The sequence below is a fragment of the Oncorhynchus clarkii genome, unplaced genomic scaffold (genome assembly GCF_045791955.1).
Source record: "Oncorhynchus clarkii lewisi isolate Uvic-CL-2024 unplaced genomic scaffold, UVic_Ocla_1.0 unplaced_contig_14083_pilon_pilon, whole genome shotgun sequence".
NCBI lineage: Eukaryota > Metazoa > Chordata > Actinopteri > Salmoniformes > Salmonidae > Oncorhynchus > Oncorhynchus clarkii.
Genome location: NW_027258076.1, coordinates 35,916 through 159,302, shown reverse-complemented (window position 1 = coordinate 159,302; position 123,387 = coordinate 35,916). Strand labels below are relative to the sequence as shown.

Sequence of the window (123,387 nt, the reverse complement as noted above, 5' to 3'; positions counted from 1 at the left end):
TATGGACTGGTAGAAGGTATCCTGGGACAGAGACAGAGACATTATAAAACATGTCTTTATGGACTGGTAGAAGGTATCCTGGGACAGAGACAGAGACATTATAAAACATGTCTTTATGGACTGGTAGAAGGTATCCTGGGACAGAGACAGAGACATTATAAAACATGTCTTTATGGACTGGTAGAAGGTATCCTGGGACAGAGACATTATAAAACATGTCTTTATGGACAGGTAGAAGGTATCCTGGGACAGAGACAGAGAAGGGGACATTATAAAACATGTCTTTATAGACTGGTAGAAGGTATCCTGGGACAGAGACAGAGGAGGGGACATTATAAAACATGTCTTTATGGACTGGTAGAAGGTATCCTGGGACAGAGACAGAGGAGGGGACATTATAAAACATGTCTTTATGGACAGGTAGAAGGTATCCTGGGACAGAGACAGAGGAGGGGACATTATAAAACACGTCTTTATGGACCGGTAGAAGGTATCCTGGGACAGAGACAGAGGAGGGGACATTATAAAACACGTCTTTATGGACTGGTAGAACGTATCCTGGGACAGAGACAGAGGAGGGGACATTATAAAACATGTCTTTATGGACTGGTAGAACGTATCCTGGGACAGAGACAGAGGGGACATTATAAAACATGTCTTTATGGACTGGTAGAAGGTATCCTGGGACAGAGACAGAGACATTATAAAACATGTCTTTATGGACTGGTAGAAGGTATCCTGGGACAGAGACAGAGACATTATAAAACATGTCTTTATGGACCGGTAGAAGGTATCCTGGGACAGAGACAGAGACATTATAAAACATGTCTTTATGGACTGGTAGAAGGTATCCTGGGACAGAGACATTATAAAACATGTCTTTATGGACTGGTAGAAGGTATCCTGGGACAGAGACAGAGACATTATAAAACATGTCTTTATGGACTGGTAGAAGGTATCCTGGAACAGAGACAGAGAAGGGGACATTATAAAACATGTCTTTATGGACTGGTAGAAGGTATCCTGGGACAGAGACAGAGGAGGGGACATTATAAAACATGTCTTTATGGACTGGTAGAAGGTATCCTGGGACAGAGACAGAGGAGGGGACATTATAAAACATGTCTTTATGGACTGGTAGAAGGTATCCTGGGACAGAGACAGAGACATTATAAAACATGTCTTTATGGACTGGTAGAAGGTATCCTGGGACAGAGACAGAGGAGGGGACATTATAAAACATGTCTTTATGGACCGGTAGAAGGTATCCTGGGACAGAGACAGAGACATTATAAAACACGTCTTTATGGACTGGTAGAAGGTATCCTGGGACAGAGACAGAGAAGGGGACATTATAAAACATGTCTTTATAGACTGGTAGAAGGTATCCTGGGACAGAGACAGAGGGGACATTATAAAACATGTCTTTATGGACTGGTAGAAGGTATCCTGGGACAGAGACAGAGGAGGGGACATTATAAAACATGTCTTTATGGACTGGTAGAAGGTATCCTGGGACAGAGACATAGGAGGGGACATTCAAAAACATGTCTTTATGGACTGGTAGAAGGTATCCTGGGACAGAGACAGAGACATTATAAAACATATCTTTATGGACTGGTAGAAGGTATCCTGGGACAGAGACAGAGGAGGGGACGTTATAAAACATGTCTTTATGGACTGGTAGAAGGTATCCTGGGACAGAGACAGAGAAGGGGACATTATAAAACATGTCTTTATGGGCTGGTAGAAGGTATCCTGGGACAGAGACAGAGGAGGGGACATTATAAAACATGTCTTTATGGACAAGTAGAAGGTATCCTGGGACAGAGACAGAGGAGGGGACATTATAAAACATGTCTTTATGGACCGGTAGAAGGTATCCTGGGACAGAGACAGAGGAGGGGACATTATAAAACATGTCTTTATGGACTGGTAGAACATATCCTGGGACAGAGACAGAGGAGGGGACATTATAAAACATGTCTTTATGGACTGGTAGAACGTATCCTGGGACAGAGACAGAGGGGACATTATAAAACATGTCTTTATGGACTGGTAGAAGGTATCCTGGGACAGAGACAGAGACATTATAAAACATGTCTTTATGGACCGGTAGAAGGTATCCTGGGACAGAGACAGAGACATTATAAAACATGTCTTTATGGACTGGTAGAAGGTATCCTGGGACAGAGACAGAGACATTATAAAACATGTCTTTATGGACTGGTAGAAGGTATCCTGGGACAGAGACAGAGAAGGGGACATTATAAAACATGTCTTTATAGACTGGTAGAAGGTATCCTGGGACAGAGACAGAGGAGGGGACATTATAAAACATGTCTTTATGGACTGGTAGAAGGTATCCTGGGACAGAGACAGAGGAGGGGACATTATAAAACATGTCTTTATGGACAGGTAGAAGGTATCGTGGGACAGAGACAGAGGAGGGGACATTATAAAACACGTCTTTATGGACCGGTAGAAGGTATCCTGGGACAGAGACAGAGGAGGGGACATTATAAAACACGTCTTTATGGACTGGTAGAACGTATCCTGGGACAGAGACAGAGGAGGGGACATTATAAAACATGTCTTTATGGACTGGTAGAACGTATCCTGGGACAGAGACAGAGGGGACATTATAAAACATGTCTTTATGGACTGGTAGAAGGTATCCTGGGACAGAGACAGAGACATTATAAAACATGTCTTTATGGACTGGTAGAAGGTATCCTGGGACAGAGACAGAGACATTATAAAACATGTCTTTATGGACCGGTAGAAGGGATCCTGGGACAGAGACAGAGACATTATAAAACATGTCTTTATGGACTGGTAGAAGGTATCCTGGGACAGAGACATTATAAAACATGTCTTTATGGACTGGTAGAAGGTATCCTGGGACAGAGACAGAGACATTATAAAACATGTCTTTATGGACTGGTAGAAGGTATCCTGGGACAGAGACAGAGAAGGGGACATTATAAAACATGTCTTTATGGACTGGTAGAAGGTATCCTGGGACAGAGACAGAGGAGGGGACATTATAAAACATGTCTTTATGGACTGGTAGAAGGTATCCTGGGACAGAGACAGAGACATTATAAAACATGTCTTTATGGACTGGTAGAAGGTATCCTGGGACAGAGACAGAGGAGGGGACATTATAAAACATGTCTTTATGGACCGGTAGAAGGTATCCTGGGACAGAGACAGAGACATTATAAAACACGTCTTTATGGACTGGTAGAAGGTATCCTGGGACAGAGACAGAGGAGGGGACATTATAAAACATGTCTTTATAGACTGGTAGAAGGTATCCTGGGACAGAGACAGAGGAGGGGACATTATAAAACATGTCTTTATGGACTGGTAGAAGGTATCCTGGGACAGAGACAGAGACATTATAAAACATGTCTTTATGGACTGGTAGAAGGTATCCTGGGACAGAGACAGAGACATTATAAAACATGTCTTTATGGACTGGTAGAAGGTATCCTGGGACAGAGACAGAGACATTATAAAACATGTCTTTATGGACTGGTAGAAGGTATCCTGGGACAGAGACATTATAAAACATGTCTTTATGGACAGGTAGAAGGTATCCTGGGACAGAGACAGAGAAGGGGACATTATAAAACATGTCTTTATAGACTGGTAGAAGGTATCCTGGGACAGAGACAGAGGAGGGGACATTATAAAACATGTCTTTATGGACTGGTAGAAGGTATCCTGGGACAGAGACAGAGGAGGGGACATTATAAAACATGTCTTTATGGACAGGTAGAAGGTATCCTGGGACAGAGACAGAGGAGGGGACATTATAAAACACGTCTTTATGGACCGGTAGAAGGTATCCTGGGACAGAGACAGAGGAGGGGACATTATAAAACACGTCTTTATGGACTGGTAGAACGTATCCTGGGACAGAGACAGAGGAGGGGACATTATAAAACATGTCTTTATGGACTGGTAGAACGTATCCTGGGACAGAGACAGAGGGGACATTATAAAACATGTCTTTATGGACTGGTAGAAGGTATCCTGGGACAGAGACAGAGACATTATAAAACATGTCTTTATGGACTGGTAGAAGGTATCCTGGGACAGAGACAGAGACATTATAAAACATGTCTTTATGGACCGGTAGAAGGTATCCTGGGACAGAGACAGAGACATTATAAAACATGTCTTTATGGACTGGTAGAAGGTATCCTGGGACAGAGACATTATAAAACATGTCTTTATGGACTGGTAGAAGGTATCCTGGGACAGAGACAGAGACATTATAAAACATGTCTTTATGGACTGGTAGAAGGTATCCTGGGACAGAGACAGAGAAGGGGACATTATAAAACATGTCTTTATGGACTGGTAGAAGGTATCCTGGGACAGAGACAGAGGAGGGGACATTATAAAACATGTCTTTATGGACTGGTAGAAGGTATCCTGGGACAGAGACAGAGACATTATAAAACATGTCTTTATGGACTGGTAGAAGGTATCCTGGGACAGAGACAGAGGAGGGGACATTATAAAACATGTCTTTATGGACCGGTAGAAGGTATCCTGGGACAGAGACAGAGACATTATAAAACACGTCTTTATGGACTGGTAGAAGGTATCCTGGGACAGAGACAGAGGAGGGGACATTATAAAACATGTCTTTATAGACTGGTAGAAGGTATCCTGGGACAGAGACAGAGGAGGGGACATTATAAAACATGTCTTTATGGACTGGTAGAAGGTATCCTGGGACAGAGACAGAGACATTATAAAACATGTCTTTATGGACTGGTAGAAGGTATCCTGGGACAGAGACAGAGACATTATAAAACATGTCTTTATGGACTGGTAGAAGGTATCCTGGGACAGAGACAGAGACATTATAAAACATGTCTTTATGGACTGGTAGAAGGTATCCTGGGACAGAGACATTATAAAACATGTCTTTATGGACAGGTAGAAGGTATCCTGGGACAGAGACAGAGAAGGGGACATTATAAAACATGTCTTTATAGACTGGTAGAAGGTATCCTGGGACAGAGACAGAGGAGGGGACATTATAAAACATGTCTTTATGGACTGGTAGAAGGTATCCTGGGACAGAGACAGAGGAGGGGACATTATAAAACATGTCTTTATGGACAGGTAGAAGGTATCCTGGGACAGAGACAGAGGAGGGGACATTATAAAACACGTCTTTATGGACCGGTAGAAGGTATCCTGGGACAGAGACAGAGGAGGGGACATTATAAAACACGTCTTTATGGACTGGTAGAACGTATCCTGGGACAGAGACAGAGGAGGGGACATTATAAAACATGTCTTTATGGACTGGTAGAACGTATCCTGGGACAGAGACAGAGGGGACATTATAAAACATGTCTTTATGGACTGGTAGAAGGTATCCTGGGACAGAGACAGAGACATTATAAAACATGTCTTTATGGACTGGTAGAAGGTATCCTGGGACAGAGACAGAGACATTATAAAACATGTCTTTATGGACCGGTAGAAGGTATCCTGGGACAGAGACAGAGACATTATAAAACATGTCTTTATGGACTGGTAGAAGGTATCCTGGGACAGAGACATTATAAAACATGTCTTTATGGACTGGTAGAAGGTATCCTGGGACAGAGACAGAGACATTATAAAACATGTCTTTATGGACTGGTAGAAGGTATCCTGGGACAGAGACAGAGAAGGGGACATTATAAAACATGTCTTTATGGACTGGTAGAAGGTATCCTGGGACAGAGACAGAGGAGGGGACATTATAAAACATGTCTTTATGGACTGGTAGAAGGTATCCTGGGACAGAGACAGAGGAGGGGACATTATAAAACATGTCTTTATGGACTGGTAGAAGGTATCCTGGGACAGAGACAGAGACATTATAAAACATGTCTTTATGGACTGGTAGAAGGTATCCTGGGACAGAGACAGAGGAGGGGACATTATAAAACATGTCTTTATGGACCGGTAGAAGGTATCCTGGGACAGAGACAGAGACATTATAAAACACGTCTTTATGGACTGGTAGAAGGTATCCTGGGACAGAGACAGAGAAGGGGACATTATAAAACATGTCTTTATAGACTGGTAGAAGGTATCCTGGGACAGAGACAGAGGGGACATTATAAAACATGTCTTTATGGACTGGTAGAAGGTATCCTGGGACAGAGACATAGGAGGGGACATTACAAAACATGTCTTTATGGACTGGTAGAAGGTATCCTGGGACAGAGACAGAGACATTATAAAACATATCTTTATGGACTGGTAGAAGGTATCCTGGGACAGAGACAGAGGAGGGGACGTTATAAAACATGTCTTTATGGACTGGTAGAAGGTATCCTGGGACAGAGACAGAGAAGGGGACATTATAAAACATGTCTTTATGGGCTGGTAGAAGGTATCCTGGGACAGAGACAGAGGAGGGGACATTATAAAACATGTCTTTATGGACAAGTAGAAGGTATCCTGGGACAGAGACAGAGGAGGGGACATTATAAAACATGTCTTTATGGACCGGTAGAAGGTATCCTGGGACAGAGACAGAGGAGGGGACATTATAAAACATGTCTTTATGGACTGGTAGAACATATCCTGGGACAGAGACAGAGGAGGGGACATTATAAAACATGTCTTTATGGACTGGTAGAACGTATCCTGGGACAGAGACAGAGGGGACATTATAAAACATGTCTTTATGGACTGGTAGAAGGTATCCTGGGACAGAGACAGAGACATTATAAAACATGTCTTTATGGACCGGTAGAAGGTATCCTGGGACAGAGACAGAGACATTATAAAACATGTCTTTATGGACTGGTAGAAGGTATCCTGGGACAGAGACAGAGACATTATAAAACATGTCTTTATGGACTGGTAGAAGGTATCCTGGGACAGAGACAGAGAAGGGGACATTATAAAACATGTCTTTATGGACTGGTAGAAGGTATCCTGGGACAGAGACAGAGAAGGGGACATTATAAAACATGTCTTTATAGACTGGTAGAAGGTATCCTGGGACAGAGACAGAGGAGGGGACATTATAAAACATGTCTTTATGGACTGGTAGAAGGTATCCTGGGACAGAGACAGAGGAGGGGACATTATAAAACATGTCTTTATGGACTGGTAGAAGGTATCCTGGGACAGAGACAGAGGAGGGGACATTATAAAACATGTCTTTATGGACTGGTAGAAGGTATCCTGGGACAGAGACAGAGACATTATAAAACATATCTTTATGGACTGGTAGAAGGTATCCTGGGACAGAGACAGAGGAGGGGACATTATAAAACATGTCTTTATGGACTGGTAGAAGGTATCCTGGGACAGAGACAGAGACATTATAAAACATGTCTTTATGGACTGGTAGAAGGTATCCTGGGACAGAGACAGAGAAGGGGACATTATAAAACATGTCTTTATGGACTGGTAGAAGGTATCCTGGGACAGAGACAGAGACATTATAAAACATGTCTTTATGGACTGGTAGAAGGTATCCTGGGACAGAGACAGAGGAGGGGACATTATAAAACATGTCTTTATGGACCGGTAGAAGGTATCCTGGGACAGAGACAGAGGAGGGGACATTATACACAAATACTTCTTAGTTACAAACTTTTGAGTTGAGATTCCTCATTCTGACGTTCTGAAACGGACGTGTGTCACGACACATAACTTCATATTATCCTGCTCTGTGTACTGTGTGTTTAGTTGTTACAGAGGTAGTTCATGACATAACTTCATATTATCCTGCTCTGTGTACTGTGTGTTTAGTTGTGTTACAGAGGTAGTTCATGACATAACTTCATATTATCCTGCTCTGTGTACTGTGTGTTTAGTTGTTACAGTGTTAGTTCATGACATAACTTCATATTATCCTGCTCTGTGTACTGTGTGTTTAGTTGTGTTACAGAGGTAGTTCATGACATAACTTCATATTATCCTGCTCTGTGTACTGTGTGTTTAGTTGTGTTAAAGAGATAGTTCAGTGAACTGGTGTGATGAACAAGCCTGACCCCTCTGTTAGGAGGGACTAACTACACACACACCTTCTTCATGAGCAGGAAGATGTGTGTCTGGGCAGCGTCCAGCACGTAGCGGTGAGGAACAACCAGACCCTTCACTGTCAGCCCCATGGTACGACCATCGATGTTGATCCATCGAGGAGCTCCAGGCTTCAGAAAGGTGCTACGCACACACACACACACACACACAGAGATACACACACACACACGCAGAGGTTAAAAACCAAGAAGCAACTCTTTCTGTCTCACACACAGAGGTTAAGGTTCTCTCTGTCTCACACACAGAGGTTAAGGTTCTCTCTGTCTCACACATTCTCCAGTGTAACTCACTTGAAGATGAACTGGGATTTCTCTGGTATGGCAGACGCTGCTCCCCACCTCATCTCCTCAGCTGCCTCGTAGAACGCCATGTTCTCCGCTGCGCACACACACACACACACACACACACACACACACACACACACACACACACACACACACATAGATACACACACACACACACACACGCGCGCGCACACACACATACAGACACACGCACACACACACATACAGACACACACACACACACATACAGAGACACACACACACACGCACACACACTGCTAGGTTAGCTGAGCTGCATACCACAGCATGCATGGTAAACCGTAGGGTACATCCTAAATGACATGGCTCCCTATTCCCTAGTGCACTACATAGGGTGCATCCTAAATGACATGGCTCCCTATTCCCTAGTGCACTACATAGGGTTCCATTTGGGATGAACGTTTCCTCCCTTGCGTCCTCTGTTGGAGGAACTATTAATGCTTTGAGGAGGCAAGGAAAGAGGACACAAGGAATCGAGGAAAAACGAATTGAGGAAACGATGTGTTTTAAAAAAATTTTATTGAACCTTTATTTAACAAGGCAAGCCAGTTAAGAACACATTCTTATTTACAATGACGGCCTAACCCTACCCCGGCCAAACCCTACCCCGGCCAAACCCTACCCCGGCCAAACCCTAACCCGGACGACGCTGGGTCAATTGTGCGCCGCCCGATTCCCGATCAAGGTCGGTTGTGAAACAGCCCAGGATCGAACCAGGGTCTGTAGCGCCGCCTTTAGCACTGAGATACAGTGCCTTAGACCGCTCTGCCACTCGGGAGCGATTTGACCTCTGACCTCATTAGGGCTTGTGTAAGGAAAAAGTATGTGTGTGTACTGACCACTGTGCTCCTTCTTGAGGAAGAGCTTGAAGTCGACTCTGCCTCGTGGGTCACTGATCAGCTCCCAGAAGCTCAAGACCCAACGCTCCACACTCAACTTAGTGGGGATGTCCACACTGATGAAGAGAGAGAGAGGGGGAGAGAGAGAGAGAGGGGGGGAGGAGAGAGAGATGGGGAGGAGAGAGAGAGAGATGGGGAGGAGAGAGAGAGAGATGGGGGAGAGAGAGAGAGAGATGGGGGAGAGAGAGAGAGAGATGGGGGAGAGAGAGAGAGAGAGATGAGAGAGAGAGATGGGGAAGAGAGAGAGAGAGAGAGAGATGGGGAAGAGAGAGAGAGAGAGATGGGGAAGAGAGAGAGAGAGAGATGGGGAAGAGAGAGAGATGGGGAAGAGAGAGAGATGGGGAAGAGAGAGAGAGAGATGGGGAAGAGAGAGAGAGAGATGGGGAGGAGAGAGAGAGATGGGGAAGGGAGAGAGAGAGATGGGGAAGGGAGAGAGAGAGATGGGGAGGAGAGAGAGAGATGGGGAAGGGAGAGAGAGAGATGGGGAGGAGAGAGAGAGATGGGGAAGGGAGAGAGAGAGATGGGGAGGAGAGAGAGAGAGATGGGGAAGCGAGAGAGATGGGGAAGAGAGAGAGATGGGGAAGAGAGAGAGAGATGGGGAAGAGAGAGAGAGATGGGGAAGAGAGAGAGAGATGGGGAGGAGAGAGAGAGATGGGGAAGGGAGAGAGAGAGATGGGGAAGAGAGAGAGAGAGATGGGGAAGAGAGAGAGAGAGAGATGGGGGAGAGAGAAAGATGGGGAAGAGAGAGAGAGAGAGAGAGAGATGGGGAAGAGAGAGAGAGATGGGGAAGAGAGAGAGAGATGTGGAAGAGAGAGAGAGAGAGAGATGGGGAAGATAGAGAGAGAGATGGGGAAGAGAGAGAGAGATGGGGAAGAGAGAGAGAGATGGGGAAGAGAGAGAGAGATTCTAATGAAATCATCATGATCTTCAATCAAGACTTTGAACAGTAGAATCATGTGTATTTCTACTGGGCCAGAGCAAAACTATGCACCTGTGTTCAGTTGCCAGAAATTACCTTCTTGAGTTGAGTTGCCAGAACTCATCACTGTCCGTTATCCAAGGGTTGCTGGGGACAGGGGTTGTCAGGAACGGGTCGTGATTGTGGTGGGTTGTCACGAACTTGACAAAGCTGAGGAGGACAGAGGGGACATAAACGCTGTGAATCTCTATCATACGTTGTCGTCCCAAAAATAATCATATATACAATAAAATAACTTCTCTCGTTATACTGTAACGTTGGGGTTTATTTTATTTTGGACGGGTCTTACATTTCTGAACACAATATTAATGTTGCTGGTCTCAGTCAGTCAATCAGTCAGTCAGTCAATCAATTCATCAAATGACCACACACAAACACAACCTATCAATCAATCAATTAATGTGTGAAGTGTATTGAGAAGGACTTACGCTGTGAGGGACACAGACGATTTGACAGCTGACCTCATTAGGGCTTGTGTAAGGAAAATGTTCTGGGGAGCAGGAGAGAGGAGAGGAGAGAGGGAGATAAGGAGGAGGAGGAGAGGATAGAGGGAGATAAATAAGGAGGAGAGGGGGATAAATAAGGAGGAGGAGAGAGGAGAGGAGAGAGGGGGATAAATAAGGAGGAGGAGAGAGGAGAGGAGAGAGGGGGATAAATAAGGAGGAGAGGAGAGGATAGAGGGAGATAAATAAGGAGGAGGAGAGGATAGAGGGAGATAAATAAGGAGGAGGAGAGGAGATGATAGAGGGGGATAAATAAGGAGGAAGAGGAGAGAGGAGGATAGAGGGGGATAAATAAGGAGGAGGAGATGATAGAGGGGGATAAATAAGGAGGAGGAGAGGATAGAGGGGGATAAATAAGGAGGAGGAGAGGATAGAGGGGGATAAATAAGGAGGAGGAGAGGATATAGGGGGATAAATAAGGAGGAGGAGAGGAGAGGATAGAGGGAGATAAGGAGGAGGAGAGGATAGAGGGAGATAAATAAGGAGGAGGAGAGGAGATGATAGAGGGGGATAAATAAGGAGGAAGAGGAGAGAGGAGGATAGAGGGGGATAAATAAGGAGGAGGAGAGGATAGAGGGGGATAAATAAGGAGGAGGAGAGGATAGAGGGGGATAAATAAGGAGGAGGAGAGGATATAGGGGGATAAATAAGGAGGAGGAGAGGAGAGGATAGAGGGGGATAAATAAGGAGGAGAGGATAGAGGGGGATAAATAAGGAGGAGGAGAGAGGAGAGGATAGAGGGGGATAAATAAGGAGGAGAGGAGAGGAGAGGATAGAGGGGGATAAATAAGGAGGAGGAGAGAGGAGAGGATAGAGGGGGATAAATAAGGAGGAGAGGAGAGGAGAGGATAGAGGGGGATAAATAAGGAGGAGGAGAGAGGAGAGGATAGAGGGGGATAAATAAGGAGGAGAGGAGAGGATAGAGGGGGATAAATAAGGAGGAGGAGAGAGGAGAGGATAGAGGGGGATAAATAAGGAGGAGAGGAGAGGATAGAGGGGGATAAATAAGGAGGAGGAGAGAGGAGAGGATAGAGGGGGATAAATAAGGAGGAGAGGAGAGGATAGAGGGGGATAAATAAGGAGGAGAGGAGAGGATAGAGGGGGATAAATAAGGAGGAGAGGAGAGGAAGAGAGGAGGAGAGGAGAGGATAGAGGGGGATAAATAAGGAGGAGGAGAGAGGAGGATAGAGGGGGATAAATAAGGAGGAGGAGAGAGAGGGGGGATAAATAAGGAGGAGGATAGAGGGGGATAAATAAGGAGGAGAGGAGGAAATAAGGAGGAGGAGAGAGAATAGAGGAAATGAGGATGAGGAGGAGGAGGAGAGAGACGAGAAGAAGGAAAGAGGAGAGAAGAGAGGAAGGGGAGAGAAGGAAGGATAGGAAGGCGAGGAGAGGAAGGGGAGAAGAGAGGAGAGGAAGGGGAGAAGAGAGGAGAGGAAGGGGAGAAGAGAGGAGAGGAAGGGGAGAGGAGAGAGGAGAGGAAGAGGAGAGGAGAGGAAGGGGAGAGGAGGAAGGATAGGAAGGGGAGAAGAGAGGAGAGGAAGGGGAGAAGAGAGGAGAGGAAGAGGAGAAGAAAGGAGAGGAAGAGGAGATACATGATATGTCTGTAATTTCTGTACTTAATCTATTTTCTACACCAACACATAAACTTGAGTGCATTGGGTTATTCAGGTATTCCAGTGCAGAAGTATGTCTGATGTCTTACGGTTCTCCTGACCACGTCGAAGGTCAACACCTGAAAACCCACGAGAGAAGAACAGCTTGTTATTACAGGCAGAGCTCTTCTGTTCCACTGCTATCTAAAGTCACAACTAACGCACTCTCACACACACAATCCCCCTCGAAAGCAGGCTACAGCACAGTCACAGGCTACAGCACAGTCGCAGGCTACACCACAGTCACAGGCTACAGCACAGTCACAGGCTACAGCACAGTCACAGGCTACACCACAGTCACAGGCTATACCACAGTCACAGGCTACACCACAGTCACAGGCTACATACACCACAGTCACAGACTACACCACAGTCACAGACTACACCACAGTCACAGGCTACACCACAGTCACAGGCTATACCACAGTCACAGGCTACACCACAGTCACAGGCTACATACACCACAGTCACAGGCTACAGCATAGTCACAGACTACACCACAGTCACAGGCTACACCACAGTCACAGGCTACACCACAGTCACAGACTACACCACAGTCACAGACTACACCACAGTCACAGGCTACACCAGTTACAGGCTACACCACAGTCACACTACACCACAGTCACAGGCTACACCACAGTCACAGGCTACACCACAGTCACAGGCTACACCACAGTCACAGACTACACCACAGTCACAGGCTACACAACAGTCACAGGCTACACCACAGTCACACTACACCACAGTCACACTACACCACAGTCACACTACACCACAGTCACAGGCTACACCACAGTCACAGACTACACCACAGTCACAGGCTACACCACAGTCACAGGCTACACCACAGTCACAGGCTACACCAGTCACAGGCTACACCACAGTCACACTACACCACAGTCACACTACACCACAGTCACAGGCTACACCACAGTCATAGACTACACCACAGTCACAGGCTACACCACAGTCACAGGCTACACCACAGTCACAGGCTACATACACCACAGTCACAGACTACACCACAGTCACAGACTACACCACAGTCACAGGCTACACCACAGTCACAGGCTATACCACAGTCACAGGCTACACCACAGTCACAGGCTACATACACCACAGTCACAGGCTACAGCATAATCACAGACTACACCACAGTCACAGGCTACACCACAGTCACAGGCTACACCACAGTCACAGACTACACCACAGTCACAGACTACACCACAGTCACAGGCTACACCAGTTACAGGCTACACCACAGTCACACTACACCACAGTCACAGGCTACACCACAGTCACAGGCTACACCACAGTCACAGGCTACACCACAGTCACAGACTACACCACAGTCACAGGCTACACAACAGTCACAGGCTACACCACAGTCACACTACACCACAGTCACACTACACCACAGTCACACTACACCACAGTCACAGGCTACACCACAGTCACAGACTACACCACAGTCACAGGCTACACCACAGTCACAGGCTACACCACAGTCACAGGCTACACCAGTCACAGGCTACACCACAGTCACACTACACCACAGTCACACTACACCACAGTCACAGGCTACACCACAGTCATAGACTACACCACAGTCACAGGCTACACCACAGTCACACTACACCACAGTCACAGGCTACACCACAAGAAGATAAATCTGCATGGTAAGGCAGAAAGAGTGTGTGTGTGTGTGTGTGTGTGTGTGTGTGTGTGTGTGTGTGTGTGTGTGTGTGTGTGTGTGTGTGTGTGTGTGTGTGTGTGTGTGTGTGTGTGTGTGTGTAAACAATCCTCTCGACAACAGGTGAAGGATGTGATGGAATAGAATCTGAAGGAAGAGACGACAGAACAAACTGTCAAATGAAGAGCAGAGAAAGACAGAGAAAATACAAACCCCTCCAACCCAAAAAGGCCTGTGCTGTTGAAATCTTTGACTATGTACAGACACAGGGAGCACAGCCCTGCTATTGAGAAAGGCCGCCGTAGGCAGACATGGCTCTCAAGAGAAGACAGGCTATGTGCTCACTGCCCACAAAATGAGGTGGAAACTGAGCTGCACTATCTAACCTCCTGCCACATGTATGATCATATTAGAGAGACATATTTCCCTCAGATTACACAGATCCACAAAGAATTCGAAAACAAACCCAATTTTGAAAAACTCCCATATCTACTGGGTGAAATATCACAGTGTGACATCACAGCAGCAAGATTTGTGACCTGTTGCCACGAGAAAATGGCAACAAGTGAAGAACAAGCACCATTATAAATACAACCCATATTTATGTTTATTTATTAGGCCGTCATTGTAAAGAACTGTAGTCTAGTAGCCTCTCTAGAGTGAGAGGTAGAGAAGTAGAGAGAGAGAGAACTGTAGTCTAGTAGCCTCTCTAGAGTGAGAGGTAGAGAAGTAGAGAGGGAGAGAGAACTGTAGTCTAGTAGCCTCTCTAGAGTGAGAGGTAGAGAAGTAGAGAGAGAGAGAGAGAACTGTAGTCTAGTAGCCTCTCTAGAGTGAGAGGTAGAGAAGTAGAGAGAGAGAGAGAACTGTAGTCTAGTAGCCTCTCTAGAGTGAGAGGTAGAGAAGTAGAGAGGGAGAGAGAACTGTAGTCTAGTAGCCTCTCTAGAGTGAGAGGTAGAGAAGTAGAGAGGGAGAGAGAACTGTAGTCTAGTAGCCTCTCTAGAGTGAGAGGTAGAGAAGTAGAGAGAGAGAGAGAACTGTAGTCTAGTAGCCTCTCTAGAGTGAGAGGTAGAGAAGTAGAGAGAGAGAGAGAACTGTAGTCTAGTAGCCTCTCTAGAGTGAGAGGTAGAGAAGTAGAGAGAGAGAGAGAACTGTAGTCCAGTAGCCTCTCTAGAGTGAGAGGTAGAGAAGTAGAGAGAGAGAGAGAACTGTAGTCTAGTAGCCTCTCTAGAGTGAGAGGTAGAGAAGTAGAGAGAGAGAGAGAACTGTAGTCTAGTAGCCTCTCTAGAGTGAGAGGTAGAGAAGTAGAGAGAGAGAGAGAACTGTAGTCTAGTAGCCTCTCTAGAGTGAGAGGTAGAGAAGTAGAGAGAGAGAGAGAGAACTGTAGTCTAGTAGCCTCTCTAGAGTGAGAGGTAGAGAAGTAGAGAGAGAGAGAGAACTGTAGTCTAGTAGCCTCTCTAGAGTGAGAGGTAGAGAAGTAGAGAGAGAGAGAGAACTGTAGTCTAGTAGCCTCTAGAGTGAGAGGTAGAGAAGTAGAGAGAGAGAGAGAACTGTCTCTCTCTCTCACTCTCTTTCTCCTCTCTCTCAACTTTCCCTTCACTCTCTCTCTCTTTCTCCTCTCTCAACTTTCCATTCACTCACTCTCTCTCTCTCTCAACTTTCCATTTACTCTCTCTCTCTCAACTTTCCCTTCATTCACTCTCTCTCTCTCTCTCTCAACTTTCCCTTCACTCTCTCTCTCTGTCTCTCTCTCTCTCTCTCTCTGTCTCCTCTCCCTCTCTCTCTGTCTCCTCTCTCTCAACTTTCCCTTCACTCTCTCTCTCTCTCTCCTCTCTCTCAACTTTTCCTTCACTCTCTCTCTCTCTCTCTCTCTCTGTCTCCTCTCTCTCAACTTTCCCTTCACTCTCTCTCTATTCACTCTCCCACATCTCTTCATCTCAGACTGGTGGGGTGATGACGTATGAGGTGGCAGGTAGCCTATCGGTTAAGAGTGTTGGGCCAGTAACAGAAAGGGTGCTGGTTCAAATCCCGAGTCAACTAGGTGAAAAATCTGCCCTTGAACAAGGCACTTAACCCTAAACGGTCCTGTAAGTCTCTCTGGATAAGAGCGTCTGGTAAATTACAAAAATTTCAAATTGAAATATGACAAGGGAAAGAATTTCAGCACATTACATCTAACCTCTGTAACACAGAAGTAGAATCTTGTGTAATTTGGTCAGCAGTGTGAACGTCTGTGTTCATAGTGTTAGAAACTGATGTATCTGCAAACCCCCCCCCCCCCTCCCCCCGATCTGCATGGGCACAACCCCCCCCCCACCCCCGATCTGCATGCCCCCCCCCCCCCCCCCCCCACCCCCACCCCCGATCTGCATGGGCACGCGATCGAAGGTCTCGAGGTGAAGCAAATGAAGCAGTGCTTTCACCCAATCCTGATACATCCAAATAACCAGTGACAAACCCAGAAAACTGAATGAATACTGCTCGTTATCACGTATCCTATTCAGTCCTGGCAGAATCTGGATCTGGAGATGTACATTATGACACCTCCTACCACCTCTCAACGTAGCTCCACCCCCTTCGAACGTCAAACTCTTTTACTTTAACCTCAAACCAGGAAGTCCAAAATAAATCCTATTGAGATAACAAGGATGCTTCCCAAACGACAACACATTATACACTGAGTGGAGAATCATTAAGAACACCTGTCTTTCCATGACATGGACTGACCAGGTGAATCCAGGTGAAAGACATGATCCCTTATTGATGTCACTTGTTGAATCCACTGCAATCAGTGTAGATGAAGGGGAGGAGACCTGGTTAAAGAAGGAGTTTTAAGCCTTGAGACAATTGAGACATGGATTGTGTATGTGTTGCCATTCAGAGGGTGAATGGGCAAGACACATTTAAGTGCCTTTGAACGGGGTATGGTAGTAGGTGCCAGGTGCACGGGTTTGTGTCAAGAACTGCAACGCTGCTGGGGTTTTCCACACTCAACAGTTTTCCATGTGTATCAAGAATGGTCCACCACCCTACGAACATCCAGACAACTTGACCCAACTGTGGAAAGCATTGGGGTCAACATGGGCCAGCATCCCTGTGGAACGCTTTCAACACCTTGTAGAGTCAACATGGGCCAGCATCCCTGTGGAACACTTTCAACACCTTGTAGAGTCAACATGGGCCAGCATCCCTGTGGAACGCTTTCAACACCTTGTAGAGTCAACATGGGCCAGCATCCCTGTGGAACGCTTTCAACACCTTGTAGAGTCAACATGGGCCAGCATCCCTGTGGAAAGCTTTCAACACCTTGTAGAGTCAACATGGGCCAGCATCCCCGTGGAACGCTTTCAACACCTTGTAGAGTCAACATGGGCCAACATCCCTGTGGAACACTTTCAACACCTTGTAGAGTCAACATGGGCCAGCATCCCTGTGGAACACTTTCAACACCTTGTGGAGTCAACATGGGCCAGCATCCCTGTGGAACACTTTCAACACCTTGTAGAGTCAACATGGGCCAGCATCCCTGTGGAACCCTTTCAACACCTTGTAGAGTCAACATGGGCCAGCATCCCTGTGGAACACTTTCAACACCTTGTAGAGTCAACATGGGCCAGCATCCCTGTGGAACGCTTTCAACACCTTGTAGAGTCAACATGGGCCAGCATCCCTGTGGAACGCTTTCAACACCTTGTAGAGTCAACATGGGCCAGCATCCCTGTGGAACGCTTTCAACACCTTGTAGAGTCAACATGGGCCAGCATCCCTGTGGAACGCTTTCAACACCTTGTAGAGTCCGTGGCCTGATGAATTGAGGCTGTTCTGAGAGCAAAGGAAGGGGGGCAACTCAATATCAGGAAGGTGTCCTTGATGTTTTGTACATTCAGTGTATAATGTACAGGGTGCATTTGGGAACCACTCTGTTTTCCAAGGGAAATGTCTCTCAGAGAGCACAGTACTCACCTGTTACCTCCTCTGCATTGGGGTCAATGAGACGGTCCAGACCATAGTCCATGGCACTGTGTGTCCGACGCTGTGGACACAACAAGCACCTGTTTAGTCAGTCTGATGTGCTGTAACTCAACATATTATCTCCAGAGTCTGGAGCACAGACCCCTGGGTAAGGAACTGGAGCACAGACCCCTGGGTAAGGAACTGGGGCACAGACCCCTGGGTAAGGAACTGGGGCACAGACCCCTGGGTGAGGAATTGGAGCACAGACCCCTGGGTAAGGAACTGGAGCACAGACCCCTGGGTAAGGAATTGGAGCACAGACCCCTGGGTAAGGAACTGGAGCACAGACCCCTGGGTAAGGAACTGGAGCACAGACCCCTGGGTAAGGAATTGGAGCACAGACCCCTGGGTAAGGAACTGGAGCACAGACCCCTGGGTAAGGAACTGGAGCACAGACCCCTGGGTATGGAACTGGAGCACAGACCCCTGGGTATGGAACTGGAGCACAGACCCCTGGGTAAGGAACTGGAGCACAGACCCCTGGGTAAGGAACTGGAGCACAGACCCCTGGGTAAGGAACTGGAGCACAGACCCCTGGGTAAGGAATTGGAGCACAGACCCCTGGGTAAGGAACTGGAGCACAGACCCCTGGGTAAGGAACTGGAGCACAGACCCCTGGGTAAGGAACTGGAGCACAGACCCCTGGGTAAGGAACTGGAGCACAGACCCCTGGGTAAGGAACTGGAGCACAGACCCCTGGGTAAGGAACTGAAGCACAGACCCCTGGGTAAGGAACTGGAGCACAGACCCCTGGGTAAGGAACTGGAGCACAGACTCCTGGGTAAGGAACTGGAGCACAGACCCCTGGGTAAGGAACTGGATGAACATACTGATGTTTTCCAAACAGATCTGGCACCAACATCCTCAATCATTGTTCATTTTGAACGAGAACATTATATTACTTGTATTTAATAGTTTTTTATTTAACCCTTATTAAGTTGACTGAGAACACATTCTCATTTACAGCAACGTCCTGGGGAATAGTTACAGGGGAGAGGAGGGGGGATGAATGAACCAATAGGAAGCTACTTGAACACGCTCCAACTCCTTTCTGCATCTAATTGGTCCTTTTGGAAGTTTTTCCTGGTAAACCTTTTTGTTGGATTTTCCTCAGTGTTGTCAAGCAGCCCTCCTAGTTTCCTGCTGCAGCGTGGAGTTCTACCCGAACTGAGTAACAGGTTTGATTTTCCTCAGTGTTGTCAAGCAGCCCTCCTAGTTTCCTGCTGCAGCGTGGAGGCCTACCCGAACTGAGTAACAGGTTTGATTTTCCTCAGTGTTGTCAAGCAGCCCTCCTAGTTTCCTGCTGCAGCGTGGAGGCCTACCTGAACTGAGTAAACAGGTTTGATTTTCCTCAGTGTTGTCAAGCAGCCCTCCTAGTTTCCTGCTGCAGTGTGGAGGCCTACCTGAACTGAGTAACAGGTTTGATTTTCCTCAGTGTTGTCAAGCAGCCCTCCTAGTTTCCTGCTGCAGCGTGGAGGCCTACCTGAACTGAGTAACAGGTTTGATTTTCCTCAGTGTTGTCAAGCAGCCCTCCTAGTTTCCTGCTGCAGCGTGGAGGCCTACCTGAACTGAGTAACAGGTTTGATTTTCCTCAGTGTTGTCAAGCAGCCCTCCTAGTTTCCTGCTGCAGCGTGGAGGCCTACCTGAACTGAGTAACAGGTTTGATTTTCCTCAGTGTTGTCAAGCAGCCCTCCTAGTTTCCTGCTGCAGCGTGGAGGCCTACCTGAACTGAGTAACAGGTTTGATTATTCCCCCATGTCCTAAAAACACCTCGTATAATTTCTCCTGTGTTCTATTACATCACACATAGTCCTTGGCGATGTCCCCCCCCATTAGTCATGTAATAACATTACAGGTCTCATAGGGGTCTCATAGAGGTGTCATAGAGGTCTCATAGGAGTCTCATAGAGGTCTCATAGGGGTCTCATAAAGGTGTCATAGGGGTCTCATAGAGGTCTCATAGAGGTCTCATAGGGGTCTCATAGAGGTCTCATAGGGGTCTCATAGAGGTGTCATAGGGGTCTCATAGAGGTCTCATAGGGGTCTCATAGAGGTGTCATAGGGGTCTAATAGAGGTCTCATAGGGGTCTCATAGAGGTGTCATAGAGGTCTCATAGAGGTCTCATAGGGGTCTCATAGAGGTGTCATAGGGGTCTAATAGAGGTCTCATAGGGGTCTCATAGAGGTGTCATAGGGGTCTAATAGAGGTCTCATAGGGGTCTCATAGAGGTGTCATAGGGGTCTAATAGAGGTCTCATAGGGGTCTCATACAGGTCTCATAGGGGTCTCATAGAGGTGTCATAGGGGTCTAATAGAGGTCTCATAGAGGTCTCATAGAGGTCTCATAGGGGTCTCATAGGGGTCTCATAGAGGTCTAATAGAGGTCTCATTCAGGTCTCATAGAGGTCTCATTCAGGTCTCATTCAGGTCTCATGGGGGTCTCATAGAGGTCTCATACAGGACTCATAGAGGTCTAATAGAGGTCTCATTCAGGTCTCATAGAGGTCTCATAGAGGTCTCATACAGGTATCATAGGGGTCTCATAGAGGTCTCATACAGGTCTCATAGGGGACTCAGAGGACTCATAGAGGTCTCATTCAGGTCTCATAGAGGACTCATAGGGGTCTCATAGAGGTCTCATACAGGACTCATAGAGGTCTAATAGAGGTCTCATTCAGGTCTCATAGAGGTCTCATGGGGGTCTCAGAGGTCTCATGCAGGACTCATAGGGGTCTAATAGAGGTCTCATAGGGGTCTCATAGAGGTGTCATAGGGGTCTAATAGAGGTCTCATAGGGGTCTCATAGAGGTCTCATAGGGGTCTCATAGAGGTGTCATAGGGGTCTAATAGAGGTCTCATAGAGGTCTCATAGAGGTCTCATAGGGGTCTCATAGAGGTGTCATAGGGGTCTAATAGAGGTCTCATAGGGGTCTCATAGAGGTGTCATAGGGGTCTAATAGAGGTCTCATAGGGGTCTCATAGAGGTGTCATAGGGGTCTAATAGAGGTCTCATAGGGGTCGCATAGAGGTCTCATAGGGGTCTCATAGAGGTGTCATAGGGGTCTAATAGAGGTCTCATAGAGGTCTCATAGAGGTCTCATAGGGGTCTCATAGGGGTCTCATAGAGGTCTAATAGAGGTCTCATTCAGGTCTCATAGAGGTCTCATTCAGGTCTCATTCAGGTCTCATGGGGGTCTCATAGAGGTCTCATACAGGACTCATAGAGGTCTAATAGAGGTCTCATTCAGGTCTCATAGGGGTCTCATAGAGGTCTCATACAGGTATCATAGGGGTCTCATAGAGGTCTCATACAGGTCTCATAGGGGACTCAGAGGACTCATAGAGGTCTCATTCAGGTCTCATAGAGGACTCATAGGGGTCTCATAGAGGTCTCATACAGGACTCATAGAGGTCTAATAGAGGTCTCATTCAGGTCTCATAGAGGTCTCATTCAGGTCTCATTCAGGACTCATAGGGGTCTAATAGAGGTCTCATAGGGGTCTCATAGAGGTGTCATAGGGGTCTAATAGAGGTCTCATAGGGGTCTCATAGAGGTCTCATAGGGGTCTCATAGAGGTGTCATAAGGGTCTAATAGAGGTCTCATAGAGGTCTCATAGGGGTCTCATAGGGGTCTCATATAGGTCTAATAGAGGTCTCATTCAGGTCTCATAGAGGTCTCATTCAGGTCTCATTCAGGTCTCATGGGGGTCTCATAGAGGTCTCATACAGGACTCATAGAGGTCTAATAGAGGTCTCATTCAGGTCTCATAGGGGTCTCATAGAGGTCTCATACAGGTTTTATATGGGTCTCATAGAGGTCTCATACAGGTCTCATAGGGGACTCAGAGGACTCATAGAGGTCTCATTCAGGTCTCATAGAGGACTCATAGGGGTCTCATAGAGGTCTCATACAGGACTCATAGAGGTCTAATATAGGTCTCATTCAGGTCTCATAGAGGTCTCATTCAGGTCTCATGGGGGTCTCATAGAGGTCTCATACAGGACTCATAGAGGTCTAATAGAGGTCTCATTCAGGTCTCATAGGGGTCTCATAGAGGTCTCATACAGGTCTCATAGGGGTCTCATACAGGTCTCATAGGGGACTCATAGAGGACTCATAGAGGTCTCATTCAGGTCTCATAGAGGACTCATAGGGGTCTCAGAGGTCTCATACAGGACTCATAGAGGTCTAATAGAGGTCTCATTCAGGTCTCATAGAGGTATAATAGAGGACTCAGATGTCTCATTCAGGTCTCATAGAGGTCTCAGGTCTCATAGAGGTCTCATTCAGGTCTCATAGAGGACTCATTCAGGTCTCATAGAGTTCTCATTCAGGTCTCATGGGGGTCTCATTCAGGTCTCATTCAGGTCTCATAGAGGTCTCATTCAGGTCTCAGAGGTCTCATTCAGGTCTCATTCAGGTCTCATACAGGACTCATAGAGGACTCATTCAGGTCTCATAGGGGTCTCATATAGGTCTCATACAGGTCTCATAGGGGACTCATAGAGGACTCATTCAGGTCTCATTCAGGTCTCATAGGGGTCTCATTCAGGTCTCATAGAGGTCTCATAGAGGTGTCATAGGAGTCTCATAGAGGTCTCATAGAGGTCTCATAGGGGTCTCATAGAGGTGTCATAGGGGTCTAATAGAGGTCTCATAGGGGTCTCATGGAGGTGTCATAGGGGTCTAATAGAGGTCTCATAGGGGTCTCATAGAGGTCTCATAGGGGTCTCATAGAGGTGTCATAGGGGTCTCATAGGGGTCTCATAGAGGTCTAATAGAGGTCTCATTCAGGTCTCATTCAGGTCTCATAGGGGTCTCATTCAGGTCTCATAGAGGTCTCATAGAGGTGTCATAGGAGTCTCATAGAGGTCTCATAGAGGTCTCATAGGGGTCTCATAGAGGTCTCATAGGGGTCTCATAGAGGTGTCATAGGGGTCTAATAGAGGTCTCATAGGGGTCTCATAGAGGTGTCATAGGGGTCTAATAGAGGTCTTATAGGGGTCTCATAGATGTCTCATAGGGGTCTCATAGAGGTGTCATAGGGGTCTCATAGAGGTCTAATAGAGGTCTCATTCAGGTCTCATGGGGGTCTCATAGAGGTCTCATACAGGACTCATAGAGGTCTAATAGAGGTCTCATTCAGGTCTCATAGGGGTCTCATAGAGGTCTCATACAGGTCTCATAGGGGTCTCATACAGGTCTCATAGGGGACTCATAGAGGACTCATAGAGGTCTCATTCAGGTCTCATAGAGGACTCATAGGGGTCTCAGAGGTCTCATACAGGACTCATAGAGGTCTAATAGAGGTCTCATTCAGGTCTCATAGAGGTCTCATTCAGGTCTCATGGGGGTCTCATAGAGGTCTCATTCAGGTCTCATAGAGGTCTCATTCAGGTCTCATAGAGGTATAATAGAGGACTCAGATGTCTCATTCAGGTCTCATAGAGGTCTCAGGTCTCATAGAGGTCTCATTCAGGTCTCATAGAGGACTCATTCAGGTCTCATAGAGTTCTCATTCAGGTCTCATTCAGGTCTCATGGGGGTCTCATAGAGGTCTCATTCAGGTCTCATAGAGGTCTCATTCAGGTCTCAGAGGTCTCATTCAGGTCTCATTCAGGTCTCATTCAGGTCTCATACAGGACTCATAGAGGACTCATAGAGGTCTCATAGGGGTCTCATTCAGGTCTCATAGGGGTCTCATTCAGGTCTCATAGGGGGTCTCATTCAGGTCTCATTCAGGTCTCATAGATGTCGCATAGAGGTCTTATTCAGGTCTCATAGAGGTCTCATTCAGGTCTCATAGAGGTCTCATTCAGGTCTCATAGAGGTCTCATACAGGTCTCATTCAGGTCTCATTCAAGTCTCATAGAGGTCTCATTCAAGTCTCATGGAGGTCTCATTCAGGTCTCATTGAGGTCTACAGATTAAGAGGAGGGAAGATGTGAGCTGATATAGTTCCTATGTGATGCGTATTAACACTACTGGGTGATACAACTATCACTGGAGTATTCTGCGTAGGGATATGACCGTGAACTTAACTTGTCATTAGTCATGTGACCGTTTAGCAGAGACGCCCCACTGTAGTCCCTAGTCAAGTGAGTTCCACAGTAAATAACATAAAAGGATACACTTGGCTCCGAGCTGTTTACTACCACATCAAACGTTACGGCGGAGTCAGAGTAAATTCCATCCCGAAACAGAGTCACGGTGAACGGAGAGAGAGCGGGACTAGACGCTATGGAGCTCATAGGCTGACAGCAACAATATCCTGTCCTTGTGGATACACACACACACAAACACTTTGGTGGGTCCGTACTCACTGGTGGCCTGTGTACTATCCAGTAGGCTCTCTCCTGACAGTCCAACACCACTCTGTCTGGCTTCTTCCTCTCTTTATTAGCCCTGACAGACAGACAGACAGACAGACAGACAGACATGGGAGACATGGGAGACAAACAGACATGGGAGACAGACATGGGAGAGACAGGCAGACAGACAGACATGGGAGAGACAGGCAGACAGGAGAGACAGGAGACAGAAACAGACAGACAGACAGACAGACAGGAGACAGAAACAGGAGAGACAGACAGACAGACAGACAGGAGACAGAAACAGGAGAGACAGACAGACAGACAGACAGGAGACAGAAACAGGAGAGACAGACAGACAGGAGAGACAGGAGACAGAAACAGTCAGAACACATATCGAAGAAACAGACAGGGGAAAGGAGGTAGATACAGGAGACAAAGAGAGACAAGTCACTATTGAATTACACCTGGTCTTGGGGACCCACAAGGTGTGAAGGCTTTTATTCATCCAAGCACTAACACATCTGATTCAAATAATCACACAGCTCTTGATTAGGTGAATCGGACATGTTAATGCTGGACTGAATCATCACACAGCTCTTGATTAGGTGAATCGGACATGTTAATGCTGGACTGAATCATCACACAGCTCTTGATTAGGTGAATCAGACATGTTAATGCTGGTCTGAATCATCACACAGCTCTTGATTAGGTCAATCAGACATGCTAATGCTGGTCTGAATCATCACACAGGTCTTGATTATGTCATTCAGACATGTTAATGCTGGTCTGAATCAAAAGCCTGCACAGTGTGTGGGTCCCTACCAACACATAAACAGCGGTCTAATCCAGTCTTCAGACAACAGAAGGTTACATACTTGTACTGCTCTGTAGCCTGCATCACGATGAAATCCCACTTGGGGTTCATCCATTTGTGGAGATTGTCGTAGTGTTGCTGTTGAAAACAACAGATGTTTGGCTAAAATAACTAAAAGTCAAATAGTTAGAGGACAAAATCCCCCGACGCTGAAAGAACAGATACATGTGTGTAAAGAAATATATATCTCCTCCATCCTGCTTAGGAACCCCCAGCAAACAGAATATAACCCTTAAACCACCACTACAGCCCTTTGGGTGAGACAGCTACTGCACCTGACATTAACATGGTAGTCATTTAGCAGATGCTCTTATCCAGAGATAGCTAGGTGAGACAACTGCATATCACTGTCGTAGTACGTGGGATTTATTTAAGATGTGCATCCCCCCCCCCCGTAGTACCTGCTCATAGGGCTCCAGCATCCCCCCCCCACCCCCCCACCCGTAGTACCTGCTCATAGGGCTCCAGCATCCCCCCCCCCCCCCCCGTAGTACCTGCTCATAGGGCTCCAGCATCCCCCCCCCCCCCCCACCCCCCCACCCGTAGTACCTGCTCATAGGGCTCCAGCATCCCCCCCCCCCACCCCCCACCCGTAGTACCTGCTCATAGGGCTCCAGCATCCCCTTCTTCCGGATGTTTCTCCTGGCCAGATAGACGGCTTTAGGGAGAGAGAGGGGGAGTATACAACATGTTATTCACCACATCTTTACCTCAGCCTGGTGCAGAAAACTACTGGGCCAATACATCATCAGCTTGTCTACACGAGAACATGTGACTCAGAATGTTATTGTGTCACTATCTGAACATGTGACTCAGAATGTTATTGTGTCACTATCTGAACATGTGACTCAGAATGTTATTGTGTCACTATCTGAACATGTGACTCAGAATGTTATTGTGTCACTATCTGAACATGTGACTCAGAATGTTATTGTGTCACTATCTGAACATGTGACTCAGAATGTTATTGTGTCACTATCTGAACATGTGACTCAGAATGTTATTGTGTCACTATCTGAACATGTGACTCAGAATGTTATTGTGTCACTATCTGAACATGTGACTCAGAATGTTATTGTGTCACTATCTGAACATGTGACTCAGAATGTTATTGTGTCACTATCTGAACATGTGACTCAGAATGTTATTGTGTCACTATCTGAACATGTGACTCAGAATGTTATTGTGTCACTATCTGAACATGTGACTGAGAATGTTATTGTGTCACTATCTGAACATGTGACTCAGAATGTTATTGTGTCACTATCTGAACATGTGACTCAGAATGTTATTGTGTCACTATCTGAACATGTGAATCAGAATGTTATTGTGTCACTATCTTAACATGTGACTCGGAATGTTTATTGTGTCACTATCTGAACATGTGACTCGGAATGTTTATTGTGTCACTATCTGAACATGTGACTCAGAATGTTTATTGTGTCACTATCTGAACATGTGACTCGGAATGTTTATTGTGTCACTATCTGAACATGTGACTCAGAATGTTATTGTGTCACTATCTGAACATGTGACTCAGAATGTTATTGTGTCACTATCTGAACATGTGACTCAGAATGTTATTGTGTCACTATCTGAACATGTGACTGAGAATGTTATTGTGTCACTATCTGAACATGTGACTCAGAATGTTATTGTGTCACTATCTGAACATGTGACTCAGAATGTTATTGTGTCACTATCTGAACATGTGACTCAGAATGTTATTGTGTCACTATCTGAACATGTGACTCAGAATGTTATTGTGTCACTATCTGAACATGTGACTCAGAATGTTATTGTGTCACTATCTGAACATGTGACTCAGAATGTTATTGTGTCACTATCTGAACATGTGACTCAGAATGTTATTGTGTCACTATCTGAACATGTGACTCAGAATGTTATTGTGTCACTATCTGAACATGTGACTCAGAATGTTATTGTGTCACTATCTGAACATGTGACTCAGAATGTTATTGTGTCACTATCTGAACATGTGACTCAGAATGTTATTGTGTCACTATCTGAACATGTGACTGAGAATGTTATTGTGTCACTATCTGAACATGTGACTCAGAATGTTATTGTGTCACTATCTGAACATGTGACTCAGAATGTTATTGTGTCACTATCTGAACATGTGAATCAGAATGTTATTGTGTCACTATCTTAACATGTGACTCGGAATGTTTATTGTGTCACTATCTGAACATGTGACTCGGAATGTTTATTGTGTCACTATCTGAACATGTGACTCAGAATGTTTATTGTGTCACTATCTGAACATGTGACTCGGAATGTTTATTGTGTCACTATCTGAACATGTGACTCAGAATGTTATTGTGTCACTATCTGAACATGTGACTCAGAATGTTATTGTGTCACTATCTGAACATGTGACTCAGAATGTTATTGTGTCACTATCTGAACATGTGACTGAGAATGTTATTGTGTCACTATCTGAACATGTGACTCAGAATGTTATTGTGTCACTATCTGAACATGTGACTGAGAATGTTATTGTGTCACTATCTGAACATGTGACTCAGAATGTTATTGTGTCACTATCTGAACATGTGACTCAGAATGTTATTGTGTCACTATCTGAACATGTGACTCAGAATGTTATTGTGTCACTATCTGAACATGTGACCCAGAATGTTATTGTGTCACTATCTGAACATGTGACTCAGAATGTTATTGTGTCACTATCTGAACATGTGACCCAGAATGTTTATTGTGTCACTATCTGAACATGTGACTCAGAATGTTTATTGTGTCACTATCTTAACTAGCTGGAACAACAGTCACACTAAGAAGTAGCTGACAGCTTAAAAACAGGTGTCATTGAAACGCTGACGATTTATGTCTTCTTTTTCAATCCACAATCTGGATCCCTCCACAGCCTCATAGAGGATCTATATACTTTTCCTAACCTCTCTGGATTACAAACAAATTGTGATAAGTGTACTATATTACATATTGGATCACTAAAAATATATAACTTTCACATTGCCGTGTAGTTTACCAATAAAATGGTCTGACGCTGAAGTTGACATACTCGGTATTTATATCCCGAAAGAAAGAAGTTATCTCACTACAATAATACATTTTAATAGAAAGTTAGCAAAAATAGATAAGATCTTGCTACCATGGAAAGGAAAATACCAGTCTATTTGTGAAAAACCCTGATTAACTCTTTAGTCATATCCCAGTTTACCCTGATTAACTCTTTAGTCAGATCCCAGTTTACCCTGATTAACTCTTTAGTCATATCCCAGTTTACCCTGATTAACTCTTTAGTCATATCCCAGTTTACCCTGATTAACTCTATAGTCATATCCCAGTTTACCCTGATTAACTCTTTAGTCATATCCCAGTTTACCTTGATTAACTCTTTAGTCATATCCCAGTTTACCCTGATTAACTCTTTAGTCATATCTCAGTTTACCCTGATTAACTCTTTAGTCATATCTCAGTTTACCCTGATTAACTCTTTAGTCATATCACAGTTTACCCTGATTAACTCTTTAGTCATATCCCAGTTTACCCTGATTAACTCTTTAGTCAGATCCCAGTTTACCCTGATTAACTCTTTAGTCATATCCCAGTTTACCCTGATTAACTCTTTAGTCATATCCCAGTTTACCCTGATTAACTCTTTAGTCATATCCCAGTTTACCCTGATTAACTCTTTAGTCATATCCCAGTTTACCCTGATTAACTCTTTAGTCATATCCCAGTTTACCCTGATTAACTCTTTAGTCATATCCCAGTTTACCCTGATTAACTCTTTAGTCATATCACAGTTTACCCTGATTAACTCTTTAGTCAGATCCCAGTTTACCCTGATTAACTCATTTAGTCATATCCCAGTTTACCCTGATTAACTCTTTAGTCATATCCCAGTTTACCCTGATTAACTCCTTTAGTCATATCCCAGTTTACCCTGATTAACTCTTTAGTCATATCCCAGTTTACCCTGATTAACTCTTTAGTCATATCACAGTTTACCCTGATTAACTCTTTAGTCATATCCCAGTTTACCCTGATTAACTAATTTAGTCATATCCCAGTTTACCCTGATTAACTCTTTAGTCAGATCCCAGTTTACCCTGATTAACTCTTTAGTCATATCCCAGTTTACCCTGATTAACTCTTTAGTCATATCCCAGTTTACCCTGATTAACTCTTTAGTCATATCCCAGTTTACCCTGATTAACTCTTTAGTCATATCCCAGTTTACCCTGATTAACTCTTTAGTCATATCCCAGTTTACCCAGATTAACTCTTTAGTCATATCCCAGTTTACCTATTTGCTTATGGTCTTGCCTACACCTAGCGACCTGTTTTTTAAATTATATGAGAAAAAAAATATTAAATTTTATTTGGAAGGGGAAGCCAGAATTAAATGGGCCTATTTATATAATAAATATGAAATTATAAATATTAAAGCATTAGATCTCTCACTTAAAGGCCTCAGTCATACAAAAGTTCTACTTAAATCTGAACTGGTTCTCTAGCAGATTAGTAAGCATGTCTGACCCCATCCATGTTCAATAATGGCCTTTTTCCCTTTATTCAGACAACAACCTCTCACTTGCGGTTATTTGAAAATGAAATAATCTCCAAAATATTGCTATTTTTAAAACAAGCCATAGAAAGTTGGTTGCAATTTCAGTTTAATTCACCAGAAAAGACAGAACAAATAAAACAACTATTATTATGGTTAATTGATTTTTAAAAAATAATAATTTGAGAATAAAAAAAAAAGTATAATCTTTGTAAATTATATCATAAATAGGACACAGCTAACATAAATATATGGAAATATTTGCTGTACCCAAAATTACAACCAACTAATTGCAGCATTACCGCACAAATGGAAGAGGCAAGTGGAAGGGAGAGAAAGGCAGGAAGTTGTCTGTCGGCCCTGAACTAAAGACCAACATTGGTTAAAGAAAATTGTGATAAATAAATAAGTGTACCAGTTTCACTTATTAAGTACCAAAACATTGACAGCTGTGCCATAGAGACTGCTAAATAATTGGGAAGATATTTTCAATCTACTGACTCCGTGTCACAGTGATACACAAAACAATGCTAGATTAAAACTTTGAGATTTTCCATTTTCCATTTTTATATAAAATTCTTGCAACTGTCTTATACAGTGGGACAAAAAAGTATTTAGTCAGCCACCAATTGTGCAAGTTCTCCCACTTAAAAAGATGAGAGGCCTGTAATTTTCATCATAGGTACGTACACTTCAACTATGACAGACAAAATGAGAAAAGAAAATCACATTGTAGGATTTTTAATGAATTTATTTGCAAATTATGGTGGAAAATAAGTATTTGGTCACCTACAAACAAGCAAGATTTCTGGCTCTCACAGACCTGTAACTTCTTCTTTAAGAGGCTCCTCTGTCCTCCACTCGTTACCTGTATTAATGGCACCTGTTTGAACTTGTTATCAGTATAAAAGACACCTGTCCACAACCTCAAACAGCCACGTCTGGGACCTTTTGGATCGGAGGTTGAGGGCTAGGGACATTCCCCCCAGAAATGTCTGGGAACTTGCAGGTGCCTTGGTGGAAGAGTGGGGTAACATCTCAAAGCAAGAACTGGCAAATCTGGTGCAGTCCATGAGGAGGAGATGCACTGCAGTACTTAATGCAGCTGGTGGCCACACCAGATGATGACTGTTACTTTTGAATTTGACCCTCCTTTGTTCAGGGGACACAATATTCCATTTATGTTAGTCATATGTCTGTGGAACTTGTTCAGTTTATGTCTCAGTTGTTGAATCTTGTCATGTTCATACAAATATTTACACGTTAAGTTTGCTGAAAATATTTTGGTTAGGCCAGGGTGTGACTAGAGTGGGAATTCTATGTTTTGTATTTCTTTGTTGTTTGGCCGGGTGTGGTTCTCAATCAGAGGCAGCTGTCTATCGTTGTCTCTGATTGAGATCCATACTTAGGTAACTTTTTCCAACATGGGTTTTGTGGGTAGTTGTTTTGTGTCTTTCTGCACCAGACAGAACTGTTTTGGTTTTTGTTCATTCTCTTTGTTATTTTGGTTAATCAGTGTTCAGTTATTTTAATAAAAGATGAACACGTACTGCACCTTGGTCCTCCACTCCTTCCAACAGCTGTTACAGATAGAAGCCACAATCTATCTGCAGTATTGAAGCTGATCTACACACTCATTTATTATTTGTTTAAATACATACAAATAAGTATCTGACAGTGACTGGACATTCACTCTCATTTCACTACAGAAGGTAAACCCACCATAGTCTATGTCCTCAGAGGGGCCACTACAGAAGATAAACCCACCATAGTCTATGTCCTCAGAGGGGCCACTACAGAAGATAAACCCACCATAGTCTATGTCCTCAGAGGGGCCACTACAGAAGATAAACCCACCATAGTCTATGTCCTCAGAGGGGCCACTACAGAAGATAAACCCACCATAGTCTATGTCCTCAGAGGGGCCACTACAGAAGATAAACCCACCATAGTCTATGTCCTCAGAGGGGCCACTACAGAAGATAAACCCACCATAGTCTATGTCCTCAGAGGGGCCACTACAGAAGATAAACCCACCATAGTCTATGTCCTCAGAGGGGCCACTACAGAAGATAAACCCACCATAGTCTATGTCCTCAGAGGGGCCACTACAGAAGATAAACCCACCATAGTCTATGTCCTCAGAGGGGCCACTACAGAAGATAAACCCACCATAGTCTATGTCCTCAGAGGGGCCACTACAGAAGATAAACCCACCATAGTCTATGTCCTCAGAGGGGCCACTACAGAAGATAAACCCACCATAGTCTATGTTCTCAGAGGGGCCACTACAGAAGATAAACCCACCATAGTCTATGTCCTCAGAGGGGCCACTACAGAAGATAAACCCACCATAGTCTATGTCCTCAGAGGGGCCACTACAGAAGAGAAACCCACCATAGTCTATGTCCTCAGCGGGCCACTTCTGCACGGGCCAGAAATAAGGGGTCTGCGGAAAGGTTGGGACAGACAGTGACATGAAGATTAGTCATTTGCTCTGCCTCTGACACGGGTAGTTCCAGGGAGATACAGGGAGATAGACACAGGTAGTTCCAGGGAGATACAGGGAGATAGACACATGTGGTTACAGGTAGATAGACACAGGTAGTTACAGGTAGATAGACACATGTAGTTACAGGGAGACACAGGTAGATAGACACAGGTAGTTACAGGGAGATAGACACAGGTAGTTACAGGGAGACACAGGTAGATAGACACAGGTAGTTACAGGGATATAGAGGTAGATAGACACAGGTAGTTACAGGGAGATACAGGTAGATAGACACAGTTAGTTACAGGGAGATACAGGTAGATAGACACAGGTAGATACAGGGAGATAGACACAGGTAGATAGACACAGGTAGTTACAGGGAGATACAGGTAGATAGACACAGGTAGTTACAGGGAGATACAGGTAGATAGACACAGGTAGATACAGGGAGATACAGGTGGATAGACACAGGTAGTTACAGGGAGATAGACACAGGTAGTTACAGGGAGATAGACACAGGTAGTTACAGGGAGATAGACACAGGTAGATACAGGGAGATAGACACGGGTAGTTACAGGGAGATACAGGTAGATAGACACAGGTAGTTACAGGGAGATACAGGTAGATAGACACAGGTAGTTACAGGGAGATAGACACAGGTAGTTACAGGGAGATACAGGTAGATAGACAGGTAGTTACAGGGATATAGACACAGGTAGTTACAGGGAGATACAGGTAGATAGACACAGGTAGATACAGGTAGATAGACACAGGTAGTTACAGGGAGATAGACACAGGTAGATAGACACAGGTAGTTACAGGGAGATACAGGTAGATAGACACAGGTAGTTACAGGGAGATAGACACAGGTAGTTACAGGGAGATAGACACAGGTAGTTACAGGGAGATAGACGCAGGTAGTTACAGGGATATAGACACAGGTAGTTACAGGGAGATACAGGTAGATAGACAGGTAGTTACAGGTAGATAGACACAGGTAGTTACAGGGAGATACAGGTAGATAGACAGGTAGTTACAGGGATATAGACACAGGTAGTTACAGGGAGATACAGGTAGATAGACACAGGTAGTTACAGGGAGATAGACACAGGTAGTTACAGGGAGATACAGGTAGATAGACACAGGTAGTTACAGGTAGATAGACACAGGTAGTTACAGGGAGATACAGGTAGATAGACAGGTAGTTACAGGGATATAGACACAGGTAGTTACAGGGAGATACAGGTAGATAGACACAGGTAGATACAGGTAGATAGACACAGGTAGTTACAGGGATATAGACACAGGTAGTTACAGGGAGATACAGGTAGATAGACACAGGTAGTTACAGGGAGATAGACGCAGGTAGTTACAAGGATATAGACACAGGTAGTTACAGGGAGATACAGGTAGATAGACACAGGTAGTTACAGGGATATAGACACAGGTAGTTACAGGGATATAGACACAGGTAGATAGACACAGGTAGTTACAGGGAGATACAGGTAGATAGACACAGGTAGTTACAGGTAGATAGACACAGGTAGTTACAGGGAGATACAGGTAGATAGACACAGGTAGATACAGGTAGATAGACACAGGTAGTTACAGGGAGATACAGGGAGATAGACACAGGTAGTTACAGGCAGGTACCTGGAAGCGGTAGAGGGTGCTGTCGGGGACCAGGACCAACTTCCTGTGGTTCTGGAGGGGGTAGATGTACCCGTAGGCCACCAGCATGGTCCCAAACGCCTGGGCCTCTGGTGGAGGGAGGGGGAAGAGAAGAGGGGGGAGGAAAGGAGGGGGGTGAGAGGAGGGGGGAGGAGAGGAGGGGGGAGGAGAGAAGGGGGTGAGAGTTCATATATTATCAAAGCTCTTGGTTATACTTTAGTTTACAGCCTTTAACTAGTAGTGACTTGCTTTCATAATAACATGGTAATGAAGAAGTAATTACATTTAAAAAATACCTTAATTGTGTTGGAGTAATTGATATAATTACCCAGCAGAATCCAGTTGCTTACCTTCTGTGGTAACCTTCATTTTGGTGACAATCCATGCTAGAATGTCCTGCCCTGTGTGATGGATGACAAGTCAATATTGATATTCACAGCATGACATCAGTGAGCTGGCTCTCACAGGCCTGGTCTACACACAGACTACCTGTTCTGGCTCTCACAGGCCTGGTCTACACACAGACTACCTGTTGAAGCTACTACCTGGCTCAGACACAGTGCAGAATCCATCCACTTGATAACAATGTGTGGGAGTTTATGTCGTATTGCTTAACTTGTGATTAGATTGATCAGTATATATATATATCTGTCTGTTTTTTCATGAAAAACTACAAATCACAATAACAACCAGCACTGAAGCAGGGAGTACCATGAATGTGATGACAATTTCCTGTCTGTCACATGGTCCTTCCTTCCATTCATCTCCAGCCCTCCTGGTCGCCCAAACGGAACCCTATTTCCTATATAGTTTGGACCAGGGCCCATAAGGCTACGTAGTGCACTATGTAGGGAATAGGGTGCTATTTGGGATGAACAGGAGGGCTGGAGATGAAGGGAGGGAAGGACCATGCTGCTACATTATTCCCTCTATAGTGCTCTAGGTTAGACCACGCCTATAAGTCTACACAGTGCACTATGTAGGGAATAGGATGCTATTTGGGATGAACAGGAGGGCTGGAGATGAAGGGAGGGAAGGACCATGTTGCTACATTATTCCCTCTATAGTGCTCTAGATTAGACCACGCCTATAAGTCTACACAGTGCACTATGTAGGGAATAGGATGCTATTTGGGATGAACAGGAGGGCTGGAGATGAAGGGAGGGAAGGACCATGTTGCTACATTATTCCCTCTATAGTGCTCTAGGTTAGACCACGCCTATAAGTCTACACAGTGCACTATGTAGGGAATAGGATGCTATTTGGGATGAACAGGAGGGCTGGAGATGAAGGGAGGGAAGGACCATGTTGCTACATTATTCCCTCTATAGTGCTCTAGGTTAGACCACGCCTATAAGTCTACACAGTGCACTGTGCCATGTGGGATGTAAGTGTGACCTTTCCCCTCTGGCCCTGGTCTTAGCCCGGGATTAGAGGGCAGCTTGGGAGCACAAAGCCCCCACACAGATCTGATCCAATTGACAGCTGTCTTATATAACCTTCAGTAGCAAGCCTAGCAGGCGGTCTACAAAACAGTCTGCCGCAGCTCTAGAATCTTAGCTTGTCCAATAACTACCCACAACTTCCCAGAATTCAGTTTGTTTTTTAAATAACAACAATGTAGCATTGATGGGAGGTGTTTCCCTACCGTTTCCCCTACTGGGCAGCGCCGCTACCTAGCTTTCTATTGGCTTCAGTTGAATGTTTGGGTTGTTTCAGCCCTGCTACATGGCTACAGTGGCCATATTTCACTCCACCAGGAAAAGGATCTAGGGCAAAACATTGTCATAGTATAATAGAGATGGGAGGGGATATTGTTTGAGGAGATATGTCTCTCAGTGGGGCGACCATCTGGTGCTGTGACTCACCGTTGATGACGTGTGGGATAATGGTTACATTGAGTTTCTGGTCGGCACCCTTCACCCCACTCTTAGGATCCTGCATCTCAACCACAAACACCTCCACCTGGAGCAGGTTGGGGGGGGGGGGGGAAGAGAGACACCCAGACTCAAAATACACTTTGGTTTGTTTCAACGAAAATGGAAGAAAACAGTCCTATCGGGTCAAAGGTCATAGTGATGTGTTCTGTATGATACCTCTGACCTCTGAGATGTGGAGGACCTGATTGGCTCAGAGCCATTTCCCCCTGCTGTCCAAGCAGCTAATTGGTTTAGAGCAGGGGTTCTTAAACTTTTTTAGCTCGAGACCCAAATAAGAAATTGACCGTCCTCCTGTGACACAAATGGTCCAACAACGACCCGAATCAAGAAGAAATAGTGGGTGATTATAGATGTATTCTCATAACTCACTACCCACCTCTCCACATTACCCAGGGCCCACTTTGAGTCCTGACCCACAAGTATAATAAAGCCTTGTTTAGAGGTTAGATTGAGACTGGATCTCTGAGAGGTTTACAATCTCTTCGCTGTAAACAAAATAAATATACAGTAGCCTACAGGGTATGAAACAATAACGTGAGTCTAGTAGCATCTTTTGACGACGCTATGCAGACTACCACGTTGAAAGTCGTGATGACTTCCCAGCTGTTCCATTTCCATTTGTAATTGGATGGGAACAGGATTATGAGCGGCCAAATCCACCAAATTAGAACCTCTTGTAAATAAATAACATTTTACAATTAACTTTTACAAACCAATTGATTCGTTGTTTTTTTTTAAGACATGGAAGGGTCAATTGAAACAACAATCTTGGGGCTCCTCGTGAATTTACTGTAAACTATAATAATCTATCAACAAGTAGGCTGTCACCAGCACACCTTAAATCAATCGACATGATGTGAACTTTTAGTTTATCTAAAGTCTATTACCTTTTTATCAAAACATTTAAAAGTACTGATAAATGACGTAAACGTACTGGTAGTTAACCTACATTTTTTAGGCATGCCATCCGTGGTCGGTAGTGCTGACCATAATCTCTCAGCGTCCTAATTGTCATGTTTGCGGTCAGTCGATACGCGGACCTAAAGAAGAAAATCCAGGTAAGAAATGTTCATGAAAAAAAGTGATCACACAGGTATAATGGTATACCCGGGGCTGGGACAGTAGCCTATTCCATTGACCGCGCGTCAGAGATTGCGTGAGAGGGGCCAGAAAGCGCGAGGACGGATTTATCAACCAATGACAGCTCCGCTAAACTCTGGTTTTAACAACCTGTTACGTGTGACAGTGACACCAACATACGTCACACAATCAAGCAACTATCAATTTGGTGGCATTATGGCAGTAAAACCTTGAATTGAAATGTAACAGTTGTTGGATTATCGCTTATTGAAATATATAAATATATTTTTTAAATCCACGTAAAATATTTGTCGCCCCAGAATGTGGTGAAAGAGGAAGGATAAAAACAATCAACTTTTTTTGCAATCAATTCACTGGATGATAAAATAATAATAATTTGTCACATATATATATATACTTTCATTTGATCTCTCATTTAAGCCTATGAATTTCACAGGTAAACTAGGGCTAGTCTACCTTAATAACCACAGATGGTGCCAAAAACGATACCACAGGTGAAGGTGTCGGACCGACATGACTCCCCGGGTATACACTGCCCTCTACCGCACCCAGGTGGTACTGCCGATAAATGCATGATATTAAATTATGACGACCTGCATGCAGTGCACCCTTCTGATGTGTTGTCATGTTGTAACCAGTGTATATCTCATCTCCTGAAGCCTCACCACCTCCACGATACCACATCCGCAAGGTGGAGTGTAGACGAGAGTGTTCGGAGTGAATCTTGTTGTTGCGTGCCTGTCTTTGTCTGTTGAAATCCATTATTTTTAATAAAACGTTCATCAAATACAACCACCGACTGTTTATTTTGTTTCTGTTTCCCCAAGATGGCGACTCGTATTTCTAAGTGAGGCACAATGTGTGTAGGCTATGGTTTGTTACTGTATTAAAGGTGTGATTTTTCAATTGTGTTATCAATTATTATTCGCAATTACCTTTTGAACAAATTCCTATATTGAAATACCCCTAGCCATAAATAACTTGTAGGCTGGTCTAAAACAATGAATTTCAGTTACTCTAGAAATTGCAATGAGTGAGCTTCAAAGTGTAACAAAATCTGAGGATATGGGCAACCTTTTGTCATCCGCCCAAACGTTTATTCACATTGAGAAAATTATATTACACTGGCCCGGGTTGAACCGGGCAATGTCCTGTCACATCATCGGGCGAAAACTGCGAGGGAGGAGCACCTTTCTCAAATCAAACAGCAATCTGCACCGCTCGGTCATGTTGTCAACAAGGCATCGTCCAAAAACACACATCTCTTTTCCATACAATAAATGTAAGATTTGTCATACTAGTTTTCATCGGGAAGGCAGATAAATCGTTTTTATCAAAATCAATCACTTTCGCATGTAAAAATACAGAACCCTCCTCATCAATCCACGTGCTTGAAAACGTCACTTTTATTTTCAGCCGACTTCGCCGTCGTCGGCCAGAGCGGGTTACCTGGCTCAGGCCCGGGAGGCAGCCCGGTTCCAAAACGAATGCAATCCCTTTTCACCCGGTTTAAACTCCACACACCGCGGTAACCAGGCCAGTTAAACGAACCCCCTTATTGTGCTAGCCCTGTGCGCGCTCACACACACACACACACACACACGTTATCGTAATCGCGCCCCGCCCCACCCGCCCGCGAGTAGACTCTCCAGTCGCTAGCCTCAAACCAACTCTCTCTACTGTATCGATGAAGTTGTTTCAAAGATGGCGGATTTCCTGCCGTCCCGGTCCGTTTTATCTGTGTGTTTTCCAAACTGTCTCCTCACGAGTAACGAGGCAGAACAATTAAGGAAATCTAAAGAAATAGACAAAGGTATTTCGCGGGATAAGCCGTACGTGAAACGGCTGGTGAAGATTCTCCTACTCGGAGCGGGTGAAAGCGGCAAGTCCACTTTCCTGAAGCAGATGCGCATCATCCATGGTCAGGACTTCGATCAAAGGGCCAAAGAAGAGTTCAAGGCCACGATTTTTAGTAATGTAATTAAAGGTAAGGTACTTTTAGGTTGTTCGTTGTACTTTTATATAACGTCACTGTTTAGTTTTTTTGTTTCCCCGGGGCCTTTGTTGACTTATTTGCTCTGTTCGAGAGTTGACGTCTGAGTGGGAAGTAGCCACCCAGCTAGCATGCTAACAGTAGCCGTAACTTGGTATGCTAGCTAGCTATGTTGGGAGGACGGGCGCACTCACATCTGTTTTCTTCGCTAGCCTAGTTAGCTAGCTAACACACACACACAGACACACAAAGCTAGAAGAAACGCCCATGTTTATTTGAAACTGTTTCTGTGCACCAGTGGGATTTGAAGAGATGAGGCCACACAGACCCGAGCGGGGGGTTTCCCTTTGAGCATGATTCAGATGTCTGAATATTTCTCCTGATATCACGCGTATTGTTTGTCCCATGTCAGTATTATTCAGGGGTTGGAAAATAGTACGACAGTTAATCAGCTGTTTTTTTTTATCAGGCAATGTACCCAGCTAGCAGTAAGCTTTGGCTAACTAATGCGCTAGCTAGCTAGCTTTGTTGCTGTAGTTTAACTTATTTATAAACTTATTTTAGTGTTTTTAAAAACATGAATCTTGAACAGTCATAGTGAAATAACTTGGTAGCTAGTTTGGAAATCAGAAAGCTTAAAATGGTTTTAATCACAGCGGATATAACTAGATGAAGTAAATCCTAACCACCATTGCACATATTTGATAAAAGTCAGATGCATGACGTTTTCATGTTATGGAAACCAAGCCGTATACGAGGACTCGGATGGGCATCATAGGGGATTAAAACGTGGAGACGGATAATACACTGTTAAATGTTTAGGGTGGTTACTGAAGGCAAATATGTAATTAGTAACTCCTTGTTCGTTGGTGCGGAGTGTATAATGAACAAAAATATAAACGCAACAATTCAATATTTTACTGAGTTAGTTCATAGAAGATCATCAGTCAATTTAAATAAATTCATTAGTCCCTAATCTATGGATTTCACGACTGGGAATACAGATTCATCTGTTGGTCACAGATGCCGTAAAAAAAATTCAAGTTGCCATCTGTAAAATGCAATTGTGTTATTTGTCCGGTAGCTTATGCCTGCCCATACCATAACCCCACCACCACCATGGGCATTCAGTTCAAAACACTGACATCAGCAAACTGCTCGCCCACACGACAACATGCATGTGGTCTGCGATTGTGAGGCAGGGTTGGACATACTGCCCCCCCAAAAATTAAATGACGGAGGCGGCTTATGGTAGAGAAATTAACATTCAATTCTTGGAAAAAAAGACGTGCTCACTAACAGGGGTGTAAACAAATTTGTGCACAACATACGAGAGAAATAAGCTTTTTTGTGCGTATGGAACATTTCTGGGATCTATTATTTCAGCTCATGAAACATGGGACCAACACTTTACATGTTGAGTTTATATTTTTGTTCAGTGTATAATGTGTGAATGTATGTAGCTAAAGAAACCAGAGGTGGCTGGTGGGAGAAGCTGTAGGAGGACCAGGCTCATTGGAATGGAACAGAGTCAAATCTGTGGTTTCCATATGTTTGATACCGTTCCATTTATTCCAGCCATTACAATGAGCCCGTCCTCCTATAGCTCCTCCCACCAGCCTCCTCTGATAGAAATCTCGGGAACCTGAACGTTTCTCCAAACCTGCACTATAAAGGTGTTTACACGTGAGCAGCACTAAACGGCAGTTGAGCAGCACTAAACGGCAGTTGAGCCGCACTAAACGGCAGTTGAGCAGCACTAAACGGCAGTTAAGCAGCACTAAACGGCAGTTGAGCAGCACTAAACGGCAGTTGAGCAGCACTAAACGGCAGTTGAGCAGCACTAAACGGCAGTTGAGCCGCACTAAACGGCAGTTGAGCCGCACTAAAGGGCAGTTGAGCAGCACTAAACGGCAGTTGAGCCGCACTAAACGGCAGTTGAGCAGCACTAAACGGCAGTTGAGCAGCACTAAACGGCAGTTGAGCAGCACTAAACGGCAGTTGAGCAGCACTAAACGGCAGTTGAGCCGCACTAAACGGCAGTTGAGCCGCACTAAACGGCAGTTGAGCCGCACTAAACGGCAGTTGAGCAGCACTAAACGGCAGTTGAGCAGCACTAAACGGCAGTTGAGCCGCACTAAACGGCAGTTGAGCCGCACTAAACGGCAGTTGAGCCGCACTAAACGGCAGTTGAGCCGCACTAAACGGCAGTTGAGCAGCACTAAACGGCAGTTGAGCAGCACTAAACGGCAGTTGAGCAGCACTAAACGGCAGTTGAACCGCAAAAGAAAATCTGTCTACCGTGTAGAGACGAGCGGCCCCGGTTGTTGTCAGCTTGAATATTGTCATTAAAATGTTGTTTTTGATTGGTTGGCAAGATGAACTCTGTGCATTGGTCGACCACGTGCTACGGCCGCTCAAGACTTCAGCTAATTTCATCTTCTGGTGCTGAGCCAGCAGTGCTGCCGCTGCTCACGGGGACGAGCACCACGAACCACTTGCCACTTCCGTTTTGGCACCCGCCGCCCTACTCTTATTGAAGTCTATGAGGCCGGTTGCCACGACCTGCCTGTAAGCGTGGTAACAGCATGCAAGACACGCTTCCACGTGGCCTACCACTGTCGATCACATCATATAGGCACCGGTTTCAGACCGTTTCCATACCGATATCCACACATTATACAATCAGGACCGACGGACAAGGAATCGCCGATTATTGATAAACCTTCAGTAACAGGATTTTCGTTTAAAAAAAATAACGTCCTCTTTAAAAATGTGTCAGTTGTTTTTTTGGCCTCAGCATTTTAACCACCTACGTCCTTTATAGGGCAACTGGAAACCATGTTGTTTTGAGGCGGCGATGTGATCGCTCGTATTCCAATTGTTTCTATTCACCCAGACAGTCTGTCAAACTTGCTGGCTAGATCAATTGGCTACTTTGTGTCTTACCTAGCTAGCTATTTGTTATTTTACTGTAAATAATATTTACTTGTCAGACCCCTCCCCTGAATGTTGAGTGTTTAGTTGAAAGTTCAACACCGGTGGATGTCGGTCACGTTTTGGTAGACTGGGGGATTAGGCCTAGCTGTATAAAATCTGAAGAGAGAGAGAGAGAGAGAACATGAAAGGGGTGTTTCTGCCTCCAACTTGCGTGGTCATACCAGGTCTGGTAGTCGTGACAACCCAGCCCTGCACACACTAGTCAATGATATTACCAGAGATGTACAGCAATACTACAGTCCGATAACTCCTGTTATGCAAACAAACATCTTTTATGGGGGTGAAACCACTCTGCGTGCTCCCCCCCCCCCCCCCCCCTACTAGTTGGCTACTTTGTTCATTACGCAGACTAATTTAGGTTTCCTGGTACACACTGGTTTGTTAGTGTAGCAGTCCCAAGGAAATAAATTAATTGTCAACTATACAATTATAGTCATTGTGTTGTTGTTTTTGGTCAACTTTTCCTTTGTGTGTCGTTGATCACAATGAAGCTATTTATCTTAGATCTGTCGTACGCAGACTAAACTCTTCCATTTAATGTCTTCTTGTTGACGCACCGTTTCTCAGAACTCCTATTAAAGAACCATGTTGAATCATTGTGTTAATTTTAGATGGGTACTTTACTGTTATTTAATCATCAGACATGGAGGATGTCCCCGGTAGCTCTGTCTGTCTGTCTGTCTGTCTGTGTGGGTGGGTGCAGGGGGTTCCCAGCCTCACACCATGATGTCATATCCTTACTGTGAAATGCATGAATGGGGGGGAAATGTATACACACACACACACAGACAGATGGATGATTGGCTGTGGGTGATTGGCTGTGGGTGATTGGCTGTGGGTGATTGGCTGTGGGTGATTGGCTGTGGGTGATTGGCTAAGCCCGGGCAGGATCCCCAATGAGGAACGCTGTGTTTTGTCTTCTATGTGACAGATGAATGGTGGGAGTCCTGAGGTTCGTCCCAAATGGCTCCCTATACACTGCACTAACGTGTTGGCCTGCGCCCTATGGACCCTGGTGTAAAGTAGTGCACCATTTGGGGGACGAAGCCCCCCGATGACGCTGCTCTGTTCTCATCTTCGGCGTCCGTCAGACCGGAAATATAGATTGTAGCCTATAGACCTGGTGGTGAAAGGCCTGTGTTTAGGGACTTTATCTCATCGGTCTTCTATTTGTAAACAAAGGGCCTTGGCTCATCATGTTATGATTTAAATTCTTTAATCCACCTCTAAATCTCCCTTCTGCTAAATCTCCCCCCGTTAAGTCTACAGTTCTGACCTGATGGGGTGGGGGGGGGGGGGGGGGGGGGTGCGTGCGTGTGTTTGTTTTAGCTAAATAAATGGTTTGTCCCTGTCTCCTAAATCTTGTTGTACTTATTTACATTCTACAGGCCTGTTTATCTGGACTGTATTTTATCCCTAAGAAGTGATACGATCTACCCCCCCCCCCTCTCTTTGTCTCTCTGGAAGAACAGCCTAGTGCATGTCTGGATAGTATAGCCTAAGTCACATATGTCAGAGTCAAGGCCCGCGGGCCACATCCGGCCCGCAAGAAGGTTTTTTACGGCCCCTGGGATGATCTTGATTTATTATTAGAACCGGCCCGCAGCAAGCCGGCAGCCCGCAGATCTTTTACACGCACCAATACTACATTTCCCACAATGCAAAGGTGACGCACCGAGCAGTAGGCTGCTTCATTTCAATATTTATTGGCACAGCAGTCGTCAGCATCACAGTAAAATTAACTTTCAGATACCCATCAAAAATGGCAAAACGGAAGGTGGATACTGAGAACCGGGGGTTTCAAACAAGGTGGGAGTCGGAGTATATGTTCACGAAGGTAGCTGGAAAACCTGTGTGTCTTCTGTGTGGAGAAAGTGTGGCGGTACTGAAAGAGTATAATCTGAGACGACATTATGAAACGAAACACGCGGACAAAAACAAGAATATGGACATGGAACAAAGGCTACAAAAGGCAGAGGAATTAAAACGAGGCCTCAAATCTCGACAGGCTCTGTTCAAAAAAGCCAAATCACAAGGCCAGGCTGCTGTCAAGGCCAGTTTTATTTTGGCAGAAGAGATCGCTAAATCAGCCCGGCCATTTACGGAGGGGGATTTCATCAAAAACTGCATGATTAAAGTTTGTGACGAAGTTTGCCCAGAAAAAAGGCAACTCTTTTTAAATGTGAGTCTGAGCAGAAACACCATTGCCGAGAGAGTAGACCAGTTGTCCATCAATCTAAAAGAGCAGCTTGTGAAAAAGGGAAAAGATTTTATTGCATATTCCTTGGCTGTGGATGAGAGCACCGACATTTCTGACATTGCCCAGTTGTCAATTTTCATCCGCGGAGTGGACTCCAACCTAAGCGTGACAGAGGAGTTTTTGGCTTTACGTCCTATGCATGGCACAACTACGGGGCATGATTTGTATGAAGAGGTGTCAAGATGTGTAAATGAGATGGAGCTGCCTTGGGAAAAACTCGTGGGTTTGACAACCGACGGAGCACCTGCGATGTGTGGACACAGGAGCGGACTGGTGGCGAAGATACGGGAAAAGATGCAAGAGGAAAACGCGACAGGTGAGCTGACAGCTTATCATTGTATCATACACCAGGAAGCGTTGTGCGGTAAAGCCTTGAAAATGGAGCATGTAATGAGCATCATCACGCGCACAGTTAACTTTATCAGAGCCAAAGGTTTGAATCACCGCCAGTTCAAGGCATTTCTGACGGAGTTAGAAACGGAGCATGGTGATTTGCCTTATCACACAGAGGTGCGATGGCTAAGCCAGGGAAAGATGTTTCGAGCTTCGTGAGGAGATTTGTCTGTTCTTGGACAGCAAAGGGAAAGACACAACACAACTCCGAGACGAAATGTTTCTGTGTGAAATGGCTTTTCTGTGTGACATTACGAGTCATCTGAATGCAATAAACTTGCAGCTGCAGGGTCGGGATCGTGTCATCTCTGATATGTACAGTACAGTGAAGGCATTTAAAACCAAACTGACTCTGTGGGAGACGCAGATGCGGAAAGAAAATTTGAGCCACTTTCCCAGCTGCCAGACCATGAAAGAGAAGCTCTCTACCAGTGCGTTCCCGAGCACACAGTTGGCTGATAAAATAGGTATGCTTGCCGCTGACTTTCGACGCCGATTTGCTGACTTTGAAGCACAAAAAAGCAGGTTGGAACTGCTCGGTAACCCATTTGCTGTTGACGTGGAAAGCTCACCACCAAACCTCCAAATGGAGTTGATTGACCTCCAATGCAATGATGCACTGAGGGCAAAATATGCGGCAGTGGGTGCTGCGGAGTTCGCCCGTTTCCTCCCCGGCACAATGCCCCAGCTGCGCATCCAGGCTGCTCAAACGTTGTCTATGTTTGGCAGCACATACCTGTGTGAACAACTGTTTTCTTTGATGAACCTGAACAAAACATCACACAGAAGTCGACTTACTGCTGAACACCTCCACTCAATTCTGAGGATTTCTTCAGCTCAGAGCCTTACCCCGAACATTGATGAACTTGTGGAAAAGATGGGACACCACCAAGTATCACCCTCAACCTCAAACAAGTGAACATTACTGTGCAATCACATATTTAGAGTTTTTACTCAGTTCAAGTTTAAAAGTTAAAATTTAATATTTGTTTTCACTGCATGTTACTTCTCCTTAAACAAAGTGTTGTTTTTGATTAATAGATTTTTGCACTTTATTTTTTTGTATTTCAATCCAATTATATTTTAAAAATATTTCAGTTGAGTGGATGATAGAAAATTGCTATTATTGTTTTTTCTTTGAAGTAAATTTAGCCCACTTTTGCTAAAATAGAAAATATAGTCTACTGATGGTGCCTTGAATACCGGTTTCTTTCATTTAATGTTCATGTTATGGGGATATTTATATAAAGGAAATTTGTCTTTTGTGTCTGTTGAAAATTAAAGATTACTGACAGAGCCATAAGAAAATATTGCTTTATTTATCTGATCATATTGTAATATATTTGTTAGGTTTTCAGTAGGTTCAATTAGGTTCACTAGACTATATGCGTCATTTAAAAATTTTTCAATGAACATTCGAACAGTCCGGCCCTCGTCTTGTAGCTGATTTTTTTATTTGGCCCTCCGTCCATTTGACTTTGACACCCCTGGCCTAAGTCTAGATGTGGTACCCTGTTCCCTAGATAGTGCACTGCTTTTTTTACTTGGGCCCATAGGGGGGGTCTGGTCAGAAGTAGTGCACTAAATAGGGAATAGGGTGTCATGTGAGCCAACAGGCGTTGTGTAGCATTAATGACAGTGGCAGATTTTTGCTGTCCGGCCGACTCGTGAGGAGCTAGCAGGGGCCTCGGGTGTTGCACTTCCTCTTGTGATGTCATAGATGGATGGACGGGTGGTGTTGGATCTAGGCTGAACTCTCCCAGCGTGAGTCAACTCTTTCAGTTATTAAACAGATGTTAGAACAACTTTATTTTAAAGCCTCTGGGGTTCTCAGTGCTGATCTAGGATCAGATACCCCCTGTGTTATTCATTGATCTAATAGGCAGAACTGATCCTAGACCAGCAATGTCTCCTACTCTGAGATGCTTTGTGAGTATGTGCTATGAACACCTGTTCAGTCTAGGGCAGGGTTGCCTAACCCTCTTCCTGAGGATCTACTGTCCTGTAGGTGTTCAGTCTAACCCTAATTTAGCATATCTGATTCAGCTAGTTAAGGTCTTGTTGAGCATCTAATTAGTAGAATCAGGTGTGTTTAAATTAGGGTTGGACTGAAAACCTACAGGACTGAAAACCCACAGATCTCCAGGAAGAGGGTTGGGCTGAAAACCCACAGACTGGTAGACCTCATGGAAGAGAGTTGGGCTGAAAACCCACAGGCCGGTAGATCTCCAGAAAGAGAGTTGGACTGAAAACCCACAGGACGGTAGATCTCATGGAAGAGAGTTGGGCTGAAAACCCACAGGACGATAGACCTCATGGAAGAGAGTTGGGCTGAAAACCCACAGGCCGGTAGACCTCATGGAAGAGAGTTGGGCTGAAAACCCACAGGCCGGTAGATCTCATGGAAGAGAGTTGGGCTGAAAACCCACAGGCCGGTAGATCTCATGGAAGAGAGTTGGGCTGAAAACCCACAGGCCGGTAGATCTCATGGAAGAGAGTTGTGGAAACCCTGGTCTACGGTCTTTGGGTTTGATAGAACAGGTTGATTTCCAGGAGTCAATCTGTTTAGTCCTTTCTGAATAACTGGCTGATGCTCTTGAGTCCCCAATGCCACCCTATTCCTTACATAGTGCACTATGTTTGAGCAGAGCCCTGTGTGCCAAAGTCAAAGACTTGATGGTTAGTTGTCTAATTGAATTCAATGTGGCAGTTTAGGGCCCAAGGAGAGAGTAGGGTAGGGAATCGGGTTCCATTTGAGACAGTGCTCTGATCCACAGGGTCTGCTGCCTTGTCTCAGCCCTCTGCTCTGAGCCACATAGTCTGCTGCCTTGTCTCAGCCCTCTGCTCTGAGCCACAGAGTCTGCTGCTTTGTCTCAGCCCTCTGCTCTGATCCACAGAGGCTGCTGCCTTGTCTCAGCCCTCTGCTCTGAGCCACAGAGTCTGCTGCCTTGTCTCGGCCCTCTGCTCTGAGCCACAGAGTCTGCTGCCTTGTCTCGGCCCTCTGCTCTGAGCCACAGAGTCTGCTGCCTTGTCTCGGCCCTCTGCTCTGAGCCACAGAGTCAACTGCCTTGTCTCGGCCCTCTGCTCTGATCCACAGGGGCTGCTGCCTTGTCTCGGCCCTCTGCTCTGATCCACAGGGGGCTGCTGCCTTGTCTCGGCCCTCTGCTCTGATCCACAGGGGGCTGCTGCCTTGTCTCGGCCCTCTGCTCTGAGCCACAGAGTCTGCTGCCTTGTCTCGGCCCTCTGCTCTGATCCACAGAGTCTGCTGCCTTGTCTCGGCCCTCTGCTCTGATCCACAGAGTCTGCTGCCTTGTCTCGGCCCTCTGCTCTGATCCACAGAGTCTGCTGCCTTGTCTCGGCCCTCTGCTCTGATCCACAGAGTCTGCTGCCTTGTCTCGGCCCTCTGCTCTGATCCACAGAGTCTGCTGCCTTGTCTCGGCCCTCTGCTCTGATCCACAGAGTCTGCTGCCTTGTCTCGGCCCTCTGCTCTGATCCACAGAGTCTGCTGCCTTGTCTCGGCCCTCTGCTCTGATCCACAGAGTCTGCTGCCTTGTCTCGGCCCTCTGCTCTGATCCACAGAGTCTGCTGCCTTGTCTCGGCCCTCTGCTCTGATCCACAGAGTCTGCTGCCTTGTCTCGGCCCTCTGCTCTGATCCACAGAGTCTGCTGCCTTGTCTCGGCCCTCTGCTCTGATCCACAGAGTCTGCTGCCTTGTCTCGGCCCTCTGCTCTGATCCACAGAGTCTGCTGCCTTGTCTCGGCCCTCTGCTCTGATCCACAGAGTCTGCTGCCTTGTCTCGGCCCTCTGCTCTGATCCACAGAGTCTGCTGCCTTGTCTCGGCCCTCTGCTCTGATCCACAGAGTCTGCTGCCTTGTCTCGGCCCTCTGCTCTGATCCACAGAGTCTGCTGCCTTGTCTCGGCCCTCTGCTCTGATCCACAGAGTCTGCTGCCTTGTCTCGGCCCTCTGCTCTGATCCACAGAGTCTGCTGCCTTGTCTCGGCCCTCTGCTCTGATCCACAGAGTCTGCTGCCTTGTCTCGGCCCTCTGCTCTGATCCACAGAGTCTGCTGCCTTGTCTCGGCCCTCTGCTCTGATCCACAGAGTCTGCTGCCTTGTCTCGGCCCTCTGCTCTGATCCACAGAGTCTGCTGCCTTGTCTCGGCCCTCTGCTCTGATCCACAGAGTCTGCTGCCTTGTCTCGGCCCTCTGCTCTGATCCACAGAGTCTGCTGCCTTGTCTCGGCCCTCTGCTCTGATCCACAGAGTCTGCTGCCTTGTCTCGGCCCTCTGCTCTGATCCACAGAGTCTGCTGCCTTGTCTCGGCCCTCTGCTCTGATCCACAGAGTCTGCTGCCTTGTCTCGGCCCTCTGCTCTGATCCACAGAGTCTGCTGCCTTGTCTCGGCCCTCTGCTCTGATCCACAGAGTCTGCTGCCTTGTCTCGGCCCTCTGCTCTGATCCACAGAGTCTGCTGCCTTGTCTCGGCCCTCTGCTCTGATCCACAGAGTCTGCTGCCTTGTCTCGGCCCTCTGCTCTGATCCACAGAGTCTGCTGCCTTGTCTCGGCCCTCTGCTCTGATCCACAGAGTCTGCTGCCTTGTCTCGGCCCTCTGCTCTGATCCACAGAGTCTGCTGCCTTGTCTCGGCCCTCTGCTCTGTGCCACAGAGTCTGCTGCCTTGTCTCGGCCCTCTGCTCTGAGCCACAGAGTCTGCTGCCTTGTCTCAGCCCTCTGCTCTGATCCACAGAGTCTGCTGCCTTGTCTCAGCCCTCTGCTCTGAGCCACAGAGTCTGCTGCCTTGTCTCAGCCCTCTGCTCTGAGCCACAGAGTCTGCTGCCTTGTCTCAGCCCTCTGCTCTGAGCCACAGAGTCTGCTGCCTTGTCTCGGCCCTCTGCTCTGAGCCACAGAGTCTGCTGCCTTGTCTCAGCCCTCTGCTCTGAGCCACAGAGTCTGCTGCCTTGTCTCAGCATGTTGTTTGTATCCTGTTTACCCTCCCGCAGCCTCTTAATGACTACTGCGCTAGGAGACTGTATGTGTGTGACGCTGTGCCTGTTCGGCTCTAAGGGACTCCAGAAAGGAAGTGTGTTTCCGACTCTTATGGAACGTTGGGATTGTTTCTTTACAGCAAACTGGTACATCGTTCTGTGTCGTGTAGAGATAGAACAATGTCGGTTGGCATTCTACACAACATTGAATAACTGCTGTGTGCCAGCCAGGAGAAACCCTCTGTGTACCCCACAGAGCCACTGCTCCTTTACTTCCTCTGCAGCCAAGTGTTCCTGCTGGGTCAGGGCTTGTTCTGGTATGGATGTGGCGGTGACGAAAGAGCCTCGGCAGGCGCTGACGAAAGAGCCTCGGTGGTGTTTGTTAGCCGCTATCTCTAGAGGTCAAAGGTCATTTGAAAACAATGACTGGAGATTGCATCAACGGAAATACTCAGAATTCCACTGATGTGAAACGGTACAACACACCTCCTGTCCTTAGTGTCAACCGCTCAGGTGATCACTTCCTGTGTGTGTGTGTGGTATATTTTGTGTGTGTGGCATGTTTTGTGTGTGTGTAATATAGTTTGTGTGTATAATAACATCATTACTTCAATCATTAGGAAACAGTCTACCAAGAAACCTCAGCCCCTAAACATAAGTACCTATTCAGTGTTTTCATGTTGTCAGCTGGCTGTTTCAGGTACCCCGTCTAGCAGAATCTGGGGAGAACACGGTCTGACTTCCAGGGATGGGAGTAAAATAGATACATTAGAGTATCCAATTTATTATTTTTGACGATATTATATATCGATTCAAATGCTTTTAGTTTCTAGGGAGCTAACGTTAGCTACTAGGTAGCTATCGTGATGCATATCGTATCATGGTGAGTCGTGATGCATATCGTATCATGGTGAGTCGTGATGCATATAGAATCGCGATACATATTGTATCATGGTGAGTCGTGATGCATATAGAATCGCCATACTATGGTGCCGATACAATATGTATCTTGGTAATATCATATCCCGCCAGTCCCCAGCCTGTCCGGCTTGACATCAACAACACCAACAACAACAACAACACAAGCCTTTTGAATAGGTTGATGTTTGACCTCGTCTGAAAGACCTGCTCGTCTTTTACCTATTGGAAGTCTCTTCAGACCCTCAGTTGACTGATTGATCCCCAGAGAGTTATTTGATTGGTGCATTTATAATCCCCCTTTAATAATTAGTCATCAATGAACTTGAATGTCCCCGTCATTCTGTCTCTGTAGCTCCTTCTGTCTTTTATGTGTGTGTGTGTGTGTGTGTGTGTGTGTGCGCGCTCTCAAAGAAATGACAGTTGAATCTCTGCAGAGAAAGGAACTAAACAGTGATAAGACTGTGGAAGGAGGAAGCTATTATTACCCACAAGCCCCGTGCTCTTCCTCCCAGAGAGGCTCTCTGTTCTGGCCTCCGAAACCCTTAGCTGAGTTTTTATGCATTAATGTTTGATGGCTCATTAGCATCGTGGCTGTTTTTCTATGGACGTAGGCTATTGATTGTTAGCATCGTGGCTAATGTTTTTCTATGGACGTAGGCTATTGATTGTTAGCATCGTGGCTAATGTTTTTCTATGGACGTAGGCTATTGATCGTTAGCATCGTGGCTGTTTTTCTATGGTCGTAGGCTATTGATCGTTAGCATCGGGGCCTAATGCGTGCGTGCGATGGATGTTTTGCCATTGATCTATTGATCCTATCCTTCATTATTACATCAACAGCCCAGGCCGTGTGTGAGAGAGAGAGCCCCTGGAATACAGCCCTGTTTAGTGAGAGAGAGCACCTGGAAAACAGCCCTGTTTAGTGAGAGAGAGCACCTGGAAAACAGCCCTGTTTAGTGAGTGAGAGAGAGCCCCTGGAAAACAGCCCTGTTTAGTGAGAGAGAGCCCCTGGAAAACAGCCCTGTTTAGTGAGTGTGAGAGAGAGCCCCTGGAATACAGCCCTGTTTAGTGAGTGAGTGAGTGAGTGAGTGAGTGAGTGAGTGGGAAAAAAAAGAGCAAGCCCTGTAATTATACTACTCCTTATCAGTGGTCTGTAGCTGGCAGCCAGTCTAATTATACTACTCCTTATCAGTGGTCTGTAGCTGGCAGCCAGTCTAATTATACTACTCCTTATCGGTGGTCTGTAGCTGGCAGCCAGTCTAATTATACTACTCCTTATCAGTGGTCTGTAGCTGGCAGCCAGTCTAATTATACTACTCCTTATCAGTGGTCTGTAGCTGGCAGCCAGTCTAATTATACTACTCCTTATCAGTGGTCTGTAGCTGGCAGTCAGTCTAATTATACTACTCCTTATCGGTGGTCTGTAGCTGGCAGCCAGTCTAATTATACTACTCCTTATCAGTGGTCTGTAGCTGGCAGCCAGTCTAATTATACTACTCCTTATCAGTGGTCTGTAGCTGGCAGTCAGTCTAATTATACTACTCCTTATCAGTGGTCTGTAGCTGGCAGCCAGTCTAATTATACTACTCCTTATCGGTGGTCTGTAGCTGGCAGCCAGTCTAATTATACTACTCCTTATCAGTGGTCTGTAGCTGGCAGCCAGTCTAATTATACTACTCCTTATTAGTGGTCTGTAGCTGGCAGCCAGTCTAATTAAACTACTTATCAGTGCCTTTAGTCCTTCTCTGTTTATCACTACTGTCAGTTAACACAATGTTAAAACCTCTATGGCTGTAGTAGTAGTCCCTGTACTGTGCTTGTTGTTCATCCAAAATTACACCCTATTCTCTTTATAGTGCACTACTTTAGACCAAGGCCCTGTGTGTATATGACTCCTTACTGTGGTATAACCAGAGAGAGGCTCTGCTCTCTCTCTCTCTCTGTACCTGGCATTTGGAGACGTTACAGAGCACCATCCTGGTTGGCACCAAACGTCCCTTGAAGACAATAACATTCTGTCATAGAACCTTTGGCAACATGGTGGCCGTTTTTGAAATTCTAAACCTCAAACCAAGTTTATCAAACTCCATAGAAATAAACTTCCAACTCGATACGATATCTATGGGCCTCCTCCCGTAGACCTGCCTTGACCCAGACTCAGGTCTGGGTGACTCGGCTATCCATTTCAGCCCTGTTTTCACTTTTGACTTCAACAACACTGACTTTGATGGACTCTTAGTCTCAGCAGGACATGAACTGGTCTGTCTGGTTCCTAGTATCTCCCCAGAGAGAGAGAGGCCAAGGCCAGGTCAAGGAGGGTAGTCGACCCAGGTTAGACTGTCAGAGCTGTCTGTCTCAGGATGTGTGTGTGTGTGTTTGACAGAGAGGAGAAAGGAAGGGGAGGAGGGCCCCACCTCTCACCACAGGAACCACACACCACCTCCATCACCACCAGTTGGTGTTACGCACACACTCTGGTCACCACACCACCTCCATCACCACCAGTTGGTGTCACGCACACACTCTGGTCTCCACACCACCTCCATCACCACCAGTTGGTGTCACGCACACACTCTGGTCTCCACACCACCTCCATCACCACCAGTTGGTGTCACGCACACACTCTGGTCACCACACCACCTCCATCACCACCAGTTGGTGTCACGCACACACTCTGGTCACCACACCACCTCCATCACCACCAGTTGGTGTCACGCACACACTCTGGTCACCACACCACCTCCATCACTACCAGTTGGTGTCACGCACACACTCTGGTCAGTGACACTGACACATCCCTGCAGACTTCACGTGGACCAGCCCATGTCAACAGCAGCTGGTTTTATATTTACATGTCTTTAAATGTAACCTTTATTTAACTAGGCAAGTTAAGAACAATTTCTTATTTGCATTGTTGGCCTACCGGGGAACAGTGGATTAACTACCTTGTCAGCTCTGGGATTTGATCCATCAACCTTTTGGTATCTGGCCCAACGCTCTAACCACTAGGCTACCTGCCGCCCCCCTAACCACTAGGCTACCTGCCGCCCCTCTAACAACTAGGCTACCTGCCGCCCCTCTAACCACTAGGCTACCTGCCGCCCCTCTAACCACTAGGCTACCTGCCGCCCCTCTAACCACTAGGCTACCTGCCGCCCCTCTAACCACTAGGCTACCTGCCGCCCCTCTAACCACTAGGCTACCTGCCGCCCCTCTAACCACTAGGCTACCTGCCGCCCCTCTAACCACTAGGCTACCTGCCGCCCCTCTAACCACTAGGCTACCTGCCGCCCCTCTAACCACTAGGCTACCCGCCGCCCCTCTAACCACTAGGCTACCCGCCGCCCCTCTAACCACTAGGCTACCTGCCGCCCCTCTAACCACTAGGCTACCTGCCGCCCCTCTAACCACTAGGCTACCTGCCGCCCCTCTAACCACTAGGCTACCTGCCGCCCCTCTAACCACTAGGCTACCTGCCGCCCCTCTAACCACTAGGCTACTTTCCGCCCCTCTAACCACTAGGCTACTTGCCGCCCCTCTAACCACTAGGCTATCTGCTCTAACCACTAGGCTACCTGCTCTAACCACTAGGCTACCTGCTCTAACCACTAGGCTACCTGCTCTAACCACTAGGCTACCTGCTCTAACCACTAGGCTACCTGCTCTAACCACTAGGCTACCTGCCACCCCTCTAACCACTAGGCTACCTGCCACCCCTCTAACCACTAGGCTACCTGCTCTAACCACTAGGCTACCTGCTCTAACCACTAGGCTACCTGCTCTAACCACTAGGCTACCTGCCACCCCTCTAACCACTAGGCTACCTGCTCTAACCACTAGGCTACCTGCCACCCCGGGTTAAGCCATAACGTCACCAGTGTAGGGGTGAGCTGGCTGTGTGTTTCAGGTGGACCAACAGCCCTGTTTTATATACCAGAGAAACAGTGGAACCCAATTACACCCCTAAAGTCACTCCCAAATGGCACCCTATTCACTAGTGGTTAGAGCGTTGGGCTACTTGCCGGAAGGTTGTAAGTTCAAACCCCCGAGCTGACAAGGTACAAATCTGTCGTTCTGCCCCTGAACAGGCAGTTAACCCACTGTTCCTAGGCCGTCATTAAAAATTAGAATGTGTTCTTAACCGACTTGCCTGGTTAAATAAAGGTCAAATAAAATATATAAATAAATTAAGTGAAGTACCATTGGTCTCTGGTCAAAAGTAGTGCTGTATATAGGGAATAGGGCACTGTTTGGGACACGTCTGTCTGTCTGGAGGACTACTGTGGTGTGTTTGTATTACTGTCGTCGTGGGTACCGGAATTCCACTGAAGTCCCCACAAGGATATTAAAACAAGGAAGTCTCGCCCTCTCGGGGACATATATTTCCCAGGTCCCCACAAGGATAAAGGCTATGTTAGGGTTAGGACTTGGAATGGGAAAGACTGTTGTGTCCCCACAAGGATAAAGGCTATGTTAGGGTTAGGAGTTGGAATGGGAAAGACTGTTGTCCCCACAAGGATAAAGGCTATGTTAGGGTTAGGACTTGGAATGGGAAAGACTGTTGTCCCCACAAGGATAAAGGCTATGTTAGGGTTAGGACTTGGAATGGGAAAGACTGTTGTCCCCACAAGGATAAAGGCTATGTTAGGGTTAGGAGTTGGAATGGGAAAGACTGTTGTCCCCACAAGGATAAAGGCCATGTTAGGGTTAGGAGTTGGAATGGGGAAGACTGTTGTGTCCCCACAAGGATAAAGGCCATGTTAGGGTTAGGAGTTGGAATGGGAAAGACTGTTGTCCCCACAAGGATAAAGGCTATGTTAGGGTTAGGAGTTGGAATGGGGAAAGACTGTTGTCCCCACAAGGATAAAGGCCATGTTAGGGTTAGGAGTTGGAATGGGAAAGACTGTTGTCCCCACAAGGATAAAGGCCATGTTAGGGTTAGGAGTTGGAATGGGAAAGACTGTTGTCCCCACAAGGACACGTGTACTGTACTGTGAGTGCTTGTGCCTAAAACTATTTGAGAGTGTTCTTGCACTACAGAAGAAACGGGTTTGTATGTGTGACTGTATACCTCGCTCTGTCTCCCCCTTGGTTCTCGGTCCCTCTTGGCCCGTCTCGGTGTCGCTCGCTCTGTCTCGGTCCCCCTCGGTCTCGCTCCCCCCCCCCCCCCCCCCAGTTCCTCTCGCTCGGTCTCGCTCCTCCTCGGTGTCGCTCGGTCTCGCTCCCCCCCGGTCTCTCAGTCTCGCTCCCCCTCAGTGTCGCTCGCTCCCCTCTCGGTCTCGCTCCCCTCTCGGTCTCGCTCCCCTCTCGGTCTCGCTCCCCTCTCGGTCTCGCTCCCCTCTCGGTCTCGCTCCCCTCTCGGTCTCGCTCCCCTCTCGGTCTCGCTCCCCTCTCGGTCTCGCTCCCTCTCGGTCTCGCTCCCTCTCGGTCTCGCTCCCTCTCGGTCTCGCTCCCTCTCGGTCTCGGTCTCGCTCCCCTCTCGGTCTCGCTCCCCTCTCGGTCTCGCTCCCCTCTCGGTCTCGCTCCCCTCTCGGTCTCGCTCCCCTCTCGGTCTCGCCTGGTCTCTCGGTCTCGCTCCCTCTCGGTCTCGCCTGGTCTCTCTGAATCGCTCCCTCTCGGTCTCGCCTGGTCTCTCGGTCTCGCTCCCTCTAGGTCTCGCCTGGTCTCTCGGTCTTGCTCCCTCTCGGTCTCGCTCCCCTCCCCCTGGTCTCTCGGTCTCGCCCCCCCCTCCCGGTCTCTCCCGCTCGCTCCCCTGGTCTCTCCATCTCTCCCCCTCGGTCTCCCTCCACCCCCCCTCGGTCTCTAGGGGTGTTGGTGGAAGTATGACCCTCTACTTAATCTACTTCATGCCTAGTCATTAGCTCAGTTGGCTAACACAGTCTCTCCCTCCCAGGGGTGCGTGTGTTGGTGGATGCCAGAGAAAAGCTCCACATCCCGTGGGGAGAGGCGTCCAACCAGAGGCACGGAGAGACCATGATGGCGTTTGACACGAGGTCGGCCAGGATGGCCCACGGCATGGTGGAGACCAAGGTCTTCCTGCAGTACCTGCCCTCCATCCAGGCCCTGTGGGCCGACACGGGCATCCAGGACGCCTACGACAGACGCAGGGAGTTCCAACTGGTGAGGACACACCTAGAGAAACACACACATGGATAGAGACGCGTGAGAGAGATACACACACACACGAAGGGGCTTGCACACACATACACACACATACAACCAACAAAGGGGCTTGCAGCTGGAATGATGAGCACAGAGTAATTGAGTGTTGGACTCGGCCTGTCGCTGTCTTTTCTGTTGCTCACCCCCCCTCTCCTCTCTCTCGGTGGTCTTAGTGTTGGCTTGTAAAAGCAGTGTGTCGGTCTCTTGTTGATGATCAATAGCTGTACTGAGGACTGAGCAGGGGATTCTCCAGACTGGAACTGATGCTCTTTTTATTCTGTAAACTACCATCACTCATTCAGTTTATGCACAGTCCCTCATCCCCCCTCTCTCTTATCATGATTAAACATAGAGCAGACAGTCACCAAGCCTCCTCCAGCTCCAGTCCCTCATCCCCCCCCTCTCTCTTATCATGATTAAACCTAGAGCAGACAGTCACCAAGCCTCCTCCAGCTCCAGTCCCTCACCCCCCTCTCTCTTATCATGATTAAACATAGAGCAGACAGTCACCAAGCCTCCTCCAGCTCCAGTCCCTCATCCCCCTCTCTCTCTTATCATGATTAAACATAGAGCAGACAGTCACCAAGCCTCCTCCAGCTCCAGTCCCTCACCCCCCTCTCTCTTATCATGATTAAACCTAGAGCAGACAGTCACCAAGCCTCCTCCAGCTCCAGTCCCTCATCCCCCTGTCTCTTATCATGATTAAACATAGAGCAGACAGTCACCAAGCCTCCTCCAGCTCCAGTCCCTCATCCCCCCCTCTCTCTTATCATGATTAAACATAGAGCAGACAGTCACCAAGCCTCCTCCAGCTCCAGTCCCTCATCCCCCCCTCTCTCTTATCATGATTAAACATAGAGCAGACAGTCACCAAGCCTCCTCCAGCTCCAGTCCCTCATCCCCCTGTCTCTTATCATGATTAAACATAGAGCAGACAGTCACCAAGCCTCCTCCAGCTCCAGTCCCTCATCCCCCTCTCTCTTATCATGATTAAACCTAGAGCAGACAGTCACCAAGCCTCCTCCAGCTCCAGTCCCTCATCCCCCTCTCTCTCTTATCATGATTAAACATAGAGCAGACAGTCACCAAGCCTCCTCCAGTTCCAGTCCCTCATCCCCCCCTCTCTCTCATCATGATTAAACATAGAGCAGACAGAGTCAACACACACACTGTTAAAGGACTAGTCCCCCCACCCCACCCCAATACATCCAGTGTCTGTCCTACATCAGGAGTGGCTTTCCTAGATGCATGGTGACATTTCAGCTGCCTTGTTCACTGTTACGGTATTTAGGGGCCAGATTAAACTTAAAATTCCAGATGTGATGGCTTTAGAAGCTTCTGATAGGCTAATTGACATCATTTGAGTCAATTGGAGGTGTACCTGTGGATGTATTCAAGGCCTACCTTCAAACTCAGTGCCTTTTTGCTTGACATCATGGGAAAATCAAAAGAAATTACCCAAGACCCCAGAAAATTTGTTGTTGACTTCCACAAGTCTGGTTCATCCTTGGGAAACATTTCCAAATGCCTGAAGGTACCACGTTCATCTGTACAGACAATAGTCCGCAAGTATAAACACCATGGGACCACGCAGCCTTCATACCGCTCAGGAAGGAGACGCGTTCGTTCTGTCTCCTAGAGATGAACGTACTTTGGTGCCAAAAGTGCAAATCAATCCCAGAACAACAGCAAAGGACCTTGTGAAGATGCTGGAGGAAACAGGTAGAAAAGTATCTATATCCACAGTAAAACGAGTCCTGTATCGACATAACCTGAAAGTCCGCTCAGCAAGGAAGAAGCCACTGCTCCAAAAATGCCATTAAAAAGCAAGACTACGGTTTGCAACTACACATGGGGACAAAGATCGTACTTTTTGGAGACACGTTCTCTGGTCAGATGAAACAAAAATAGAACTGTTTGGCCATAATGACCATCGTTATGTTTGGAGGAAAAGGGGGAGGCTTGCAAGCTGAAGAACACCATCCCAACCGTGAAGCACGGGGGTGGCAGCATCATGTTGTGGGGATGCTTTGCTGCAGGAGGGACTGGTGCACTTCATAAAATAGACGACATCATGAGGCAGGAAAATTATGTGGATATATTGAAGCAACATCTCAAGACATCAGTCGGGAAGTTAAAGCTTTGTCGCAAATGGGTCTTCCAAATGGACAATGACCCCAAACATACTTCCAAAGTTGTGGAAAAATGTTCTAAGGACAACAAAGTCCTGACCTCAATCCTATAGAAAATGTGTGGGCAGAACTGAAAAAACGTGTGTGAGCACGGAAGCCTACGAATCTGACTCAGTTACACCAGCTCTGTCAGGAGGAATGGGCCAAAATTCACCCAACTTATTGTGGGAAGCTTGTGGAAGGCTTCCCGAAACGTTTGACCCAAGTTAAATAATTTAAAGATAATGCTACCAAATATTGGGTTTGTAAAGTTCTGACCCACAGGGAATGTGATGAAAGAAATAAAAGCTGAAGTAAATCTTCCTCTCTACTATCATTCTGACATTTCACATTCTTAAAATAAAGTGGTGATCCTAACTGACCTCAGACAGGGAATTTTTTTGTCAGGAATTGTGGAAAAACGGAGTTTAAATATATTTGGATAAGGTGTATGTAAACTTCCGCCTTCAACTGTATACATTCACTTCAAGTGGCCAGTGTAGAAATCCACCCCACTACTCTGATGGTGCATACAGATGAACACGCTCCAACCAGCTGACTCACTGAAGCTACTTTGTCACTGTTTGTCTCTGGAAGATTTTCTGCTGTAAAATCTCTTATGAAGGAACACCTATACCAAGAAGTCAGGAAATAAGACATTCTGTTTACTAATATTCAACTGAGCCATTTGAAACCAGTTTTGTGTGAGGTGTACTTCCTGATTCCTGCTAAACCCACAACTGATTCCCTGGTGATGTTTTTTCTTACCATGGGTTCTAAAGGGGTTTCTGCTAGTCTGTCTGTTAGCTGTCCTCTGCCAACTCACTCATCCCAGGGAGGCTGTCATCTGAGACCGGGGTGTGACAGAACCGCAGCACGCCATACTCCCTCCCAGTTCTGCTAATACGCACTCTCACTTCCCCAAAGCCGACACAGAATGGACACTCCGTTCACCATTAAGAGGAGGGTTAACATTTTAGAGAGGCTCAAAGTTGAGTCCGAATTTACGTTGCGTTTGATGCTTAGGGCTGTTTGTGGTCTGTTTATCAAATAAATACATCACGTTTATATTGTGTATGGTAATATACAATATTATTATTAAAATATTATACCTTATTTTTGTTGTTTAATCTTAAAGTGGAATCATTTATTTAAAACAAAGAGTTTAATGGCGCTGGAGGGGATAGCAGACATTTTACAGGCTAATGACCAATGGTGCTTTTTATTTTTTTTTTAATGTCTTACTTTTTAACTGGTGGGAAAATTGTTCGTAAGAAAGCATTTCACGGTAAAGTTCACATCTGGTGTATTCTGAGCATTAAAATTTGATTTGAAAACAGACTGCATCTACTGCCCTTAAACCACTACTAATGGCTTCTGAGCTTGCTGCTCGCACACACACACACACACACACACACACACACACACACACACTATCAGTGTTTGTGTGTGGAGAAAATGCTAACTCACACACAAATCAAGTCAACCATAGAAAATGAAAACAATGCCCTTTCCCTCCCTCCCTCCCTCCCTCCCTCCCTCCCTCCCTCCCTCCCTCCCTCCCTCCCTCCCTCCCTCCCTCCCTCCCTCCCCTCCCTCCCCTCCCTCCCTCTCCTTAGTCTCCGATGTAGAATGGAGCAGAGAGGAAAGGAATCAACTGTTGCAGAAAAGGAAGGGAGGGTGAGAGAGAGAGAGATCTGGGACCACACCAAAGCTTTTAATGTTCATATGTAGTATACATTCTCACAACAACGACATGGTCATATCTATTCTATACACTCTGCTTCTAACTCTGTTGCCCTGCGTTGATTGGACCCTCAACAGATCCCATGTCAATGAGGGCGTGGCTTGTAACAGAACACTATAAAGCCTTCGGTGGAGAGGAGAACAGGTCTGAGGCTGTGGATTAGGATTATGCAACACCTAGGATAGGGAAGAGAGGGGCAGGGGGGGGATAGGGAAGAGAGGGGCGGGGGGGGGATAGGGAAGAGAGGGGCGGGGGGGGGGATAGGGAAGAGAGGGGCGGGGGGGGAGATAGGGAAGAGAGGGGCGGGGGGGGGATAGGGAAGAGAGGGGCGGGGGGGGGATAGGGAAGAGAGGGGCGGGGGGGGGATAGGGAAGAGAGGGGCGGGGGGGGGATAGGGAAGAGAGGGGCGGGGGGGGGGATAGGGAAGAGAGGGGCGGGGGGGGGATAGGGAAGAGAGGGGCGGGGGGGGGATAGGGAAGAGAGGGGTGGGGGGGGGGGGGGGGTAGGGAAGAGAGGGCGGGGGGGATAGGGAAGAGAGGGCGGGGGGGATAGGGAAGAGAGGGCGGGGAAGAGAGGGGCGGGGGGGGGGATAGGGAAGAGAGGGGCGGGGGGGGGGATAGGGAAGAGAGGGGCGGGGGGGGGGATAGGGAAGAGAGGGGCGGGGGGGGGGATAGGGAAGAGAGGGGCGGGGGGGGGGATAGGGAAGAGAGGGGGGGGGGATAGGGAAGAGAGGGGCGGGGGGGGATAGGGAAGAGGGGGGCGGGGGGGATAGGGAAGAGGGGGGCGGGGGGGATAGGGAAGAGAGGGGCGGGGGGGGTAGGGAAGAGAGGGGCGGGGGGGGGTAGGGAAGAGGGGGCGGGGGGGCGGGGGGGGATAGGGAAGAGAGGGGCGGGGGGGGATAGGGAAGAGGGGGGCGGGGGGGATAGGGAAGAGGGGGGCGGGGGGGATAGGGAAGAGAGGGGCGGGGGGGGTAGGGAAGAGAGGGGCGGGGGGGGGTAGGGAAGAGAGGGGCGGGGGGGGGTAGGGAAGAGGGGGCGGGGGGGGATAGGGAAGAGAGGGGCGGGGGGGGATAGGGAAGAGAGGGGCGGGGGGGGATAGGGAAGAGAGGGGCGGGGGGGATAGGGAAGAGAGGGGCGGGGGGGATAGGGAAGAGAGGGGCGGGGGGGATAGGGAAGAGAGGGCGGGGGGATAGGGAAGAGAGGGGCGGGGGGGATAGGGAAGAGAGGGGCGGGGGGGGGGGATAGGGAAGAGAGGGGCGGGGGGGGATAGGGAAGAGAGGGGCGGGGGGGGGATAGGGAAGAGAGGGGCGGGGGGGGGGGGATAGGGAAGAGAGGGGCGGGGGGGATAGGGAAGAGGGGGGCGGGGGGGTAGGGAAGAGAGGGGCGGGGGGGGATAGGGAAGAGAGGGGCGGGGGGGATAGGGAAGAGAGGGGCGGGGGGGATAGGGAAGAGAGGGGCGGGGGGATAGGGAAGAGAGGGGCGGGGGGGGATAGGGAAGAGAGGGGCGGGGGGGGGGGTGTAGGGAAGAGGGGGGCGGGGGGGGGGGGGATGTTTACTTAAAGCATCAAGATCAAGTCCTGTTCTGCAGACAGCATGTCTGCAGCGAGAGGCTTAATACGTGTGTGTGTGTGTGTGTGTGTGTGTGTGAGTGTGTGTTTGTGTGTGTTAGAGAGGTTGTGAAAGCAGGAAGCCTGACATGTTTGGCACTCGGGACACGTGCTCCCTGGATTGCAGCACACAAAGGGGTTTTGTTTAGTTTCCCTCTCCCTCGTTCTTTCTCTCCTTCACCCTCCTGCTCTCTACGTAGTGGTGGTGGTGGTACCAGGGATAAGTGGAGTTCAAGCATGCCATCTTGACCCGCATCTCTCTCTCCCTCCCCCCATCTCTCTGGGAAGGCTGCTGCTCACTGTCATGTCCGGGGACCAGCATACTCCGTGTGTGTGTGTGTGTGTGTGTTGTTGCAGCAGCAGCAATCCCAGAAGCCATTAATAGAGGAACTGTCTAGTTTAATGGCCAGTAGATGCGGTCGCTACAGTGTTTCAGCTGAGACCTGAAATGGCCCTTTCCCCTCGTCTGAGTTAGACTACCAGGAGGAAGGGAAAGACTGAGGGTAAGACCTGTAAAAGAGAGAACGTGTGGGAGGGGAGGGGGAGGGGGTGGAGATGGACAAAGGGGATGAAGGAATAGAGGAGAGGAGGAACGGGGGGGGGGGGTGATCCATAAAGGAATGTTGAGCTGTGATTAGACCTTGGTCTCTGTGCAACACCGGCCCATCACAAGAGAGCCAGCACGCTCCCCATCTGATTGGATCGAGAGCCAGCACTCTCCCCATCTGATTGGACCGACAGCCAGCACGCTCCCCATCTGATTGGACCGACAGCCAGTACGCTCCCCATCTGATTGGACCGACAGCCAGCACGCTCCCCATCTGATTGGACCGAGAGCCAGCACGCTCCCCATCTGATTGTGCCGAGAGCCAGCACGCTCCCCATCTGATTGGGCCGAGAGCCAGCACGCTCCCCATCTGATTGGACCGACAGCCAGCACGCTCCCCATCTGATTGGACCGAGAGCCAGCACGCTCCCCATCTGATTGGACCGACAGCCAGCACGCTCCCCATCTGATTGGACCGAGAGCCAGCAAGCTCCCCATCTGATTGGACCGAGAGCCAGCACGCTCCCCATCTGATTGGGCCACACACACACACACTTTTGATATGTATTATCGGTTATGATTCCTGTTGTCATGTCTTTTTAAATTGCTGAGACCAATTTCCCATTGTGGGACAATGACGTCAACTACAACTACTACACATCTCCCACAGTCTGTCAGCCTAGGCCAGTCGGGTTCCTCTAAATTCTACAGATATATTAGCCCTGTGGTGGCAGCAGTCAACACTACAGATAATATATTAGCCCCATGGTAGTAGCAGTCAACACTACATAGAATATATTAGCCCTGTGGTAGTAGCAGTCAACACTACAGATAATATATTAGCCCTGTGGTAGTAGCAGTCAACACTACAGAGAATATATTAGCCCTGTGGTAGTAGCAGTCAACACTACATAGAATATATTAGCCCTGTGGTAGTAGCAGTCAAAACTACAGAGAATACATTAGCCCTGTGGTAGAAGCAGTAAACACTACAGAGAATATATTAGCCCTGTGGTAGTAGCAGTCAACACTACATAGAATATATTAGCCCTGTGGTAGTAGCAGTCAACACTACAGAGAATATATTAGCCCTGTGGTGGCAGCAGTCAACACTACAGAGAATATATTAGCCCTGTGGTAATAGCAGTCAACACTACAGAGAATATATTAGCCCTGTGGTGGCAGCAGTCAACACTACAGATAATATATTAGCCCTGTGGTAGTAGCAGTCAACACTAATATATTAGCCCTGTGGTGGCAGCAGTCAACACTACAGAGAATATATTAGCCCGGTGGTGGCAGCAGTCAACACTACAGAGAATATATTAGCCCTGTGGTGGCAGCAGTCAACACTACAGATAATATATTAGCCCTGTGGTGGCAGCAGTCAACACTACAGAGAATATATTAGCCCGGTGGTGGCAGCAGTCAACACTACAGAGAATATATTAGCCCGGTGGTGGCAGCAGTCAACACTACAGAGAATATATTAGCCCGGTGGTGGCAGCAGTCAACACTACAGAGAATATATTAGCCCGGTGGTGGCAGCAGTCAACACTACAGAGAATATATTAGCCCTGTGGTGGCAGCAGTCAACACTACAGATAATATATTAGCCCTGTGGTGGCAGCAGTCAACACTACAGAGAATATATTAGCCCGGTGGTGGCAGCAGTCAACACTACAGAGAATATATTAGCCCTGTGGTGGCAGCAGTCAACACTACAGATAATATATTAGCCCTGTGGTGGCAGCAGTCAACACTACAGGTAATATATTATGTCTGTGGTAGTTGCAGTCAACACTACAGAGAATATATTAGCCCTGTGGTAGCAGCAGTCAACACCACAGAGAATATATTAGCTCTGTGGTAGCAGCAGATATCGTTTCAACGATATGATCTCCTGATACTGTTTTATTTTTACAATACAGCCTATTGATGTCTGTTAATTATCACATATACCTGATATTCAATAAGCATGGAAAAGGGGGAATCTGATCTGCGTCTCATGCTGATCTGCACACTGTGGTCGTTCTGTCATTGTCACAATGTACAAAATCAACATTTTAAGCATTTCTTGGAAAATTACTCTTTTGGATGGTAATTTATGAGAACGTTTTGTGGAAACATATTTTTCATTTCGCCCTGTTAAACAGACCAAAAAATTGGGAATCTGTATCGAACCCAAAAACCCTATATGGACGCTACTCTAACTACACGTACTGTGTTAGTAGCAGAACACACTGACTACAGGCTTCTCTTCAGGTTCCACTCACCTCGGAGACCGTAACCACAGTAACCCATCGTGGTTACCATGTCCTTTGACCCTCCTCATTCTAGAGATATTTTGGTGACAGTTGGTGACAGTTGATCTTCCACCTGCCTCACCAGAGCCTAGTAGTAGATATCAGCATGACGGCAGAGTGGAGGCGGGGCTGGGGGGATGTGGTTTCCTTACGCGTGTGTCTGTGTTCGGCATGCGTCACACCGTTGCTTTACTGAGTAGGGGAACGCAGGGGAAGCGAAAGCACTGACGAACTCACACACACACACACACGTCTATGTGGTCAGCAGTATACCAGGTCAGATGGGTTATGTTAGATAGACTAGAGAATGTCATGTTGCTTCTGCTGGTTGTTGGGACAAGAGGACAGTATATTATTCCATCATTCTGGTCCATTCCACCCTAGAACATTCTATCAATCCTGGTCTAGTCCACCCTAGAACATTCTATCAATCCTGGCCTAGTTCACCCTAGAACATTCTATCAATCCTGGTCTAGTCCACCCTAGAACATTCTATCAATCCTGGCCTAGTTCACCCTAGAACATTCTGTTATTTCATCCTGGTCTAGTCCACCCTAGAACATTATCATGCTGGTCTAGTCCACCCTAGAACATTCTGTTCCATCATGCTGGTCTTGTCCACCCTAGAACATTCTGTTGCAGCATGCTGGTCTAGTCCACCCTAGAACATTATATCATGCTGGTCTAGTCCACCCTAGAACATTATATCATTCTGGGCTAGTCCACCCTAGAACATTATATCATTCTGGTCTAGTCCACCCTAGAACATTCTGTTCCATCATGCTGGTCTTGTCCACCCTAGAACATTATATCATTCTGGGCTAGTCCACCCTAGAACAATCTGTTTCATCATGCTGGTCTAGTCCACCCTAGAACATTCTGTTCCATCATGCTGGTCTAGTCCACCCTAGAACAATCTGTTCCATCATGCTGGTCTAGTCCACCCTAGAACATTCTGTTATGTCATGCTGGTCTAGTCCACCCTAGAACATTCTGTTCCATCATGCTGGTCTAGTCCACCCTAGAACATTCTGTTCCATCATGCTGGTCTAGTCCACCCTAGAACATTCTGTTCCATCATGCTGGTCTAGTCCACCCTAGAACATTCTGTTCCATCATGCTGGTCTAGTCCACCCTAGAACATTCTGTTCCATCATGCTGGTCTAGTCCACCCTAGAACATTCTGTTCCATCATGCTGGTCTAGTCCACCCTAGAACATTCTGTTCCATCATGCTGGGCTAGTCCACCCTAGAACATTCTGTTCCATCATGCTGGTCTAGTCCACCCTAGAACATTCTGTTCCATCATGCTGGTCTAGTCCACCCTAGAACATTCTGTTATGTCATGCTGGTCTAGTCCACCCTAGAACATTCTGTTCCATCATGCTGGTCTAGTCCACCCTAGAACATTCTGTTCCATCATGCTGGTCTAGTCCACCCTAGAACATTCTGTTCCATCATGCTGGTCTAGTCCATTCTAATTAATAACCACTTCTCAATGGATTCTACCTAATCAGTATTCTTCCCCTTCGGTATTGGTTTGGCCCATGTGATTTTGGTGCCGTGGTGGTCTGCTCTGCTCAGTGGTGGTGCTCTGCTCAGTGGTGGTGGTCTGCTCTGCTCAGTGGTGGTGGTGGTCTGCTCTGCTCAGTGGTGGTGGTCTGCTCTGCTCAGTGGTGGTGGTGGTCTGCTCTGCTCAGTGGTGGTGGTGGTCTGCTCAGTGGTGGTGGTGGTCTGCTCTGCTCAGTGGTGGTGGTCTGCTCTGCTCAGTGGTGGTGGTCTGCTCTGCTCAGTGGTGGTGGTCTGCTCTGCTCAGTGGCGCTGGTCTGCTCTGCTCAGTGGTGGTGCTCTGCTCAGTGGTGGTGGTCTGCTCTGCTCAGTGGCGGTGGTCTGCTCTGCTCAGTGGTGGTGGTCTGCTCTGCTCAGTGGTGGTGCTCTGCTCAGTGGTGGTGGTCTGCTCTGCTCAGTGGCGGTGGTCTGCTCTGCTCAGTGGCGGTGGTCTGACTGGACGCTTAAATGATTTTGTGGAAACGCTTCCATTAGGACTGTCTACACTGGTTTTACACTGCTTTCAACACAGTCTATGGGTTTAACACTGCTTTAAACACAGTCTATGGGGTTTACACTGCTTTAAACACAGTCTATGGGTTTTACACTGCTTTAAACACAGTCTATGGGTTTTGCACTGCTTTAAACACAGTCTATGGGTTTTACACTGCTTTAAACACAGTCTATGGGTTTTACACTGCTTTAAACACAGTCTATGGGTTTTACACTGCTTTAAACACAGTCTATGGGTTTAAACACAGTCTATGGGTTTTACACTGGTTTAAACACAGTCTATGGGTTTAAACACAGTCTATGGGTTTTACACTACTTTAAACACAGTCTATGGGTTTTACACTGCTTTAAACACAGTCTATGGGTTTAAACACAGTCTATGGGTTTTACACTACTTTATACACAGTCTATGGGTTTAAACACAGTCTATGGGTTTAAACACAGTCTATGGGTTTTACACTACTTTATACACAGTCTATGGGTTTTACACTGCTTTAAACACAGTCTATGGGTTTAACACTGCTTTAAACACAGTCTATGGGGTTTACACTGCTTTAAACACAGTCTATGGGTTTTACACTGCTTTAAACACAGTCTATGGGTTTTACACTGCTTTAAACACAGTCTATGGGTTTTACACTGCTTTAAACACAGTCTATGGGTTTTACACTGCTTTAAACACAGTCTATGGGTTTTACACTGCTTTAAACACAGTCTATGGGTTTAAACACAGTCTATGGGTTTTACACTGGTTTAAACACAGTCTATGGGTTTAAACACAGTCTATGGGTTTTACACTACTTTAAACACAGTCTATGGGTTTTACACTGCTTTAAACACAGTCTATGGGTTTAAACACAGTCTATGGGTTTTACACTACTTTATACACAGTCTATGGGTTTAAACACAGTCTATGGGTTTAAACACAGTCTATGGGTTTTACACTACTTTATACACAGTCTATGGGTTTTACACTGCTTTAAACACAGTCTATGGGTTTTACACTGCTTTAAACACAGTCTATGGGTTTTACACTGCTTTAAACACAGTCTATGGGTTTTACACTGCTTTAAACACAGTCTATGGGTTTTACACTGCTTTAAACACAGTCTATGGGTTTTACACTGCTTTAAACACAGTCTATGGGTTTTACACTGCTTTAAACACAGTCTATGGGTTTTACACTGCTTTAAACACAGTCTATGGGTTTTACACTGCTTTAAACACAGTCTATGGGTTTTACACTGCTTTAAACACAGTCTATGGGTTTTACACTGCTTTAAACACAGTCTATGGGTTTTACACTGCTTTAAACACAGTCTATGGGTTTTACACTGCTTTAAACACAGTCTACACTGGTTTTACACTGCTTTAAACACAGTCTATGGGTTTTACACTGCTTTAAACACTGTCTATGGGTTTTACACTACTTTAAACACTGTCTATGGGTTTTACACTGCTTTAAACACTGAGTTTTGATACTCTCTCCCTCTCTCATTCTTACACAAGACTCTCACTCTTCATCATTCAATCTTTTTCTCTCGCTCTTTATTATTTTATTGTTGTTCGTAGATAATCACAGGACAGACGTGCAGCGTCTGTCTCACATTCAAATTCTCAAAGCTTTATTTGATTTGGCAGGTTGTCAACAAACTTGCGGCGTGACAGTTGATGGCAGTTACATTCAAATAAGACTTAAGTTGTTCTCAGGAAAGGAGAGAGACTGTCGTCATCTGATAATTAGCTGATGGTAATAATGACTTTGTTAACCATTTAGGAAGCAGAAATAGGCCTGTTTAAAACACCTCCTGTTTTAGCTCTTAGAAAGTATCAGTCGCTTATTCTGGAAACTATTTCTGTATATCAGTGTTCGTTCTATGTATGTCAATAGATCATCTCCATGACTGAAGCCTCGAGGTTGTAACCACAGCAGAAGTCTGGGGGGGGGGGGGGGGGGTCTTTCCCCCCCATGTTGTGTATGAGTCACACAAGAGACTTGAACAGTTTCCGGTGACAGAGTGGAACCCCGAGTGGGATGATTAACATTGGAACTGAGTGATTTGTGACTTGGATGTGGTTGCCCACTTGCCCCTGGATCCTAATCTAAAGCCATGGTCTAACACTACCTAGTCCTTTTGGTAGTAGTTGCCCCCCCACTCTGGTTTCACAGCTCCTCACATGCCCCCACATGTTAGCCCAAAATAGAAAAGTCCCACAGGTGTAGTTGTGTGGGAGGAGGGGGGTTTCCCCTTAGAATAGAATGTGTTGTGATCTATGGCTCTTTAGGGGGGGGGGGGGGGGGGGTCGTCTGTCTACTCCTCCCCTCGCCTTGTATCCTGCTGCTAGTGGTGCCTCTGGTTTCAGCCTCCTCCTGGGGGTTATGGCATCGTGCTAGTAGTGGTGCCTCTGGTTTCAGCCTCCTCCTGGGGGTTATGGCATTGTGGTAGTGGTACTTTTGTGGTTTCAGCCTCCTCCTGGGGGTTATGGCATCGTGCTAGTGGTACTTCTGTGGTTTCAGCCTCCTCCTGGGGTTATGGCATCGTGGTAGTGGTACTTCTGTGGTTTCGGCCTCCTCCTGGGAGTTATGGCATCGTGGTAGTGGTACCTCTGGTTTGAGCCTCCTCCTGGGGGTTATGGCATCGTGGTAGTGTTACCTCTGTTTTCAGCCTCCTCCTGGGGGTTAAGGCATCGTGGTAGTGGTATCTCTAGTTTCAGCCTCCTCCTGGGGGTTATGGCATCGTGCTAGTGTTACCTCTGGTTTCAGCCTCCTCCTGGGGGTTATGGCATCGTGGTAGTGGTGCCTCTGTCGTTTCAGCCTTCTCCTGGGGGTTATGGCATCGTGCTAGTAGTGGTACCTCTGTGGTTTCACAGCTGTTCTGTGTGCATGTGGTATTCTCAAGGCCACAGCTTGGTTTCTCTTTCTGTCTTTCTCGCTCTCCTTTCTTGCTTACACACCACACACACACACACACACACACACACACACACACACACACACACACACACACACACACACACACACTTAGCCTAAACAGACACACACAAACACCTTCTGTTTGTTCTGTTCTGTGTCTGCTGCTTCCTGAGCAGCGTGTTACTCAGGGTTTCATTTATAGATGCTGTGTGTGTTTGTGTGTGTGTGTTTGTTCTGAGATCTCTGCATTTCCTGTTCAGTCCGGCGGGCGCAGGAAGCGAGTTTCGCCTCATTGCCTTGATTTTCAGGCAGCGCTGCGCGTGAGAGTCAGAGGTCAACACACTTGTCTTGTCTTCCTGTTTTAAGAGTTTTAAAAGGAGTCCTTGGCTTTTCACATCCACCCACACAACACTACTTTTGATTCACTTTTAATATGAATAGCATGACCTCTGTAGTAAGTGTGCTTGAACTCTGAATAACTGAACCAATCTGACATGTTCTCCCTCTCCCCTCTCCTCTCCCAGGGGGAGTCTGTAAAGTATTTCCTGGATCATTTGGAAAAGCTGGGACAGCCGGTAAGTCCCACCCATCTCTTATGCATCTATACACTACTGCTGATGAAGTAACAGTCAGAATGAAAAGAGAAGTGAAGCCGTCCCCCTCTCTCTCCTCCCTCTGTGGTTCTATCCATCTCCCCACATATCTCCATCTCTCTCTGAGATGTCAGGGTGTGCTACCAGCGAAGGCCTGATCTCCTTCTGACTAAAGAGGGGGAAACCATCCCTCTCTCTCCTCCCTCTGTGGTTCTATCCATCTCCCCACATATCTCCATCTCTCTCTGAGATGTCAGGGTGTGCTACCAGCGAAGGCCTGATCTCCTTCTGACTAAAGAGGGTGAAACCATCCCTCTCTCTCCTCCCTCTGTGGTTCTATCCATCTCCTCACATATCTCCATCTCTCTCTGAGATGTCAGGGTGTGCTACCAGTGAAGGCCTGATCTCCTTCTGACTAAAGAGGGGGAAACCGACCTCTCTCTCTTTCATCTTTCTCAACTTTTCTCCCTGTTCTTCACGGGCAGTGCAGAGGAATGGAATGAGGAGTGTAACTCTGTATCTCTGGCTGGTATCCCGATGGTGACTTCACTGATGGCTTTTACAGTGCAGCCTGACCTTTGATGTCACAGCGTCTAGAATGTCAGGAATTCTCCTCTGGAATGGAACACATACAACACACATACAACACACACACACACACACACACACACACACACACATACAACACACACACACACACACACACACACACACACACACACACACACACATACAACACACACACACACATACAACACACACACACACACACACACACACACACACACACATACAACACACACACACACATACAACTCACACATACATACAACACATACAACACACACATACACATACAACACACACATACACATACAACACACACACACACATACAACACACACACACATACAACACATACAACACACACACACACACATACAGCACACACACACATACAACACACACACACATACAACACATACAACACATACAACACACACGCACACACACACACACACATACATACAACACACACATACACAACACATACACACACACACACACACATACACAACACATACAACACACACACACACACAACACATACAACACATACAACACACACACACATACAACACACACACACATACAACACACAATACACATACAACACATTCAACACACACACACATACAACACACACACACATACAACACATACAACACACACACACATACAACACACACACACATACAACACATACAAGTTTGTAATGATCTCCTTCCTTCAGTTTGTAATGATCTCCTTCCTTCAGTTTGTAATGATCTCCTTCCTTCAGTTTGTAAAGATCTCCTTCCTTCCTTCCTTCCTTCAGTTTAAAGATCTCCTTCCTTCCTTCCTTCAGTTTAAAGATCTCCTTCCTTCCTTCAGTTTAAAGATCTCCTTCCTTCCTTCCTTCCTTCAGTTTAAAGATCTCCTTCCTTCCTTCCTTCAGTTTAAAGATCTCCTTCCTTCCTTCCTTCAGTTTAAAGATCTCTTTCCTTCCTTCCTTCCTTCCTTCCTTCAGTTTAAAGATCTCTTTCCTTCCTTCCTTCCTTCCTTCAGTTTAAAGATCTCTTTCCTTCCTTCCTTCCTTCAGTTTAAAGATCTCCTTCCTTCCTTCCTTCAGTTTAAAGATCTCCCTTCCTTCCTTCCTTCAGTTTAAAGATCTCTTTCCTTCCTTCCTTCCTTCCTTCAGTTTAAAGATCTCCTTCCTTCCTTCCTTCAGTTTAAAGATCTCCTTCCTTCCTTCAGTTTGTAAAGATCTTCCTTCCTTCCTTCCTTCCTTCCTTCCTTCAGTTTAAAGATCTCTTTCCTTCCTTCCTTCTTTCCTTCCTTCCTTCCTTCAGTTTAAAGATCTCTTTCCTTCCTTCCTTCAGTTTGTAAAGATCTTGTTTTATGTCCAATTTGTTCTCATGTTTTCTTTTTGGTCTTGTCTCATTCGTTCCTTCTGCGCTGTATGCACCTTCCCATTTACACACACACACCAAGCCCCTCCCCCTGTCACTCACACACCAAGCCCCTCCCCCTGTCACTCACACACCAAGCCCCTCCCCCTGTCACTCACACACCAAGCATCCTCCCCCTGTCACTCACACACCAAGCCCCTCCCCCTCACACACCAAGCCCCTCCCCCTGTCACTAACACGCCAAGCCCCTCCCCCTGTCACTCACACACCAAGCCCCTCCCCCTGTCACTCACGACAACGAAGATGAGAGATCAATTCTCTGACGAGCGGTTTCCCCTCCCTATTTCCATTTGAGGTTTGGTCTAACAGAATGGGTCATATGGACACCACAACACATGGAGACATTATTATACTGCAATAGAGGAGAAGTTAACCTTTTCTAATGAAACCCAGTTTATGTCTCAACTCCTCAGATTGAGAGCAGAGCAGACACTACTACAACAGGAGTATCAATGAACATGGATTCTGGAAAATTAATTCTCAGTTTGTCTCGCGCTGCATTCGGGTACCGCTAGCAGCATCTTAACCAGACTGTTATATAATACCGCTAGCAGCATCTTAACCAGACTGTTATATAATACCGCTAGCAGCATCTTAACCAGACTGTTATATAATACCGCTAGCAGCATCTTAACCAGACTGTTATATAATACCGCTAGCAGCATCTTAACCAGACTGTTATATAATACCGCTAGCAGCATCTTAACCAGACTGTTATATAATACCGCTAGCAGCATCTTAACCAGACTGTTATATAATACCGCTAGCAGCATCTTAACCAGACTGTTATATAGTACCGCTAGCAGCATCTTAACCAGACTGTTATACTAGCTGTCTAGTCTGTTATACTAGCTGTCTAGTCTGTTATACTAGCTGTCTAGTCTGTTATACTAGCTGTCTAGTCTGTTATACTAGCTGTCTAGTCTGTTATACTAGCTGTCTAGTCTGTTATATAATACCGCTAGCAGCATCTTAGCCAGACTGTTATACTAGCTGTCTAGTCTGTTATACTAGCTGTCTAGTCTGTTATATAATACCGCTAGCAGCATCTTAACCAGACTGTTATACTAGCTGTCTAGTCTGTTATACTAGCTGTCTAGTCTGTTATACTAGCTGTCTAGTCTGTTATACTAGCTGTCTAGTCTGTTATACTAGCTGTCTAGTCTGTTATACTAGCTGTCTAGTCTGTTATACTAGCTGTCTAGTCTGTTATACTAGCTGTCTAGTCTGTTATACTAGCTGTATAGTCTGTTATACTAGCTGTATAGTCTGTTATATAATACCGCTAGCAGCATCTTAACCAGACTGTTATACTAGCTGTCTAGTCTGTTATATAATACCGCTAGCAGCATCTTCACCAGACTGTTATATAATACCGCTAGCAGCATCTTAACCAGCCTGTTATACTAGCTGTCTAGTCTGTTATACTAGCTGTCTAGTCTGTTATACTAGCTGTCTGGTCTGTTATACTAGCTGTCTGGTCTGTTATACTAGCTGTCTAGTCTGTTATACCAGCTGTCTAGTCTGTTATATAATACCGCTAGCAGCATCTTAACCAGACTGTTATACTAGCTGTCTAGTCTGTTATACTAGCTGTCTAGTCTGTTATACTAGCTGTCTGGTCTGTTATACTAGCTGTCTAGTCTGTTATACTAGCTGTCTAGTCTGTTATACTAGCTGTCTAGTCTGTTATACTAGCTGTCTGGTCTGTTATACTAGCTGTCTGGTCTGTTATACTAGCTGTCTGGTCTGTTATACTAGCTGTCTAGTCTGTTATATAATACCGCTAGCAGCATCTTAGCCAGCCTGTTGTACTAGCTGTCTAGTCTGTTATACTAGCTGTCTAGTCTGTTATACTAGCTGTCTAGTCTGTTATACTAGCTGTCTAGTCTGTTATACTAGCTGTCTGGTCTGTTATACTAGCTGTCTGGTCTGTTATACTAGCTGTCTGGTCTGTTATACTAGCTGTCTAGTCTGTTATACTAGCTGTCTGGTCTGTTATACTAGCTGTCTGGTCTGTTATACTAGCTGTCTGGTCTGTTATACTAGCTGTCTGGTCTGTTATACTAGCTGTCTGGTCTGTTATACTAGCTGTCTGGTCTGTTATACTAGCTGTCTGGTCTGTTATACTAGCTGTCTGGTCTGTTATACTAGCTGTCTGGTCTGTTATACTAGCTGTCTGGTCTGTTATACTAGCGGTCTGGTCTGTTATACTAGCTGTCTGGTCTGTTATACTAGCTGTCTGGTCTGTTATACTAGCTGTCTGGTCTGTTATACTAGCGGTCTAGTCTGTTATACTAGCGGTCTAGTCTGTTATACTAGCGGTCTAGTCTGTTATACTAGCGGTCTAGTCTGTTATACTAGCGGTCTAGTCTGTTATACTAGCTGTCTGGTCTGTTATACTAGCTGTCTGGTCTGTTATACTAGCTGTCTGGTCTGTTATACTAGCTGTCTGGTCTGTTATACTAGCTGTCTGGTCTGTTATACTAGCGGTCTGGTCTGTTATACTAGCTGTCTGGTCTGTTATACTAGCTGTCTGGTCTGTTATACTAGCTGTCTGGTCTGTTATACTAGCGGTCTAGTCTGTTATATTAGCGGTCTAGTCTGTTATACTAGCGGTCTAGTCTGTTATACTAGCGGTCTAGTCTGTTATACTAGCGGTCTAGTCTGTTATACTAGCTGTCTGGTCTGTTATACTAGCTGTCTGGTCTGTTATACTAGCTGTCTGGTCTGTTATACTAGCTGTCTGGTATGTTATACTAGCTGTCTAGTCTGTGTTTTATAAATGTTCAATAAGCATAAAACACAGTTTATATAAGGAATTGTCAACTCGTTCTCTTTCTGATAAATCAGGTAGGACACTTGATTTCAACATCTGAACAAAGTGGACAGGAGAGCATGCTGCTCAAACAGCTGGAGATGTACAGAAGGGTGTGTTCATCACAATCTGTTCTACCTGGTTAGCTAGCAGATCTCTCTCATTCACTCACTCTCTCCGACTCAGCAGGATATCCTGTTAGCTTGTAAGTCTACGAAAGGCATCCGTTAGTACCACCCTTCTCCATCCATCACTCTCCCATTCACTCGTTCTCTCTCTCATTCACTCGTTCTCTCTCATTCACTCGTTCTCTCTCATTCACTCGTTCTCTCTCATTCACTCGTTCTCTCTCATTCACTCGTTCTCTCTCCCATTCACTCGTTCTCTCTCTCATTCACTCGTTTTCTCTCTCATTCACTCGTTCTCTCTCTCATTCACTCGTTCTCTCTCTCGTTCTCTCCTCCAGGACTACCTACCGACTCAGCAGGATATTCTCCTGGCCCGTAAGCCCACTAAAGGTATCCACGAGTACGACTTTGAGATCAAGAACGTTCCATTTAAGATGGTGGACGTTGGGGGTCAAAGGTCGGAGAGACGGAGATGGTTTGAGTGTTTTGACTCTGTCACCTCCATCCTCTTCCTCGTCTCCTCTTCAGAGTATGACCAGGTGGGTTTACACACACACACACACACGTTTCTGTCCTTGTGAATGAAATTAAATGACCAAGAATTTGGATGTATGCACAAACACTCTCTTAAATCAGCACACACACACCTGTCTTTGAACGTTATATACAATTAAATATCATTTGTATTTCACACACACACACACACCCTACTCCCCTAACCTCTTAACCCCCCCCCCCCCCCCAGGTCTTGATGGAGGACCGTCAAACCAACCGTCTCAGCGAATCCCTCAACATCTTCGAGACGATCGTCAACAATCGTGTTTTCTCCAACGTCTCCATCATCCTGTTCCTCAACAAGACGGACCTTCTGGAGGACAAGGTGCGCTCCGTCCCCATCAAGGACTATTTCCCAGAGTACCCCGGGGAGCCACACAGCCTGGCCGACGTACAGAGGTTCCTAGTGGACTGTTTCCGGGGGAAGAGGAGGGACGTGACACAGAAGCCCCTGTACCACCACTTCACCACAGCCATCAACACGGAGAACATTCGCCTGGTGTTCCGAGACGTCAAGGACACCATCCTCCACGACAACCTAAAGCAGCTGATGCTGCAGTGATCGCAGGGGGGTTATGACCTTTTTCAAGTCACCTTTTGGCCTTTAACCCCGTCCCCCCCCGTCCCCCCCTGTGACTCCTCACTGTGACCCACTGACTTGCCGTGATTGCAGGGTGATGAACAGAGAGCAGAAGAGTTGTTGTGTTACACTGTGTCACTGCCTTTTGAGTCACCTTTTGGCCCTTGACCTTTAACCCCTGCGAGCCCTCACCTTGACCCCTGATCTCCAGTCACCTCTGGTGCGGGCTGTCACCTATGACCCTTGACCCCTGATCTCCAGTCACCTCTGGTGCAGGCTGTCACCTATGACCTTGACCACTGAACCCTGTTACCACTTCTAATGGCCTTGTACCTGGCAGTTCTACCCCCCCCCCTTCTAAACCACTGTAAATGAGCTCTCCCAATCCCTCCCCTCACACACCCCTCTCCTCTCTGTAATGGACTATTCCAGAGTCTGTAGATATGTTGATGTGTTCTGTAGGATGAAGTTGCCCTCAGACTCTGATCCTGGGTCAGTTTTTCATTTTCCACACTAATGGTTAATGACAGGATATGGGGAGGGGAAGCTGGTCCTAAATCTGTTGTTCTATATTACTATATTCATTCACTCTGTTGGTTCACTCTTAACTCTCCTGTCTCACTCTGTCACATGTAACCTGTCTGAGAAGCCCAGACCACTGCTGGAGGTTAGCGGTCAAGGGTGAAGGGGTCAACTGGCCTTTCTGTGTTGGAGGGAGGAGTCAAAGGTCGTCACCCACGGCAACCAGGGAAGAGGGGGTGGTAAACGCTGTAGAACAAAATGATGATGATGATGATGATGACTGTGTTTTACTGGCGTCAGCCTGTCGCTATGCACCTCCACTCACACCTGCCCTGAACTGGCTTGATTCTACACTTCCTTTTCCCTCAGAGCCTGATTATGACATCACCGTGCCCCCCCCCCCCCCCACCATTCTGACAGCCAATCAGTGTCACTATCTGGATGTGGAACCAACTGCAGCGGAGAGCTTGTTACTTGTTGTTGCTGAGGGGGAAGTTAAAGAATGGGGGACTTTACAACACTGTACTAAAACTAATCCTTAATGATTCCACAAATAAGCCTTTTACCACTATCTGATGATTACCTATCAAACAGAGCTACACACACACACACACACACACACACACATACACACACACCACACACACACACACCCTGCCCATAGAGACTCTTCTGACCTGATCCTGGTCTTACTGTTTGGAACTTTTAACTTTTTTTCCCACATAGATTTATTATGAATATATGTACCTAAACGTTGTCTTAAGTTATATTTGAAAGGTTTTACACAAGTTTGATTTACACCTGCTGATGGACAGTGTTAAAGGCTATGGAAGAGGGTGTGTGAACACACACGCTCGGACAGACTGGCCCGCTCGGACAGACTGGCCCGCTCGGACAGACTGGCCCGCTCGGACAGACTGGCCCGCTCGGACAGACTGGCCCGCTCGGACAGACTGGCCCGCTCGGACAGACTGGCTCGCTCGGACAGACTGGCTCGCTCGGACAGACTGGCTCGCTCGGACAGACTGGCTCGCTCGGACAGACTGGCCCGCTCGGACAGACTGGCTCGCTCGGACAGACTGGCTCGCTCGGACAGACTGGCTCGCTCGGACAGACTGGCTCGCTCGGACAGACTGGCTCGCTCGGACAGACTGGCTCGCTCGGACAGACTGGCTCGCTCGGACAGACCGGCTCGCTCGGACAGACTGGCCCGGACAGACCAGTTGATAAACTACTGAGCTAATTCTCAGGATACATTGTGGACCACTTATTTGTGTATTTAGAGCAATGATGTTCATTTGCCTAAGTCCTAAAACACACACACAGACAGACGGACGGCTGTCCATCAGAGGCTGGTAGTCTAAACAACTTGCCGGCCAGCTACATCCCCTCTTCCAGTCCTTTTTTTCTCCCCTCTTTCTGTCCCGCTCTCTGTCTTAGTGTAAGCAAGTGATCAGCCTTATAAACCCTGTGGAGGCTCATCCTAGAGGGAAGAGACAGTGATCAGCCTTATAAACCCTGTGGAGGCTCATCCTAGAGGGAAGAGACAGTGATCAGCCTTATAAACTCTGTGGAGGCTCATCCTAGAGGGAAGAGACAGTGATCAGCCTTATAAACTCTGTGGAGGCTCATCCTAGAGGGAAGAGACAGTGATCAGCCTTATAAACCCTGTGGAGGCTCATCCTAGAGGGAAGAGACAGTGATTAGCCTTATAACCCCTGTGGAGGCTCATCCTAGAGGGAAGAGACAGTGATCAGCCTTATAAACCCTATGGAGGCTCATCCTAGAGGGAAGAGACAGTGATCAGCATTATAAACCCTGTGGAGGCTCATCCTAGAGGGAAGAGACTGATCAGCCTTATAAACCCTGTGGAGGCTCATCCTAGAGGGAAGAGACAGTGATCAGCCTTATAAACCCTGTGGAGGCTCATCCTAGAGGGAAGAGACAGTGATCAGCCTTATAAACCCTGTGGAGGCTCATCCTAGAGGGAAGAGACTGTGATCAGCCTTATAAACCCTGCATAGGCTCATCCTAGAGGGAAGAGACTGTGATCAGCCTTGTAAACCTTGTTGAGGCTCATCCTAGAGGGAAGAGACAGTGATCAATCAGCCTTGTAAACTGTGTTGAGGCTCATCCTAGAGGGAAGAGACAGTGATCAGCCTTATAAACCCTGTGGAGGCTCATCCTAGAGGGAAGAGACAGTGATCAGCCTTATAAACCCTATGGAGGCTCATCCTAGAGGGAAGAGACAGTGATCAGCATTATAAACCCTGTGGAGGCTCATCCTAGAGGGAAGAGACTGATCAGCCTTATAAACCCTGTGGAGGCTCATCCTAGAGGGAAGAGACTGATCAGCCTTATAAACCCTGTGGAGGCTCATCCTAGAGGGAAGAGACAGTGATCAGCCTTATAAACCCTGTGGAGGCTCATCCTAGAGGGAAGAGACAGTGATCAGCCTTATAAACCCTGTGGAGGCTCATCCTAGAGGGAAGAGACAGTGATCCGCCGTATAAACCCTGTGGAGGCTCATCCTAGAGGGAAGAGACAGTGATCAGCCTTATAAACCCTGTGGAGGCTCATCCTAGAGGGAAGAGACAGTGATCCGCCGTATAAACCCTGTGGAGGCTCATCCTAGAGGGAAGACACAGTGATCAGCCTTGTAAACTGTGGAGGCTCATCCTAGACATACTCTTATCACTCAGTCAGGGGAAAGTGATGGGGAAAGTGTGTCAAATGATTTGATTTAATTATGAATCTTTCTCTCTCCTTAACTCCTCACCAACCAATGTGTCTTTATCTCTAGCAAACCCCCTTAGCAGGCCTTTTAAATGAGTTGGACGTTGGGTTTCTACCAACTGAAAGGAAACCAGGAGAATGATACCGTTCACATTGTTGTACCCGTTATGCAGGGGGCGTCTGAAGTCACACCCTACTACTCTCTATCTAGTGCACTGCTTTCAGCCCTGTGTGTCTTTGATAGGGCACTACTTTTGAACAGAGCACTATGTTATTATTATTATTAAGGTAGTAGGGTGCGGTTTTGCACGTAGACTCCTAAAATCTCTCTCTCTCGTTGTCTCTCTCTCTCTCTCTCGTTGTCTCTCTCTCTCTCGTTGTCTCTCTCTCTCTCGTTGTCTCTCTCTCTCTCGTTGTCTCTCTCTCTCTCGTTGTCTCTCTCTCTCTCTCGTTGTCTCTCTCTCTCTCGTTGTCTCTCGTCTCGTTGTCTCTCTCTCTCTCGTTGTCTCTCTCTCTCTCTCGTTGTCTCTCTCTCTCTCGTTGTCTCTCTCTCTCGTTGTCTCTCTCTCTCTCTCGTTGTCTCTCTCTCGTTGTCTCCCAAGTGAGTGCTATTCCCTATATTGTTTTGAATGCAGTCTGAGTCTCGTTGGCCAAACATGCTGCATGTGTAGTTCAAGTCTCTCTCACAAACACTGTCAGCCCTGTCAGGGCTTCTGACTGATCGCTCCAGGCCACCCCTTCCATAGCTCCGAGTCATCCCCAGCACAGAGCTCTTTGTCTGGGCTGAGACTGTGTCAGACCCCCTTGGCTGAAGGCCACCATTCCATCCTCTATACCAGTCGGATGGACTGGTGTGACTGGGACCAGTGTCTCCTCCCCCCGCGCCACACACACACACCAGTAAGTCAGACCAGACTAGGGTCTGTGATTTGCCTTTGTCGATGCTGAACAAACAGGTTTTTGAACAACACACCCTCCTACAGAGGCAGACCCAACATGTCCCAAAGTGATCATTCTAGAATCATGTGCATTCTAGAACTGTCCATTCTAGAATCATGTGCATTCTAGAACTGTCCATTCTAGAACTGTTTCTAGCCATTCTATTTCTATGGGTGTAGTCAGTCGGTGCTTTTTGCCAAATGGCCTCCAGAGTGACTCAATACCCAGTAGACAGGCAGACGGACAGACCTATGTCCCCTACTGGTCTTATTTAGTGGGGGAGAGCTCAAATAGGAGTCCCAAATGGCACCCTCTTCCCTATATAGTGCACTAATGTTGACCAGGTCCCATAGGGTCTAAAGTAGTGCACTATGTAGGGAATAGGCTGTCATTTGGAACAAAGCCCAGACAGACGCAGGTCTTTGTCTGCTCCGGTCAGAGAGAAGGGTAGACAGTCTGCCAGTAGTAACACCGTGGTCAGTATTCAGTCAGTGTGTGTGTATCTTCTCCTTCAGGCTGTCTCTCTCTCTCTCTCTGTGCTGCTGCTGATGCTGTGGTTTTAAACGTGTGCCAACGACTCCGTTCCAATATCAACGCTCGCCCACTCGTTCCAATGCACTGCTTCCTTCATGTTAGTGTGGAGGTTGGAATGCAGCCCCAAGAGTCAGTCAGAACACAGTGTCATTTCAAAAGCCCGGGCCCACTTTGACGATGTCACAAAGCCAAAGCCTGTTTCATTTAGGATTCTGCTACAGACAAAAACCTGCCTTCAGTGGCCTGGTCGGCCTCCACAACTGGTTTTAACCCAGTCTGAGTTGTAATTCATTGTGTCAAAAGAGTTGTCGAGATTTCAAGCTGTTAACTGTGATGTCAGAGCCCCGCCCTGCCCTGAGAACTGTCTGTTCCTCTACTACAACTCCTTCTTCCTGCTCTCTCTCTCTCTGTCTCTCTCTGTCTCTGTCTCTCTCTGTCTCTCTCTGTCTGTCTGTCATCATGACATCACTGAGGGTTCCGACACATCTAGAATGAAACGTCATTCTAGTTCTATTGATTCTATGGAATGTGGAGGAAGGTTTGGGGCCAGGTCCATTATATCAAGGTGGGGTTGTGAAGGTGCAATCTGGCGTATTGGACCTGGGGTGAGAAGGACCTGAGGTGTGTGTGTGTGTGTAAGGTGATGGTGTTTTAAAGCTATGCAACAGCACTGTGCTCCAGTCCACACAGCAAAAATTCTTAAATGAACCACTTCTCTGTATGTTATGAGAATAATCACGATGATGTGTTACTGCTGCCCCATGTAATCAGTTTCTTTATTAGTGAAGAGTAAAATATGCAAATGATCTGCCAAAAATATGACTGATATTGTTATGCCTCCTGTTACCCGACTTCGCCTTTTCCCCCTAATCAAGTTTTTATACTTGCAGTGTTTGCCTTAGCGGTGTTTTTATGTCCTCATTTCAAGATGAAGGTTTGCATTCCAAATGGCACCCTATTCCCTACATGACGACCTATTGGCTCTGGTCGTAGTATAAGTAAACAGGGACACGCGGGGTCATTTGGGACAGTATCCAAGAAGATAATTCACATACGAGTCCCAACAACGGTTACAAAACGGTGTTTCTCTGGCTTATTGTAGTTCAGATGGTTTTTATATTGTTTATGACGAAATGCTTTCATTGTACAGTCTCTAACTTATACTGTCTTACCTTCTTACTGTTCTCCCAATAAAACCACAAACCATTTTACAAACTGTGACGTGTGTTTTGAAGTCACTTCATTGGCGTTCTCTTTGACAGTCGTTTGTCACAACTGTGTGTGTCTCGTTTGTCAGTTTCCAATCTCACGTGATGTTTAGTTGTTCCAATGTCCATTTAAATGTCTTGTCAATGTTTTTCACTTGACACCACTTAAGCAGAATAGATTTTATAGATCCTATCTTTGCAAAAAAAATAGTTAATTTATTAAACGTGTATAAGACCCTGGGTTCGGGTCAGTTTCAATTGAAGTCATTCAATCTTCTTTTATTTTAAATGTCATCTATTTTCAATGCCGTCTCGATAAAGCTGGAAATGGAGAAACTATTAAAATGTTTTTCCATTTCTGACTTTTTAAAAATTCAAATTACTTCCTGAACTGACTGACTTTTATTAAGCCGCTATTTTTGACAACTCAGGTGTTTCATATTGGACAAGTTCAGGTCCCTATTGAAGTGTTTTTCATTCTGGTTGGTGTCTAATGAACAGGAGCCAGAAGGGAGATTGGAGAGGGGAGTTCTAGTCAGCTGAGGGGTGTTATGTTGTTGGTGTCTAATGAACAGGAGCCGGAAGGGAGATTGGAGAGGGGAGTTCTAGTCAGCTGAGGGGTGTTATGTTGTTGGTGTCTAATGAACAGGAGCCGGAAGGGAGATTGGAGAGGGGAGTTCTAGTCAGCTGAGGGGTGTTATGTTGTTGGTGTCTAATGAACAGGAGCCGGAAGGGAGATTGGAGAGGGGAGTTCTAGTCAGCTGAGGGGTGTTATGTTGTTGGTGTCTAATGAACAGGAGCCGGAAGGGAGATTGGAGAGGGGAGTTCTAGTCAGCTGAGGGGTGTTATGTTGTTGGTGTCTAATGAACAGGAGCCAGAAGGGAGATTGGAGAGGGGAGTTCTAGTCAGCTGAGGGGTGTTATGTTGTTGGTGTCTAATGAACAGGAGCCGGAAGGGAGATTGGAGAGGGGAGTTCTAGTCAGCTGAGGGGTGTTATGTTGTTGGTGTCTAATGAACAGGAGCCGGAAGGGAGATTGGAGAGGGGAGTTCTAGTCAGCTGAGGGGTGTTATGTTGTTGGTGTCTAATGAACAGGAGCCGGAAGGGAGATTGGAGAGGGGAGTTCTAGTCAGCTGAGGGGTGTTATGTTGTTGGTGTCTAATGAACAGGAGCCGGAAGGGAGATTGGAGAGGGGAGTTCTAGTCAGCTGAGGGGTGTTATGTTGTTGGTGTCTAATGAACAGGAGCCGGAAGGGAGATTGGAGAGGGGAGTTCTAGTCAGCTGAGGGGTGTTATGTTTTTGGTGTCTAATGAACAGGAGCCAGAAGGGAGATTGGAGAGGGGAGTTCTAGTCAGCTGAGGGGTGTTATGTTGTTGGTGTCTAATGAACAGGAGCCAGAAGGGAGATTGGAGAGGGGAGTTCTAGTCAGCTGAGGGGTGTTATGTTGTTGGTGTCTAATGAACAGGAGCCGGAAGGGAGATTGGAGAGGGGAGTTATGTTGTTGGTGTCTAATGAACAGGAGCCGGAAGGGAGATTGGAGAGGGGAGTTCTAGTCAGCTGAGGGGTGTTATGTTGTTGGTGTCTAATGAACAGGAGCCGGAAGGGAGATTGGAGAGGGGAGTTCTAGTCAGCTGAGGGGTGTTATGTTGTTGGTGTCTAATGAACAGGAGCCAGAAGGGAGATTGGAGAGGGGAGTTCTAGTCAGCTGAGGGGTGTTATGTTGTTGGTGTCTAATGAACAGGAGCCAGAAGGGAGATTGGAGAGGGGAGTTCTAGTCAGCTGAGGGGTGTTATGTTGTTGGTGGATTATTTTCCCACACTTTAAATTATCTACATCCCAAATGGCACCCTCATCTCTATATAGTGCACTACTTTAGACCAGGTCCCATAAGACTCTAGTCAAAAAAAATTATATTCGGGAAGTATTCAAACCCTTTTGACTTTTTCCACCTTTTGTTATGTTACAACCTTATTCTAAAATGGATTTTTTTAAATCCCTCATCAATCTACACACAATACCCCATAATGACATCACAATACCCCATAATGACATCACAATACCCCATAATGACATCACAATATCCCATAATGACATCACAATACCCCACAATGACATCACAATACCCCATAATAAAAAAACAGGTTTATAGACATTTTAGCAAAACTATTTAAAAAAAAATCACATATACAGACATTTTCAGACCCTTTTACTCAGTACTTTGTTGAAGCACCTTTGGCAGAAATTACAGCCTCAAGTCTTCTTGGGTATGATGCTTGTTGGGGGTTACCCTGGGGGTTGGGTGTTACCCTGGGGGTCGGGGGTTGCGTGTGGGGTTACACCAGTGCCATGATTATTATTATTATAATAATAATAATAATAATAATTATTATTATTATTCGACCATGCTGGTCATTTATGAACATTTGAACATCTTGACCATGTTTTGTTATAATCTCCACCTGGCACAGCCAGAAGAGGACTGGCCACCCCACATAGCCTGGTTCCTCTCTAGGTTTCTTCCTAGGTTTTGGCCTTTCTAGGGAGTTTTTCCTAGCCACCGTGCTTCTTCACCTGCATTGCTTGCTGTTTGGGGTTTTAGGCTGGGTTTCTGTACAGCACTTTGAGATATCAGCTGATGTACGAAGGGCTATATAAAATAAATTTGATTGATTGATTGATGATTACTGTATATATGTGATAATCTTTGTATGCTTGCAAAGCGCAATGATGGAAAAGTACTGGGTAAATGGAGATGTAGTGCTTTAGTTCTCAGGCTGAGAATCATCTGCACCTGCTGACAGTCACACAGGTTCAAGGCCAAGATGGTAGAGGGAGAAACCACAGTCTAGACATGTTTTTCTCATCTTAGATACTTTGTATCTAATCCAATGCAACAATGTTAAGATATGACTGACGGTAGGTTGTCTCCTGTTTAGCCACACAGATCTTTACTGTGGACTCCTGAGGTAATTCTGTATGTGAATCTCTGTCTGCATTTTATTACTAAAGAGTTTTATACCAAGGTTCCTGTGTCTGTGTCATCTATCTGGAAGACTGATTGTTGAAGGAAGCTTACATCACCCAATGCAAAGGACCAGCCAACATTTGGCGAGCAGGAGTGACCGCTGCACCTGTGACCGCTACACCTGTGACCGCTGCGCCTGTGACCGCTACGCCTGTGACCGCTACGCCTGTGACCGCTACACCTGTGACCGCTACAGGAGTGACCGCTACACCTGTGACCGCTGCACCTGTGACCGCTACACCTGTGACCGCTACGCCTGTGACCGCTACAGGAGTGACCGCTACACCTGTAACCGCTACAGGAGTGACCGCTGCACCTGTGACCGCTACACCTGTGACCGCTACACCTGTGACCGCTACAGGAGTGACCGCTACACCTGTGACTGCTGCGCCTGTGACCGCTGCGCCTGTGACCGCTGCGCCTGTGACCGCTGCGCCTGTGACCGCTACACCTGTGACCGCTGCACCTGTGACCGCTGCACCTGTGACCGCTACACCTGTGACCGCTGCACCTGTGACCGCTACACCTGTGACTGCTGCACCTGTGACCGCTGCACCTGTGACCGCTGCACCTGTGACCGCTACACCTGTGACCGCTACACCTGTGATCGCTACACCTGTGACCGCTGCACCTGTGACCGCTACACCTGTGACCGCTGCACCTGTGACCGCTGCACCTGTGACCGCTACACCTGTGACCGCTACACCTGTGACTGCTGCACCTGTGACCGCTGCACCTGTGACCGCTGCACCTGTGACCGCTACACCTGTGACCGCTACACCTGTGACCGCTACACCTGTGACCGCTACACCTGTGACCGCTGCACCTGTGACCGCTACACCTGTGACCGCTACACCTGTGACCGCTGCACCTGTGACCGCTGCACCTGTGACCGCTACACCTGTGACCGCTACACCTGTGACCGCTACACCTGTGACCGCTACACCTGTGACCGCTGCACCTGTGACCGCTACACCTGTGACCGCTACACCTGTGACCGCTGCACCTGTGACCGCTGCACCTGTGACCGCTACACCTGTGACCGCTACACCTGTGACCGCTACACCTGTGACCGCTACACCTGTGACTGCTACACCTGTGACTGCTACACCTGTGACTGCTACACCTGTGACCGCTACACCTGTGACCGCTACACCTGTGACTGCTACACCTGTGACTGCGACACCTGTGACTGCTACACCTGTGACCGCTACACCTGTGACCGCTACACCTCTGACTGCTACACCTGTGACTGCTACACCTGTGACCGCTACACCTGTGACCGCTACACCTGTGACCGCTGCACCTGTGACCGCTACACCTGTGACCGCTACACCTGTGACCGCTACACCTGTGACCGCTACACCTGTGACCGCTGCACCTGTGACCGCTGCACCTGTGACCGCTACACCTGTGACCGCTACACCTGTGACCGCTGCACCTGTGACCGCTGCACCTGTGACCGCTACACCTGTGACCGCTACACCTGTGACCGCTACACCTGTGACCGCTACACCTGTGACCGCTACACCTGTGACTGCTACACCTGTGACCGCTACACCTGTGACTGCTACACCTGTGACTGCTACACCTGTGACCGCTACACCTGTGACCGCTACACCTGTGACCGCTACACCTGTGACCGCTACACCTGTGACTGCTACACCTGTGACTGCTACACCTGTGACTGCTACACCTGTGACCGCTACACCTGTGACTGCTACACCTGTGACTGCTACACCTGTGACTGCTACACCTGTGACTGCTACACCTGTGACCGCTACACCTGTGACCGCTACACCTGTGACTGCTACACCTGTGACTGCTACACCTGTGACCGCTACACCTGTGACCGCTACACCTGTGACTGCTACACCTGTGACTGCTACACCTGTGACCGCTACACCTGTGACCGCTACACCTGTGACCGCTGCGCCCGGAGGCTCTTCGTCCCACTGTGCAGCGCGTCAAATTATAAGGTAAACAAGCCGCCTGTTAAACCAAAAGTCTGATATTAGAAGAAGCACTGTGTGGTTGATGACTGATTCCAGTAGGTAAGTGGCACCTCGCTCATCGGGGTTGATCATTACAGGAACAGTCGATAGCTAAATGCATGTACAAGGCCGTTATAGGATGTATATGTGATAAATGACCCAGATTCCACAGGTTTAATAGATAGACATTCCTGAGGGTCTAATGGAACCTTGTGTGAAGAACTTGGTTGTAGATGAGGATGAACCAAGTCAGTACTGAGGTACCGAGTGTCAAGTGATTGAAAGGGTTTTACGTACGGGGGGGGGGACCTTACCTGAGAGAAGACACTGGTTTTATGTACGCTGACCTTACCTGAGGGAAGACACTGGTTTTATGTACGGTGACCTTACCTGAGGGAAGACACTAGTTTTATGTACGCTGACCTTACCTGAGGGAAGACACTGGTTTTATGTACGCTGACCTTACCTGAGGGAAGACACTGGTTTTATGTACGCTGACCTTACCTGAGGGAAGACACTGGTTTTATGTACGCTGACCTTACCTGAGGGAAGACACTAGTTTTATGTACGGTGACCTTACCTGAGGGAAGACACTAGTTTTATGTACGCTGACCTTACCTGAGGGAAGACACTGGTTTTATGTACGCTGACCTTACCTGAGGGAAGACACTAGTTTTATGTACGGTGACCTTACCTGAGGGAAGACACTAGTTTTATGTACGCTGACCTTACCTGAGGGAAGACACTAGTTTTATGTACGCTGACCTTACCTGAGGGAAGACACTGGTTTTATGTACGGGGACCTTACCTGAGAGAAGACACTGGTTTTATGTACGCTGACCTTACCTGAGGGAAGACACTAGTTTTATGTACGGTGACCTTACCTGAGGGAAGACACTAGTTTTATGTACGCTGACCTTACCTGAGGGAAGACACTAGTTTTATGTACGCTGACCTTACCTGAGGGAAGACACTGGTTTTATGTACGCTGACCTTACCTGAGGGAAGACACTAGTTTTATGTACGGTGACCTTACCTGAGGGAAGACACTAGTTTTATGTACGCTGACCTTACCTGAGGGAAGACACTAGTTTTATGTACGCTGACCTTACCTGAGGGAAGACACTGGTTTTATGTACGCTGACCTTACCTGAGAGAAGACACTGGTTTTGTTTTGATATATGTATAATTGGTGGGATTGTAGATGGATATATGCTTGACAATATCAATAATTTCTATGTACTGAAATAAATTTAGACTGGTATAGACAACAAGTCTCTAAGACTAGTGTAGACAACACGTCTCTAAGACTGGTATAGACAACACGTCTCTAACACTGGTATAGACAACAAGTCTCTAAGACTGGTAATAGACAACAAGTCTCTAAGACTGGTATAGACAACACGTCTCTAAGACTGGTATAGACAACAAGTCTCTAAGACTGGTATAGACAACAAGTCTCTAAGACTGGTATAGACAACAAGTCTCTAAGACTGGTATAGACAACAAGTCTCTAAGACTGGTATAGACAACAAGTCTCTAAGACTGGTATAGACAACAAGTCTCTAAGACTGGTATAGACAACAAGTCTCTAAGACTGGTATAGACAACAAGTCTCTAAGACTGGTATAGACAACAAGTCTCTAAGACTGGTATAGACAACAAGTCTCTAAGACTGGTATAGACAACAAGTCTCTAAGACTGGTATAGACAACAAGTCTCTAAGACTGGTATAGACAACAAGTCTCTAAGACTGGTATAGACAACAAGTCTCTAAAACTGGTATAGACAACAAGTCTCTAAGACTGGTATAGACAACAAGTCTCTAAGACTGGTATAGACAACAAGTCTCTAAGACTGGTATAGACAACAAGTCTCTAAGACTGGTATAGACAACAAGTCTCTAAGACTGGTACAAGAAGGCATACATTTGTGAATTGCGTGTTGGAAAAGGCATGTGAGTTTACTCTTCCATTACATCCACAAGAGAGGATAGAGGGAGACCCCCCTCTACGGAAGTTAAAATACAATTGAAACCAATTGTGGTCATTTATGTGGAACCATTTCCAGTAGTGTGGTTAGTGAATAAATGTAGGTCATTTAAAGAAGAGGGGTTCAGAGACAATAGAACTGGGTTGGGTATATCATCCTATGTTAGGTTCTGCTACCTGTATTCGGGGATAGAACTGGGTTGGGTATGTCATCCTATGTTAGGTTCTACTACCTGAATATAGAACTGGGTTGGGTATGTCATCCTACGTTAGGTTCTACTACCTGTATATAGAACTGGGTTGGGTATATCATCCTATGTTAGGTTCTGCTACCTGTATTCGGGGATAGAACTGGGTTGGGTATGTCATCCTATGTTAGGTTCTACTACCTGTATATAGAACTGGGTTGGGTATGTCATCCTATGTTAGGTTCTACTACCTGTATATAGAACTGGGTTGGGTATGTCATCCTACGTTAGGTTCTACTACCTGTTAATAGAACTGGGTTGGGTATGTCATCCTACGTTAGGTTCTACTACCTGTATATAGAACTGGGTTGGGTATGTCATCCTACGTTAGGTTCTACTACCTGTATATAGAACTGGGTTGGGTATATCATCCTATGTTAGGTTCTACTACCTGTTTACGGGGATAGAACTGGGTTGGGTATGTCATCCTATGTTAGGTTCTACTACCTGTATTCGGGGATAGAACTGCATTGGGTATATCATCCTATGTTAGGTTCTACTACCTGTATATAGAACTGGGTTGGGTATATCATCCTATGTTAGGTTCTACTACCTGTATATAGAACTGGGTTGGGTATATCATCCTATGTTAGGTTCTACTACCTGTATTCGGGGATAGAACTGGGTTGGGTATATCATCCTATGTTAGGTTCTACTACCTGTTTACGGGGATAGAACTGGGTTGGGTATGTCATCCTATGTTAGGTTCTACTACCTGTATTCGGGGATAGAACTGCGTTGGGTATATCATCCTATGTTAGGTTCTACTACCTGTATTCGGGGATAGAACTGCGTTGGGTATATCATTCTATGTTAGGTTCTACTACCTGTATATAGAACTGGGTTGGGTATATCATCCTACGTTAGGTTCTACTACCTGTATATAAAACTGGTTTGGGTATATCATCCTATGTTAGGTTCTACTACCTGTATATAGAACTGGGTTGGGTATGTCATCCTATGGTAGGTTCTACTACCTGTATATAGAACTGGGTTGGGTATATCATCCTATGTTAGGTTCTACTACCTGTATATAGAACTGGGTTGGGTATATCATCCTATGTTAGGTTCTATTACCTGTATATAGAACTGGGTTATGTATATCATCCTATGTTAGGTTCTACTACCTGTTAATAGAACTGGGTTGGGTATATCATCCTATGTTAGGTTCTACTACCTGTATATAGAACTGGGTTGGGTATATCATCCTATGTTAGGTTCTACTACCTGTATATAGAACTGGGTTGGGTATATTATCCTATGTTAGGTTCTACTACCTGTATTCGGGGATAGAACTGGGTTGGGTATATCATCCTATGTTAGGTTCTACTACCTGTATTCGGGGATAGAACTGGGTTGGGTATATCATCCTACGTTAGGTTCTACTACCTGTATATAGAACTGGGTTGGGTATATCATCCTACGTTAGGTTCTACTACCTGTTTATAGAACTGGGTAGTAGAACTGTGACCGCTACACCTGTGACCGCTACACCTGTGACCGCTGCACCTGTGACCGCTACACCTGTGACCGCTGCACCTGTGACCGCTGCACCTGTGACCGCTACACCTGTGACCGCTACACCTGTGACTGCTGCACCTGTGACCGCTGCACCTGTGACCGCTGCACCTGTGACCGCTACACCTGTGACCGCTACACCTGTGACCGCTACACCTGTGACCGCTACACCTGTGACCGCTGCACCTGTGACCGCTACACCTGTGACCGCTACACCTGTGACCGCTGCACCTGTGACCGCTGCACCTGTGACCGCTACACCTGTGACCGCTACACCTGTGACCGCTACACCTGTGACCGCTACACCTGTGACCGCTGCACCTGTGACCGCTACACCTGTGACCGCTACACCTGTGACCGCTGCACCTGTGACCGCTGCACCTGTGACCGCTACACCTGTGACCGCTACACCTGTGACCGCTACACATGTGACCGCTACACCTGTGACCGCTACACCTGTGACCGCTACACCTGTGACTGCTACACCTGTGACCGCTACACCTGTGACTGCTACACCTGTGACTGCTACACCTGTGACCGCTACACCTGTGACCGCTACACCTGTGACCGCTACACCTGTGACCGCTACACCTGTGACTGCTACACCTGTGACTGCTACACCTGTGACTGCTACACCTGTGACCGCTACACCTGTGACCGCTACACCTGTGACTGCTACACCTGTGACTGCTACACCTGTGACTGCTACACCTGTGACCGCTACACCTGTGACCGCTACACCTCTGACTGCTACACCTGTGACTGCTACACCTGTGACCGCTACACCTGTGACCGCTACACCTGTGACCGCTGCACCTGTGACCGCTACACCTGTGACCGCTACACCTGTGACCGCTGCACCTGTGACCGCTGCACCTGTGACCGCTACACCTGTGACCGCTACACCTGTGACCGCTGCACCTGTGACCGCTGCACCTGTGACCGCTACACCTGTGACCGCTACACCTGTGACCGCTACACCTGTGACCGCTACACCTGTGACCGCTACACCTGTGACTGCTACACCTGTGACCGCTACACCTGTGACTGCTACACCTGTGACTGCTACACCTGTGACCGCTACACCTGTGACCGCTACACCTGTGACCGCTACACCTGTGACCGCTACACCTGTGACCGCTACACCTGTGACTGCTACACCTGTGACTGCTACACCTGTGACTGCTACACCTGTGACCGCTACACCTGTGACCGCTACACCTGTGACTGCTACACCTGTGACTGCTACACCTGTGACTGCTACACCTGTGACCGCTACACCTGTGACCGCTACACCTGTGACTGCTACACCTGTGACTGCTACACCTGTGACCGCTACACCTGTGACCGCTACACCTGTGACTGCTACACCTGTGACTGCTACACCTGTGACCGCTACACCTGTGACCGCTACACCTGTGACCGCTGCGCCCGGAGGCTCTTCGTCCCACTGTGCAGCGCGTCAAATTATAAGGTAAACAAGCCGCCTGTTAAACCAAAAGTCTGATATTAGAAGAAGCACTGTGTGGTTGATGACTGATTCCAGTAGGTAAGTGGCACCTCGCTCATCGGGGTTGATCATTACAGGAACAGTCGATAGCTAAATGCATGTACAAGGCCGTTATAGGATGTATATGTGATAAATGACCCAGATTCCACAGGTTTAATAGATAGACATTCCTGAGGGTCTAATGGAACCTTGTGTGAAGAACTTGGTTGTAGATGAGGATGAACCAAGTCAGTACTGAGGTACCGAGTGTCAAGTGATTGAAAGGGTTTTACGTACGGGGGGGGGACCTTACCTGAGAGAAGACACTGGTTTTATGTACGCTGACCTTACCTGAGGGAAGACACTGGTTTTATGTACGGTGACCTTACCTGAGGGAAGACACTAGTTTTATGTACGCTGACCTTACCTGAGGGAAGACACTGGTTTTATGTACGCTGACCTTACCTGAGGGAAGACACTGGTTTTATGTACGGTGACCTTACCTGAGGGAAGACACTAGTTTTATGTACGCTGACCTTACCTGAGGGAAGACACTGGTTTTATGTACGGGGACCTTACCTGAGGGAAGACACTAGTTTTATGTACGCTGACCTTACCTGAGGGAAGACACTAGTTTTATGTACGGTGACCTTACCTGAGGGAAGACACTGGTTTTATGTACGCTGACCTTACCTGAGGGAAGACACTGGTTTTATGTACGCTGACCTTACCTGAGGGAAGACACTGGTTTTATGTACGCTGACCTTACCTGAGGGAAGACACTGGTTTTATGTACGCTGACCTTACCTGAGGGAAGACACTGGTTTTATGTACGCTGACCTTACCTGAGGGAAGACACTAGTTTTATGTACGCTGACCTTACCTGAGGGAAGACACTGGTTTTATGTACGCTGACCTTACCTGAGGGAAGACACTGGTTTTGTTTTGATATATGTATAATTGGTGGGATTGTAGATGGATATATGCTTGACAATATCAATAATTTCTATGTACTGAAATAAATCTAGACTGGTATAGACAACAAGTCTCTAAGACTAGTGTAGACAACACGTCTCTAAGACTGGTATAGACAACACGTCTCTAAGACTGGTATAGACAACAAGTCTCTAAGACTGGTAATAGACAACAAGTCTCTAAGACTGGTATAGACAACACGTCTCTAAGACTGGTATAGACAACACGTCTCTAAGACTGGTATAGACAACAAGTCTCTAGGACTGGTATAGACAACAAGTCTCTAAGACTGGTATAGACAACAAGTCTCTAAGACTGGTATAGACAACAAGTCTCTAAGACTGGTATAGACAACAAGTCTCTAAGACTGGTATAGACAACAAGTCTCTAAGACTGGTATAGACAACAAGTCTCTAAGACTGGTATAGACAACAAGTCTCTAAGACTGGTATAGACAACAAGTCTCTAAGACTGGTATAGACAACAAGTCTCTAAGACTGGTATAGACAACAAGTCTCTAAGACTGGTATAGACAACAAGTCTCTAAGACTGGTATAGACAACAAGTCTCTAAGACTGGTATAGACAACAAGTCTCTAAGACTGGTATAGACAACAAGTCTCTAAGACTGGTATAGACAACAAGTCTCTAAAACTGGTATAGACAACAAGTCTCTAAGACTGGTATAGACAACAAGTCTCTAAGACTGGTATAGACAACAAGTCTCTAAGACTGGTATAGACAACAAGTCTCTAAGACTGGTACAAGAAGGCATACATTTGTGAATTGCGTGTTGGAAAAGGCATGTGAGTTTACTCTTCCATTACATCCACAAGAGAGGATAGAGGGAGACCCCCCTCTACGGAAGTTAAAATACAATTGAAACCAATTGTGGTCATTTATGTGGAACCATTTCCAGTAGTGTGGTTAGTGAATAAATGTAGGTCATTTAAAGAAGAGGGGTTCAGAGACAATAGAACTGGGTTGGGTATATCATCCTATGTTAGGTTCTGCTACCTGTATTCGGGGATAGAACTGGGTTGGGTATGTCATCCTATGTTAGGTTCTACTACCTGAATATAGAACTGGGTTGGGTATGTCATCCTACGTTAGGTTCTACTACCTGTATATAGAACTGGGTTGGGTATATCATCCTATGTTAGGTTCTGCTACCTGTATTCGGGGATAGAACTGGGTTGGGTATGTCATCCTATGTTAGGTTCTACTACCTGTATATAGAACTGGGTTGGGTATGTCATCCTATGTTAGGTTCTACTACCTGTATATAGAACTGGGTTGGGTATGTCATCCTACGTTAGGTTCTACTACCTGTTAATAGAACTGGGTTGGGTATGTCATCCTACGTTAGGTTCTACTACCTGTATATAGAACTGGGTTGGGTATGTCATCCTACGTTAGGTTCTACTACCTGTATATAGAACTGGGTTGGGTATATCATCCTATGTTAGGTTCTACTACCTGTTTACGGGGATAGAACTGGGTTGGGTATGTCATCCTATGTTAGGTTCTACTACCTGTATTCGGGGATAGAACTGCATTGGGTATATCATCCTATGTTAGGTTCTACTACCTGTATATAGAACTGGGTTGGGTATATCATCCTATGTTAGGTTCTACTACCTGTATATAGAACTGGGTTGGGTATATCATCCTATGTTAGGTTCTACTACCTGTATTCGGGGATAGAACTGGGTTGGGTATATCATCCTATGTTAGGTTCTACTACCTGTTTACGGGGATAGAACTGGGTTGGGTATGTCATCCTATGTTAGGTTCTACTACCTGTATTCGGGGATAGAACTGCGTTGGGTATATCATCCTATGTTAGGTTCTACTACCTGTATTCGGGGATAGAACTGCGTTGGGTATATCATTCTATGTTAGGTTCTACTACCTGTATATAGAACTGGGTTGGGTATATCATCCTACGTTAGGTTCTACTACCTGTATATAAAACTGGTTTGGGTATATCATCCTATGTTAGGTTCTACTACCTGTATATAGAACTGGGTTGGGTATGTCATCCTATGGTAGGTTCTACTACCTGTATATAGAACTGGGTTGGGTATATCATCCTATGTTAGGTTCTACTACCTGTATATAGAACTGGGTTGGGTATATCATCCTATGTTAGGTTCTATTACCTGTATATAGAACTGGGTTATGTATATCATCCTATGTTAGGTTCTACTACCTGTTAATAGAACTGGGTTGGGTATATCATCCTATGTTAGGTTCTACTACCTGTATATAGAACTGGGTTGGGTATATCATCCTATGTTAGGTTCTACTACCTGTATATAGAACTGGGTTGGGTATATTATCCTATGTTAGGTTCTACTACCTGTATTCGGGGATAGAACTGGGTTGGGTATATCATCCTATGTTAGGTTCTACTACCTGTATTCGGGGATAGAACTGGGTTGGGTATATCATCCTACGTTAGGTTCTACTACCTGTATATAGAACTGGGTTGGGTATATCATCCTACGTTAGGTTCTACTACCTGTTTATAGAACTGGGTAGTAGAACTGTGACCGCTACACCTGTGACCGCTACACCTGTGACCGCTGCACCTGTGACCGCTACACCTGTGACCGCTGCACCTGTGACCGCTGCACCTGTGACCGCTACACCTGTGACCGCTACACCTGTGACTGCTGCACCTGTGACCGCTGCACCTGTGACCGCTGCACCTGTGACCGCTACACCTGTGACCGCTACACCTGTGACCGCTACACCTGTGACCGCTACACCTGTGACCGCTGCACCTGTGACCGCTACACCTGTGACCGCTACACCTGTGACCGCTGCACCTGTGACCGCTGCACCTGTGACCGCTACACCTGTGACCGCTACACCTGTGACCGCTACACCTGTGACCGCTACACCTGTGACCGCTGCACCTGTGACCGCTACACCTGTGACCGCTACACCTGTGACCGCTGCACCTGTGACCGCTGCACCTGTGACCGCTACACCTGTGACCGCTACACCTGTGACCGCTACACCTGTGACCGCTACACCTGTGACCGCTACACCTGTGACCGCTACACCTGTGACTGCTACACCTGTGACCGCTACACCTGTGACTGCTACACCTGTGACTGCTACACCTGTGACCGCTACACCTGTGACCGCTACACCTGTGACCGCTACACCTGTGACCGCTACACCTGTGACTGCTACACCTGTGACTGCTACACCTGTGACTGCTACACCTGTGACCGCTACACCTGTGACCGCTACACCTGTGACTGCTACACCTGTGACTGCTACACCTGTGACTGCTACACCTGTGACCGCTACACCTGTGACCGCTACACCTCTGACTGCTACACCTGTGACTGCTACACCTGTGACCGCTACACCTGTGACCGCTACACCTGTGACCGCTGCACCTGTGACCGCTACACCTGTGACCGCTGCACCTGTGACCGCTGCACCTGTGACCGCTACACCTGTGACCGCTACACCTGTGACCGCTGCACCTGTGACCGCTGCACCTGTGACCGCTACACCTGTGACCGCTACACCTGTGACCGCTACACCTGTGACCGCTACACCTGTGACCGCTACACCTGTGACTGCTACACCTGTGACCGCTACACCTGTGACTGCTACACCTGTGACTGCTACACCTGTGACCGCTACACCTGTGACCGCTACACCTGTGACCGCTACACCTGTGACCGCTACACCTGTGACTGCTACACCTGTGACTGCTACACCTGTGACTGCTACACCTGTGACCGCTACACCTGTGACCGCTACACCTGTGACTGCTACACCTGTGACTGCTACACCTGTGATTGCTACACCTGTGACCGCTACACCTGTGACCGCTACACCTGTGACTGCTACACCTGTGACTGCTACACCTGTGACCGCTACACCTGTGACCGCTACACCTGTGACTGCTACACCTGTGACTGCTACACCTGTGACCGCTACACCTGTGACCGCTACACCTGTGACCGCTGCGCCCGGAGGCTCTTCGTCCCACTGTGCAGCGCGTCAAATTATAAGGTAAACAAGCCGCCTGTTAAACCAAAAGTCTGATATTAGAAGAAGCACTGTGTGGTTGATGACTGATTCCAGTAGGTAAGTGGCACCTCGCTCATCGGGGTTGATCATTACAGGAACAGTCGATAGCTAAATGCATGTACAAGGCCGTTATAGGATGTATATGTGATAAATGACCCAGATTCCACAGGTTTAATAGATAGACATTCCTGAGGGTCTAATGGAACCTTGTGTGAAGAACTTGGTTGTAGATGAGGATGAACCAAGTCAGTACTGAGGTACCGAGTGTCAAGTGATTGAAAGGGTTTTACGTACGGGGGGGGGGACCTTACCTGAGAGAAGACACTGGTTTTATGTACGCTGACCTTACCTGAGGGAAGACACTGGTTTTATGTACGGTGACCTTACCTGAGGGAAGACACTAGTTTTATGTACGCTGACCTTACCTGAGGGAAGACACTGGTTTTATGTACGCTGACCTTACCTGAGGGAAGACACTGGTTTTATGTACGGTGACCTTACCTGAGGGAAGACACTAGTTTTATGTACGCTGACCTTACCTGAGGGAAGACACTGGTTTTATGTACGGGGACCTTACCTGAGGGAAGACACTAGTTTTATGTACGCTGACCTTACCTGAGGGAAGACACTAGTTTTATGTACGCTGACCTTACCTGAGGGAAGACACTAGTTTTATGTACGCTGACCTTACCTGAGGGAAGACACTGGTTTTATGTACGCTGACCTTACCTGAGGGAAGACACTGGTTTTATGTACGCTGACCTTACCTGAGGGAAGACACTAGTTTTATGTACGCTGACCTTACCTGAGGGAAGACACTGGTTTTATGTACGCTGACCTTACCTGAGGGAAGACACTGGTTTTGTTTTGATATATGTATAATTGGTGGGATTGTAGATGGATATATGCTTGACAATATCAATAATTTCTATGTACTGAAATAAATCTAGACTGGTATAGACAACAAGTCTCTAAGACTAGTGTAGACAACACGTCTCTAAGACTGGTATAGACAACACGTCTCTAAGACTGGTATAGACAACAAGTCTCTAAGACTGGTAATAGACAACAAGTCTCTAAGACTGGTATAGACAACACGTCTCTAAGACTGGTATAGACAACACGTCTCTAAGACTGGTATAGACAACAAGTCTCTAGGACTGGTATAGACAACAAGTCTCTAAGACTGGTATAGACAACAAGTCTCTAAGACTGGTATAGACAACAAGTCTCTAAGACTGGTATAGACAACAAGTCTCTAAGACTGGTATAGACAACAAGTCTCTAAGACTGGTATAGACAACAAGTCTCTAAGACTGGTATAGACAACAAGTCTCTAAGACTGGTATAGACAACAAGTCTCTAAGACTGGTATAGACAACAAGTCTCTAAGACTGGTATAGACAACAAGTCTCTAAGACTGGTATAGACAACAAGTCTCTAAGACTGGTATAGACAACAAGTCTCTAAGACTGGTATAGACAACAAGTCTCTAAGACTGGTATAGACAACAAGTCTCTAAGACTGGTATAGACAACAAGTCTCTAAAACTGGTATAGACAACAAGTCTCTAAGACTGGTATAGACAACAAGTCTCTAAGACTGGTATAGACAACAAGTCTCTAAGACTGGTATAGACAACAAGTCTCTAAGACTGGTACAAGAAGGCATACATTTGTGAATTGCGTGTTGGAAAAGGCATGTGAGTTTACTCTTCCATTACATCCACAAGAGAGGATAGAGGGAGACCCCCCTCTACGGAAGTTAAAATACAATTGAAACCAATTGTGGTCATTTATGTGGAACCATTTCCAGTAGTGTGGTTAGTGAATAAATGTAGGTCATTTAAAGAAGAGGGGTTCAGAGACAATAGAACTGGGTTGGGTATATCATCCTATGTTAGGTTCTGCTACCTGTATTCGGGGATAGAACTGGGTTGGGTATGTCATCCTATGTTAGGTTCTACTACCTGAATATAGAACTGGGTTGGGTATGTCATCCTACGTTAGGTTCTACTACCTGTATATAGAACTGGGTTGGGTATATCATCCTATGTTAGGTTCTGCTACCTGTATTCGGGGATAGAACTGGGTTGGGTATGTCATCCTATGTTAGGTTCTACTACCTGTATATAGAACTGGGTTGGGTATGTCATCCTATGTTAGGTTCTACTACCTGTATATAGAACTGGGTTGGGTATGTCATCCTACGTTAGGTTCTACTACCTGTTAATAGAACTGGGTTGGGTATGTCATCCTACGTTAGGTTCTACTACCTGTATATAGAACTGGGTTGGGTATGTCATCCTACGTTAGGTTCTACTACCTGTATATAGAACTGGGTTGGGTATATCATCCTATGTTAGGTTCTACTACCTGTTTACGGGGATAGAACTGGGTTGGGTATGTCATCCTATGTTAGGTTCTACTACCTGTATTCGGGGATAGAACTGCATTGGGTATATCATCCTATGTTAGGTTCTACTACCTGTATATAGAACTGGGTTGGGTATATCATCCTATGTTAGGTTCTACTACCTGTATATAGAACTGGGTTGGGTATATCATCCTATGTTAGGTTCTACTACCTGTATTCGGGGATAGAACTGGGTTGGGTATATCATCCTATGTTAGGTTCTACTACCTGTTTACGGGGATAGAACTGGGTTGGGTATGTCATCCTATGTTAGGTTCTACTACCTGTATTCGGGGATAGAACTGCGTTGGGTATATCATCCTATGTTAGGTTCTACTACCTGTATTCGGGGATAGAACTGCGTTGGGTATATCATTCTATGTTAGGTTCTACTACCTGTATATAGAACTGGGTTGGGTATATCATCCTACGTTAGGTTCTACTACCTGTATATAAAACTGGTTTGGGTATATCATCCTATGTTAGGTTCTACTACCTGTATATAGAACTGGGTTGGGTATGTCATCCTATGGTAGGTTCTACTACCTGTATATAGAACTGGGTTGGGTATATCATCCTATGTTAGGTTCTACTACCTGTATATAGAACTGGGTTGGGTATATCATCCTATGTTAGGTTCTATTACCTGTATATAGAACTGGGTTATGTATATCATCCTATGTTAGGTTCTACTACCTGTTAATAGAACTGGGTTGGGTATATCATCCTATGTTAGGTTCTACTACCTGTATATAGAACTGGGTTGGGTATATCATCCTATGTTAGGTTCTACTACCTGTATTCGGGGATAGAACTGGGTTGGGTATATCATCCTATGTTAGGTTCTACTACCTGTATTCGGGGATAGAACTGGGTTGGGTATATCATCCTACGTTAGGTTCTACTACCTGTATATAGAACTGGGTTGGGTATATCATCCTACGTTAGGTTCTACTACCTGTTTATAGAACTGGGTTGGGTATATCATCCTACGTTAGGTTCTACTACCTGTTTACGGGGATAGAACTGGGTTGGGTATATCATCCTATGTTAGGTTCTACGACCTGTATATAGAACTGGGTTGGGTATATCATCATCTATGTTAGGTTCTACTACCTGTATTCGGGGATAGAACTGGGTTGGGTATATCATCCTATGTTAGGTTCTATTACCTGTATATAGAACTGGGTTGGGTATATCATCCTATGTTAGGTTCTATTACCTGTATATAGAACTGGGTTGGGTATATCATCTTATGTTAGGTTCTACTACCTGTATATAGAACTGGGTTGGGTATATCATCCTATGTTAGGTTCTACTACCTGTATTCGGGGATAGAACTGCGTTGGGTATATCATTCTACGTTAGGTTCTACTACCTGTATATAGAACTGGGTTGGGTATATCATCCTATGTTAGGTTCTACTACCTGTATATAGAACTGGGTTGGGTATATCATCCTATGTTAGGTTCTACTACCTGTATATAGAACTGGGTTAGGTATATCATCCTACGTTAGGTTCTACTACCTGTATATAGAACTGGGTTGGGTATGTCATCCTACGTTAGGTTCTACTACCTGTATATAGAACTGGGTTGGGTATATCATCCTATGTTAGGTTCTACTACCTGTATTCGGGGAACAGGCTTTGGATGTTGGTTCGGTGTTGGTTCGGATTTGATATGGCAACAGCGGGGTTGTAAACTTGACCCCGTTTCTAAAATTTGGAGACAGACTCTGTCTGGCAGCTTGTCTTATCACCTCCTTCTGCCAAGTGGCCCGCGGTGTGGCACGCGGTGTGGCCCGCGGTGTGGCCCGCGGTGTGGCCCGCGGTGTGGCCTACGGTGTGGTCCATGGTGTGGTCCATGGTGTGGTCCATGGTGTGGTCCATGGTGTGGTCCATGTTGTGGCCTACGGTGTGGTCCATGGTGTGGCCTGCGGTGTGGTCCATGGTGTGGTCCATGGTGTGGCCTACGGTGTGGTCCATGGTGTGGTCCATGGTGTGGTCCATGGTGTGGTCCATGGTGTGGCCCGCGGTGTGGCCTACGGTGTGGTCCATGGTGTGGTCCATGATGTGGTCCATGGTGTGGTCCATGGTGTGGTCCATGGTGTGGCCTACGGTCCATGGTGTGGTCCATGGTGTGGTCCATGGTGTGGCCTACGGTGTGGTCCATGGTGGGGTCCATGCTGTGGCCTGCGGTGTGGTCCATGGTGTGGTCCATGGTGTGGTCTGCGGTGTGGTCCATGGTGTGGTCCATGGTGTGGCCTGCGGTGTGGTCCATGGTGTGGTCCATGGTGTGGTCCATGGTGTGGTCCATGGTGTGGTCCATGGTGTGGCCTACGGTCCATGGTGTGGTCCATGGTGTGGCCTACGGTGTGGTCCATGGTGGGGTCCATGGTGTGGCCTGCGGTGTGGTCCATGGTGTGGCCTGCGGTGTGGCCTGCGGTGTGGTCCATGGTGTGGTCCATGGTGTGGTCCATGGTGTGGTCCATGGTGTGGCCTACGGTGTGGTCCATGGTGTGGTCCAAGGTGTGGCATACGGTGTGGTCCATGGTGTGGTCCATGGTGTGGTCCATGGTGTGGCCTACGGTGTGGTCCATGGTGTGGCCTGCGGTGTGGTCCACGGTGTGGTCCATGGTGTGGCCTGCGGTGTGGTCCATGGTGTGGCCTGCGGTGTGGTCAATGGTGTGGTCCATGGTGTGGTCCATGGTGTGGCCTACGGTGTGGTCCACGGTGTGGTCCACGGTGTGGCCTACGGTGTGGTCCATGGTGTGGTCCATGGTGTGGCCTGCGGTGTGGTCCACGGTGTGGTCCATGGTGTGGTCCACGGTGTGGCCTGCGGTGTGGTCCACGGTGTGGTCCATGGTGTGGCCTGCGGTGTGGTCCATGGTGTGGCCTGCGGTGTGGTCCATGGTGTGGCCTGCGGTGTGGTCCATAATGTGGCCTACGGTGTGGTCCACGGTGTGGCCCATTTGTCAAGACGGGATATGATAGAGGTAATTTCTTTGGATTGGTTTTGTCTAAATTTGACTCAGCATGTGAAACAGTTTCTGTTTCGAAGTGCTACGTATAATTTAACATGGCCAAAGGAGCACCTCTGAAACCAGGTCATTTCCCTACACCAAGAGGACCATTTGTCCATCTTAACGTGGATTGAATAGATCTTGCAGAAAGAAAAGAAAGGCAAAGATACTGTTTAGTCCTTACTGACAGGTTCACCAGGTGGGTGGAGGCATCCCCACCACACACTGTGATGCTGAGGTCAGTAGCAAAGCTACTAGTGAGGGAGAGCATTCCTAGATGTGGTGTTCCTGAGGTTTTATCTGCAGACAACGGTACCCACTTCACTGGTGATTGTAGTGAAGCAGGTAGCCATAACGATGGGAGTGGACCAGAAGAGTGGACCCATGACTGACAGACAAATAGACCTCACTCTAGCCAACTACTATTGTCAGATCTCTCCACTCTCACACTAGGGAAGCTCAGGATGGAGGTAGTACCAGGTGTGAGGACCCTGACGACCTGCCTGTGGAGGTTGGAGACTGGGGCAAAATCCGGGATTCACAAGAGAAAATGGAACCAGTCCAAGATGGAATTGGGCCCGTTCCAGGTAACCGTGGCAGCACCAACGGGCGGTCAGAGTTCAGGAAGGGTTCCCGGCTGGCACCACCTGTCCCACTGTCAGAAGGTGTTCAGCCCACAGGAGATGACGGAGCCAGACACTGAAACAAGAGGCAGAAGCAGATGTGAATCGAGACCAAAGACCTGAAGAATCAACTGTTTTACATGATCAGCAAGGTTATGTTGTAAATTAACAAACCCTTAAGGGGGTATAAGAGAGGGAAGACGACAGCGTGAGGTTGTTGGTGGTTGACTGTGTTGGCTCTATCCACACTACTTTGTGTGGGTGAATCCGGCCCTGTCAACACGTGGGTAAAGTTGGTTTGAGACTTAGGTAGAAAAGTGTCCCCACATTTTTATTAAGAATAAAAAACAGATATCTTATTTACGTAAGTATTCAAAATGTAGAAAAAGTCAAGATGTGGAAAAAGTCGAGGGGTTTGAATACTTTCTGAATGCACTGTATAAAGAGATTAGGGTGACATTTCGGACACTCAGTCAACCAGACATGGGATTTTTCCTGACTAATCAGGAATTCTTGGTTTTCAGACCTACTTCCTGGAAGATCGGGAATGTAATTTAATATTTTAATACTGTCCGTGTCTTGGCATCTAGCCTCTGGACTGTTGCACTTGATTTTCAATGTGGTCAATCGCATCCCAGCATTTTTCCAGCGGTTGAGGAAAGCTCATACAAATACGATATGATGGTTGTGGGGTTTGTAGTTCTTGTACATCTTCCACGCAAAGCTATGTATTGTAGGAGGCTGCCTCACATATGGGCTTATCACACGTATGGTCCCATAGAATAGACATCCTGTGGTCATATGTAATCAAGTGCCTTATCTCGGAGTGTTGATTTAGGATCAGTTTGGCCTTTTATATCAAATCCAATTTTATTTGTCACAAGCACCGAATGTAGACCTTACAGTGAAATGCTTTACTTAACCAACAACGCAGTTTTAAGAAAATAACCCCCCCCCCCCAAAAAAAAAAGTAAGAGAAAAGAATAACAAATAATTAAAGAGCAGCAGTAAATAACAATAGCGGGGCTATACACAGGGGGTACCGGTACAGAGTCAATGTCAATGTGCAGAGGCACCGGTGTCGAGGTAATTGAGGTAATATGTGCATGTAGGTAGAGTTATTAAAGTGACTATACATAGATAATAGCAAAGAGTAGCAGCGTTCCAGGGGGAAGTAGAGTACTCACCAACATGTCATCGATGTGGGACAGGAAGGGCTGCTTTGCTTAGCACCTTGATGGGGCTGTTCTAATGTTACCAAGGCAGCAGAGCCTCATGTAATGTAGGTCAACATCAGGATGTAATGTTACTGAGGAGACGCTAGGTGGCACTGTGATGGGGCTGGACTAATGTTACCAAGGCAGCAGAGCCTCATGTACATCAGGATGTAATGTTACTGAGGAGACGCTAGGTGGCACTGTGATGGGGCTGTACTAATGTTACCAAGGCAGCAGAGCCTCATGTACATCAGGATGTAATGTTACTGAGGAGACGCTAGGTGGCACTGTGATGGGGCTGTTCTAATGTTACCAAGGCAGCAGAGCCTCATGTACATCAGGATGTAATGTTACTGAGGAGACGCTAGGTGGCACTGTGATGGGGCTGTGCTAATATTACCAAGGCAGCAGAGCCTCATGTACATCAGGATGTAATGTTACTGAGGAGACGCTAGGTGGCACTGTGATGGGGCTGTACTAATGTTACCAAGGCAGCAGAGCCTCATGTACATCAGGATGTAATGTTACTGAGGAGACGCTAGGTGGCACTGTGATGGGGCTGTACTAATGTTACCAAGGCAGCAGAGCCTCATGTACATCAGGATGTAATGTTACTGAGGAGACGCTAGGTGGCAGCGTAACACAGGAGTTATCACTGTACTGTAGAATACTATAGGAGAAACACTAGGTGGCAACGTAACACAGGAGTTATCACTGTACTGTAGACCACTGTAGGAGCGAGAGGGTCACAGCAGCAAGATTTGTGACCTGTTGCCACAAGACAAGGGCAACCAGTGAAGAACAAACACCACTGTAAATACAACCCATATTTATGCTTATTTATTTTCCCTTTTGTACTTTAACTAACATAGACATAATATGACGTTTGAAATGTCTTTATTCCTTTGGAAGTTTAATGAGTGTAATGTTTACTGCTCATTTTTGTTTATTTCACTTTATATATTATCTACCTCACTTGCTTTGGCAATGTTAACACATGTTTCCCATGCCAATAAAGCCCCTTAATTTGAAATTGAGAGGTAGAGCGGTAGAGAAGTAGAGAGAGAGACATTGCTTTGGCAATGTTAACATATGTTTCCCATGCCAATAAATCCCTTAAATTTGAATTGAGTGAGTGTGTGTGTGTGTGTGTGTACCATAAATCATCAACATCAACACTGAGATACACACATACATTAATCTTCAGCTTCAACACTGACAGACTCTCTCTTCCTCTCTCTCTTGATGTCTTTCTCTCGTCCAGTAACTACAGTGTATTCTGAAAGTATTCAGACCCCTTGACTTTTCCCACATTTATGTTACGTTACAGCCTTATTCTACGTAAGGATTCAGACCCTTTGCTCTAATACTTGAAATTGTGACTTGTCCCAAAGCCACTCCTGCGTTTCTTGTCTGTGTGCTTAGGGTCATTGTCCTGTTGGAAGGTGAACCTTCACCCCAGTCTGCTCTGGAGCAGGTTTTCATCAAGGATCTCTGTACTTTGCTCCATTCATCTTTCGCTCGATCCTGATTAGTCTCCCAGTCCCTGCCGCTGAAAAACATCCCCACAGCATGATGCTGCCACCACCACCACCATGCTTCACCGTAGGGATGGTGCCAGGTGTCCTCCAGACATGACACTTGGCATTCGGCCAAATAGTTCAATCTTGGCGGGACCTTATATAGACAGGTGTGTGCCTTTCCAAATCTTGTCCAATCAATTGAATTTACCACAGGTGGATTCCAATCAAGTTGTAGAAACATCTCAAGGATGATCAATGGAAACAGGATGCACCTGAGCTCAATTTCAAGTCTCATAGCAAAGGGTCTGAATACTTATGTAAATAAACTATTTCTGTTTTTTATTATTAATACATTTGCAAAAATGTCTAAAAACCTGTTTTCGCTTTGTCATTATGGGGTATTGTGATGTCATTATGGGGTATTGTGATGTCATTATGGGGTATTGTGATGTCATTATGGGGTATTGTGATGTCATTATGGGGTATTGTGTGTAATTTTTAAAATATTTAATCCATTTTACAGTAAGGCTGTAACGTAACACAATGTGGAAAAAGGGGTCTGAATATATATATATGTATATATGCCTCCCTCAATAGAATGAATACATGGACACGTGTTCAAATGTTCATTTGTTATAAACAAAATCAATTTAATCAATTCAAAAAAGCTGATCAGCAGTGAGTGTTGCAGCAGAGATGATAGATCCTGTATCTCAGTGCAAGAGGTCTGAGTGACAGAGTCTTTGGGTAGGACATTTAGGCCAGTCTGAGGGAGGTCGGCCTCTCTCCTTGTCTCAGGGTCTTTACCTGCCTAATATGGTGGTGAAAGACTCCAGGGTGTTTCGAAGGTCGACCATCAAAGGAGTCGAGGAATCAACACTTTCGTAGTCAAATCTCCACCTCTACCTACCTAGGAAGTTTAGTCTCGTCACTGTGGCCTTGGCTTCAAATGCATTTATATATATTTTATTTAAATAAACACAATATAAATAAAAGCTTTGATTGTTTGATTGATTGACTGGCAGGTAAAGCAGTGATCCACAGAATTGAAACAGCTCGTCATTCACACTGTAATCCATACATCTTAGTTTCACCTACGGCCTTATTTGGTACTTTTATATCACATTTATACATCACATAGGTACATGAAGTAGACTGTTGACGAATACATACCGTGTACAGGCTGTGCAGAATACTGTGGTGGTATTGTGTTTGGATAACGGTAGTCATTCAGATTCAACCATAATAATAGTAATCGATATAAAGACAGGACTTGGTCTGTTACTACCAGGCCTTTGGCATCAACTGAGGGGTTGAGACAGAGAAACAGTCATCGTGGTTAGAACTATGAACCCGAGAGGTCATGTCATGGTTATAACTATGAACCCGAGAGGTCATGTCATGGATATAACTGAACAGATGCCATGTCATGGTTATAACTATGAACCCGAGAGGTCATGTCATGGTTATAACTATGAACCCGAGAGGTCATATCATGGTTATAACTATGAACCCGAGAGGTCATGTCATGGTTATAACTATGAACCCGAGAGGTCATATCATGGTTATAACTATGAGCAGAAAAGTCATGTCATGGTTATAACTATGAACCTGAGAGGTCATATCATGGTTAGAACTATGAACAGAGAGGTCATGTCATGGATATAACTGAAGAGAGAGGTCATGTCATGGTTATAACTATGAACAGAGAGGTCATATCATGGTTATAACTATGAACAGAGAGGTCATGTCATGGATATAACTGAAGAGAGAGGTCATGTCATGGTTATAACTATGAACAGAGAGGTCATGTCATGGTTATAACTATGAACAGAGGTCATATCATGGTTATAACTATGAACAGAGGGGTCATATCATGGTTATAACTATGAACAGAGGGGTCATATCATGGTTATAACTATTAACCCGAGAGGTCATATCATGGTTATAACTATGGAGAGATGTCATATCATGGTTATAACTATGAACAGAGGTCATATCATGGTTATATCAACTACTGACAGAGTGGTAATCATGTTAAAAGCCTGTGTCTCAGCCATGCATGCAGTTTGGTTGACTCTGAGGAGAGAGACTTGGTCAATAGGAATGCACCTAAGACAGTTGTTCGCTGCAATGCAAGTGTATGTGAATGACATCTGAGAGGGTGAACAGGTCAAAGCTGTGTTTGTGTGTGTGTGTGTGTGTGTGTGTGTGTGTGTGTGTGTGTGTGTGTGTGTGTGTGTGTGTGTGTGTGTGTGTGTGTGTGTGTGTACATTCTGTACCACAGAGGTGATTGTCCAGCACTCAGTCTCTCAGTAGCATGTTGACAGTGTGTGTGTGTGTGTATACATTCTGTACCACAGAGGTGTTTGTCCAGCACTCAGTCACTCAGTAGCATGTTTGACAGCGTGTGTGTTCTCTTATTTGCTAGATGGTTGAGTGTTTGTCCATTTAGCCGGACTGGTCTCCTCAACCAGATCAACATCTAGATAATCTGTTGATCCACTGTCCTGAGAAACCTTCTCCTCCTCCTCCTCTCCTCCTCTCTCCTCTCCTCCTTCCTCCTCCTGTTTTCTCGTCTTCCCGCGGTGGCAGAGGCCAGACTTGGCAGGCCCCACCATGGCGAGGAAGATGGCGCCCAGGCCCATTCCCACAGCACAGGAGTAGAAGGCTGAGCCATAGTTCTGGGTCTTGTCCACCAACAGGCCTGGGGAGAAAACACAGGAGGCAACGTCAGAGACGCCTAAAGATCTGCCAAGACCCTTCAAGATCATCAGGTTGGTGCAGCAGCAATCAAAACCTTCTAGATGGGTTCAAAAGAGGATTACAGACAGACAATGAAAGGATTCACAAAGAAAGATATTCAGAGAGGGAGGGACTAAGAGAGAGAGACTGAGAGATGGAGAGACGGAGAGAGGGAGAGATGGAGAGACAGAGGGAGAGAGAGAGAGAGTAACAAAGAGAGGGAGAGAGGAAGAGAGGGAGTAGCGGAGAGAGGGAAAGAGGGAGAGAGGGAGAGATGGAGAGAGGGAAAGACGGAGAGAGGGAGAGATGGAGAGAGGGAAAGACGGAGAGAGGGAGAGATGGAGAGAGGGAAAGACGGAGAGAGAGAGAGACGGAGAGAGGGAAAGACGGAGAGAGGGAGAGACGGAGAGAGGGAAAGACGGAGAGAGGGAGAGAGGGAGAGATGGAAAGACGGAGAGATGGAGAGAGGGAAAGACGGAGAGAGGGAGAGATGGAGAGAGGGAAAGACGGAGAGATGGAGAGAGGGAAAGACGGAGAGAGGGAGAGACGGAGAGAGGGAAAGACGGAGAGAGGGAAAGACAGAGAGAGGGAAAGACGGAGAGAGGGAAAGACAGAGAGAGGGAAAGACGGAGAGAGGGAAAGACAGAGAGAGGGAAAGACGGAGAGAGGGAAAGACAGAGAGAGGGAAAGACGGAGAGAGGGAAGAGATGGAGAGAGGGAAAGACAGAGAGAGGGAGATATGGAGAGAGGGAAAGACAGAGAGAGGGAGATATGGAGAGAGGGAAAGACAGAGAGGGAGAGATGGAGAGAGGGAAAGACAGAGAGAGGGAGAGATGGAGAGAGGGAAAGACAGAGAGGGAGAGATGGAGAGAGGCAAAGACAGAGAGGGAGAGCGAGAGAGTAACAAAGAGAGGGAGAGAGATAGATGGAGAGGGAGTAATGAAGAGAGAGAGGAAGAGAGAGAGTAGCGGAGAGAGGGAGTAACGGAGAGATGGAGAGAGGGAGAGATGGAGAGAGGGAGTAACGGAGAGAGGGAGAGAAGAAGAAAGGGAGAGAGGGAGTAACGGAGAGAGGGAGAGAAGAAGAAAGGGAGAGAGGGAGTAACGGAGAGAGGGAGTAACGAAGAGAGGGAGAGAGGGAGTAACGGAGAGAGGGAGAGGAGGGAGTAACAGAGAGAGGGAGAGAGGGAGAGAAGAAGAAAGGGAGAGAGGGAGTAGCGGAGAGAGGGAGTAACGGAGAGAGGGAGAGAAGAAGAAAGGGAGTAACAGAGAGAGAGAGAGAAGACTAAGATCCAGACAGAGTTAACCATCTAGAGTCTCTTACCCCCCAGCGGTGGTCCGGCCAACCCAGCAAAGCTCTGGATACACACATAGACCCCCACGGACGAGGGCATCCTGTCTATGCCCACCACGTCGTCCTCCGCCAGCATGGGGATGTGTGTAGAACCCACGGTGCCCATCAGGAAGCCATAGAGGCAGCAGCAGGCTGCCAGGCCCCAGAACTCAGTCACCTGGGTGAAGGCAAGCAGCACCAGACACAGCAGAACTACACATCCCAGAAGCACCTGGGTCTTACGCATCCGCACCTTGTTTAAAATGACCCGATGGACAGGCGCCCGCAGACCTCGGACACCGCCATTACAGAGAGCATGTAGGCTGCCTTCTCTGGGTGGACGCCGCGGCTCTTACTGAGCTCTATGATGTAGAGCGACGGGGCGAAGAACCCCAGCGTGGCGAAGAGACCGAACAGAGAGTAGCAGATGAACGCTCCATCTTTCAACACAGAAAAGTCTAGAAGTTTAGGTCTGGAGGGTTGGACAAGGGGACCCACCTCACCCTGCTCTTTCTCCCCAGCCTCCAGCTGATTCAGTGGGGTTCCAAGGGCTGCCTGTCCCCCCTGGTTCTTCTCCCCCTGGTCCTCCATGAGGGCCCGGGTCTCTGAGGGGTCCTGTGCGGCTGTGGCGGCCCGGAGGTCAGCACTGGAGGCGGACAGAGAGGTGACCCCAGAATCCCCCGAGTCCTCAGACTCCCCCGAGCTAACGTTGGTCTGGGTGTCCTCATTCTCCAGCTCGTAGACCGTCTGCAGCTTAACGGACAGCTTCTCCTTATTGGACACCTCCCCTGACACTTCCTGGTCAGGTCTGATGATGATTGGTCGAAGCAGAGCACCGCAGCCAATCACGGAGGCCTGCATGAGACCGATGACAATGAGGCAGTGGCGCCAGCCGATGATCTCCTTCAAGGCCATGAAGGCTGCAGAGGAGGAGAAGTTAAATGACTGTTAGAAACATTTAAATGTCCTGTTTCTTTACCTTCCTCCACAACGTTTCAGGTATTATTTATAGAACAGTATCAGTCACTATATCTGCCTTTTGAGATTCACTAGTCTGTGTATGAAATGCCACCCTATTCCCTATATAGCACCCTACACCCTATGGGCCCTGGTCAAATGTAGTGCACTATAAATAGGGAATAGAGTATCATTGGACCCTGGTCCAAAGTAGTGCACTATATAGGGAATAGGGTATCATTGGGCCCTGGTCAATAGTAGTGCACTATATATAAGGAATAGGGTATCATTGGACCCTGGTCCATAGTAGTGCACTATATATAGGGAATAGGGTATCATTGGACCCTGGTCCATAGTAGTGCACTATATATAGGGAATAGGGTATCATTGGACCCTGGTCCATAGTAGTGCACTATATATAGGGAATAGGGTATCATTGGACCCTGGTCCATAGTAGTGCACTATATATAAGGAATAGGGTATCATTGGACCCTGGTCCATAGTAGTGCACTATATATAGGGAATAGGGTATCATTGGACCCTGGTCCATAGTAGTGCACTATATATAGGGAATAGGGTATCATTGGACCCTGGTCCATAGTAGTGCACTATATATAGGGAATAGGGTATCATTGGACCCTGGTCCAAAGTAGTGCACTATATAGGGAATAGGGTATCATTGGGCCCTGGTCCATAGTAGTGCACTATATAGGGAATAGGGTATCATTGGACCCTGGTCCAAAGTAGTGCACTATATAGGGAATAGAGTATCATTGGACCCTGGTCCAAAGTAGTGCACTATATAGGGAATAGGGTATCATTGGGCCCTGGACCAAAGTAGTGCACTATGTAGGGAATAGGGTATCATTGGGCCCTGGACCAAAGTAGTGCACTATGTAGGGAATAGGGTATCATTGGGCCCTGGACCAAAGTAGTGCACTATATAGGGAATAGGGTGCAATTTGGGACACACATGAAACCGTAACGTACCTGGTGCAAAGACAAACATGGCGAAGGACTCCCCTGAGGAGGCCAGGGCGGTGACCAGGGACCTCCTCCTGCTGAAGTACTGGGACAGGATGGTGATGGTGGGCAGGAAGGTCAGGCAGTAGCCCAGACCTGGACACATTACAAAACCACAAACACCTGTTATTATATATACACGCAATCTGGAAATCACATGAAGCAACATGAAACCAAACCACATGAAAACACGGATTACAGGAAGTACCTTGTCTCATCAAGATCATGTCACATAACGTTTACAAAGTGAATACAGTCACTGTGTAAAATGCTGCTGACGGTTTCACGTTTCAGTCCCATGTCTCAGATATATATATATACACATCATTGGTCCAGCAGAGGGACACACAGAGGGGTGTGACAGCCACGGGCACTGCGGCAAGGTCAGGGGTCAGAGGTCAGAGGTCAGGGTTGACAGGTCACCCTGATGTCAAGAGGTCAGGGTCGACAGGTCACCTCGGGCTTGTCGTGGTGGTGACTGCTGAAAGAGGACGTAGTTAAAGAACAAAGACAAGAAGAGAGAAGACAGAGGTTGTTAAGTTAAGCTGCGGTCTGTTTTAAAGGAAGGTGAAGAGTTATTTAGTGGGACAGCTAGCAGTGCTTCGTTCTGTAAAAGAAAAGTTATTTGGATCAGATCTGAAAGGAAATATTGGTTTATTTTGGACAATTTTGGGGAATTGTTATTTTTCTGTTGTGTAAATCTGTCCTACAGACTCAAGATGGGGGAGTTTAGGCCTCACTGATACCACACGTTTCATTCGTATCTTTCGATCTGAACTGAATACAGCTTTGACAGTGGGGTTGGGAGTTTTTACCCCACAAACACAGGCCGGGTCTGGAAGAGACAGACATCGATCAGTCAGCCTCATGCACTGCTAGGAGTCCCTTGTTTAATTCAGATCTTTTCAGATCTTGTGTGTGTGTGTGTGTGTGTGTGTGTGTGTGTGTGTATAAAGTAGTTAGATCGTTACCTGAGACGATGCCGATGGTGACGTACATCTCGTTGATGGAGGAGACGAAAGCAGAGCTGATGGTACCCAGACTGACCAGAAAACCCCCCAACATCACTACGGGACGGTACCCAAACCGGTTACTGAGCACCGAGGACAGAGGGGCTGGAGGGGGAGAGAGAGAGGGGGGGAGAGAGGAGAGGAGAGAGAGGGGGAAGAGGAGAGAGAGGAAGAGGGGGAGAGAGAGGGGGGGAAGAGGAGAGAGAGGGGGGAGGGGGAAGAGGGGGAAGAGGGAGAGGAGAGAGAGAGGGGGAGAGAGAGGGGGGGGAGAGAGAGGGGGAAGAGGAGAGAGGAAGGGAAGAGGAGAGAGGGGGAGAGAGGAGAGAGAGGGAAGAGGAGAGAGAGGGGGAGAGGAGAGAGGGGGAAGAGGAGAGAGAGGGAGAGGAGAGAGAGGGAGAGGGGGAGAGAGAGGGGCGGAAGGAGAGAGAGGGGGAAGAGGAGGGGGGGGAAGAGGAGAGAGGGGAAGAGAGGGAGGGGGGAGAAGAGAGGGAGAAGAGGAGAGAGGGGGAAGAGGAGAGAGGGAGAAGAGGAGAGAGGGGGAGAGAGAAGAGAGGGGGAAGAGGAGAGAGGGGGAGAGAGAAGAGAGGGAGAAGAGGAGAGAGGGGGAAGAGGAGAGAGGGGGAGAGAGAAGAGAGGGAGAAGAGGAGAGAGGGAGAGAGAAGAGAGGGGGAAGAGGAGAGGAGAGAGGGGGAGAGAGGAGAGAGAGGGGGAAGAGGAGAGAGGAAGAGGAGAGAGGGAGAGAGAGGGGGAAGAGGACTGTTAGTTTTACTATAGACATGTTTGTAATTTACCTTATACACTATTTAATGAAGTAGTTGATTGACACAGTTCAGTGAGTAGGACAGATTCCTGGTTTGCTTTCACCGTAAAGCCTTTTTGAAATCTGACACAGCGGATGGATTAACAAGAAGTTAAGCTTTATTTTGATGTATGACACTTATATTTTCGTGAATGTTGAATGTTGGATATTTCTGTAGTTTGAATTTGGCGCTCTGTAATTTCACCGGATGTTGTCAAATCGATCCCACTAAAGGGATTGGCACTTTAAGAGATCCTTACGAGGTTTTAAGAGGCTCTCCCTGGTCCACCTGTGATTATGACGACTAAGAGGCTCTCTGACCCACCTGTGATTAAGATGCTCTGTCTGAACCACTTGTATGATGACTAAGAGGCTCTCTGACCCACCTGTGATTATGATGACTAAGAGGCTCTCTGACTCACTTGTGATTATGACGACTAAGAGGTTCTCTGACCCACCTGTGATTATGACGACTAAGAGGCTCTCTGACTCACCTGTGAATGTGACGACTAAGAGGCTCTCTGACCCACCTGTGATTATGACGACTAAGAGGCTCTCTGACTCACCTGTGATTATGATGACTAAGAGGCTCTCTGACTCACCTGTGAATGTGACGACTAAGAGGCTCTCTGACCCACCTGTGATTATGATGACTAAGAGGCTCTCTGACCCACCTGTGATTATGATGACTAAGAGGCTCTCTGACTCACCTGTGATTATGATGACTAAGAGGCTCTCTGACTCACCTGTGATTATGATGACTAAGAGGCTCTCTGACTCACCTGTGATTATGACGACTAAGAGGCTCTCTGACTCACCTGTGATTATGATGACTAAGAGGCTCTCTGACCCACCTGTGATTAAGATGACTAAGAGGCTCTCTGACCCACCTGTGATTAAGATGACTAAGAGGCTCTCTGACTCACCTGTGATTATGATGACTAAGAGGCTCTCTGACCCACCTGTGATTAAGATGACTAAGAGGCTCTCTGACTCACTTGTGATTATGACGACTAAGAGGTTCTCTGACCCACCTGTGATTATGACGACTAAGAGGCTCTCTGACTCACCTGTGAATGTGACGACTAAGAGGCTCTCTGACCCACCTGTGATTATGACGACTAAGAGGCTCTCTGACTCACCTGTGATTATGATGACTAAGAGGCTCTCTGACTCACCTGTGAATGTGACGACTAAGAGGCTCTCTGACCCACCTGTGATTATGATGACTAAGAGGCTCTCTGACCCACCTGTGATTATGATGACTAAGAGGCTCTCTGACTCACCTGTGATTATGATGACTAAGAGGCTCTCTGACTCACCTGTGATTATGATGACTAAGAGGCTCTCTGACTCACCTGTGATTATGACGACTAAGAGGCTCTCTGACTCACCTGTGATTATGATGACTAAGAGGCTCTCTGACCCACCTGTGATTAAGATGACTAAGAGGCTCTCTGACCCACCTGTGATTAAGATGCTCTGTCTGAACCACCTGTGATTATGATGACTAAGAGGCTTTCTGACCCACCTGTGATTATGATGACTAAGAGGCTCTCTGACCCACCTGTGATTATGATGACTAAGAGGCTCTCTGACCCACCTGTGATTATGACGACTAAGAGGCTCTCTGACCCACCTGTGATTATGACGACTAAGAGGCTCTCTGACTCACCTGTGATTATGACGACTAAGAGGCTCTCTGACCCACCTGTGAATGTGACGACTAAGAGGCTCTCTGACCCACCTGTGATTAAGATGACTAAGAGGCTCTCTGACCCACCTGTGATTAAGATGCTCTGTCTGAACCACCTGTGATTATGATGACTAAGAGGCTCTCTGACTCACCTGTGATTATGACGACTAAGAGGCTCTCTGACGCACCTGTGATTATGACGACTAAGAGGCTCTCTGACTCACCTGTGATTATGATGACTAAGAGGCTCTCTGACCCACCTGTGATTATGATGACTAAGAGGCTCTCTGACCCACCTGTGATTATGACGACTAAGAGGCTCTCTGAACCACCTGTGATTATGATGACTAAGAGGCTCTCTGACTCACCTGTGATTAAGATGCTCTGTCTGAACCACCTGTGAATGTGACGACTAAGAGGCTCTCTGACCCACCTGTGATTATGATGACTAAGAGGCTCTCTGACTCACCTGTGAATGTGACGACTAAGAGGCTCTCTGAACCACCTGTGATTATGATGACTAAGAGGCTCTCTGACCCACCTGTGATTATGATGCTCTGTCTGAACCACCTGTGATTAAGATGCTCTGTCTGAACCACCTGTGATTATGACGACTAAGAGGCTCTCTGACCCACCTGTGATTAAGATGCTCTGTCTGAACCACCTGTGATTATGATGCTCTGTCTGAACCACCTGTGATTATGATGACTAAGAGGCTCTCTGACTCACCTGTGATTATGATGACTAAGAGGCTCTCTGAACCACCTGTGATTAAGATGCTCTGTCTGAACCACCTGTGATTATGATGACTAAGAGGCTCTCTGACCCACCTGTGATTATGACGACTAAGAGGCTCTCTGACCCACCTGTGATTATGATGACTAAGAGGCTCTCTGACCCACCTGTGAATGTGAGGATGAAGACACAGATTGCGATGACCCAGGATACTCTGCTGTTGCTCTCCCCAAACTCTGTCATGAGGTCCTCGAGGAACACCCCCAGAGACTTGATGGTCCCGTAGGTAAACACCTCAACGAAGAAGAAGGCCACGGCCACCGCCCAGCCCCAGCCCCCGTCTGGCACTGCCTCGTACACACATGGACCCCCGCACCCCCCGGACCCCCGCACCGCTGACTTTAACCCCCGCATGGCTGGGTCTGAGCACCTGGGAGAGAGGGACAGAGAGTCAACTTTTAAACTTTTTCCAAGTGTAGTCGAGTGCTATGATGAAACTGGCTTTCGTTGAGGACCGCCACAGGAAAGGAAGACCCAGAGTTACCTCTGCTGCAGAGGATAAGTTCATTAGAGTTACCAGCCTCAGAATTCGGCAATTAACTGCACCTCAGAAAACATCGGGTGTTCAGAGGAGACTGCGTGAATCAGGCCTTCATGGTCCAATTGCTGAAAAGAAGCATCTAAAATCTATTATGATGTGCTTAACACTGTTTTGGTTACCACATGATTCCATATGTGTTCTTTCATAGATTTGATGTCTTCACTGTTATTCTACAATGTAGAAAATAGTGTGTGTGTACTGTATGTATACTGAGTGTACAAAACATTAAGAACACCTGTCTGTCCATGACATACTGACCAGGTGAAAGATATGATCCCTTATTGATGTCACTTGTTAAATCCACTTCAATCAGTGTAGATGAAGGGGAGGAGACCAGGTTAAACTCAATATTAGGAAGGTGTTCTTAATGTTTTGTACACTCGGTGTATGTATCCACTTAGAGGGAAAGAGACAGAGATACTGGCATGCAGGCATACACACACACACACCACACACACACACACACACACAATAACCATAGCCTCCAGACCTGGCACATATAAAGGAACACAGCCAGAGGAAAGACACACGAGAGCATATAGTGGGCTGGTGAGACTTAAGGGCGTTCTCATACATCTTTTGTTTGCTTAAGTTTGAATCAGAGTTCAGATATGAGCCTTAAGCTTCACCCCCACCATCCCCACTCTCGTTCTCTCTATAAATGTTTATCTCTCTCTGTTCTGGTCTTCTCTTGTTCCATCTGATTCTGAACTGAAAACAAAACAAAGATGATATAATCTACCAGCTGATCCAGCTGGTGTCTGAATACTACTATAGCTCTATCCAAAATATAGACTGTTTTATATGGGGCTGGTTCATAGACTGACTGTTTTATATGGGGCTGGTTCATAGACTGACTGTTTTATATGGGGCTGGTTCATAGACTGACTGTTTTATATGGGGCTGGTTCGTAGACTGACTGTTTTATATGGGTCTGGTTCGTAGACTGACTGTTTTAAATGGGGCTGGTTCATAGACTGACTGTTTTATATGGGGCTGGTTCGTAGACTGACTTTTTCATATGGGGCTGGTTCATAGACTTATTGTTTCATATGGGGCTGGTTTGTAGACTGACTGTTTTATATGGGGCTGGTTCGTAGACTGACTGTTTTATATGGGGCTGGTTCATAGACTGACTGTTTTATATGGGGCTGGTTCATAGACTGACTGTTTTATATGGGGCTGGTTCATAGACTGACTGTTTTATATGGGGCTGGTTCATAGACTGACTGTTTTATATGGGGCTGGTTCATAGACTGACTGTTTTATATGGGGCTGGTTCATAGACTGACTGTTTTATATGGGGCTGGTTCGTAGACTGACTGTTTTATATGGGGCTGGTTCATAGACTGACTGTTTTATATGGGGCTGGTTCATAGACTGACTGTTTTATATGGGGCTGGTTCATAGACTGACTGTTTTATATGGGGCTGGTTCATAGACTGACTGTTTTATATGGGGCTGGTTCATAGACTGACTGTTTTATATGGGGCTGGTTCATAGACTGACTGTTTTATATGGGGCTGGTCCGTAGACTGACTGTTTTATATGGGGCTGGTTCATAGACTGACTGTTTCATATGGGGCTGGTTCATAGACTGACTGTTTTATATGTTATTATCGTGTGTGTGTGTGTGTGTGTGTGTGTGTGTGTGTGTGTGTGTGTGTGTGTGTGTGTGTGTGTATCACAGAGCTGAGAAACTCTGTTTATGGGTGATCTCCCCTGTTATCTCAACTGCATGATAATAACATGTATTTAGATTAGGAGGAAAATCCACTATTGTAATCTATAGCAGACCAATCTGTAGCTAGTTACAGGATCCACACGTATGAAAAATACATGTTTCTGGATCATAAATACCAATATGGCTGAAACCGGTCCGTGTGGAAGGCAAGCCCTTCCTAATTCAAAACCCTGTCTCCTCTACCATGTTCCTTGGGCTGCTAACAGGTGGTGGCCCACGTTCCCACTGAGCTGAAACAACTGCACTTGATACAATGTAACAACGTTATACACCGTCACTATAGCAACTTTGTATCCGCTCTCGTTCATCTCTGAACAGTGAACTTGGACTTCTCTATGGGCACATAGTACAGTGTAGGGCAGACTGTAGTCTACTGGCTGGAAGGATGGTGTCAACCCCAGCAACAGGACCAGATCTGACCTGCGGCTCGTCTTTTCAGCATTGCAGAGATCTAGCTCGGTCCTGAGTGTGACACCGTACTCTCTTTGGTGACACACTGTGCCAACGTGTTACTGCAAGACCCCAACTAACTCCTGAGAGAATTTGAGATTTCTACATGGTTTCTCTACTAGCCTAGGCCAGGGGTTTTCAAACTTCTCTTACCCAGGGACCCCCTCCCAGGCAAACTGGCGACCCAGGGACCCCCTCCCAGGTAAACTGGCGACCCAGACCCAGGGACCCCCTCCCAGGTAAACTGGCGACCCAGATCCAGGGACCCCCTCCCAGGTAAACTGGTGACCCAGACCCAGGGACCCCCTCCCAGGTAAACTGGTGACCCAGACCCAGGGACCCCCTCCCAGGTAAACTGGTGACCCAGATCCAGGGACCCCCTCCCAGGTAAACTGGCGACCCAGACCCAGGGACCCCCATCATATGTTAGCAACAAAAAAATGATTCACATCTTGTCATCAGGTGAATTATAATGGCAAGTAGAAGTACTCAACATTTTAAAATGAATACATTTGGTCGATAGTTTCATTATTGTAACCCCCCACAGTTCATTGGAAGAGGAAGAGTTAACTCTAACATAGTCTATTGGGTAGAAAGGTGTCTCGGTCGGCGTAGAGAAAATGTTGTCGTTTTAAAGATCATTTTCTGCAATTCTATGCATGTTGCCATGGCAAATGCTTTGTTCCTCTGCTCAAACATTCTAACTAAACCAATGGGCATGTGACCTGACTGCCCAGTTTATGGGATGTTCGATTCTCCCTGACTCTCTAGCTTTTATTTGATTGTTAGTTCTCAAAGATGGTATTTTTATTTAAAAAAATAATATATATATAAATATATGTATAGGTCAATATCTTTTCTGCATGTTTTCTATCTGGTTTAAGTCGTTTTAAGTTTGACACAAACTTTTTTTTCATCCCGAAAATGACCACTTGAATGGCCCACCTAAGAGTTTTCTATACAGAAAAAAACCTGTAATTAGCTCCAATTAGTGTAATTTCCTCCATATTAAAGGGTTAGTTCGAGATTTTGACAATGAAGCCCTTTAACTACCTCCCCAGAGTCAGATGAACAGTAACAGCTAGCACGCTAAATGTTCCTAAAGTCTTTCAGTCATTGTGCTAAAGCTAGTTAGCGTTGTCTCAGTTAGCATTGGCTCATAAAACCATCTCTAACTCCCTTCATACTAGATGCAAAGACATACAAATGGTATCCACTGTGGTATTCTGTTGCAGCTAGCGATATTCATAAAGTAGTTATTTAACACCTACCAAAATCTCCCAAAATATATATATTTTTTAAAAACATAGCGGAAGCCCTGCAGTACCTCCGCGGACCCGTAGGGGGTCGCGGACCCCAGTTTGAAACCCCTTAGGCTACTACTGGTAAGGCATCCATCCCTAAGCAACGCCCTGGCCTCGGAGCTACACTAAGCAGTGAGCATCACAGCTCGCTTGGCAGCTGAGTGAGTTGTTCACATTGGGTGGGTGAGTGAGTTCACTGTTGAAATATAAAATACTTACCAACAGAGCGACGATCAGTCTAGTCGGAAAAGTGATCGACACAGAATAGTCGACTGTCGAATATAACGAACAGGTTTTAATGGCAAAATGAGCAGCTAGTTTATCGGTATGTTATTTCTATGTTCTTCCTATAACGGTAGTCTACCAGCTCTGTCTCTTCCGCTTCCGATCAGACGAATCGATGTTCTGGACTAAAGCAACCTCGTTTTAAGCATGATGTAAAAATGTCCTCTTGTCCGATCCAGGACAAGGATAATCATAGCTTATTATGTTACCCTGGTTACTGTATCTGTCCTCTCTTTCTTGAATGCCTAAAACACATCTGTGTCTTCTGTTAAAGTAAATCAACCGTTTCCTTATTTCCTTACTGTTCTGTCGGCTCTTTATAGCCTACCGGCTCGAGCCGGTCTTCAAGCGGGGACGCGCAAATACTGCTGTAGCCTTTTTCTCAAGAGCGCGCATCCCTGCGTTACGCTTCCACGATACTGAGCGTAGTCACACTTCAATTACCATTAGATCTGTGAAGTAGTCTGTAGGCCTACGCCTACGTGGAGAAAAGTAGCCTGCTGGATGTATATTATAATACTATTATATATTTCACTTGCTTTGGCAATGTAAACATATGTTTCCAATGTCAATAAAGCCCCTTAAATTGAAAACAAATAAATTATATCCATCTCTCTCTTATTATTGTATGAATTAAAAAAAAAAAAACAGAGTAACACGCATACATTCCCTTTACATTTTAGGCAAATTAATAAATAGCGGTTATATGTATTTTTACTGGTAAGCCTATGCCTGTTTTGGTTGCTCCTTCACTCCAGTGACGTAGCCTACTCTCGAGTTTTTGTCGAGAGCGCGCTCTTTGGGGAGCAGACTGATGAAACAGCCTTTCCAGGAGCGCACATGCGGACAGAGACTCCCTGTCGGGGTGGAACAGGTTTATTCCAGTTCTGAGCCAAAACAATACTCACTTATACAACATTTAATATCGCAATAACATACTTATCTAACCGGTGTTTTGCTCCCAGAAATTGATATGAAATAGCCAGGGGTGAGGGTAGTTCTCCAACAATGCACGTGGATAGATGTTCCTTCCTGTGTGAATGTTGGTAGTGGGTCATCATAGGCCCCGCCCCAGTATTATAGGTTAGAGACACCATTCTTGGGTCGTCACTAGTTACCACAGCCATTTTTGGTCTTAATTTGAGGTTAGGTTAGGCATAACGTTAGCTGTGTGGTTAATGTTAGGGTTATACGTCAGATTTTAAGAAGATACATTGTAGAAATATGCGGGTTGTGGTATGACTCTGTGGTTGTGGTAACTAGTGACGACCTTTGTCCTGTCCTCAGATGACGTTGCAGTGAGCCACAACCAGGCTAGATTATAGACTAACGCTAAAAGTACGCGGTGTAACCTATAGCCTAGTTCTCTAGGCTAGGTTCATTCCATACCTGCTGTATTTAATGTGGGAATCCTCAAATTCCGATGTACTATAAAATAGACTATTGATTGTGTGATATGAGTCAGCATTAGCAATGGCATCATATACCAGGGATGTGTAGGGTCTGTTGGGAACACACAAGACTGGTCACACACAGAATGTCTATGTTCTCTTTTGTTGACCCAGTCTTGTTAAATGTTTATAGAATGTATACTTTTTTAAAAATACATCCTAAGGAAAAATATGAAAGTGATCAATGCACTTGTCTCCGCTGACCTAACCATTCCCTCCCTCGCCAAGTAGTCAGGGGAAATCACGTTGCACCAGCAGCACCGCTGATATTGCGATGAACATGATGCAAGACTTCATAATCACACGGTTACACACAGCATCTGTACGGGTTGGCTTTCA

The 123,387-nt window shown here is 46.6% G+C and overlaps 3 protein-coding genes across 3 annotated transcripts; 1 reads left to right on the top strand and 2 right to left on the bottom strand.

Annotated features, from left to right (window-relative positions):
• Positions 1 to 7,559: 7,559 nt before the first annotated feature.
• Positions 7,560 to 37,125, bottom strand: LOC139395225 (regulator of G-protein signaling 9-like; the record flags this gene model as incomplete). The annotated part of the gene is made up of 16 exons (XM_071142871.1): positions 36,975 to 37,125; positions 35,954 to 36,050; positions 34,436 to 34,486; positions 34,068 to 34,174; positions 32,321 to 32,372; positions 25,947 to 26,005; positions 25,349 to 25,425; positions 24,483 to 24,564; positions 18,114 to 18,176; positions 12,501 to 12,530; positions 10,721 to 10,782; positions 10,329 to 10,442; positions 9,254 to 9,369; positions 8,382 to 8,469; positions 8,076 to 8,214; positions 7,560 to 7,587 (listed from the first exon to the last, which is right to left on the bottom strand). Coding segments are annotated over exons 1-16 (1,231 nt in total), but the record flags the coding sequence as incomplete, so codon positions are not given.
• A 1,651-nt stretch (positions 37,126 to 38,776) lies between these two features.
• Positions 38,777 to 77,107, top strand: LOC139395226 (guanine nucleotide-binding protein subunit alpha-13). The gene is made up of 5 exons (XM_071142873.1): positions 38,777 to 39,113; positions 56,564 to 56,790; positions 70,709 to 70,759; positions 76,074 to 76,274; positions 76,481 to 77,107. Exons 1-5 carry the CDS (start codon positions 38,831 to 38,833, stop codon positions 76,850 to 76,852), a joined length of 1,134 nt encoding a protein of 377 aa, XP_070998974.1. The 5' UTR covers positions 38,777 to 38,830; the 3' UTR covers positions 76,853 to 77,107.
• A 32,086-nt stretch (positions 77,108 to 109,193) lies between these two features.
• Positions 109,194 to 121,941, bottom strand: LOC139395227 (monocarboxylate transporter 7-like). The gene is given in 7 exon segments (XM_071142874.1): positions 109,194 to 109,623; positions 110,985 to 111,260; positions 111,263 to 111,913; positions 112,941 to 113,069; positions 113,945 to 114,088; positions 117,381 to 117,643; positions 121,532 to 121,941. Coding segments are annotated over 6 exon segments (1,734 nt in total). The 5' UTR covers positions 117,628 to 117,643; positions 121,532 to 121,941; the 3' UTR covers positions 109,194 to 109,336.
• Positions 121,942 to 123,387: the final 1,446 nt, after the last annotated feature.

Coding starts and splice junctions, on each gene's coding strand:
- LOC139395226 (XM_071142873.1), top strand. CDS start 38,831: ATGGCGGATTTCCTGCCGTCCCGGTCCGTTTTATCTGTGTGTTTTCCA. Junction 39,114..56,563: donor TTTTAGTAATGTAATTAAAG/GTAAGGTACTTT, acceptor TCTCCCTCCCAG/GGGTGCGTGTGTTGGTGGAT. Junction 70,760..76,073: donor TGGAAAAGCTGGGACAGCCG/GTAAGTCCCACC, acceptor TCTCTCCTCCAG/GACTACCTACCGACTCAGCA.